Here is a 144,179-nt window from a genome sequence, read left to right as displayed (position 1 = left end):
TATCAGTAATGCAAACCCACTGCATCCCAAGTCAATTTAGTACAAGACTGGGGGCTGCCACTGAAGGTGCTTGTGGTCAGTGGCTCCCATAGATTTGGAAAGCTTGAATTAATGATGAGCTTCTCTCAGCTTCTATGATCACGCCTATTCATGCCTCTATTATTAGATCTCCACCCTCACTCTTCAGCATATACAATACAGTGGAGGGAGCCTGTGTTTAGAAAACTTACAGCCAGAGCCTATCATCAGAGCCAATGCAATCCACCCAAGTCAGAATTTTCTCATCAAATGCCTTCAGAATTATTGCAACCCAAGTCATGGCCAGTCTTTCCCAAATGAATAATATGCTGCTACAGCCAGCTTTGAAAGTTAGTGGACGGTTTTGTCTGCCATTACTCAAATCTGTTCTCTTTTCTCATCGCCCAAGTCCGAGCCTTTCTGCTCATCTGTAATCTATGTTCTGTTACATGTACTGCTCCATGATCCAGGATCCTTCTTTCTTGGCCTAATTTCATTGCTCAGTACCTTCCATGAGCCTTTGGGACACCCTGATCTATAGTTACCAACTTCTTTATTTTTTTTTCTTAATTTATTTTGAATTTTTATGGATACATAGTAGGTGTATACATTTATGGTGTACATGAGATATTTTGATACTGGCATATGATGTGTAAAAATCACATCAGGGTAAATGGGATATCCATTGCCTCAACATTTATTATTTCTTTGAATTACAAACATTCCAATTATACATTTAAACTTATTTTTAAATGTACAATGTACATTACTTGACATCAAATTATACTATAAATCTATAGTAACTAGAACAGCATGGTACTAGCATAAAAACAAACACACAGATCAATGGAATAGAATGGAGAGATCAGAAGGAAATCCACACATCTATAATAAACTCATTTTTGACAAAGGGCCAAGAACACATATTAGGGAACGGACAGTCTCTAAATGGTACTGGGAAAACTGGATCCCCATATATAAAAAAATTAAACCAAACCCTTACCTCTTGACACATACAAAAATCAAATCAAAATGGATTCAATACTTAAATCCAAGACCTCAAACTATGAGACTACTACAAGAAAACATTAGGGAAACTATTCTTTCTCATTTATGAGCTCTTCATTTAACATCCTTTCCTCTTCTGCACACTAACTGGAAGTTGATTCTTCGATGAAAAGCCTTTTTCTCCTGAAGCTTTTTCATTTGGTGTCTGTAAGTTCACCAGCATCCCATGGACTTTGTATCTGGCAATCAGACTTGACGTTCTTCTGATCTCCATTCTGAATCATACACTACTTTTCTTCTCCTGTGAGTAACAATTATGCTCCTTGGCAGTTGATGCCAACTTTTTGCAGCACCGTCATAGTCATCCATGGATTTTCCGATTATCCTTGTTCATTTACTAATATTTTAGTACCTGGCCATAGTCTTTTCTACCTGGATAAATTGGACTTTTATTTTAGGTGACTTTAAACTTTGTTTTGACAACCAATCTCACATGATAGTCTCTCGATCCACGTGCCTCTTGCCCTGTTCCACTTGCCTTCACTTGACTCCACACAGGTCACATTGTTCAGTCCTCGTGGTCACATCCTGGACCTTGACTTCCTCTGGAGCTCTTCCATCACTGGACCAATCTTTTAGAAGCCTGGCTGACATGGGAAAATGGGAAAGGTGAGAAAAAGCTGAGGAATTCTTCTGTTTAAAAAAAGACATGAGAATGTGTTTCAAATACGTATTTAAAATTATGCTGCCATAAACTGCCAAGGAGCATACTTTCAAATACATGTTTTAAAGGGGCCAATCAAGAGTCAGTGGATGAAACATGGGAAAAGATTAGTGATGAAGAAATGTGTTTAGGAAGGGTGAGGGAAAAATATGAAAGACTAGATAGGATGATGAAACTCAGTTCAAGAAAAAACAACTTTTCCTCAGAAAGATGTATAAACAAAATAAGGGCAAATGTTTACATATATGGAAAATTTAGGGAATGCAGGACTACTGGTTTCTAATTTCTCTATAAGGAAAAAGTAAAAAATTTCCTTCTGAGAGTGAAAGAATGGGAGTGAGTGAGAATGGGTCAGAAGAACTAAAGAAAACTGTGAAGGGTTGAAAGAGGATTACCAAAGACTGTTGCCTATTCAAGTGAAGATCCAGATCATAAATGTGCCAGAGTAGAGGATGCAAAATGAAGACTTAATTGATGTTTGTAGCAGAAGGCAGAAAAGCTGATATTGTGATGAGTGTGGTATTGATAGAGAAATGGTTTGATATTTGGTAAGGAAGGAAGTGAAGCCATGCAAGAGAGCTAAGAGATAAAGAGTAACTGGAGGCTGGGCACAGTGGCTAATGCCTGTAATCCCAGCACTTTGGGAGGCTGATCACCCAAGGTTGGAAGATCAAGACCAGCCTGGCCAACATGGTGAAACTCTGGCTCTAATAAAAATACAAAAATTAGCTGGGCGTGGTGGCACGTGCCTGTAGTCCCAGCTCTTTGGGAGGCTGAGGCAGGAGAATTGCTTGAACCCAGGAGGCAGAGGTTGCAGTGAGCCGAGATTGCACCACTGCACTCCAGTGATTGAGCCACTGAACTCCAGCCTGGTGCCTGGGGACAGAGCAAAACTGTCTCAAAAAAAAAAAAAAAATACAAAAATAAGCCAGGTGTGGTCGCTCACACCTGTAAACCCAGCTACTTGGGAGGCTGAGGCACAAGAATCACTTGCACTATAGCTACCTAGGAAGTGGAGGTTGCAGTGACCTAAGATCATGCCACCGCACTCCAGCTTGGGCAACAGAGGGAGATTCTGTCTCAAAATAAAAAAAAGTAGTTAGAGAAATCAAAGGACAAAAAGCCTCAGAAACGTCAAAGAGAAAGTATAATGAAAACAAAAGAGAAAAAAACCTGTAAAAATAGGAAATATGAAAGAGCAAAAACCTGAAATATCACCCATAATTCCTTTCTCACATGAAAAACTGGAGGCTTCTATTAACTTGTATGGAATATCACTACAAAGTAAAACTTATTAGGGATTCACAAAACCAAAAGCAGATAAAAAATGCATTTTAGTGACACAATCCATTTGTAATTTTGAGACTGACAGCTTGTTCAGCCTTGTCACAGCCTAAGTGAAGTGGGATCTCTAATCCAATAGTTTATTTAAAGAGCAAAAAAAGGGAGCTCCTTCAGCAGGAACAATAATTTATCTAGTCATAAATTACCTCAATCCCACACTTCACAGCAAACAAACAGATGACAGTTATTCTATTCAAACAATGTATAAAAGTTGCAGAAATTATCACTCTTTTTAAAAAGAAATAGAGCAGTATCATAAAAGTACAATCAAGTTTCTATTTCATGTAACATTTTGCTTAAAAATCAAAAAGGTGTTTTGACATAGACAAAATGAAGCCAACCCCAGGTATAAATAAAAATCAAGCTAAGAATTAAAGATAAACACATGAGTAAATTAAACAAAACTATTGTAATTTTTTTTAAAAGGAACTGCTATTCTGCATCATAAAAGCATTGGGAAGAAAGTTAAGCATTTTTAAACATTAAGAGAATATGTATTTGTTCTGTGGGACATAGGCACTGAGGGTAAACACAATGAATCTTCCAATTAGGGTTTCTGGATAAACCTTGGAAATCCAGCATTTAGAAATATTATCTATTTCATAAAAGAATTTCTTGCAGCTGTATTTTATCCCAGGCAATTGGTAAACAGCATTTGTTTGCATTGTGTTTTCCAGTAGGTTGGTTGTGGATTCTGGGAAAACAGCTTTTAGCCAAAGGGTATAGTTGATTCTATTACAACCCTACTCTCAACTATTCTTGCTCACTGGGGACCATGACTCCAGTTTAACTTGCGTTCCAAAGAGAAATACACTTGCTGCTTTCAATGAAGTTTCTGGTAGACTGTAATCTGTATAAAATCCAGTCTCAGTGACAAAAAAAAAAAAAAAAAAAAAAAAAGAACCTTTGTCAAAAGTATAAAAGAAAATGAAATACAGCAGAAATCGGTCCCTTTGCATCAACCTGGAGGGCATTTGTTTGGAAGTATATTTAGTGACAAAGATGGAGCGCAGCAGTGATATGTGGTCTGTCCAAACATACTGAGAGATAAAAGGAGATGAGGGGGTCTGCACACTGCATTCCCTGCCCTTGAACTAGTTTGGTAGAAGAGGCATAAGAAAGCTTTCTCATACTAGGGTTCAAGTATGCAACCTCAACATCACTATGAAAAATCACAATTCAGATATAAAGAAGCAATTTATCTCATCTTTCCGAGTAGCTGCTGTCATTCATTATCAGTCTTATCTAGAGATGGATTGAGGAACCTCTTCCTCTGGAAGGACAGGGGAGAAAACAAGCAATCAAAACACTTGTATGTATTTATTTGTTCATTTAACAAATGTTTATTGGTACCTACTAGGAGCCAGGTGCTTGTAATACATCTTGTGCAAAATAGACAAAGCTCCCAGTAGAACTTACATTCTGCCTAGGGGTAGAACATTATAATAAATTGGACAGTATGTTAGAAAGTGATCATAAGGAATCAGGAGGACATTAAATAGGAGGGTTGAGATTAAAAAAGGTTACATGTTAAATCAAGTGTTTAAAATGTTGAAGGAGTGAGTGCTGCAGATATCTGAGGGAAATTATACATGTAAATGAGGGAGGATGAGTTTTGAAATGGAGAGACTTCAGTCTTCTATCTTTCTGGAAGAAAAGTCATGATCATCTAAGAATGAGGCAGGCTTGGAGTAAGCAACTTAATGAGAACACTGAGAGTCTGAAGGAACCACAGTGAGACAGGAGAAAGGAAGGTATCCAGGAAAGTATAAACCAGGTTCTCAGCAGTGCTGGGAAACTAGTTATGTTAGACATTAAATATTTGTATTGGATGCATTTGGAATAGTTGTACAGTTTTTTGAACACAGTGCGTGGCAGAGCAGGAAATGATTTAATTGATTCTAAGTTGGGAATTATCAAGAGAGAGGGACAAGGGAATGAGGGAGTGAAGTTTGTTAACGAAAGAGCACGTGTGGAGGTGGGTCGCAGGAGTCAACTCAGCAGTAAGAAAGTGAAGATGCACATGGGACTTACAGAGAAGAAAAAACATAAAAATGTTTCAAGGGATTTGGAGATGAGGAAAGTGTATACTAAGATTAAGAATATGTGAGAAATAAACAAATAAAACGTAGTGGTTGGGATTTTAGCTTCAAATTCTGAGGTTAAATTATCCCAGCGATGGTGATGTGTAATCTTGAGAATGAGATACTGAAGAAGAAGATGGTTACATTGTAAGAGATTGTTTATACTCATGACTCACCCAGTGCTCTTGAAATTAATAGGTAGAATGCTTCATCTACCACAGCACCAGGAGAAAAAACACAAGCTTGGCAGCTGAGTCTAAAATGCATAGACCATTCTTTCACTTACTAGCCCAGTAACCTTGAGAAAGCTCATTGAGTAAAATAAGGTTTCCTCGATTGCAGGATGGATAAAATTGAATGTAACACAGGACTACTGATGGGGAATAAATGAGTTAAGGCATGCAATCTGTGTCTATCACAGTACCTGATTCAATAAAATGTCATCAACAGTCTATAGCTATTACCAAATTTTGTACATTCAGAGATTCTTTTTTACACTTAAACCTTCTATGATAAAGATGTGTCCTATAAGTTTTTCCCCATAAAGCTAATATTAAATTAATACGGCTTACATTCTTACAATGATAGTGTCTTAGAATTCAAATATGATGCCCATTCCTTTTCCTTTGAACTGTCATTTCTTTCACAGTGAATGTAAAGGAATAATTTTAAGCTAAGAAATAATCACTATAAGTATGAGCCGAGGCTGAAATAACTGGCTGGCAGGAATCTGGAATCAAACAATAGCTTTACTGAAAGGTATGAATTCAAATAATCCAGGAGGAGTGTCATGATGACACTGATACTACTAGTGGGTCTGAGATATGCTTTTATTTCCCCATGCTTAAATTCTACAACTTACCCCAAATTCTCAGGAAGGAGTTCTATTTTGCTACTGAAATGCCAGGGGTTAAGTCTAGGTCCTGCTGCTCACAGCACAGACTGCCTATCACTGAGACAATGAGTATTGCCAGGGAAGAAGGTTTTACCTGGGTGGTGCAATCGGGAGAATGGGAGATCAGTCTCAAATCCATCTCCCCTACTAACTAAAATCGAAAAGGTTCTTGTAGCCAGGGAAGCCAGGAAAATAGGAACCGTGGAGAGATAAGGAAGCAATCATGACGGATGAGGGGTTTGGCATCTCACTGTCTCATGGCAGCTGATGGCAGCTGAGGCGAAGGAGAAACACAGCTCCCGGAAAAGGATGAAGCAAAAGTACAACTACTGGCAGTGATGCTGAGGTTAAACTGGGGAAAAAAGCGAAACTAACTGGAAAGTGAGTCTCAAGTTCAGAAACAAGAAATATGAGGAACAGATCAAAAAGTTGCAGGGAGTAGGAACTGGGTCAGTGAAGGGACTCAAGGCAGTATTATGAGCAAAGAAAGAGAATCAAGGGCCACATTTACATGGAGTTAGTGTCCTACTGAAGACGGAGGCAAGGCCAGGTAATTGTGATACTGATACTTCTCTCCAGGATCTGAGAGTAGTGAGTGGATCCCATAAAAATGTCAACATTATTTTAACCTGATCATAATAGTCTCTGTTCATAATTTTGCAGGTGTTTTTTTTTTTTTTAGCAACAAAAATCATCCGATTATGAAGAATTGGGTAATATTTGTCCTTGAAGTCACCAAAGGTTTGATAGCATGAAATAAAATGACTATGGGGCTAAATGATAAGGTTCTCTTGTGCTTAGGTAACTACAACGATTAAACTATTTTTATACCAAGCTCATAGTGTTAAGATTTTGTCTCTCCCACTTCGTTTTCTTGAACTCTTTTGCACAGCATGTGATCCATGATTTATAGCACACGAACAATTTATCTTACATTGACGTCACATGTACACAGCTTCTATTCACGCAGGTAGCTTATGAAACACAGCCTCTTCATTATAATCCAATAAATTTTACATTTGGGCCAAGATTTTATGTTTTTTAATTCTTGATTTTCCACTTGACTTCTCTCTAGATTTCATATAGAATTTACTGTGTAGCTCTCTTAGTCACCCCCCAAAAATTTTATATATGTGTATCAAATTGCCATCCAAGTAGCAACCTGATTTAAGACTCTGTATGCTAATGATAGTAAGTTTTATAGTATTTATTGATCATGTGTATGCACCAGATACTGTGCTAAGGGTTTTACATATATTATATCTCATTTAATTGTAAGAATATCAGTAACAATGGCTCTTTTCTTAACGGTAGATGTGGAGAAACTAACTTATGATTAACTTGCCAAGAATCCTAAATCTGGTAACAGAACTTTGAGGCCTGATTGTTGATGGCTAGTTCTTATAGCTTAGCCATCATCATGTACTGTTTTCAGTTGTATTTCACAGAAATCCTCTTAAATCCTTTGTGTATGATTTCTGATCAGCAATTCCAATGTTTTCATTTCCTGTGGTTTTCCTAGCTGATTTGCCCCAGTCAGCTAATATTCTTCATTTTGATATACAATGTAACTATTTCAGGCATAATAAAATTATCCTGCTTTCAGACCTCCAAACAGTTTACTCATCTCATTATCCCTGTCTTTTTCTTAGTGCACGTTTCTGGGCCTTCACTTAGAAGACACTAAACAGTCAATCCCTGTTAGGTCACCTGGCAGTCAAGCCTTGTTTGTTATAAACATTAGTAAGAATGACCCTGACACAGGCTCATGTTGGCGCCTCCCTTTTGCAGATAATACTCATATTTAAAAGTACATCTATTTTTGGAAATGGATTTTCTTTACAGAAACTATTTTCTTTTAATTGTATATTACAAAGGTTTTAAGCAGTGATTTTTCTGCTTTAAATGGGAGCATCTATCTGAGTATTATTTTAATTCCAACTTTCTTTGTCTCTCATAAATGAAAACATTTTAGGTCAAAGTAAATGGACAGCAATAGCACAACTGGGATAACAACCTTTGTATCCTTTTCCCTGATATTCAGCCAAGATTAAGTGACACACTTTACAGTATACTCTTAGCAAATACAAAGTGAAATTTATAAGCTGTTCAAATGGTATTGCCTCTAAGTATCATTGAAATGTTTCATGTGTTACTCTGTCCCTAGCTAGTGTTTAAGTTATGGCAATTAGTAGAGGGAAATGCAACATGTTTGGAAACAGAACTGCTGAAAGCATTAATTTATTCTTTTTCTCTAAAATCTATAAAATATTTGTTAAACACCTACTTTGTGCCCTGCCTGTGTGGTAGGTTTTAACACATAATAGTAAATTACAGTGGTGAGATGCTATCCCCTTTTTTTTTTTTCAGGAGGGAAAGCCAGATGAATAGATGATTGTAATACAGTGTTATGGTGCCATGATAGAGGCAGAACCATCCCAAACTAGTCACCACTCGGGAACCTCTTATTCAGAATTCTTTGAATGAGAATGGCATAATGGAGCTTTGGTTTGAACAGATCTAGTAAAAGAGCACAAGATGAAATTTAACATGTAATTCAAATAATAAAATATACTCATTTACAAATATATAATACTTTTACATATTTGTAATATATTTTACAAATGTCTTATATGAATAAAATCAATTTATTTACATGTATCTTTACATTTTCCAGTAGTATGATATGATCTATTTCTAGGTTTATTCTATGCTTGTTAAGACAGTCTTTTCAACTTGTGAATCTGAAGTCAGGACAGGCACTTTTCTTATTTTATAAAACTAAAGAACAGATGAAAGGAAAACATAATACAAGAAAGTTGGGAATTTAACATATCAGGTGATAATACTCACAACATATGGTGTATGACCTTCTGATAGCTCCACTGTACAGTTTTCATCACCCCCTTGGCTTTGTGAGGAGGGAGGCAGAAGAGAATCATTTCTGCTGGGAGAACTGAGAACTGCTGTACTTTCTTCTTGTCTTTTCTTTCTTTCTTTCTTTTTTTTAAAAAAAACACCTTTCCTTACAAGTTCATCAACTTCTAAATATTAAAAAGGCACTGCTCTATACTCCCATGAGTTGTAAAGACAAAAAAAAAACCCCACAAATTCTGATGAATAAATAGCCAAAGTATAGGCTTTCTTTCAGGTCATACTTTTCTGTTCAGCATTATTAGAAAATATATTCACATCACTATGAAAATAGTTTATTTATATTGAAAGCCTTGCTATTGCTTATTAAATATTTTCATATAGTAAATTCTAATTATTAATTATGTTTTTGGAAATTAATTATTGAACCTCTATTAAAGTTAATTAAACTAACTAGGGTGAATACTAATGAAGTTTTGCAAGGAGAGTATATTATAGAACTTTCTTTTTTATAAAAAAGGAAGTAGTGGATAGAGTTATACAACTCCATCAAAAAGTAAAAGGAAGTGAGGGATATTCTAGAAAAGGAGACAGCAATGAAAATGTCCAGATGCAAGAAAAAAAACAATGAAATATATTTAAAAACTAGAAGAAAATGGTGTTTTCTAATGTACGTTACAGGATAGATAAAGTCAAGAGTTTAGGTTTCAGAGATAGTCAGGGACAAGATTTAAACATCTAGTAGGCTATCGAGGCACAAATAGTGACTTCAATTTCGTTAAAAAAAAAAGATAGAAAAGGATGAGGTTATCTACCAAGAGACACTAAAGAAGGTCTCAACAGAGGTTGGAGTAGAAAGGTTATTAAGAGCTTTGGGAGAGTGTAAAGGTTAAGTAAAAGAATTATTGTGTCCCTGAACATCCTGTTGTGTTTAGAGATGAATTTTATAAGACAGAAATCATGGAATTGTTATGGACTGAATTGTGTTTCCCCAAATTCCTGTATTGAAGCTGTAACCCCCAATGTGACTGTGTTTGGAGATGGGGCTTTTGTGGTAGTAATTAAAGTTAAATGAGGACAGAAGCATGGGCCTTCATCTAATAGAACTGGTTTACTTTTAAGAAGAAGAAAGGAAGAGACATCAGATCTCTCTCTCTCTCCCCGCCTCCCCGCCACAGTGGGTGCCTAGAGAAAGGCATTTGAGGACACAGTTAAGTAGGCAGCCATCCACAAGCCAGAAAAAGAGGCCTCACCAGAAACCAACACTGCTGACAGTTTGGGAGTCTGCTGTACATAGTGACGTTGAGACTTTTGGAGAATAGTAAATAACATTCTCCATTCCCTCTTGAATCAGAAATCAACTGAGTGATAAATGTGGATCCTATCAAAGAAGATCAAAATCTCAAATTTGTCACTAAGGAATATGGAAATTACGTATTTGATTAGCATTTTAAAGGGCTCATCAATGTTATACTCCTGAATTACACAGATTCAACACCCATCACTAACACAGGTAGATGACCATGTGGCAAAAAGCAGAGCAGGATGCATGCCTCTTGCAGACAGACCTGGCTCAAAAGAAAAATGGGAACTCTTTCCTGAAGCTACCATAGAAAATTGCCACAAACTTGGTGGCATCAACAACAGAAATTTATTTTCTTTTATTCTCTTCAGTAGGCTGGAAGTTCAAAGGTGTCAAAAGGATTACGCTGTCTCTGAAAGCTGAAGGAAAGAATCCTTTTTACATTTTTCTACTTTTTGGTGGCTCCCAGAAAGGCAATCGTTGACATTACTTGGCCTGTAGCTGCATTGTTCCAAACTCTGCTTCTGTCATTATAACCCTTTCCCCTATTGTCTTCATGTGTTCTTTTTCCCATAAGGACACTGATCATTGGATTTAGGGCCTACCCTACTCTTGTAGGACTTTATCTTATTACAGCTGTGAAGACCCCATTTCCAAACAAGGTCAGATTCCAGTGTTCCAGGTGGTCATGAGTTTTTCAGAGGATATTATCCAATCCACTAGAAGCTGGACTAGTTATGGCCAGATGTTTCTTCTGAACTCCCTATATATATAAATCAGTTATCTTATTATTTCTTAATAAGAAAGGGCGGGCAGAGAGTGTCAGGTGTCTCACTATAGAAGAAGTCCTCCAAATAGAAAAATGAAGTCAGGAAATGAGAAGCTCCCCCAGTTACACTTTCAGCTCCTTCTTTGCTTAATTCTTCACACTTAGCCCTTGGGTCTATATTCCACTGGCTCTGTGCAATCTCTCTCAGAGGAGGCAAGCAGCATTCTATATAGACAACCCCACTCATAGTTCATGAGCCATTCCCCAAACACCCACTAATCCTGCTTTGGGTTTCCTTCTTCCTGGAGGTGTTTAACTTTTGCCTCCACAGGCTCTGAAATGAGTCAGTATTACATAGGAAGAGCCTACTGTTCCCCACGGCAAAAAAGTGCTCCTTATGCTCTTCTTACTTATTCTCAAAGTACATGTGGACACTTTGCAGAAGATACCGCAGTATAATTTATGCTGTTAAATTAAGTGACAGCATAAAAACATTCTGATGTCAATAATATAGAGATATCCCTAATTTAAATATAAACATTCCTTATTATCATATCTCTGAGGAGAAACTAAAATGTCAAAAATGAGATCCTTGCCAATCTAAGTCCACAGAAATCAAAGACCCATATTCTTATTTCTACTCAAATAAAATAAATTCCAAAGATGAAATTGTCTTGCCTTTACATATTAAAGTCAAGAAAAGTCCAAAACCTTGAAGTTGAAGTCAAAAATCATCATTGTTTTGTTGTTTTTTTAATCCTGCTAATTCTCAGCTGGGGAAGAGGACTGTAAATCAGATCCCTGAGCAAAGCTCAATAGCTTCAACCTGCCTCTCACTGACAGGGATGCAGTTTTGTCAACGTCCCTGAAATTGAATTACCCCTGCTAAGTTTATCCTGTGTCTCCATTTGTAAAAAGCCTAAAGTATACATCACGAACAAAAGTATTAGCACTAAGTTGCATATTTACAAAATGAAGACAATAAAGCAACTCCCAGATTGTAGTTACCCCAAGCAAAAAGAAGTTTCCAAAAAACAGAGTTAAACTAGACCCACATTACTCTGGTTTAAGCCTCAATAATATCTGAGCAATGGAGAATAGACAGAATCAAGAAAAACCTCTGTTTCAGGCTTTCCAGCTTGTCAATCATTCTATCCCAGGAGAATATCCTTCAGGATATATAAATTAAAATTCAGTAAGGAGAACTATCTCACCATGGAATTAATTAGGGTACTATTTAAATTCTCTATATTGAAGAAAAAATATCTCCCAGTACATAGCATTAGAACAATTCTGCTATCTTGGGGTGTTCAAAATTTGTAGTGATGGCAAGCCCATTCTTCAGGGCTTATTTTTACCCAGCACATTAAAAATGTCTTAATTTCTAGTTTCTCTGTGGACATTGAGTAGCCAGTGTCCTGGTGACACACTGAGAGTAGAATATATGTGGGAATCCTGCCCCTCAATAACACCTACACACACACACACACTCTCTCTCTCTCTCCCCGCCCCGCCCCTTTCTCCATTAGAAGGCATTTTTCCTCCAGTTCTATTGCAGCTTCTTGCAGCCATTAACTCTTGCAATATGATTACTCGGGGCTTCTAAGGTAGAGTTCTTTAGTCTTGCAACTGGGAAATCATACTCAGCAAATTACTTAAAGGAAGCTGCTGCTGATGTACATGAAACTTGTGTCCCTAGAGACATAGTAGCTACCAACAGCTCAGCTATCTGCACGTCAAGACATTATCTTCACTTGATGATTTTAATGTTTTGGATTTTGAGAAGGATCTTGTTTGGAGGCACATAGCTCCTCCAGTGGTCTATTTTCCTTGTAGTTTTTCTGCACTATTGGGGAAGCTCAGCTGGATTGGTGACAGTGAAACTTAACTTCTTGACCTCATGAAGCACTGGCACATCTGAATGACTTGTTTTTTCTCTTTGTCTTCTTGCCTTAACTTTTTTTTTTTTTTTTTTTTTTTTTGCTAACTTATTCTTCTAAACTTTGTCTTATGTCATTCTTTATAGTGAGAGATTGGGAATAAGTGAGTTCCAATTTTGCTAAAAGCATAGTTGTTCATGCAATGTGTTCTCTGTTACAATGTCCATTATTCCCATCTAACTAATTAACAGAACCCTAATTTTGCTCAACTATTTACTTCTCGACTCTCTCATAGAGAGACTGGCCATTAGCCCTAGTACTAGCCAAAAAGGGATCTATAATTTGCATATATTATGGGGTAGAAATTCAAAGAGGTTTTGAAAGAAAATTTTCAAAGCCTGCTCTACTTGTCTTTTGCATAGCTCTCTTCCACTTTTTTCCTTCCTGGAAGATGGATTCCTGCATATATAGCAGTCATTTTGATCAACATTTTATGTGTACAAGTACACAAAGACCAACATATCAAATGAACATCCCACAAATACAAAAGCCATTAAATTAACATCCAAAGAGGGCTGGAGTCAATCTAACACTGACCATCTTCCTCACTTTCAAAAAATGTGTCGAATCTTCTCTATGCCTTATTACCCTGACTACATGCATTTCCAGGGTGTATTCAACTACAGCAGTAGTTACTTCCTCATATACAATATTTGAAATCACAAATTAACACTTTAATAATTCTATGTTAGTCTTTCCAGTCTTTATCTCTCAAAACATCCCAAATGTTATATAACCACTTGGAACAGGTCCGTGGTCTTCAAGGGGTAATTTCCTGAAAGCTCTAATTTTGGGTTAAGTGAGTAGCTTTCAATTGTTTTAGTACTCACGTTCCCTTCAAGGAGTCATTCCAGGTTACTCTTGGAGATTGTTGTCTCCTTTCCTCTAGAGACATTTCTTTAAAGGCCCAGTCCCAGTTCCTGATTTATAACAACCAGATCAACTCCCCGCTTTCTCATATTCCCTTCAAGAGTAGCTAGAGCTGCAAGCACTTCATTGTACTTCTCTTTTAATCTAGCTTTTCCTTCAAGGTCTCATTTTTCCCTACATGTCTTCCTTGCAAATCTTCCAAAATCTCAAACTTGTCTTCTGCAGACATAGGTCTCTCTCACTTTAATCAACCTATTTGGCTTCATCTTTCTTTCATTCTTCCACTGCTCCTGTGCTGATGGCAAGACAAAAGCCTAATTTTCAAAGCTCACCAATTTCCTTTTGATGTCCTTATTTTTAGAGTCAGGGATTTTCAGGGATAGAAATTTTAAATTGCCTTCTTAGCTTTTGGATGAGCAGTTTCTCTGAATCATCCAAATTATTTAGAGGGTGAATTAGGTTGAATCTTACTTACCTATTACAGTCCCTACCTTTGGTCTCCGCCAACTCACAAAGGGACTATTCTTAGAGCTGATAGCCTCCCCTAGTTTAATCAAATGTGAAAAAAAAAAACCTCATGGAATCCAAATAAAGTTGCTTCTTTATTGCAAAAATGTGGGAATCGTGATTTTCTGCAGCACAGTTGGGGGCTGGCAGACATTGACTGTTATCTTATTAAAAGAAGTGATGATCTGAATAGGGTCTTAGGGTCAAGGTGGACAGAACCCACCTCTGTAACCAAGTGCTAAAGAGTATAAAGGAAGCATCTGCCTTGACTCAAGGGAGAAATTGCTGTCCACTGCCATGTGTCAGTTAAAGCTAGGAGATATGAGATATACATTTTTAATTGATTAATATAGTAGTGGTACTTTTTATGAAGAAAGAGGAGTTCTAGACATAAAACATTAGGAAAGAAGGACATAGTGAACTGAAAGGTAAAGGGAGGCCAGAGGTAAATGGTCATGTTAAAAAGATAATAGGAGGACATATGTGACCAAATACAGGGCTTACCTTTAAGTAGTGACCACGAGTGTCAGGGGTGTGAGGCTAATCAAACACATCATGGGTCCTGATCACAGGTAACCTCATCAGCATCATTACTACATTCAGTTTTATTCTAGAGACTATGCCAATTCCCTGAAATAATTTACCATGGAGACAGAGGTACTTTTTTCTAAATAATATGTTGCCAAAACTACACAGAAGTTACTTTATGAATATTGGCTAGCATATACACACAAGGAAGACTAATTTCAGATGAAAGAAGACTGTGGTCCAGTCGTCAAGTTTTGAAGATAATTTAAAATCTAGGTACTTGATGACAAACAGCAGGAACAGATATCCTAAAGCAATATAATATTTAGAATGCACAGGTAAGATTATGAGGCTGATTGGCCTAGAATGTACAGTCAAACTACACAGAGGTGCCACTTTGTATCAGCAGTAGAAAGACTACCTTTCTTTTGGATAAAATTATGTAAGTGGATTTCCTGTTTAAGTACTGGTAATGCAAAAGTCTCAAAGTCAACATATTAGTTTCACTTTTAGATAGTTCAAGAAGTCTGCTTGCATTGATATATCTTTTAACAGATAAAATATTAATATCAAGCTAGAAGACCAAGGAACTTATAAAGCAAATACTACTGAAAAGCCATTTCCCTTGCTGTAATCATTTCATCATTTAAACTATTCTGCTTCATAATGGAACATAGAGGGAGCATAATGAGGCAAAAGCTATCAAAGTGATTGTTGCTATGAATGCTGAGATTGAATAACTGTTCACCTTTCAGTGAGGTCTCACTGTAACCATAGGCAAAGACTGAGTCAGGACAAACATTTACATTTTGAAACAGCCTGCTAGGAAGCAACATCAAGAACTGCCTATGATTAGCTCTGCTGAGGATAGAGATTTTTAAGATAACACATGCAATAAAGTGTCAGGAAATAGTGCCTCTTTTTAAAAACAAAATCTTATGTATATATTTTAAAATCCTAAAATATGACTTTTAAAAAAAGCAAAATGGTCACGGCTACTATCAGGAGGGGAAGTAGAACCCCACTAGTTTGTTCTCCCCTTGACAGCCTGGAGGAACGGGAGGTGTTTCAGGAAGTTGTGCAGGATTCTAAGGCTCTGATAAAAGAGACTTAATAAGTATTATTTTAAATTGACAATTTGAATGACTCTAGGTACCTCAAATCACCATCACAATAGAAAATCTTTGATAAGATATGTTAAAGAAATACATGCTTATGAAATCTAAGCATTAAAAATGATGTAACTCCCATTCAAGTAACCACACATCACTGGAATCCTGTTTAGCCCATTTCTGATAGATAAAAAAATCCAGTTATTTTGGCAAATAACCATGCTCCTATACATTCTCTAGTTCAAGTTCTTCATTATTATTCATCTGGTATAAGAGGATACAGCTCTGGTTTCTCTCCTAATATATATGTGTGTATATATATTATGCAATATACATATTTTATATATTTGAACTTACATTGAGAAAGGTTAAAGCAGACATCTGACAATCTGGGACATCTGGGGACTAGGCTGACATCCGATGACTCGCCTGCTACTATTTATTACGTACTGATCTCGCTGGGAACTGGTCTGGTACTTACAGGTAGGCCTCGATGTTCTGTTGAACACATACAACTTTACAGAACATCAATATCAGACCAGGCTACTCTGTGACCATAATGGATAAAGACAGAATCAAGACCACTCTCCAATCATGTCTGAACAGAGAGGAAGATATCAGCATTTGCCAAACCACAAAAAAGACCAAACAGCCCACATGCTGGCCAATATTTGTGACTTTTGCTTGTTCTGTAGCTTTAGCCTTGCTCTAATGTTCTGTCTTTGTAGGTTATATTAAGATATCCCCACTTCCTGACAACATTCAATCCAGAGAAAAGTCCAACTTTCTCTCCAAAATCATCTAACCCATGTCCAAATTCTGTTAAATCCTACCATTCTCTTGCGGAAACACCCCACACTTCCCCTGCTGCAATCAGCAATAAGCCAGAACCCGGCCTCTTTAGGTGAGATCAGTGATAACACTCTCAGCTCATAAATTTTCACCAAGTCATTATTACCCATGACATAATATTCTTTCTGGAGATGTATCATGGCTTCAAAGACCTTCCTGATTTCATCGTGAACTTTACAACAAACTTCATTTCCTTTACCATTTCTCATGTAGCATTTGTTAAGACCTAGCAGGTACTAAATTCAGTCCATACAATGATCTTGAAAGATGATGTAAATCTATTTTTATTTTTGAAACTCAAGAAACTAAGGAGCAGAAAAGTTCACTATTTCTAGCAGGTTCATGCAGAGAATAAATTAAAGAAGCAAGATTTATATTCAAGTCTGTTTATAAGTTCTGTGGTTTTTCCTTTATATTATACAAATAGCAGACTACTTGATAATACTCAGACATGCCCCATGCTTTCAATCTCCTGTGATTTTGCTGGTGGTATAGATGTATTTTAATTTACTGTAATTTATTTTCCTTCAGAGTCTATCCAAAATACTGACTTTTCCATTTTATCTTCCCTGCAGCATTCATTTGTTCATTTATTTAATCAACATTCATTGGGGTCTACTAATACTGAATTTCCGTTAGAATAAAAGTTCCATGAAAACAGTGCTTTCCAGTAAAACTAGTATGAAGATATGGGATGGGGTAGGCATGAGAGAAAGACAGTAAAGCATGATCAAAATAATCTCCAAAAATAATTAAGTAATATTCATAATCTATATATATAATACCCTATATATAGGTTATAAGTATTACCATTGTTCATTTTTGTTCACTTAGTACATTTCATCCCTCTCCCTTTCTACCTACCTCTCCCAGAAATGTGCACTTACCACTCACAGATTCTCCTTGGAAATAACAGGTGAGTACTGGTAGCGTACTCTTTCTATATATACATGGCTGGACACCAGCCGTGTTCCCTGAGTGACTTAGCCCCAGTAGACACCATATACACTCTGCTTAGTGGTTTTTTAAAGTAATTTTTAATGAAACATTGTATTGTGTTAATAACAAACATGTCAAGAATCATGTGAAATGAACCAACTGTGTAAGCTACATGAAGAGCATTCCGGTCAGTATTCTCTTATTTTAAGGCTTTTTTTTTTTTTTTTTTAAATCACATAATAATTGTTTGTATTTACCAGGTACGGTGTGGGTATTTCAATACATGTATACAATGTGTAATGATCAAATTAAGGTAATTAGCATATCTATCACATCAAATATTTACCTTTGTGGTGAGAACATTCAAAATCTCTCTTAGCTATTTTGAAATATACAGTATTTATTGTTACTATAGTCACTGTACAATGGAACACTGGAATTTCTCTCTCCTATTCAACTATAACTTTCTACTGCTTGATCAACCTCTCCATCATCCCCCACCCCCTTCCCTTCCCAGAATCTGACAACTACTATTCTATATCTACTTCTATGAGAAAAACTTTTTAGTTTCCATATATAAATGACTAAACGTGATATTTATCTTTCTGTGCCTGGCTTATTTCACTTAACATGGTGTTCTTTGACTCACCTATATTGCACAAATGACAGAATTTTATTCTTTGTTGTGGCTGAAGAGTATTCTGTTCTGTAAATATACCACATTTTCTTTATCAATTCATCTGTTGAAGGGCACCTTAAGTTGTGTTTATGGTTTGGCTATTGTGAATAGTGCTGCAATAATCACGGAAGCACAGATATCTCTTTGACACGTTGATTTCACGTCCTTTGGCTACATACCCAACAGCAGAGTTGCTGGATCTTATGGTACTTCCATTTTTAATTTTTAAAGGAACCTCCATACTCTTTTCTATTATGGAATAGTGATTTACATTCTCACCGTTGGCCTATGAGATTCCTGCCCCTTTCTCTAGATCCTTGACAGCATTTTTTCTTTTTTTCTTTTTTTTTGTATTTTTCATAGGAGCCATTCTAACTAGGCTAAACAAAACAATCTCCTTGTGGTTTTGATTTGCATTTCCCTGGTGATTAGAGATGTTGAACATTTTTTCATATACCTGTTGGCCACACATGTCTTCTATGAGAAATGTCTATTCAGACTCACTGCCTGATGTTTTATCAGATTATTTGTTATTTTGCTATTGAGTTATCTGAGTTCCTTATATAGTCTGGATAGTCACTCATAGTCAGATGCATAGTTTACAGCTATTTTCTCCCATTCTGTGGGTTGTCTTTTCACTATATGCCAATAGCAAACTATCTAAAAAAGAAATCAAGAAAGCAATTGCATTTACAATAGCTACAAAAAAAGATAAAATATCTAGGAATAAATTTAATAAACAAGGGGAAAGTCTCTACAATGAAAACTATAAAACATTGATTAAAGAAATTACAGAGCACAATACAGAGAAGTATTCTATGTTCGTGGATTAGAAAAATTAATATTGTTAAAATGTCCACACTACCTGATATGGTGTGGCTGCATCCCTATCCAAGTAACTATTTTGAATTCCCACGTGTTGTGGGAGGGACCCAGTGTGAGGTGACTGAATTACCGGGACATGGAGGCAGGTCTTTCCCGTGATGTTCTCCTGATAGTGAATGAGTCTCACAAGGTGTGATGGTTTTTAAAAAGGCATTCCCCTGCACAAGCTCTCTTTTGCTGGCCACCATCCACGTAAGATTTGACCTGCTCCTCCTTGTTTTCCACCATGATTGTGAGGATTCCCCAGCCATATGGAACTGTAAGTCCAATTAAACCTATTTCTTTTGTAAATTACCCAGCTTCGGGTATGTCTCTATCAGCAGTGTGAAATGGACTAATACACTATTCAAAGAAATACGTAGATTCAATGAATTTTCCATCAAAATACTAATGAAATTGTTCACAGAAATAGAAAAACAAACCTAAAATTCATATGGAAATACAAAAATCCCAATAACCAAAGAAATCTTGTGCAAAAAGAACAAAGCTGGAGGTATTACACTATCAGACTTAAAAATATACTACAAAGCTATAGTAACCAAAACAATATGGTACTAGCATAGGACAGACACATACACCAATGAAACTGAGTAGACAACCCAGAAATAAATTCATGCATTTACGGCCAAATAATTTTTGAAAAAGGCACAAAAATCACACATCAGGGCAAGATCAGCCTCTTCAATAAATGGTGCTTACTCATTTATCCAGCTCCTTGGCCAGTACTCACCCAACCTCTGCTACAAGATTCCCTTCCACTCTTACAAGATTCTGTGTGTCATCCACTTATTTCCTAATGGATAAATATCCCAAGAGGAAACCCACAGTGGCTCAGCAATGCTAATTAAACCTCCACACTCCTCTCTGCTATGCTACCACTTGGTGACCTAGTTCTAAGGTTGTTGTGACACAGCTTGGGGAAGATTATTGCACAGAGTTCTAACTGGGGGATAAGGGTAAAGTGTACCTCCCCAATTATAAAGCCCAATTCCATAATGCAAGTAAGTACAGGCTGCATTCCCTGATCACTCCTACCTACACATGCATATGAGGCAAGATTATTATTACATTCATGTGACAACACAGGAGACCAGTGACAACATGGGAGGAAAAAGACAACAGAAATTAAGAGAACACATGTTCTCTACTGTGCTTAGTTCAAATAAACTACACTCCATACACCAAGCCATCTTAGGGAGAGATGAAGAGAGGGATACTATCTGAGAGACGTTTTTATCCCAGAGAGACTTCACCATCTGAAGGAATGGCTAAATATTATGGAGACTCAGAAAGATTTATGCTGGAGAAAAACACAGGTTTTTTTCTTTTCCTGTGTTTACAAAGTAAGAATGGTTCTGGCAAAAAGTCACATTAAACATTAGAAAAATAAAACTACATGTTTCTCTGCACATTTTGTTTGTTCTGTGTCTGAACATGGCTGGAGACAAACCCTGCTGACTGGCTGAACTTTTAATTCATGACCAATAACCTCAGGTGGGCCTTACTGCTCCTGGAGATCATACTATATTTCAAAAGTCTGTTTACTCTTGATTCTTCTAAGTTAACATTTAACACTTTTTCCTCTTTCCTGAAACCTCTCTCATTCTGATTTTCAGCTGATGATCTCGCCTCCTTCTATACTATTAAACTAAAGCCATCAGAATAGAACTTTTACAGACTTTCAACACAACATCCACTCATATAAGGCAGGTTCACTCCAGGCATCTTTGTGTTTCTGAAGTCTAAAGTCATGTAAAGTCATCTCTCCACTTGTTCACTCAATCTTATCCTGCTCATCTACTCAAGAACATCATTCCAGCCATTCTCTCCTTTCATTCCTACTTCATCATTTTTTTCTTGTGTACTGGATTATTCTCATCAACATATAAAATATTATTTCTCTAAAAATAACCATCAGAAACTCCAAACACCCAAATGGATAAATGCCTGGACACACTACACCCTCCCAAGGTCTGAATCAGAAAGAAATTTATTCCCTGACAGACCAATAATGAGCTCCAAAATTGAATCAGTAATAATTAACCTACCAAACAAAAAAAGCCCAGAATTTAATAGATTCACAGCTGATTTCTACCAAATATACAAAGAAGAACTGGTACCACTCCTTCCAAAGCTATTTCAAAAAATTGAGGAGGAGGGACTACTCCTCAACTCTTTCTATGAGACCACTGTCATCCTCATACCAAAATCTGGCAGAAACCCCAAAATAAAGAAAACTTCAGGCCAATATCCTTGATGAATATTGATGCCAAAACCCTCACCAATATACTTGCAAATCAAATCCAGCAGCACATCAAAATCTAATCCACCACGATCAAGTAGGCTTCATCTCTAGGATATAAAATTGGTTCAAAATATGCAAATCAGTAATGTGATTCATCACATAAACAGAACTAACGACAAAAACCACATGATTATCTCAATAGATACAGAAAAGCCTTTACAAAATAAAATTCAACAATGCTTCTTCATGTTACAAACTCTCAGTAAACTAGGTATTGAAATAACATACCCAAAAATAGTAAGAGCCTATGACAAACCCACAGGCAACATCATACTGAATGGGCAAAAGCTGGAAACATTCCCCTTGAAAAGTGGAATAAGACAAGAATGTCCCTTCTCATTGCTCCTATTCAACAAACTATTGGAATCCTTGCCAGAGCAATCAGGCAAGAAAAAAAAAAATAAAGGACATCCAAATAGGAAGAGAGAAAATCAAACTATCTCTGTTTGCAGGTGACATGATTCTATAGATAGAATACTCCATAGTCTCAGCCCAAAAGCTCCTTCAGCTGAAAAACAACTTCAGCAGTTTCAGGATACAAAATCAATGTACAAAATTCACTAGCATTCCTATACACTAACAACAGCCAAGTCAAGAGCCAAAACAGGAAGGCAATCCCATTCACAATTGCCAAAGGAAAGAAAAAAAAAAAGAATAGAATACCTAAGAATACAGCCAACAGGGAGGTAAAAAAATCTCTACAATAAGAATTACAAAGCACTGCTCAACAAAATCAGAGAAGACACAAACAAATGGAAAAACATCCCATGCTCATAGATAGGAAGAATCAATATCATTAAAATGGCAATACTGCCCAAAGCAATTTACAGATTTAATGCTTGTGATGGTTAATACTGTCAACTTGATTGGACTGAAGAATACAAAGTATTCTATGAGGGTATGTTTGTGAGGGTGTTGCCAAAGGAAATTAACATTTGAGTCAGTGGACTGGGAAAGGCAGACCTATTCTTAATCTGGGTAGACACAATCTAATCAGCTGCCAGCAGGGCCAGAATAAAAAGCAGGCAGAAGAACCTGAAAGGAGTAGACTGGCCTAGCCTCCCAGCCTACATCTTTCTCCTGTGCTGGATGCTTCCTGCCCTCAAACATCAGACTCAAAGTTCTTCAGCTTTGGACTCGGACTGGCTTCCTTGCTTCTCAGCTTGCAGACAGCCTATTGTGGGACTATGTAATCCTGTGAGTTAATATTCCTTAATAAACTTCTCTTTATATTTACATCTATCCTATTATTTTGCCCCTCTAGAAAACCCTAATACAAGGCTACTTCTGTGAAACTACCAATGACATTCTTCACAGAACTAGAAAACACTATTGTAAAATGTATGTGGAACCTGAAAAGAGTCCAAATAGTCAAGGCAATCCTAAGCAAAAAGACCAAAGCAGGAGGCATCATGTTACTTGACTTCAAAATATAACTACAGGGCTACAATAACCAAAACAACATGGCACTGGCACAAAAAAGGATACAGAGAGCAATGGAACAGACTATGGAGCCCAGAAATAAGGCCATGTACCTACAATCATGTGATCTTTGACAAAACTGACAAAAACAAACAATGGGGAAAAGACTTCCTATTCAATACATGCTGCTGGGAGAACTGGCTAGCCATATGCCGAAGACTGAAGCTGGACCCTTTCCTTACACTATACACAAAAATCAACTAGAGATGGATTAAAGACTTAAATGTGCAACCCAAAACTATTAAAACCCTGGAAGACAACCTAGGCAATACCACCCTGGACACAGGACAAAGATTTTATGACAAAGACACCGAAAGCAATCACAAGAAAAGCAAAAATTGACACGTGAGATCCAATTAAGTTTAAGGGTTCTGTAGAGCAAAAGAAACTATCAACATAGTTAACAGGCAACCTAAAGAATGGGAGAAAATATTTGCAACTATGCACCTGATGAAGGTCTAATAGCCAGCATCTATAAGGAACTTAAACAAATTTATAAGAGAAAAACAACCCCATTAAAAATTGGGCAAAGGACATGAACACTTTTCAAAAGAAGACATACATGTGGACAAAAGGCATTTTAAAAAAGCTCAATATCACTAATCAGTAGAGAAATGTAAATCAAAACCACAATGAGATGCCATCTCACAACAGTCAGAATGGCTATTATTAAAAAGCCAAAAAATAACAGATGCTAGTGACATTGTACAGAAAAAAGAACACTTAAACACCATCAGTGGGGGTACAAATTAGCAAAACCACTATGGGAAGCAGTGTGGTGATTCCTTAAAGAGCTAAAAGCATGGCTGCCATTTGATTCCACAATCCTGTTACTAGGAATATACCCAGAGGAATTCTACCATTAAAAACACATGCATGTAAATGTTCATTTCAGTGCTATCTGCATTAGCAAAGACATGGAATCAGCCTAAATGCCCATCAGTAGCAAACTGGATAAAGAAAATGTGCTACACCATGGAACACTATGCAGCCATTAAAAAGTATGAGATCATGTCCTTTGTGGGAACATGGATGAAGCTGGAGGCTATTATCCTTAGCATACCAACGCAGGAACAGAAAATCAAATACTCCATGTTCTCCTTTATAAGTGGAAGCTAAGTGATGAGAACTCATGAACAAAAAGAAGGAAAAAACAGACATTGGATTCTACTTGGGGATGGAGGACAGAGGAAGGAGAAGAGCAGAAAAAATAACTATGAGGTACTGGGCTTAATATCTGGTTGATTAAATAATCTGTACAAAAAATTCCCATAACACAAGTTTATTGTATATCAAACCTTCACATGTACCCCTCAACCCAAAATAAAATTTTTCTTTAAAAAATTATGCCTTCTATTAAAACAAAAAAAATTAAACACCTTCTTTTGATCCCACTTACCTCTCTTGGTAGTTCTCATTTTGAATCATTTTGTAAAAATTCTCTTCAAAACTGTTGCCATTATTTGCTATCACCAATTCTCTTCCCACTCTTTCTTAAGCCTACTTCAAAGATCCCTGCTACTTCTCTAAAATTTATTTTATAGAGGTCACTGGTGATCTTCATTTTTCTTAATCTAATGTTCAATTCTCAATTCTAATCTTATTAATTATCTGCATATTTTAATACAGAGGCATGTGCTGCATAATAATGTCTCAGTCAACAAACTGCATATATGATCATGGCCCTATAAGATTTTAATATTGTATTTTCACTGTACCATTTCTATGTTAAAATATGTTTAGATGCACAAATGCTTATCACTGTGTGACAATTGCCTACAGTATTCAGTATAGAACCACGCTGTACAGATTTGTAGCCTAGGAGCAAGAGGCTATCCTATCCAGGATCTAATGGCTTATTTGACATCACCAACAGAATGATTAGCAAATAGCACAAATTATTACATAACAAAAATTGGAGCTAGATTTTACCAATTTTCTTCCCATATCTCAGTAAACTCTGTAAACTTATTTCACTGCTTCCATCTTCACCCCTTTGCAATCTGTTCTTTACAGATTAGCCTTTTAAGTATTTCAGGTCATGCCACTCATCTACTGAAAACCCTGTGAAATCATCCCTCACCTTCTTCAATGTAAACCCCACCATTCTTACAGTGGTCTGCGAAATCTCAGGAGACATGGCCATTTTCTTCTTATCTCATCTTCTCCTCTCCTCTCCTCCCCCAGCTTATTATTCTCAATCTACTCTGTTCTCCCTGTGGTCACTCAAGGTCCTCCTATACTAAGGCACAATCCCACCTAAGTTAACTTTGTACTCTCTGCATCCTCTGGAGAATTACTTCCCCAAACATCTACATATCTAGCACTATCCCCTCCTTCCTATATTTGCTCAAGTGTTACCTTCTCAATGCTGCCTACCCTGACTATCCTTCCAAACCACAATTTCTCTGTTCATTTTCCTTACGCTACTTCAGCTTGTTTCTTTTTCCATATTTTCAGCCTTCTAAAATCCAGTATAAATTAGTTATTGTATTTATTACATTTTCTATCTCCTCTTCGTGAAATATAACCTTTGTAAGGCAAAGTTTAAAAAATAAACTGTGTACTTCACCATTTTTTTCAAGAACTTAGAAGAGGGTCTAAGAAATGGATGAATGGTATTTCACATATAAAGTGTCTTGCATGCTACCAGTTCTTAATATTCCTTTCCTTTTCTCCCCCATCTTCTATTCACTCCCTACAAGCTTTTATACTGACTATGTTATTAATTGCCTTGTGCTTATACAGGATCATTTGGCTCCAAAGTTCATAATTTTGTCTCATCTAATGTAGACCACATTTAAGAAAAACAGAACCATCTATGTACAATCCTAGCTTGAAGAATTAGGAAGAATTATCCCAGATTTGAAACATCAGCATTGTTGCTTATTTGTAAGTAGGATGGTTTATGAAAACAGAGAGTCTGTGCAGGGAGTCCAGTCTTTTTATTAACTCAAAATTGTTTATCAAACTCTGCCACGGAAACATGGCAACTTTTACCCCCCCGAGCACATTTGCAGTGAAAGACAGTGTCTTAGAGGTGACAATTAGTTTCATCTTAATCTGAGCCTCACCATCCCCAATCGCATTTCTACCTTCTCCTTCCTACCTAAATGGGTAACTTTTCAATAAAGGATCTTAGCCAATGTGTAATTTAAAAGACAAATAGCTTTGTATACCCCAGCGCTGGTTCTGAGATCCAGGCACGAATGTGCCCGGGGATGTCAAATTAAATTTGTGTCATTAGCATATTGAAATATCATTGTATGTGCTTTTGACAGAATTTGTTAACAACAGCAAAAATGCTTCCACTAATCACACTGGTTTGTAGAACGCCAGTCCCCCGATAACAAATTTTCTTTGGTTCGCGGCAGTGATGATCTTTTATACAGATTCATGAGCTACACAGCATAACTGTTTTATCCAGTTAATTTATAGAAAACTAGAGGAAAAAAATTATGGGGCAAAGAAAAAACATCTTTGTCTTAAGTAGCATCAACCAAAGTGTAGATTATAGATGAAATTTATCAGTTCCACTGTAATTATAACCTCGATTATCTGAGAGATGTTTCCCAGTCACAGCATTGTATCTTAAGCTAAAATTTTGTCGTTCTGAAATTTGTAGTTCAAAAGGAATGTTTGACAAACTGGCCTCTTAACTGACGTGGCATCTGTTTTAGGTCATCGGCAACTATGTCTGCCTGTCATTTTTTTTCTCCTGCATTTTACCTTAATTTCCCACCAAATCCCTCCCGATGTATATTGGGATGAAACCCTGTTTCAAATGAAACAAGCAAATGAAACCCTGTGACATTTTCATTGCAGAGAGAGAGGTTTCATTCAGAGCTTCCCGTGATATGTTTTTTACTCTCAAAACAATACAATTTGTAGGTTTTCTAGATTTTATTTTCTTCTTAATACTCACATGGACTAAAGAGGATTTTTCAGCAGGGATGGAGATGATGTGTTTAACAAAAGACTAGCCTACTGCCCCATTTCTCTGCTCATTCCAAAGCCTTCTGAAAAATCTTCTTTGTTAAACACTAATTCATTATCTCTGCTTACCTCCTAGAGGGTGGGGATTTAATTTAAATCTACAGCTTAAACAGATTTATTCAGAGGGGAAAGAACTACCCACACCACCAACCACATACACAAGCCCAGAGATCTACATTAAGTGGATGTTGCACAGGTGTAATTATTATGAGAAAAAAGTGGAGTACAAGGAAGATAATGGAACTGTTTTTGTTTTTTTGTTGTTGTTGTTCAGGGTGAAGAGAGCAATCTACCTCTTAATTGAATGATACCAGAAATCTCTGCTCCACCCCAAATATTCCAAAACGTTCTAGCCACATCAATTGATGCTCTACATCCATGAAACATGGGCATTTATTTCAGTTTAATATTAGGGTTAAAATGAAAGTATCTCTTGAAGATACAATTCACTGATTTACTTTGATTTGCTTTATTGTCCTGTTTAGTTCTTTCTGGGTTAAAGCAGAGAATAAACAATAGATGGTGGATCAATTGATAAATAGATGAATATTAGTTTTACTAATAAGTCATCTTTGCAGAGTTCAATTTTTATGAAAAGAATATGGAAGTGATGCTAAGTTACACTGCGTAAGGAAGAAGAGAGGAGGATTTTCACACAAAACAAAACACTGAAATGAAACAGGAAGTGAAATAAAATACTGGTGTATCACACTGTCTTTCACAGGTCAAGGTTTAATTATATCAGTATTTATGTACACACAAACTGTTTTACACTTTCACACCTGAATTAAACTCACACGAGAATCAGAAAACTCTGTCATAATAGTTACAGAATTGCCTTAAGTAAAAGACAGGACTCAATCTCTTTTTCCAGAAAAATTGATAAAATTTTAGAGAGAATTCTAGGACCACCTGTTTTACAAACGAATTTTAGGAATATCTGTTTTACAAATGAAGAAATAAGACCCAGAATAGTGAAGGTAGATGGTTCTTAGGTTGTATGGAAAATTTTAAGTAAGATCCAGTTACCTAAATACCAGATTTTACAATTCACTGAGAATAAAAACCTGCTAATGAATTAATAGATTACATTTTTTTGTTGTTTAAAATCGACCTTAAATCTCATTGGCCAAGGGATGTAAAACAGCAGATATGTAGTATAAACAAGTTGAGAGATCTAAGGTAGAACATGAGGGCTATAGTTTATGGTGTACTGGGAATTTCTGTGAAATGAATAAATTTTAGCTGCCCTTGCCACACATACATATAAAATGAGTAACTATGTGAAGTGAGATGATAAAAATGTTATCTTCATTATAAAATGCTTCACTCCAGTAATAATTTTACTATCTGTGTGTATCCCACATCATGTTATATACCTTAAATATACATGATAAAATTTAAAAAGGAAAGCAAAATAAAAATAATGAGTACAACTGGGCATCTAAAATAATTAATGAATACATACTGAATAAATAAATTTAATTTACCAAGAAAGTAAAGAAAGCCAAGGTTGCAAATCAAAGACTTATATTACCATGTCTGTCTGTCTGTGTTTTGGCTTCAAACACTTGAGAATCTATTGACTTAGTTTGATGATACTCTTTTTTTTGAGCAAGGGTATGAGATGTCATCATCCTGACAGTTGTTCTAGGACCTCTCCTTCTCTATATACTTGTCACATATGAGCTTGAAGCCACCTCTAGATCTCTGTTTTAACAGTACTCATTTGTGGTATTTACTTCATTTTCAAACAGAATTTAAAAGAATTATAAAGTAGTCAGAAATTGCTTGCATCAACAATGAAAGTTATTCACAACTTATCCTACTGATAAAAGTTCTCAAAGTGAGAAATGGCCTCAGGAAAAATATTAAGCCCTAGATGCCCTCAATGAAACATGGCCTTAGGTTAAGGATCACATCAACGTGTGACTGTAACTGTGCAGTTAATAGTTAATATAATGAAGGAATATTGTTTGTCCCAAGAGCAAATACCCATCTGAATTTCAGAATGGCAATGAAATTGCCATTCTGGCTGTTAGTGCCTTCTCTTCTATCTCATCCTGAATGTCAATGTCTACTGTATTTTTTTACACTGTTGTATGTTTGCTGTGTGAGAGACAGAACTCAATCAAGTCTACTCTAGGAGCACACCTGAGCAGCTCTATCTGCAAGTGGAACTAGCTTACATGACAAAACACAGAACTTTAAGCCTGAGCCTGATGCCGTAGTGGAATGAGGCATCATCAGGCATCTTGGGAAAGGGTTGCCTATATTTTGTAAGTGGGAGGAACAGGAATCCTCTAATAGCTAGAAGGAAAACTGTGATGGGAAGCTACATGGGTGTCACTTCTCCGTTTTGCCAATTTGATTTTGAGGATTTTCAGGTTCTGCTTGATCATGGAATTTGGTAGTAGGAATGAAACATGAGGAAATACATTTGCCTAAATCATTTCCTACTTTTATATTCAGCATGTTTCTCATGATGAATCCAACCCTTTGATTATACATTCCTATTTCTGGTTGTTTTAAGACTTTTGTACAATTTTTGTGGTTCCAGATGAAATTTTACACTGTCCTATGGAACAATGGCAGATAAAAAAAAGAAAAATAACTGCTGTTAAGTTTTCTGGTGTACAGAAGCTCTAAGATTTTAAATCAATTGGCAAATGTTAAAAAGGTTAAAAAGAAAGTTCTTATTTTTCCTCAGGTTATTCCAATTTCAAAAACTATTGGCAGAATGTACCAGAAGGAGAAGGCTGAACTTTTTTGCCTTTAATCTAATTTAAAATATTTTAAATAAATGTTTATTTCTTTAGATTTTGGCATGAATTTGCTCATCTGTCATAATCTTCTGGTTGTCATTTTCATTTCATTCAACAAAAATGTGCAACATGCTTTCTGTATTTCAGGCACTGTTCCAGGCATTGAAGATGCAGTAGCTAATAAAACAGAGTAAATCACTGTTCTCCTTGAGCTTAATTTCAGATGGAAGAATAGCACATAATTAACAATACAAGTAAAATAGATAGTATGTTAGAAAGATATATAAGTGCTATGGAGAAAAAAATATAGCTGAAAACAAGAAAAGGAAATGAGTGTAGAGTTGTATTTTTTACTAGGGAAGCAAGGAGAATTCTCTTTAGGTGGTATTTGAGTAGCTATCTAAATGAGACAAATCGGAAGGACAAAGAAGTAGGAAATAGGTTAGAGAGATAACGGAAAGCAGGTAGTGAACGTTTCTATAGGCTATTTTAGAGACTTTGGCTTTATCTAAAATAAGATGGGAAATCATTCAAGTACTTTGAGTAAATGAATAACATAATCTGATTGTGTATTCATAGTATGAGTCTTGTCATAAATACGTATGCACTTTTAAGTCTTTCCTCTAAGATCTGAAATAAGACAAGGATGCCTGCCCACTTTCACCACTTCTATTCAACATAGTACTGAAAGTACTAGCCAGAACAATTAGGCAAAAAAATAAAAATAAATAAATGGTGTACAATCTGAGAAGAAAGAAGTCAAATTTTATTTGGTTGCAGATTATATAATCTCATATTTAGAAAAACCTAAAAACTCCTTTTAAAAACAGAGCTGGGGGGTGGGGAGTTGGGGAGAGATAGCATGGGGAGAAATGCCAAATATAGGTGAAGGGGAGGAAGGCAGCAAATCACATTGCCATGTATGCACCTATGCAACAATCTTGCATGTTTTTCACATGTACCCCAAAACCTAAAAAAAATTTAAAAAATAAAAAAAATTAGCCGGAAAAAAAAAAAAAAGGAAATCCCTGAAATACAGAAGAATCATGGAATGTGGAAAAAAAAACAAAAAAAAAAAAACAGAGCTGACAAAGTTATCCAGTACTACAAGATACAAAATTAATACACACCAATCAGTAATATTTCTGTGCAATAGCAAATATTCTGAAAAAAATTCAAGCAAAGAATCATACTTGCTAAACAAACAAAAAAAAAATCCAAGAATAAATTTAACCAAAGAGGCAAAAGATTTTTATAATGAAAAATATAAAACACTGCTGAAAGAAATGAAGACACACACACACAAACACACACACACACACACACACAAAAGATATTCTGTATTTATGGATTGGAAAAAATACTGCTAAAATGTCCATACTACTCAAAGTAATTTACAGCTTCAATGCAATCCCTATCAAAATACCAATGACATTCTTCACAGAAATAAAAAGAACAATCCTAAAATGTTTATGGTATGACAAAAGACCCCATGCAGACAAAGCAATCCTAATGAAAAATAACAAAGCTGGAAGCATCACATTATCCGAGTACAAAATATACTGCAAAGCTATAGAAACAAAACAGCATAATGCTGGCATGAACACAACACACAGAGCAATGGAATGGAAGAGAGAACCTAGAATTAAATCCAAACATTTACAGCCAACTCATTTTTGACAAGGGAAGCAAGAACACACATTGGAAAAAGGACAGTCTGTTCAATAAATGGCAGTAGAAAAACTAGATATACATATGCTGAAGAATAAAACTCAAACCCTATCCTTCACCATACATAAAACTCAAATCAAAATGGATTCAAATCTTTGGCCCATTTTTTGACCAGATTATTAGTTTTTTCTCCTATAGAGTGGTTTGAACTCTATATATTCTGATTACTAATCCCTTGTTAGATGGATTGTTGCCAAGTATTTCCTCCCATTCTGTAGGTCTTCACTTTGTTCATTGTTTCCTTTGCTGTGTAGAAGCTTTTCAACATATGATCCAATTTGACCATTTTTCCTTTGGTTGCCTGTGCTTGTGTGGTATTACTGAAGAAATTTTTCCCAGATAACCATCCTGGATATCTTTTCCTGTATTTTCTTGTAATGGTTTCATAGTTTAAGGTCTCAGATTTAAATATTTAATTCATTTTTGTAAATGGCAACTATTACAGACATGTTTAAAATCATTAAAGTTTAAAGTGATTTGTTAGTAATCAAGAGGTAAGTAGAACTCCTATGTGTTTTTCTTCAACCTCGCTGCTTGGATTCTTCAATTCTGCTTGTTGAAATGCTTTAGCTTGAATTCTAAATTATTTGTTCATTTCTAATATGTTCTACCTAAAAACAACAAAGCTAATTCAGAGCTTTAGACGGTCTTTATAGAGATGATTTGACTCCCAAAAAATTATATTCTGTTCTAACCTCTTTTTTTTTTTTTTTTTTGAGACGGAGTTTCGCTCTTGTTACCCAGGCTGGAGTGCAATGGCGCAATCTCGGCTCACCGCAACCTCTGCCTCCTGGGTTCAGGCAATTCTCCTGCCTCAGCCTCCTGAGTAGCTGGGATTACAGGCACGCGCCACCATGCCCAGCTAATTTTTTTTTGTATTTTTAGTAGACACGGGGTTTCACCATGTTGACCAGGATGGTCTCGATCTGTTGACCTTGTGATCCACCCGCCTCAGCCTCCCAAAGTGCTGGGATTACAGGCATGAGCCACCGCGCCCAGCCTTCTAACCTTTTTAATGAGTTCTAGATTTATGCAGTCAGTTGCTTCTGGATATTGCTATTTGAACACCTAAAATTTACCTTCAATCAAATATTTTTCTTCATTCTTTTTTCAGTAAATGATACAGCCATCAAACCAGTTGCAAATAATTGTTAAATATGGAAATAATTATTAATCCTAGCTTTTCCCTCAACACCATTGCTATGCAACAATAAATCCCCTTGACTCTGCCTTCCAGCTTATCCCAAGCCCTGCCATTTTCCTTCATCATTACTTCTACCAATCTCCATCTATTGCTTTTACCTTCAGTGTTAGCATTGTCACATTTGCTCTGCCCTGGAATCTACAATCTATTCTTTCCAAAGCAATGATTGTGCTCCTTAACAACAATGACAATAAAAAAGTAAATAGATTATATACTCATGTTAAAAACATTCCCTTGTTTGTAATTGTAATTAATATAAAATTATATGTGGAAGCCTTCCTAAATTACTCAATTTCAAGAAGCCATCTTTCAATTCCTCTCTTGTACAATTCCCTTTTTCATTTTCCTCATAGTAATGATCACATTCTAAAAGTACCTGCTTTATTTATCTTCTTACTTGTTGCTGTTTTCTTATTTACACAGGACCTTGTTTGTTCTTTTCTCCACTATATTCTAGTACACAGAACAGTGGCATTTAATATATGCTTAATAAATTTTGATGTATAGATACATGAATAAAATTGCTTTTTTCAGAAGGTAAACTGATCCTGATCTGTCAGAGAATGATTAGGCTTTTAGATAGTAAAAAGAGTTACTGCATGTCCAGTTTTGCCTTTTTATTTCTTAGGTGGTGATAATATAGATCAGAAATGCTAGATCTGTATTTATACAATTTGGTAATAGCAATCATTAGACTTTAAATGACTAAATAGTACTCCAGACAATACTATTTCTATTGTTTTTATATTTCTAACATGCAGGTTTGCATTTATGTGTCTCTATGTGAATGTGGGGATGAGTATATTGATTCAGTTTGACTTTGCAATTGGGCTTTTAATGTCAGAACCACGGTAACTATAAATTTGTCACTAGCCTGGTTACGTGTCATAAGCTACCGTGAACAAAATATACTGTCTTCTTTTTGGAGTAACTACGCAGATTCATGTTATAATGATCATATATGAAATGCTGATCCTCTTAGTCTCCTTTCTTAATTTTATACATTTTTACAAAATGTTGAATGGTTCTGTCACTTCTTTTCTTTGGGAGATTATAGTCACTGCACTGCTTAAGACTTGAAGGACTAACGACTAATGGAATCGTAGAATCTTTCCCCAGTGAAAACAGAAGTGAGCTCTAAAATGTCACTGGTACATAAGAAACACACCATCCTAGGCTGACCAGCAGGGTTCCAGGCTCAACTTTGGCTGTTCAGTACAGAAATAAGTCATTACTGGCATATTTAAGTGATTTAAGAAGGACGATCTGTGATTATAAAATAACCAGTTATCTGCATATTCAGAAAATGTCAGAGCTTTTTGAAAATTAAAGATGAAATTTAAAAAACACCTAAGCTTAATAATTTTTGGCACAAATAATTGATAGCTTTAGGTTGGGAATTCTGGCAAAACCAAGTAACAAAAAAGGATTTTCCAAGAAGGCAGATAAACCCTTGAATGAAAACAAACATAAAAAAAACTCAAAGCCACAGTCTCAAAGAACTTAATTATATATGGATATATATAATATATATGTGATGATACAGATAAGCTGTTGAACTTTCAAGTGACCAACTGTATATTTCAATAGGTAATTATACATGTTACATATTATTTTAAAGTTCATCATTTCTATCACTGTAATATTGACTCTGTTTTCCTTACACTGACAAGGAGAATACTTATGGCAGGAGCTTCCTTGTTAATGGGCCTAAATCAAACCTGAAGGTCCAAAGAAATTATTGGTATTGCCCCGAGCAGAGAGTTAATAAGAGTTTCTTAACAGTAAGTCTGAAACCATTCCCAACAAAATATATGTGAAATGTCAATGAGATTAAATTTGCCAGGAGTTTTCTTTCCTCCTCTTTGACCAACCAGTGAGAATTTTTCTACATGAGATAATGCTGTTCACTCATGCTTTATTGGATGAATAACCATCCTGCGCCAGAATGCAGAGTCCTGGGATGGAATTATCTCAAGCAGCTGCTAGAGTGCTCTCCCTGTAGCCAATACAGTCAATTAAATAATACTTTTTAAATAGTCAATTATTTTTCCACCTTGCCTCTTCACTCTTAAATAACTTGATACCAAAGACAAATGTCTTTTTCTTGTTCAGCAAGAGTATTGCACAATGAAGTTTTTACTGACATCTCTTTGCCCTATAGCTTAGAACACTAAGGGATCCCTGGATCTGTCACTTAAAATATTTTAATGTATCATTATTTAACTTATAGTTTGAAGTTATTTCAATAGTTTTGTTGTATTGTCTTTTGAAGTGATTTATAGGTTTTCTTACTTTTAACATGAGGTTTTAATTCAAAGAGACCAACTCCTCAAATGCTTGTTAACGAAAGTCACAGCAAACGTCTAAGTCCAGCTACCCTAAGCATTGTATTTTTCACAAAAACAAATATATGTCTATAGTTTGTTATAATTATGTGCTGCACTCAATTTATAATTCATGAAGAAAAATTTAGAAAAAGAAAAGACCTGTAACTGGCTGCAAAATGTCTTCAATCCCATGACCTATTGATAAGGAGATCAATGTTTTTTCTTCGAATGTAACTAGGAAGTATAATGAATCCACAATCTCATTTAATACTTATGAATCCAAAGCCCATTACAGGTCTTTTCTTTTTCTAAATTCAAGATTTTACATAATTTTTAATACTCTTTTTTGGAAGAGTTTTCAGTATTCTTTTCCATTATTGAAAAAAATAAATTCAATTAAAATGCTACAAAATTAATATATTTCCTTACAAATCACGCAGAGAGTGGAAAGTGAGAAATGGAATTTAAGAATTTTTAAAAAATTGAAAATTAAAATAATTATCTTCTCCATGTGTATCAGTCTATTCTCAAGATGCTAATAAAGACATACCCAATAATAATTTATAAAGAAAAAGAGGTTTAGGGGACTCATACTTTCACATGGCTGAGGAGGCCTCACAATCATGGCAGAAGGCTAAGGAGGCAAAGGCACATCTTATATGGCAGCAGGCAAGAGAGCATGTGCAGGGAACTGCCCTTTATAAAACCATCAGATCTGAGTTTATGTCCTTTGCAGGGACATGGAGGAAGCTGGAAATCATTAATCTCAGCAAACTAACACAAGAACAGAAAACCAAACATCACATGTTCTCACTCATAAGTGGGAGCTGAACAATGAGAACACATGGACACAGGGAGGGGAACATCACACACTGGGACCTGCCAAAGGGTAGGGGCTGGGGACAGAGAGTGTTAGGAGAAATACCTATGTAGATGATGGGTTCGTGGGTGCAGCAAACTACCACGGCACGTATAAACCTATGAAACAAACCCGCATGTTCTGCACATGTAACCCAGAACTTGAAACATTGAACTAAGCATTTTCCATGGGCCAAGAAAGTGGCCAGTGTCGGAATGAAATAATACAAACATCTGTTCCAGTATCTACCAATCCTTCAAATTTCCTTCCCTGAATCATAATCTCACATGTAAGACATTTACCGGTAATTTGATTTACCCAATATGCTGCTCTGTCTTGTCTGTTTGCACCTCCAAAGCCTCTCATTCTACTAGTTTCACCTCCTATGTTTTCATATGATATAACTAAAAGCTGTGTTACGCGTTCCCAGGCTCAACACACCAGGAAACAGAAGAAGACACTACAATTTGAATTTCCCCTATAAAGTCAGCATCAATAACTCCTGTATGAACTCTACTTGAGCAGCAAGACTAGATCTTCCTAGAAGTTAAGCTCACAGTTCCAGGGGTAAAGGGCCACAAACTCCTGTAGATATTTTTTTGCAGTGGCTCTCCCAGTAAAATGCTTACCCTTTGAGAGCTGCAAAATCTACTGCTGCATTCCCAGCTGTGGCAAGGAACAAGAATTGTATAGGGATGAGGGAATAGCTCAACCTTGATAGGTCTCGGTTTGGATTGGAGCCTGAGGCAGCCCCTCAACCCATCTCGTGAAATCAGATCTATTGGAATCAGCCGGCAAGAAATAGCTACTTTCTTTAATAATTATAGAACAAACAGAGACTCAGGCCCATGATCAGTGATGGCCTGCTTAAGCTCTCTCCACAATCTGAATGGAAGGGGTTCAAAAGCAACTCGTACTTGCCCTGGCTAACCTTGAGGTTACACAACAACTGGAAATTACCATGCCTCCAAATTTTCCTCTTTTCTTACTTGAATTCTGGCCTAGATAGAATCGGTTACCACAGATCTAGGAGTATAAGCTCCTCAACTGGTTACTATAGATCTTTTCCTCATTTGACTTTTCATCTTTTTGCTCTATAACTTGTTTATACACTTATCACACTCCTTCTCCTCTCCTGAATCTTCTGAATCATCTTCCTCCTGGTTAGTCTGAAACAGGTCCAGGGCAAAACACACCAAAACCCAAACAGACCACACCAAATAAGCCCCGCGTTTACTTCATTTTTGTGGTGAGTCCTTTTCCTCCTCCTCGGTCTAAAACAGGTCCAGGGCAACACACACCACAGACCAAACAGACTACACCAAACAAGCCCGTGTTTACTTTTTTCCCCAAGTTACCCCAATATGGCCAAGCTCCCCCAGCTGCCCTCCTGGGAGACTCTTTTCCTTAACGTCCTCGGGCTAATCCCAAGCTCCCTCAGCTATCCCTGGGAGATTCTTCCTCTAACATTCTCGACCTTACCTTGGGTACTCTCTAAGTCACCTAGGAGTCTCCCCCGGGTCTTCTGGGCTCCCGCTAATTCACCAGGGGGACACTTTAAAACGTTCTCAGGATTCCTTCCGAGCTCCCCAGTTTGCCCTGGGGATACTTTCCAAACGTACTGGGAATACCTTCAGCCTTGCGTCTCCTTTCTCTGTTGCTCCGGCAACTCTTCGTCCTGGGCTCGAATCCCCACTGGGTGCCAGCTGCCTAGCTTCAACTTGACTGGGAGACTCCCATCCAAGTGGGCTGAAGATCGGTGAGAGGCAGACACCCAGACAGCCAACTCAGTGGAGCTAATCTGAGGACTAATACCCTGAGAGCCTGCGGGATTTGCAGCTCTCCAGCACTGAAGACCCCGAGCAGAGATTCATCCATATATTTATTTGCTTTTTGACAGGTGATTCTCTTAACTACACAGGTGTTTTACATATACACACAACTCAGGAATATACTAAGTAGGCAGCTGTCACTCGTCTACCACTAAGTACAAACTACAAGGTCTCCTCCACAGAGGGGCCGTGGGGGCAGAGTAAACTTGATGTTTCTCGACATAGGTCAGTTCCACCAATGTTGCTTTTACAGTATTTATTCTTTCACATCCTTAGGAGCATAATCATTAACATGCAAAATGATGATTTAGGATATTTGATCGTCCTTAAAGGAAAAAAGAGGCGAATCTGTGTGAATTGAAAATTTGACTAGAAAAGGACTACATGTGAGATGATTTTAGCCAGGCAAAAATTGCTATGAGAAAGGCATATTTTACATATGCTTTTTCAAAAGTATAAATTCTGGATGAAAGAGCAAAGATTTTAAACACTTTTTAGAATTATGAATTTTCTGTATGTGCTGATGTTAAAGCTAGTTAAGTTTATACCTTCAAAGGAAAAAGCAGTTTAGCTTAGCTATTGGGCAAGAGTAGTGAACACTGGCATATCTCCACCCACTGAGCTCTATCAAACACAAGAAATCTAAAATAGGAATCATGCTAAATAGTTTAGATGGTGTGAGGAGCAAACAGTAGATCAGTTAATGCTTTGTATAGGGACCAGTGCCCTGTGTAAGATCAAAAACACTATTTTTTTTCTGATTTTCACACCACTATTAGCATTTTTATAGTGCAAGTCTTCATTTGCCATTCTTATGCTTAGGATTTGTTTTCCTGGGGCTAAGGTAACATGGAAGGAAATCCAGTGTGACCAAAGGTTTTCACTGATTTACTTTGCGGTGGCAAGTTTTCGGGGCTTTTGAACAGACAGAATAAGTAATATTTCTTCTGTAGAAGCCACTGTGTTGAATTTCTTTTCTCATCGGCCTCTGCAATATATAGGGATGATTATGTGAAGTGGTAGGGCTGATTGTTTTTTTAATTAAACCTTTTATTTTAGAACAGTTTTATATTAATAGAACAATTATGAAGATAAAGCAGAGAACTTCCATACGACCAACATTCAGTTTTCCTTAAGTGTGGGCTGCACATAGTAGCTTCCTTCCAAAGAGTATGTAAAGGGGAGACCAGAGGAACTATGTAGTGAATAAACCTGTATTCAAGGATACATAGGTATCCTTGATACAACATGACGAAAATGGCGTTTTACATGTCTTCCTCTCAAATACCCATAACCCCCATATAATTGTGAGAAAAACAGCAAGGAAGTTCCAACAGAAGAGCACGCTACAAGACGCCTGACCAGTACACTTCATACCTGTCAAGGTCATCAATAAACAAGAAAATTCTGAAAAACTGTCATAGCCAAGAAAAGTCTTAGGAGTAAGAAAAATAAATGCAGTGCAATGTACTAGATGGGATACTAGAACAGAAAAGGGGCATTGGGTAAAAACAATAAAAAGCAGGAGAATAATAGTGTTTCGTAGGTTTCTCCATTGTAAAATCACTCTTTTCTCTCCCATTTCATACTGTCTCCTTGGAAGAAAATCACTTTGTGAGGCAAACACTTTAATGAAAGAGGAGTTTCATTCCACTTCCTTGAATGTAGAGTAGCTACATACATTATTTGAAATTAGTCTCCAAGGGAAACATGTCTGTTCTCTCCCAAATTATTCAGTCATCTATTTGTATCAGTATGGACACATGAATATATATTTTAGTTACATTCTGACACTACTTCATTTTGTTACTCAAACTGTTCCACCTTTGGCCATTGGGAACCCTTTCGGAATTTCATTTGTTTGGTTAGTTGGTGGTTGGCTGTTATTGTTGTTGCTGTTATTTAGTTTTTCACCATTTCCTTACTTTCTGGCATTCAGCAGGCTCTTCTGGAATTTTTCATGCCTGGTTCCTGGAATCAGCCATTTCTCCAAAGAACTCTGTTTTCTTTTAGCAGAGAATGGCATTAGAAACCAAGATCTGGGAGTTGGGTGTACTCATTGCAATGGGGTGTAGTTTTCTATAATAGGGCTGTTTTTAAAAATACAATATAGTACTTCTCCATATTTGTTTTTTAATTATTCAATTTGGGTTTTCTGTAAAAAAAATCTGACATTCTTACAATTTTTTTTTAAACCAACTTAAAAATTCCAATTTAGAAGAAGTTTGCAAATAGCACCCAAACATTGTGAAGTAATGCAAGCACTGCCATTATTTTATGACGAGACTTCCCTTCTACCTAAAATATGTTTTATCAAGCTTGATGGTTAAATATCTAATCAAATCAAGAACAAAGATGTTTTACTATAATTGCTGTTCAAAGTAATATATCATAACTGAAAAGTTATTTCTAAAAATAGTTTAGAAAAGAAAAGATTTTTAAAAGGTTTTAATTTTACCTGATTCTTAGCTGAGGGATACTGCATAACTGTAGGCTGCTCAAAGCAAGATCAGTGGAAAATCCAGCTGGAAAGCACTGAGGTTTGTCAGTCATGTCAGGAGAAGGTAGCAGTCTGGTGAAGTGGTGGACAGGGTGTTGAAACTGCAGAGGGGTGCTGACCAGTTCACCTTTCAAGTGTTACGAAGCAGACTTCAGAGTTGGACATGGTGCTTTATGAGCCAGTGGTCCAAATACGAAGTGTCTGTAATTCAACATGAGAGAGATTTGATTTAGCTTGGAAACAAGGGCAGGAAAACAAAGTAACAGTCAAGATTTGGCCTTATATGCCCAAGGGATTTTTAAAACACCTTGAGAAAATGCCTACCCAAGGATTCAGATTCACTCAAGATTTCTCCCTAGGAGCTTAATTTGCAAACAGAACATCCTTCAAAAGGCTAACATTTTCACTTCATGGTCTTCTGAGTGATTGCTTTATAGTGGGGTGAAGATAGTGATGTGTATACCTGCTTTTTATGGACTTATGCTGTAGCGCTAGGAAGCCTTTCAGAACTCTCAGAAATGTGCTGCTTTCAACTCCGCCTTCCCACAGCCTGTGGTCAAGAGTAAATTGCAGCCCTTATGTCTGACCTTCCATAGGATTATTTACTCCTATGTGAATGAAGAATGTTTTCTTGTTCATCTTTGTGCCTCACATATAGATCACTACACCTGGTCTAACAGGAGCTATTCACCAACTATTGAACTAAATGAAATATGTTGTATGCTTATTCTTAAAATATATTAATATATACATTTTTCTCACTGAATAATTCTGTGTCATGATGTGAAACAGATGAGTAGCAAGGGTCAATTGGAGAGACTACCTTTCCAGGACTATGGTGTGAGTAGATAAAATATTTCTTTCAACTATGATGTTATGAAATACAAAAAAAGTGCTAAACAGATAGTAAAATTTCCCCTGAATGACCCAGTTTTACTGTTAAGTGACTGAATTCATTAGGTAATTGCTAAGGGTACCCACTTTCCTATATTTTGCTTTAGCATAAAGCCTAGGATTTTGTGCAGAAATAGACTAGGGTTATTTTTCTGAGGTAAACCAAAGGCTGCATTCTGAATCCCATTCCAATTTACCCTTGTTGTTTCAACTCTGTCCCTAGATTCTGTGAACAGGGGCCTGAGTGAGATGAAAGATAATTATTCTAATAAGAACAATTTATTCAATAACTTATTTATAAAGATCCTTGAGAAGATAACTGATTGAGTTGGTAGTCTACATGGAAATGTATAATCTATTTATAAAAATCCTTGAGAAACATAACTGACTGGGCTGGGAATCAATGTGGAAACAGGTCCAGGTTTGCCTCAGTTGGAATTCATAGTAAAATGCAATGTTAATTTTTTATAACCCTGAAGGAACAAATTTTGTGCAGTGAGAACTCAATCACAGGCAGACAAAAAAAAAAGACAGGTTTTTACTGATTTTCCATTACATTTGAAATTCTTTGCACAGCTTCAGCTTTACTTTCAATGCCTTATTTTTGAGTAACTGTGACAGTGTGTGAGAAGAAAATAAGAAGACAGATGGAAACCCAAATGAAGTCTTATAAATGCCTTTACTCACCAACCCCCAATCCCAATGCCTTTAATTAAGCTTATATAGGCACTTGAGATGTTAAGCCCAGGGAAAGTTTCTTTTTGTTTGTTTGCCTAAAAGCTTTATCTTAATTTTTGTAATGACATACATCACGCAGTCTAATTGGTTGCAGTGCTTTGCCATTTATAAATAGCTTGCACTATTTGGACTGAAAATCTGTAACCTGAAAAGTAGCACAAATTTATCCATGTGAAGGCACTGGAAGATTAACTTTTCAAATTAAAAAATAAAATATTTATCAATAAGTAATATGAAAAAGGCTATCTTTGAATGGCAGTAAACCAGAATGGTTTCTAAAGACAATGAGTGCATAGTATCTAGTAAGGAAAAATCAAAATAGATCAGCATTAGAAAGCATTTCAAGATCACAAAATCCAGTTTATCCAATACATTGGGTGATATGTGGGGAGGGCCTGTGGGGTGGGATCTGATGTGAATTAAAAACAAAAATGTGTTAATAATCAATTAGAAAATATAATGGAAAAATAATTGTATGTGTATTATCAACCCAAAATACAAAACACCAAGAAATAAACCAAAACTCTGGAGGACATATATGAATAAGCTACAGAATTTATTGAAATTTAAAATATCTGAGCTATATCATATTCTTGGTTGGGAATTCTAAATACTTTAGTAGTGACCACTGGTTACCATTTAAAAATAGTTTTTATATAATTCAAAGTAAAAATCCTAACACAATTCCTCCTAGGAAATTGTAAAGTTTTTTAAACTTTAATGAAAATTACAAATGGGCAAGTTTAGTTAGGATAGTTTTATTTCTTTTGAAAGAGGAATTATAAAGTGTGAATAGATACTGAAATATGTAATGACGCTAGGTAATTAAATAGATAGAGAAAGAATGAAAGAATATATAAGTCAATACAAATAAAGAGGTATTCCACATACAGACGCTTACATTTAACATAATGTGATACATTATAAAATAGTCATTTTAAGTCAGTAGGACAAGGGAGGATCATTCAGTTGAAACACTGGTATAATTAGTTGAATATCAGAGGAGTTTTTTTTTTTAATTTAGAATGTATCTCATCACATGTAATATAACTTTTATTGTGTCACATGACAAGAAAGTTAAAAAAAAAGAAATAATCAGATAAATATAAGGTAGAAAATATATTTCCAAGCATCAATGCCTAATTCAGAAACTATCCTGAAGAGACATTAATGGATAAAATACTATATAAATTTAATGAAGGTCAAAAATGAAATAACAAATAATGACTTGTCTAAATGTTAAAATATTAATGATTGATGTACCAACATTCATTAAAAATGTGAGTATGCTTTTATTGGAATGAAAGCTCTAGGAAGGCATAAATGTTTGTTTTATTCACTGCAGTAGATGCTCAATAACTATCATTGGAATTTACAGATGGAAGAAATATAAATGGCAAATAAATGGATGAAAAGAATTTCTCAGCCTCAGTAATATTTGAATAAATGAAAATTAAGTGAAATGCCCAGTTTAGATTATCCAAGTGACAAATATAAAAGCAAAACCATGGATCTGTAATAATTATAAAATGTAATGACCATTTATCAACAAACTTTGGAAACACACACACACATACACACACACATACATAGGGCCTTAAAAATGAACACACCAATTGATAAATAATTCTCCAACTAGAAATTCATGTAGATAAAACTTTTACCAAAATGTTCTTTTTGGCCCACTGGTTGGCCTTTAATTGACATCTCATCTTAACAACATCCTCTTTCTTCAATTGTGTTCATTTGAATTATTTTATGAACATACAACTTATCTTTTGCAGTGATAATTTGCAATTAAAAAACATGTTTATAAATGAGTTTTAGTTTTTAAAAATTAATAAAATAAGATTTTCATGTTTCAACATGAAAATGTTTTAATGTAGCAAAAAAAAAGTGCCATTTCAATTATCATATCTAATGAGAAAAAGAACTTAAATGAAATAAAATGTCAATGGTGCCAACTCACCTTCTAATGTCCCACATAAATGATGATATGTAGTAGTTTTTAAAGAGAAAAGTAGAGAAAAAAATTGTCATCAAAAGGCAAATAATATAGGCAAGAACACATAAATATTATTTACCAGTAAGTAGAAACACATTCACAATATATATAAATGTACTGCTTGAGTTGTTTTGTTATATATGAGAAGATTCAATGTAAATAGAAGTCTTTTTCTAAAGTTGAATTTGGAGATCATTTTCCAGTAATAATTCTCAGTTCTGAAATAGGAAAAAAAAAAACCTGAGGACTAAGTTGAAGCGATTCATCTGAAAAATAGAAAAACTGATATTAGTATTTCAAATAGTTTAAAAAGTTATCACAGATCAACTATTTTGGCTGTCTTACTCAAAGTCATGAAATATCTTGAAGCATGAGACCATATATTTGATATTGTGCAAAGCCATTGTTTTGTGTACATTATATAAAAATTATTTGGTCATTTTATAACAGAAGTATGACCAGTTATTTAGGTTGTAGCTTTGTAAGTTTGAACATAAGGAAAATTATAAGATCATATTTTAATCAACATTATTGAGGTATAATTCATACATAAATTTACTTACTTTTAGTTTTCAATGTTTGAAAATGCATATACCCATGCATATGCTTCTATACTTTTATTATTTATCTATTCTCTATTTATCTGTGTGTGTGTGTATATATATATATATAGGGTTATTGGCATGCAGTTTAATAAGTTTAAAGGCCTATATAGACTCATGTAATCATCACAAAGTCATGATAAAAATTCCAAAAGTTTCAAAACCTGAAAAAATTATCTACTGCTGTACCTTTGTAGTCAAACCCTCTCTTGTTGATCTAATGTCACGGTTAAGCCAATCTATCAATTTGCAGTTCATCTTATGTCATTTTCAATAGCCATAGACATAGGTTCCAGTCTTAAACGGTAAAATTTACAAATCCTATTTTGCCATTTATGAAACTATTACTTCTAAAAGAGAAAAATGTCAGCTCTTAAAGATTATATTTGCATAACAAAATTGCATGGTGTCCAGCAGACAAGTAATTCTATTATTAAACACAAGAAGAAAATACTTTCAGAAAAGAGTTCTATACTTAAAAACATAAGGTCCACAATTTGTAGAGTTACATTTTAGAAACCATGATCCTAGATAAAAAGATAAATAGTCAGATATTAAACTTTAGTCAGTACTTTATCCAAGGGCTTCAAAGATCTTCACCAAGAGAAATTACTTGTCTTTATAAAAGGTAAGATAAAAATGCCAATGCATTCTGAAAATCACTGGACACATTAGTACTAAATCACACAAATCCATTTGAAACAACCCATTCACATGTATCTGTTAAAAGAATTAAATTTCTCTGAATTAAACTGGCCTTTCAATATTTTATTTTTTGTTTGTTTCTGGGCAGAAGGAAAACATATCAAATGAGTTCCACATCAACATCATCTCTTAAACCTGAAAAAGTATGTGATATAGAGCTGGTTCCTCTTCTCTGACAAGATATGTCTCTGGTTTAGTGTTTTGAAATGGACAAGGAACAACCGTGCAGTGTCTGTTTTGCATTTCAGTTCATTATAGACACTACGAGACTTTAACAGGTCTTTGAATCTGATTGCTTCGTCCACTTGCATGAACTGTCTTATAAGTTCTTGCATTAAAAAATTTTTGTTTGGGCTTATTAAATAATAAAATGGACTCTTATAACAGACATATGTGCCCTGAACTCAACTTCAGCTCACATTAAAAATGACAGGATGTTGGAATTCTTTTTCTTATTGTAATAGCTCATTTATTTTCCCTTTGCCATCATGACCCTGTAGTCTCCAACAAGTAGACTGCTATGTAAAGCCAGATCTAAATATCTCCTGTGCTGGATCCTACCTTAATTTTACTTTGCCAAAGATGCTTCTGTGATTCACAGAGATTTTTAGCAAGTGACAGGGAACGGCTGGCAATGCCTCCTCCTTCTCAGAGTATACTCTTCGCACGCTGTGTCCTTCTGCCGAATCATCCTTAAAGTCATCAGAGTACTTAAAGAGACCTTCAACATTCACCAACCTCTGGTTGAGAGATACAGCAAGGAGACAGAATTCTGGATTTACATATACATCTTATAGCAGAGATGCTGAAAATGTTTTTTTCTAACTTCCAGACAGGGATTTTTTACTTAGCTATTACTATCCTTATATTATCCATGAAGATTTTTCCATGTGTCAACTATCAGTATGATGCACAGTATTTTTTTTTTTTTTTTTTTTTTTTTTTGAGACGGAGTCTCGCTCTTGTTACCCAGGCTGGAGTGCAATGGCGTGATCTCAGCTCACCGCAACCTCCGCCTCCTGGGTTCAGGCAATTCTCCTGCCTCAGCCTCCTGAGTAGCTGGGATTACAGGCACGCGCCACCGTGCCCAGCTAATTTTTTTGTATTAGTAGAGACGGGGTTTCACCATGTTGACCAGGATGGTCTCGATCTCTCGACCTCGTGATCCACCCGCCTCGGCCTCCCAAAGTGCTGGGATTACAGGCTTGAGCCACCGCGCCCGGCCGATGCACAGTATTTTAAGGAGGGTAAACCTTTAAAGTATATGGCAAATGTAAGCCTACTTACTCTTGCCACTCCATCTACCTCAAAATTTTATAGTTCTGAATAAAAAATATGCATTAAAATTAGTAGGATTGTTCTGATCATCACTCATAATGTTACTATGGGTGATTGCTGTTATTTTTTCAAAGCAGTTGTCTCTAGAAGTTAATTTCACTTTTCATTGGAGCTTGGCCCCCTGGAAATGATTAACTTGACAGGGATGGGAAGAGGAAAAATTTTCAGGAAACATCTGGCAAATTGCAAAGAAATGCTAAACATTTTCTTCCCCATCGCATTTATTTTTATTACCTTATCTTTCTTCCCTATAACATTTTAATCAATATACATGGATACACCAACATATGCATACACACACGCATATATGTATAATGTGCCCTGGTTTATACGGAACATATAAATGAGGGTGTTTTTTTTTTTCAATTAGCTCCTATTTCTCTTAACTTCATTTTGGCAACATCAAGCTGTCATTTTTGTAAAATTTTATCATATATATATATATATATATATATATATATATATATATACCTCTAAAGTCTTCATGGTAAGGCAGTGATTGCATCCAATTTGTTACCCAGGGAGTACCCAGCTCGTAGGTTCTTGCCCTCTTTAACCCTGAAGAATGGGGAAAGGGGCCCTGGAGGGGTGAGTTCACCATTCAAATAAAAATCTTGGACCCAAATTCTTTTGCAGAAGAGTGATTTATTACACAGACAGAGAGAGAGAAGACAGCTCCCACGCTGTTGTGGGAGGGGACCCAGAGAAGGAATCCGTTGAAGAAGGAGCAGCTGAAGTTTTAACCCTTGAGTTATTCCCTCCCCATTCATGTTCTCATCCAATGAGAGGAGTTCTTTCAAACTTCCTCTGGATTGATTGTTCTTTGACTCTGATACAAGATTGGCTACTTGTTTTACAGCCCTGAGTCACAGAGTCCCCTCCTCCCAGAGCTTTCAGGGGGAATTTGGGACAAAAGAGCCCTACCTGGCTTTCCCGCGTGCAGGTGCAGGAAGATCAGAGAAAGAACTCTCCCTGGCCCGTGTGGAGGTGGTGCTCAAAGAGTCCCAGCTGCCTGAGGAGGGGAGCCAGGAAATTCCTACACTTGAATCCATTCCCCTCGTGGACCCAGGAAGAGAGGGTTCTCTAACCCCATTCCTCAAATTGTTTCTATTCATATCTAAATATAATGGTTTTGTTTTTCAAATCCTATTCAATTTTGTCCTGATTACGTAATTAATGATATTTTGCAACACAATTTATATTTTATAGAAATTTCCTTGCAATTTTCATGTGTATGTAATCTAATTAGGAGCTCCCTGCAATGATTTTTCCACCACTCTAAAAGGATCTACAAGCTTAGTAGAAGAATGTCATGTTGGGATACTGAAAGAGGTCATAGGGGTTTGTTAACGCCAGCATGGTTTTTGCTCCATTCTTTCACCAGAATTGCTGTTCACATGTCACCAATGATGTTAATAAAAATCATCCAAATGCATGTTTTCAGTCTGTATATTGCGCTACCATTTCCTCTTTCATGAAACTCTGTAGCTTCCTTGATGTGTCTTTTCTAGGTGGCTTTGCCAGTATCTTTTCCTCTGCCAGATCTTTCAATGTTTATATTGCTTTGTCTGTGTATTTGGGGTTTATTTTCTTATCCTAAGACACCTCAGCCAATCCCGAATCATTCAATTATTGTCTCAATGCCAACCTACCTCAAATCTGTTCATCTGTTCTTTCGTACATTCTAGTACTCCTGAGCTCCATACCTGCAGATGAGAGAAAATGTATTCTTAGAGGTTAGAAAGAAACTTGCTGGAGTAAACAGCTGAGCTGAATATTCTTGGATGCCTCTAATTAGTCGAAGGATAATGGTAGTTTGGATTAAGCAGTGAGCATGATGATTATACCAAATTTAGGCAAAAAAAAAAAAAAATCTTGAGCTCAATTCCCATTTCATCAGTCATATTTTGAAAGATATAACTTCTTGAAATCTTGATTTTCTCCTTCAAAAATGAGATGAGTAACACTAAATAGTTGTTTTAAATATGAAGTAATGTATGTAAAGCACTTAGTACAATGCTTGGCCTGTAGTAAGTATTTAATATAAATAGCAACATTTGTAATAAATAATTTCTTCATCATAAAATCTCTAAAATTCAACTACAGTAAGAAAACCCATTTATAGTGAAAGACAGATGCTGTCCTACCTAGGAAGATGAACAAAGGGTTCAAGAGACACAGAGAGCTCCCTCTATTACCCTAGGATCCTTGGAACCCTTTTTAGGAGGGTTTTTAAAAATGCAGAAGGAAGTAGGTGATGGCGACTATTTGCACTGAATAAAGTGTTGTGATTGCGAAAGAAAGAAGAGCTGCATACATTGGGTGGGGTGGGTCTGAGAGAATTTGTCTCTATTTTTTTTTCAGAAAGAGATTAAGAGAAGGAAAGGATTCTGAATAGCTGCAGGGTGTAAGAACAATGACAGGAGAGAAAGGTGGGGTTTTTAAAAATACCTTTGCATTTTAATTAGTTCATTCTGATGTTATTTAAGAGGGGCCATAAAGATTAGACTATCTTTAAATTCTTGGTGGCTATTGAACTAAGATTTTTACCCACAACACCATGGAGTGAACTGAGCCACAGGTCTCATTTGGGCATTATTACTCTATTATTATTATTATTATTATTATATTTCCAAGTGCCTCCCTGACATTTCTACCTGGATATTTCACTGAGTTCTCAAATCTAATATATGCAAAACTGAAATCATGACCTTCACACCCTAACTTCCATTTCTTCCCCAGCCAGTAATATTGCCAAGTCCCCCTCTGCTGAAAGCATAAATCTAAAGGAAACCATTGGTCTTTCTTCCCAAAATCCCACATAAATTCATTTTTCACCGTATCCTGCAGAGCCGATCTCTAAATAGCTTTTGCCCTTTGTCCACTTCTTTGTAAGCCTACTCTGTATTACTACGTATTTTAAATCTTATAAAATTAGTAAAATACATTGTAGAAAGCTAGATCATACAAACAAGTATAAAAATAATGATATTATATGTAAATATATGTATCTGTATCAAAATAAGGTTATACTACAAATGCCATTTGTAATCTATTTTTTTTCAGTTCATCATCTCTAACCTACAAGGTCCTTATGTTTCCTCTTATGTAATTGCAATTCTATATTCCAGTTTTCCTTGGTGTCCTAAATATGTGCTTTAAATTTGGTTTGTGCAAACCAGAATGCAATTCATAATCATAACCTGAATCTAAATATTCTTTCCTTTGGATATCTTTTAACCTAGCATAACTGCACCACCACTGTTTTTGGTTTTGTTTTGGTAGCCGCTTATTAGTTGAGGGATGATGGTAGTTTGGACTAAGCAGTGAGCTGAATAGTCCACTTTGTGACACTGATGTTTTGAAGGACCTAGCCAGTGATAAACTGCAGTATTGTTTCTTCATGATTTCATTTAACTTGTTTCTCCACTTCCTGTATTTCTCATAAACTGCCAATTATATTTTTTATTTAGAATCCAACATAAATGATGTGATATACTTCCTATGTCCTGATACCAAGTGATATATGATCTGGATAATCCAGCACTAATTGTGTTAAATTTCAGCACTGGATTAGGATAACAACCTGATACCTCCATTTTGCATTTATGTCTTTCTTTTAAGAAACAGACAATAATCTAGCATGATGCTGCTCTACCACTACATTAATTTCCTGTTTAAACTAATCACAAACCTACTGGTATTAACACTATATAGTAACCATGACTGTGAGAAACACTTCACTAGGAGTGGAAGGATGTTGATTTTTAAATTTGATTATTTTATCTACATTATAATGGGTATTTTTTTGGCAAAGTAAAGCTTTTCCTCATCAACAGGGGTCATCCTTTATTTTAAAACCAGATCCTACTAGAAAAGTAGCAAAAAAACTTATTTCTTAACCCTTTAGTTACCAATTTGCAAGACTGGTTTAATAGTTTGTTCACAGTATGTTGTGTAAGATTTTCTGGTTTTCTCTTACATAAATATCATTTTTTAATCATAAATTGTAATTGATTTGATGTACTTCAAACCCCTAAAATTGTTTTCTCCCCCTAAGTTCCTTTGTCTTGTTAAATGGGATCCATCCCCTCCCTCCTTCCCTCCCTTCCTTCCTTCCTTTGTATAGTTGGTTGTGTGTGTGTGTGCGTGTGTGGCAAATTGTGTTTTCTGAAAATGGTCACAAGTTTATCCCATGCCCAGATGCTCTTCCTTCAATGTAACATTGGCCTTCCTTCAACAAGAGATGCATTCTGCATTCCCTCCTGCTTAAATTTGGCTGGGCCTATGACTATAACAGAAGACTTGCTAGGCTAAGTTAGAAAAGACAACTTAGCTGTTGCCTGGTCCTCAAGGGATGTGTGCCCTTGAGATGTGGCCCCATAAGCCTATGGGGAAGACAAGCAAACATCCATAAGCCTTTGGGGAAGACAAGCAAACACTGAACAGCTACATGTAGGTTTCTGGGCACAGCCCCAGGTGAAGTTGCAGCTGACAGTCAGACATATGAGTGAAGGAGCCACCAGTTATTTCAGCCTCCAGCCTTTCAGATGACCCACCTGACTCTGAGGGAAGCAGTAGGAAGATGTCCCCACTGAGTTCTATCCCAATTGAAGATTCATAAGCAAAATAAATGTTCTTGTTTTAACTCATCCATTTTTGTGGTTGTTTTGCATAAACAGCTAGAATTTTTTTAACAGAATTTTTGATATTATTCAAGTTTACAGATAACAATGTAATAAGGCACACAACTCTCGTATATTCTTTATCAAGATTCCACAACAATTGTTTACATTTTGTCTACTTTGCTTTACCAGTTCCCCCTGAAATATGCTTTTTTCCGAACCATTTGAGAATGAGTTGGAGACACCACGTCCCTTTACAGCTAAGTAATTTGTTATGTGTTTTCTAATAAAAATATATTCACTAACATGACAGTTTAATTATCCAAACCAGGAAATTAATATTAATGCAATATAATTATCTAATCCACAATCAATATTCAAGCTGCCAATTGTCTCAATAATGTTCTTATAGCTGTGTTTTTCCCAGGCTAGAATCTAATCCAGGATCATTCATTGCATTGAGTTTTCATGTAGCTTAGTCTTTCTGAATCTCAAACTATTTTTCAATGTTTCCTTGGCTTATTTGACTTTGATATATGTGAAGAGTATGGACCAGTTATTTTGTCCAAATAACTGACCTCCAACCTGGGTGTATCTGATATTTCATCATAATTAAATATACCTGTTTGCCATAAATATCACTGAAGTGAGTTTGTGTTCTTGTGAATGCAGCATATTATAAAAGTCACATTGTTGGTTCTCCTCAATGGTGGTGAAACTGACTTTGATCACTGTTCAAGACGGTTACTGCCAGGTTACTCTACTGTAAAGTTAATATTTTTTTTCCATTTGTATTTAGTACATAATTTGGGGACAGGCACTCTGAGGCTATGCAGATATCCTGCTTCTCATCCAACCTTTACCCACTCATTGTGCCATGCCCTACATTTTCTAATCCCATTATTCTTTCTTTATTGGTTGTCATTCTAGTAGAAGGAAGAGATTTCCCTTTGATTTTTAAAATTTATTTATATTACTATAGATTCATGGATTTTAATTCTATTTAATGGGTTATTTATCCATTATTATCAGGACTTATTCTTATGGCCAAATTATCCCAGCTTTAACCAACAGGAACATCTTCAGGCTGGCTCTATTATTCTTTTGCCATCATTCTTTGAATACTTCTTAGTTTACAGTACAAGAATATGTTCCATTCCTTTTCTTAAAGGGGCCCTAGTTCCTAGGAATAAAGAATGGTACTTAGAAATCAATTTCAGATTACTAGAAATGTTCATTGTTTCTTGGGTATTATTGCTTCTAGGCACTCAGAGAACAGAGCTAGGAAACACACACACACACACACACACACACACACACACACACACACACACACACAGAGTCGGGATTTGATCAAGGAAGAAAACCCACTATGCATAATCTAGAATCAAGGTTGTATACTAGAGATTAGATTACACACAATCATGGGAGATGCTCAGAGCATTTATATAAATCTGTTGCTTTAGCATCCACCTCCAGGCAACACTGGTAATGAAAGACAGATGAATATGAAGTGAGGAAGACTGGGTAGGACCAAAGAAAACTATAATAAATCTGGAAAATCTGGAACTGCATCTGTCTGTCACTGCCTCTAATGTGATGAGGCAGAAAAATCTGGTGCTGCAACCATGGAACTGCACATTTACCTGGTGCAGGGTTGAGAAAAGCTAAAGATGCAGTAGGAGGTGCAACTGCTGCCAGCCTGGCTGCTGCCTCCCTCAGTGCATCCTTGCTTCCACCACTAAATCAACAAACACGTGTATGAACTGTAATCGTCTGTGCCCTACATTGAACTTTCAGATCACACATAAGTCTCTCTGTGGCCAATCTTAGCTAAGACATTTAAAGAGGGATACTGGGGGAAATGTAGCTCCAATTTAGCTAAGTGGACCCAGTAAATACTGCATCTGATGGTCTTTATTAAAGAGTAAAGAGAAAAAAAGCACTTTCTGATCAATAGCTGCATTGTGTTGATTTCCTACAACTGCAATTAGACTTAACATGTGATTAAGTTTCAATAATCACTGTCATTTTCCAAGATCCATCTGTCGTTTGCAAGTCAAATAGGTGAGCTGAGTGGGATGAAGTGGGAATCACTATCTCCTGAATCTTTCAAGTCTTTGATGATGATGATAATTTCTGCAATCCCTTTATAAACAAGGCACTGCTCTCTGTAAACAGAACTCTCTCATGGCTTCCAGTTTATCCTTTCTACCACAGTTGCTCAAGCCAGGTAACCACTTTGGAGTTTTTGCCAGTTGCTGAGTGTATTTGTTTTCAAATAATTATTTCTCAACTAGGGAAAAGGGACAGGCAGGTGGTTTTGTGAACCCACTGAGCCCACTGTGAGATGAATCCAAGACAAAACTCCATAAGCTTTATATCCATAAGCTGCTACACTGACTGGTGGACCACAGTGTCTCTGGAGTCTAGAAATTAGTATTACTTCAGACAGTGTCCAGTAATTTTCTCATCTCCCAATGCATACTCATCCTGGTAAATGTCCAAAAGTCTCTTTGGAAGGGCTAAAAGAAAGATGTATAGTATACATCTGCGGCTATGTAACACGGTCCTTCCTCATAGGAATCTGTCCTCATTTTTATTCAAAGGGCTCTGGGCCTGTAACTGGCTCAAGTCTTGGACATGACTGAGGGCAGTGGTTGTCTGTGGTGCTAATTCAAGTCAGACTTCTGTTAACCAGATATATTAGTTCCCTGTTGCTGCTGTAACAAATAACCATAAGCTTAGTGCTTAAAACAGCATATTTATTTATTCTCTTATAGTTCTGGAGGTCAGAATTCTAAAATCTTGGCTCAATGGGTTGCATTACTTCTTCAGGCTTTAGGAGATAATCTGTTACCTTGCCTTTTTCAGCTTTTAGAGGTCACCTGCATTCTTTGTCTTGTAGCTCTTTCCTCATAGCATTTCAACCTCTTTCTTCCATTGTCTCACTTACCAATCTGATCTATTGCTTCCCTCTTGTAAGAACCCTTGTGATCACATCACACCTATTCATATAATGATGATCTTCCCATCCCAAGATCCTAAACTTAATTGCACCTGCAAAGTTCTATTTTCCACATAAGGTAAAATTCACAGGTTCCTGGGATTCGAATGTGGACACCTTTGGGAAGGTATATTAGTCAGTCTCCCATGCCAGACCCACAGCTTTTTGTCTATGCAATTCAAGTAAGACCTTAATAGGAATATCCTTCTATTGCAGTTCTGTTGACACTATGATCAGTTAGTCAACACCAAAGATGTCTTGGATCTTAGATATCAGGGTTCCCAAATCAAGCATACTTTCTGCAGCCTTAGTGAAGATAATACTACCTGGAACTTCCTCCGGGAGACAGAGAGTGCGTGAGCAGGTCTTCCATGTTAAGTTCATTCTAACGTTCTGATGTCCATAAGCCTTTAGATTCTTTCCTCTACAGTATACCAATGAACTAGTGGCATTTTGTCTTCATTTAATGTAGGTCACCTCTTTTCCAGGCTTCTGTCAACACATACAGCATACTGTTAGAGTCACATCAACCATTAGCACTAACACATTACATCCAGAATCTCTGCTTCATAAAGCCGTGTTAATGAATTGGTCATAGTCCAACATTTTATTTCTTCTGACAGCCCTGAAACAATGCACTTAGGTTACATTCCCAAACATGTCACCCAGGTTTCTGTCAGTATACATTGGCAAAATATTGTCAGTCTTTTGATACACATTTTACTTCTTCATGGATCATGCTATTTAACTTACCTTCAGGGGCCTGACAAGGCTCGAATCTGATTGTAGCCCTAGAAGCAATGAAAGGTGGAGGGGGGGATACGTTCTGAAGAGGATCAGCTATCCCCTGAATATTACCTCAGGGGAGACCAGTAAGAATTCCTCAGTCAAGGAGAAACTAACCATCTCAATGTCATTGGGAAAATGTACATGTTCAAAATCTCCAGGTCCATCTGTACTGATTCTTTCATCTTTATTCCATTATCAAGGTTCCACTTTTTCACAATATATTACAAAAGAAACCCAGCTAATATGAGAATTAAGTTAGCATTATAATTTAGCTGTCCAAAGGATTAAACTGTAGGTTTATTTGTTTGTCATGTTTCAGCCCTGTGGCTATAGACAAAAGGGCTTCCATTAGGGACATCATAGAAGCTTTCAGGTTTTTCACATTACTGAGTTGAGAATTTATGGCTATGATCTGCTTATTGTTATTCTACAAGCTCTCCTGTGCACTGAGAAGCAATCAAACAAACCCATTAGACTACTTATTTTAACAAAAATGTTCTAGGGCAGGAACTACTCAATCACCTAAAACTTTGCCTTCTATAGGCACTTTATGACAATTCCCTACAAGTGATAGATGGCTCATTCCTGCAATCACAGCACTGTGGGAAGCCAAGGTGGGAGAATTGCTTGAACTCAGGAGTTTGAGACTAGCCTGGGCAGCACAGTAAGACCTCATTGCCACACAAAATCAAAAATTAGCCAAGTGTGGTGGCACATGCCTATAGTCCCAGCTACCTGTGAAGCTGAGATGGGGGAATCTTTTGAGCCTGGAGGTCAAGGCTGTAGTGAGCCATGATCATGCCACTGCATTCTAGCCTAGGCAATAGAGCAAGAACCTGTCATTAAACTAAATAAATAAACAAATGAATAAATAAATAACTGCATTGCCATTGCTTGTCATGGAACAACAGTGTCCCCTTTCCCACTGACAAGATGGTCAGCAGTAGAGCTCCAATTTCAGATAACCCCAAAACAATCCAAGGAACTTATTCCTAAAGTTTGTTTCTCTGGAACTATTTCTTTTTATTATTATTATTATTTTTTTTTACATCATTTCAATTTTTAATTCACAGTATAATATCTCAGGGCAAGTGTTCTTTAATAAAAATTGAATGAGATTATTTAATATTATCAGAAATACATTCCTTAAATCATTGTGTATAAATATATAAATATCTGAAAACCATTGGTATATGAAATTATGCAAGACCTACCTAGCATACCTATGTTATCATTATCCCAGGAAACACTGACAGTATTTTTACTGTATCTCTTTATCATATTCTTTTAAAGCTTACTTTTTTTTTTAACGTATGTATATGTGTTTCTTGACCTTTTGCCGTCTGGTAGGAATTTGGGACTGCTGGATCATAGGGACAACACACACATCTGCGATATTATTTTAAATGATTAATTTAATCATGTTGTATAAACAGTTCACATGGTCTCACACACAAAATCTTTGATCAAAAGCTTTTGTTTTTCTTAAATCATGGAACTATTTCTAATACCAGATTATCAGCAAGGGTTTGGTCAGATAAGTGGAATTAATTTAAGTAAGGTACAATAAGGAAATCAATATAGTAATTTGATCTTAAACAATCTTGGGAGCAGGTTAAACTGTTTATGTAAGTTTGTACCTTCTGCATCTGGTGTTGGGCATGTATTCATCAGGGCTAGTAAATGGGGAAGGAAGATAGGTATGAAGTGGGGGAGACCAAGAGCATACCTCCTCTTTCTTTTCTCATCCCCGACCTTAGCAATTGGATGCCCTGAATAACAAATGGGTGCTCTTCAACATGGAAATGGAAGCACCTCTGCCCCAGGAAAAGGAGAAAAGGTGGAGGAGATCTGGCAGAGGCTACCTTTGCAGCCATTATACAAACAAGGTGAGGCCGGTGACCATGTGAGTCAGCCACAACATCCCTACCCTAAGTTATCTTCAGGAAATAAAGATGGCTACTGCTCCATTTCTGCTTTTCAAATCTCACTCAGCTTTTCCTCTGGCTGATCTTGTCCTAAACATTTAGTAAAGAAAATTGTGAGAAACTAATTCCAGCTTGGAGAAATTACAGTGGGTAGAGCTACTACACATTATATAAACACATTCATTAGATTGATTTTTTTCTCTATATTTTATTAAAACCCATAAATTGATATGGATAGTTATAGTTTCCATTCAGTAATGTATAGTATATATTCTACATCTTTAACACAGAGTCCAACAAGGTAGAGTGTATGCTAGTCTTCCCCCATTTTTATTTTGTACTTTCCTTTCCCAACAGTGAGAAAACTGTCTCTCTTTACTCTCAATTTGTTACTCATTTGTTCAAGCCTGAAAAACCTATGTCTTTCAAAGTTGCTAATCATACTACTGCGAAAAAAGTAAACCTACTAATTAGGGATTGCTATGTGCTTATGGTTCCTTTATAAAGGTAAAATTTACATAAAGGGGAATGCAAATTTTTAAGAGTGTAATTCCATGAGTTCTGGCAAATGTATACAGATACTTTGTCCTTACAGCTCTCAAGTTATCAAACAAGTTCATCAATCCTGGAAAGTACTCTCATGTTCCTTTCCAGTCAATTCTACACAACCCCTTTTCTGATCATTGTCCCTTTAAATTACTTTTGACTATGTTAGAATGCCATGTAAATGGAATCACCTACTGTACATCTAGGTTGTTTTTCTCAACATAATGTCAAATGTATTGCTGCACATGTCAGTCATTCATTACTTTTTATTACCAAGTAGTATTCCATTATACGAACATAACACAATTCACCTATTCACCTTCAGATGGGTATTTTGGTTGTCTTGTGTTTGGCTATCATAAATAAAACAAATATTAAGAAGTCCTTTTTTGCTGTTATAAATAAAGCATCTATGAAGTCCTTTTTTTGAGAACATATGTTTCACTTCTCATGGGTAGATATCTAGGAGTGGATATAAATGGATATTAGAACCTACAGGTTTGCCTTGTACCTTTCTCATCCTAGAACTGGAATCACTTATTTTTGAAAGAAGCCTAATTTCTTAGGTGGGAAATCATATTTTAAAACAAACTCTGGTCTCTATGGGCCCTCAACTGTATTGGAGCAATGTTGCTTCCAGGCTCTTTTACTGGAAAAAGCTAGATGATAGGGATTTTCAAAATCCATTGGTTTACGTTGGTACTTTCAATTCAATTTTAACATCTTAGTATTTCCCTTCATTTCTCCAACTTCTTATTATATTTCTTTTTCCTTATCCAAAAAATCTTGATTCTTAACATCATTAACACAATTTCTTTTTTTTTTTTTTTGCCACCTCTATTTAACATTTTACTGAAAGTTCTAGGTAGAACAGTTAGGTAAGAAACAGAAATAAAAGGCATCAAAATCAAAAAAGAAGTAAAACTGTAGATGACATGATATAATATATAGAAGGTCCTAAAGGATCCACACAAAAATATTACACCTAATATATAAAGTCATAAAGATTGTCGCATACAAGATCAACACACAAAAATTATTTGTATTTTTGTGTAGTAGCAATGAACAAGTGAAAAATGAATTTAGGAGAATTATTTATAATAGCATCAAAATCTTAGGAATAAATTCAAGAAATGCAAGTCTTTATATACTGAAAGCTGCTAAACATTTCTGAAAGAATGAAGACCTACATAGATGGAGAGATAACCCCGATTGTAAATTGGAAATCTTAAATTCCTCAAAATAAGATACAGATTCATTGCAATCGTTATCATTTTTTTTTTTTTTTTTGAGACAGCACTCACTGCAACCTCTGCTTCCCAGGTTCAAGCAATTTTCCTGCCTCAGCCTCCAGAGTAACTGGGACCACAGGTGTGCACCACCACACCTGGCCAATTTTTTTGTATTTTTAGTAGAGACAGGTTTCACCATGTTGGCCAGGCTGGTCTCAAACTCCTGCCATCATGTCATCTACCCGCTTCAGCCTCCCTAAGTAAGTAATTATATTATCCCTTGATGAAAAGAAACTAGTTCCAAAATATTAACAAATAAAACTTGTTTAGCAATACTTTTTTTAAAAAACCTACTTTTAACAAAAATTACTTAGTAAATTTAGTTATTTCTTATCCCAAACATCATTCTTTTAAATGTGCAAAGACAAAGTTGTTTGCTATTCTAATTTTTTTTCTTAGTTTAAATGAAGTAAATTTATTGTGAAGTCATTTAATATGAGTATTTTTACTATGCATTTGTCTTACCATTTTATTATACATTTTGACTATTTTTTATTCCATTTTAGGTGTTTTTAGAATTTGGAGTAATTTTTTTTAAAAGATCATGTATTTTCATGTAAATTTTGAAACAACACAAAAAATGTTTCAGATAGAAGTCTGACTTCCCTTCGTGAAACTTCCCACATCGTGCCTATCTTTCAAATAGAACTCTCTGTGTGAGTGAGAAATTACACTTAATCTCCCCCTCCAAGCACACGCGTTCCCTACAAACAGCTACTTTCATCAGGTTTTTTAAAAAAAATTCCTTAGTTTCTAATTTTGCAAATTTACTAAATCTATTTTTCCTTTTTCTTCCAACACACAAAAAGTATCTTACATCAAATACACTATTTTTTACCCCTTGTTTTTAACCACTTTAAGATATTGTACCCTGGAAGCCTCATCACTTTATAGGCCTCATCATCCTTTTTGTAACATTGATTGTTAACTTGATACGTAAGCAACATTTAGACAGTAGCTGACTTAATTCTCCCAACAGTCCTCTGTGGGGGCTTTGTAGGGGTGTGCCAAATGGATTCCCCCTGCAGGACTGAAGCATTTGTTGTGCTCCAGCTGTCTGTAGTGTTAGCTTCTCAGTTGAGGCCCACTCTGGGATTCACCCTTGGCTGAAGGGCCTCACCCCATGTTGCAGTCCCTTTGAATTCCTGGACAGTGTGTAAGTTCAAATGCAAATCCCCTTCCCCTTCCCAGTTGGAAAGGATTCTGGTGAGGGGGACCATCCTGCTCCAGTGGTCCCATTCCATTCCCCTGCCCAGTCCTGCTTCTTTCATTACCTAAGAACAACACTCCTCCTGCACATTCTTTTTCTGGGCTTCTCTTTCCCAAGGAGCCTAATATGTGATATCTTATGAGGTACATCCTATTATTACCTCAATTTTACAGGTGAGCTAGCTGATACACACATAAGGCAAGGAATTGCCTCAAACCATCAGCTGGTAAGTGACAAGAGCCTGGATTCATAACCCAGTTTTTCTGTGCTGTTCTTAGCCACTTTGAAACACTATCTGATTCATTTAATCTTAGCAACTATTTCCTCCCTCTGTCCTGAGCATTGCAACTGCCTCTGAATTGATCTCCTTGCCTTTATTCTTACCCCCTCCAGTCTATAAACAAGAGTAAACTTCCAAAGACTCAGAAGAGATCACTCCCACACATAAAAGCTTTTGGTGCATTATTCTTGGACTTGAGCCAGAGTAAAAGATTTTGCACAGCACACAGAGCTCTCCACTTTTTGACCTCTGCATCTTCTTCAAGCCTCATTGCTCTGGCCCTTCCCATGGTTCTTCTTAATTCAGCCAGGGTCATAAATGGACTCTCATCCTTCATCTGAATAACTATGTTTGTGATTATCGGGTTTTTAATTTTCTCTTAATTACTTTTTATTGAAGTACAACCTACACACGGAAAATAGATCAGTTAAAAAAAAATTCACAAAGTGAACATACCTATGTAGCAGCATCCAGATCCCAAAATAGGAAGTGACTAATATATCAGAGGCCTCTTCCCCTCCCAATGCCAGCCATAACCACCATCCTGCCTTGTAACACTACTGCAGTGGGTTTTTAACATGTTTTCAATTTGGTGCCACTGAACTGCATTTCCCAGAATTCCCCATTCTGTAATAAGTTTTCAGTTAGAGACACAGAAGGGGCTCTTGTGGGACATTGTGAATGCAGGAAGTGAAGCGGCCGCCATTTTATCACTCGGGTACATTGGTGCCGCTCTGTGGTTCACTTCCTACTGTGAGTTGCAACGGGTCTCGCAGCTGCACCAGCTTCTCCCACATGCTCCTTCCCAGCCTCTAACTTCCGGTTAGGTGTGTATGTTTAGCCTGTGAAGAAGGACCTTGGATCCTGCAGGATATCTGCACTACCAACAGCAGAGGCAACAAAAATGAACATGGGTTCCAGTCTTCGCGGGCTTTAGTTCATGCTTCCAGCTTGTTCTTGCTCTCTCTCACTTCATGTCCATTTTCTTTCTCAACTGCCCACTCTATAAACCTGAAGCTCCAACATCAGTCTTACAGAGACTGCTTAACCAGCTTCCACCGTTGGGTAAATGTGCATCTCTGTAACAAATTCCCTTTATATGTATATAAAACTTCTGCTCTCTATTTGAAATTTGTATACTCATTTGAAGTTCATACTTCCTCCCAGCTTGTATATCCCATGATGTCAGAGATCATCTTCCATTCTCTCCTGTCTAAAATTATATCCGTAGCACCTACCAGAGCACCTGGCACACAGTGGAAGATGGATACCTTTCTGCTGAATGAGTTAAGACATACATACATACGTTTATAAACAGTGCATGAAATAAGTGACTATATAGGAAAAAAAAAGTCATGTTTCTTTGGAAAGTCTATGAAACCACCAAAGGAAAGAAACACCAGTTTCAAGAATGATTGCTGAAAAAGTTCAGTTTCAGGAAACTGTCAGCTTGTTTGATGTAAATGCAGTGAGGCTACCTACCAACAGTCAAAGATCGAAGACGAAAGAAACTTCTGAGAGCTCGCAACAGAGATGTTATTACTGTGCAAAACACTCACCATCCTAAAGAAACCAACACATGCACACTTCAGCATTGCGTCCTTGACAGGCTTCACAAAAAATGAAGGTAATGGTAAAAGGTTATTTGATGGAAACACAGGCTCTTCTCCTTGGAGAAGCCTCCATAACCACTTCATAAGCTCTAAGACTTATGTGCTACTTTTAACACTCTTCCAGGGATCACTCCCCAAAATACTGCGAGTGATAGGCCCAGGTAAGTGTCACGAAATGCCATTCTATATTCTGTTGTGAGGTAAAAATGATTCCTTCCATGCCCTGCCAACATTGCATAACCTTCCATCTCGTCAGTAGTCATTACTGCCCGTCTCCTGTATTTATAAGTACATGCATGTGTGCGCACGCACACACACACACCCCAATACAGAAGGTGAATAATTTACTTTGCATTGAAATTATTAAAAATCAATATCGATCAGGCTTTTTCTCTCTCTCTGAATTTCAGAATTCAGGAAACAATGTTTTTTAGAGACTATAGTTTAGCAGTATATAGTAAAATACTGTAAAAAATCAGATGATACTTCGAAAAATCCTCAACTATATTCCTACATCATGTTCTCTTTGGATTGACTTCATAAAAATAAAATAGTGTTCTTTTGTCTGCCCAAGAAACCCTCCCAATACCCCTTCTCCTAAACCTAATTTCATCTCCTTTGACTAATTCAAAATATTATTTTATTTATCAGTGTAAACCTTACTTCTCCAAGGATCTCTTTTGACTTCTGTCTAAACTATGACAAGTGGTTAAGCAGACTAAGTTACCCACATGCTAAGAGTACTCTCCATCACATTACTGACCACACCATAAGTTATTGCTTGTTTAATTATCTGATTTCCTACTTGTTTTGAAAAACAGGACCTTGGCTGGGCACAGTGGCTCATGCCTGTAATCCCAGCACTTTGGGAGGCTGAGGCAGGTGGATTATTTCAATTATTTTGGGTACCTAGGGGTGGATTAGGTATACCGTTTTACATTGTGTGATGCTGAATACAATTTAAAATGTTGAACATACTGCCAGATGTTGAACATACTGCCAGATATATTTTAAAGATCTCAGACACATTTTAAATCTTCATTTATATGTATATGTTGATTTAACACAGACAAGTATGACAGGTTTATAAAATAAAACAAGGCATTAAAAACTTGTCTTTTGTATTAGAATGTGATGCCATTAGACATGAATGCTTTATTACTTCTTAGGAACTTATCCACAGTTACATTTATCAATACTTAAAATTAGTAGCTAAATAAGTAACAGGTAACATATAGCACATTTACATGTGCATCTCCTTGAACTGCCATGATGAATTACTAGATTTGCTACAGTCTTTTATCACCATCAACCCTATTATTGAGAACACTGTTACATAAGAAGAAAGGATAGATTTAAAAGACAAATAGTAGAATATTTATATTAGTAAATCCAGAAGAATATGTGCAAGTCAGTTAGTCCTTGTGACAAAGAATGAGATTTTATTGAGAGACCAATCCGAGAGAGAAAATCATACTAAAACTTCAATTCATGCATTTTTAAGCTATAAGAACAGGAAAAGACAAAAGCATAGAATGTACCTGAGCAAGCCACACTGCACATATTTTACTCCCATTTGTCTTCATGATAAGATCCTTTTTTTGTTGTTTTTTTGTTTTTTGCTAATGACCATAAAATAAGAGGAAGAAATAACAAATGAAAAAAATGTTGTGAATTTCACAGTCTACCTATATCCAAGTTAGGAGACATTCGGAGGAGAGTTAGAGAGAAATTTTGCTACAGATAACTGATTATGTTATTGAATAGGATGTAACACATTGGCTTGCTTGGGGAGAAAAATGAAAAGAAAAAAAAGTCCTGATTGATGTACAGCTGGCTCTCTCGAGTCTATGCATGGCTCCAGCACAACACTGAGAAAAATCTTTATGTACTAAAAGCTTAACTTGAACTTGTATACTTGAGAGATGTTCTAGATTTTAAATGTTACTTCTTCTTCTAACTCTGCTGGGAATCACCGTTGAGGAAAGCATCATCTAGTTATACATCCATATGTATCACCTGCTCAGTATCACTACTTGGGGAAGAACCCAGAAGTTGGGTTCTCCTAGTATCTTCTCTGATACCAGGAGAAGGTGGAAACTTCCACTCCTGGTGCTCTATGGTACAGCTCACAACCATCTAGGCTGCCTACCTGTTTTGCCCTATGTGCCCCTCCCTTTACCCTTGAATACTGTAGATGTGTGGGCAGAATACGGGGCCAGTAAGTGTCTGTGGTCTGACTTACTGACTGAATAAATGAATACATGAAATTAAGTAACTGGCTCTGGATCTCCAAGTTAGGAAATAGCATTCAGGTCCTTGGTCTCTAACTCCTACCTGTATTCACTGAAACACAGAACCATTAGTGTGTCGGATTTTGTGCCAGACTGTTTTATTATGATGAGGAAAATCTATGAAGTGCAAATAATCTAAAAACAACATGCAACAGAAAGCTGGCTAATGCTGCTTCTCACGAGAAGAACTAGAGAAGTGGGGTAGTTTCAGGATTGCTTACTTCAACAGCTCAGTCACATCTGTGATGTCTACATTTACACCTTTCTGCTCAAGTGGCTGCTCAACTGTCTTCTCCTTTTCAGACTACAGCTTGGCTGCAGTAGCTCCATGCAACATGATATCCAAAGGCAGGAAAACAGAAGAAGGTTTTGACTGAGGTCTCTTTTAAGAGCAAATACAACTTTCCCAGTCCAGTGGCTGTGGCTCAAGCCTGTAATCCTGGCACTTTGAGAGACCAAGGCAGGAGGATCACTTGAGGCTAAGAGGTTGAGCCAGCCTGGGCAACAGAGTGAGACCCTGTCTGTACAAAAAAAAAAAAAATTTAAATTAGCCAGGTGTGGTGATGCATGCCTCTAGTCCCAGCTATTTGGGAGGCTGAGGCAGGAGGATCACATGAGCCCCAGAGATGGAGGCTGCAGTGAGCTAGGTATTGCAGCTTGGGTAACAATATGGGATCCTGTCTCTAAAAAGGGAACTTTCCCATAGGCCTTCAGCAAAGGGTCTTGAGATCTTTGGCCAGAATTACATCACATGCCTCTCCCTAAATAAAACAGAAACAATCAAAGAAAAAAAAAGTACTGAGATTAGCTTATGTTAATCAGAATTCTGTCCTGGAGTAAGGAAATGTCAGCTTCTCCAGAAGAATATACTCTACCTCCTGATACCAAAACAAATCCAGCAACCTACAATATCTGCCACTTCAACCTTCCAACCTTTATACACTGAAAAGAAGGTCAGACATAGGCACCAGAGAAACTCTGAATTCCTCAGCCTCATTTCCTCATCTCTTCCTACAACAAGAGGAAGCCAAGAAGCAGCATAACTCACTTGCTAGACAGGTCACACTCAGGGCATTTGAACTTAACCTGTGATATTTGGTTTATCAGTTTGCAGTAGTGTTCCACATAGCGACATCAAGTGTTCTTTCTCTAAGTGCAACAACAAAATCACTCTGTGAAAACAGCTGCTTTCTCTTTTCCTTTTTGACTTAGTTTATGACATTTGTCATGCAAAAAATTATTAAGAATACACAAGAACGTAAAAGAAATACTGTTTACAGTGTGGTGTTACTGTATAGATCATTATATATAATTATTTTATAATTGCATACATAATTATACAATTATATATGCAATTTATATTATATTAAATATATTTTAATAATTATATATAATTTAGATTAAATATATATTATTGCATAATTATATGCACAATTTATATTAAATATATAATTCTATGTGATTGAAAATTGTACCTTGCTATATTGATTTTTTATACAAAATCAAATCTTATAACATTTTATATTGTATATATATTTGTTTTCTATACACATTTATATTATATGTATATAAATTGTTAAAATTATGCATATACAATTATTTTATGACAATTAAATATATAATTATTTTAAGTACAATTTAACACATTCACATTGTTATATATACATATCTTCAAATATACAATCCTTTGTGTCAGAAAGATTGCTAAAGAGACAGAACTGCCAGGCACCATGGCTCACACCTGTAATCCCAGCACTTTGGAAGGCCAAGGTGGGCAGATCACGAGGTCAAGAGATCAAGACCATCCTGGCCAACATGGTGAAACTCCGCCTCTACTAAAATACAAAAATTATCTGGAATGTTTATGTGTAATATGTATATATAATAATAGTATGTAACATTTATATATATATAACCATGTGGCTGTGTTAAGCTGTAATTAAAAATAACAAAAATATGTTAATATTGATTCAAAAATATGTTTCGCATTCTCATTTGTGGACCTTTCCGCTTCTTAAAGCGTAGGCAACATTTCCTTGCAGTGTTTTTCTCATCTCAAACGGCTCTGTAATTTAGACAACAGCAAGCAGAGCACATGATTAATGAAGCTGTGAATTGAGAACGAGACAGCTGCTGGATCACAAAGAGATGCTTTGTGGGCATGTTACTACATGTGCAAGGAACTCTACAAATTGATAATTTGTTAAGCTAATTGAATCTCTCTGTGAGTGTTATTGTAACTTTTGGTTAGACCAGGGCATAACCAAGTGTTTATACCAATCTAGGGCAGCTAAAGGCAAAGCCATCATTTGCTATTGATAGGACCTGCATTCACAGCACTCAGCAGAGCCCAACGTAACCAAAATAATCAGGCTGAATGTATGTGTTCTTGTCATGTTCAATGCCTTGCTTGCCCTCCTCTGCTTCCTCCAGGGAGGATCCAGGGCTCTCCTGGTGATGTTCAGTCACCCAGGCTGCTCTCATTCTGCATTTTCCACCCAGCCAGGCTGGTATCAGCCACCCACATTTGTTTGTTCTCAAATCTCTCCTCACCCCTCTCAAAAGTACCTGTCTTGTGTTACCTCTCTTTTACCAAGAGTAGAAATTAAGAAGAAGGAGATGGAGAGTTGATCTCTAGTAGGGAAGAGAACAGTAAATGGTAATGATGTGCTTTTGCCAGCACTAACATGTTTCATTAACAGAAATGAAGCATTCTGTAAATATACCATCCTTTGTGTCAGAAAGATTGCTAGAGACAGAACTGCCAGGCGCCCTGGCTCAGCCTGTAACCTCAGCACTTTGGGAGGCCGAGGCGGGCAGATCACGAAATCAGAAGATCAAGACAATCCTAGCCAACATGGTGAAACTCAGTCTCCTCTAAAATACAAAAAATTGGCCGGACATGGTGGTGCGTGCCTGTAATCTTAGCTACTCAAGAGGCTGAGGCAGGAAAATCACTTGAACCCGGGAGGCAGAGGTTGCAGTGAGCCGAGAGGGTGCCACTGCACTCCAGCCTGGGTGACAGAGCAAGACTCAGTCTCAATCAAACAAAACAAAATAAAAAAAATAAAAGGAGAGACACAGAAGTAATACTCAAGTCATAGGAATGCCTTCTAGGATCACAGGAATCCTGAGTTCTTCAACTAACTCCCACCAGCTTTCACTCCTGCTGCTATATTCAGCCAGCTTGTGTCAAAGTCACATTGCTGAAAAACCAGTTTGTATTCCAGCTCTTGTTGAACTGCTACGGCTTTTAGACATGGCTAGTGCTTGCCACTCAACAGACTTCTTCACTTGGCTCTTGAAGCACTGCTCTCCTGATCTTCCTCCCTCCTCTCTGACCAGTCTCCTTTTCTGCCTTCTCCCACTTCCAAAACCTTAAAATGTTGGCATGTTCCAGGGCTCATTCCTAGAAGTGCTTCTTGCATCAAAGTGTTACCTATCTTTGATAAGCTCTAACTCCTAAATCAATGTGGCTATCCTTGACATCTGTATGAGACCCCATTTCCAAAGCCAATTCAATATCTCCATTGGAAGTCTAGTAATGTTCTCTGAGTTAACATCTCTGAAACTGTGCTCCTGACCTTCAGTCCCAAAGCTGTTCCTGATAAGATCTCCTTCCTCTGTCTTAATTTTTAAAAAATCATTTTTTTCTCTAACCAAAAATCTTGATATCATCTTTGACTCCTCTTTGATTTACACCCAACATCAAATTCAACAACAAAAAAATTATTAGTTCTACAATCACAAAGATCCAAAAATGGACTTTTTATTATCTCCAGTCTTGGTTCAAGACACTATCATCTTTTATCTGGATTACGACAATACCCTCTCACCAGATTTCCTTCTGCCAGTCCTTGCTCACTTAGCCAGTGTACGATCCTTTTCAGAGTTAAATACAATCACTCAGTTCATCTGCTCAAAACTCTCTCATGACCCCACCTTGCTGAGGGTAAAAATTTGAATCCTAGCAATAGCCTATGAAGCCTACGTGATGCGACCCCACCATCTCCCTGATATTGTCCTCTGACACCTTCCTCCAACTCTTCCCATCTAAGAATGCTCTGGCCTCAAGGTCTCCACCGTTGCCCTCCCCTCTACCTGGAAAGTACTTGATCAACACACACCCATATTTCACTTCCTCACCTCCTACAGAATTCTACTCAGATGTCACTACTTTCCTAGGATTTGCTGGCCACTCTATACAATCACTACCTATATATACAGCAATTCCCATTCCCATTTTCAGTTTTATTTTTATCCATACATATTATTGCAATCTAATATGCTATATGTTTTATGGATACATTTGCTTAATATTTCTCTTTCTAGTAAAATTGTATGCTCCAAGAACATGTGGATTTCGTTTTGCTAATATTTGCTAGGCATTTCTGACCCTAGATAAATGCCTGACACACAGAAATTACTAAAAAAGTGTATTGAATGAATAAGTGATCCTACATAGAAATACCAACAGATACTAATTAAAATTTTCACACATAGACAAGCTAAGAAATCTTGATATAAGAAGTAGAGCCAGGCACAGGCTCCACTTGTAATCCCTGTTACTTATGAGGCTGAAGCAAGAGGATCACTTGAGGCCAGGAGCTGGAGAACAGCCTTAGCAACAATCCACTTCTAATTTTTTTTTTTTAAATTAGCTAGGCACAGTGTCTCACACCTGGTAATACCAGCTACTTAAAAGGCTGGAAAGATCACTCCAGCCCAGGCGTTTGACGTTGCAGTGAGCTATGACTGTGCCATTGCACTCCAGCCTGGATGACAGACACTGAGCAAGACCCTGTCTCTAAAAAAATGAAAATGAATACATAAACAAGAAATAGAAGTTAAGTTTGGCAACAGTTTAGAACAGAATAGAGAAACATATAAGCATTGCTGTTTATAGTTATCAATTTTTATTGAGTTGGTTAATTTCATAATAGGAAGTCTTTAAACCAAAAATCTATCAATCCAACATGTGGTGATGTACAGACACTACACATGAACTGATAGAAGTAATGTGATTTTTCTGAGCTTGTTTTTGACAGGCCAGTGCTGATAATGGAATCAGAATTCGAAAAGCTGAAAATCAGCCATCTCATTGTAAGGTGAAGCTGAGATCTGAAACTTAGCAAGTTCATATGGATCACCTTGAGTTCAGTCCCACTTTTACTAGGCTGTGCAGCTTTGGCAACTTGAGAGGCCTCATCGAAGCTCTAAATGCGGCAGCCTTCCTTACCTCTTTATCATTCTTCCTTTAACCAGAACTCTCTCTGCCCCCATCCATTTATCCACCTATCCGTTTCTTCCTTTAATGTATTCAAGCCCCAAAGGAACTGACACATAGGAGCTCTCACATATTGAAGGAAGACATTCATTTGATTGGTTGAAAGCTAAACAATCATATGTTAATGTTGATTCATAGATTTTTTAAAGTTGTACCTTCTTTTATTTTAATATGATGAAGGAAAGGGTAAGGAGGCCCAATTAACTATTTTAAAACAAGATTTTCTATTTAAATGAAAATATAAGAAGGGATAATGGGTTGCAATAATATAATCAAGACAAACTAGAAATAGATTTGTCTAAAAGACTAAAAGCCAAATATGAGCAAAAATAACAATAAAAGGCTACGCATACATTAATTTCTTACTGAGAATGGAAAGTTCGAATGGCTGTTTTTACTGCACAGGTCTTGTAACTTCTATAAACAATCTTGTGATAACTGAAGAAAAAGCAAAAAGAAAACAACTGCAACTAAAGTGTAATGTGTAATAAAGCAGCAGCCGCTGTGCTTCAGCTCAGAAACAGGAGATGCAGTAGTAACGATCTTTTGCTGACGGTTCGGGTGTATAAAACATCAGCTTTTATATAATGACAGGAAGCACTTCAGCATTGTGATCAGGCACAATTCAGGTGCAATTCGCATATAGATTTTCTAAGTCTTTAAAACAAATAAACTGTTTTTAATGAACTAATAGAATATTATTGCTTTTTGGTAATAGCTTTATTGAGATAAATTCGCACACTGTGCATTTCACTCACTTAAAATGTTATAATTTGGCTGAGCACAGTAGCTCATGCCTGTAATCCCAGCACTTTGGGAGGCCAAAGTGGGTGGATCACTTGAGGTAAGGAGTTCAAGACCAGCCTGGCCAACAAGGTGAAACCATATAACTACTAAAAATACAAAAAGTTGGCCAGGTGTGGTGGCAGGCGCCTGTAGTCCCAACTACTCAGGAGGTTGAGGCAGGAGAATTGCTTGAACCCTGGAGGCGGAGGTCGCAGTAAGCTGAGATCACGCCACTGCACTCCAACCTGGGTGACAGAGCAAGACTCTGTCTCTAAATAAATAAATAAATAGTAAAACGTGATGGTTTTCAGTGTATTCATAAGTATGTGAGACCATCACTACAGTCAATGCTGGAACATTTACATAACATCAAAAATAAACCCTGTACTTTTTAGCCATTAACTACTTTGTTCCTTCAGTTCCTCTAGCTCTAAATAGCCACTTACCTCCTTTCTATGTCAATATATTTGTCTATTCTGGACATTTTATATAAATGGAATTGTATAATATGTGGTCTTTTGTGACAGGCTTCTTTCCCCTTGTACAAGGTTTTCATGGTTCATCCATATTGTAGCATGTATCAATACCTCATTCCTTTTCATGTCTTAAAAAAAAATCCCATTTTATGGATATACCATTTTTGTTCAGCCATTCATTCATCCATTGATGGTCACTTGAGTTATTTCCACATTTGGCAATTATAAATAATGCTGTTACAGATATTCATTTGCAAATACTTGTGTGGATATAGGATTTCACTTCTCTTGGGTATGAACCTAGGAATGGAATTGTTATGACATATACATATGGTAACTTTATGTATAACCATTTAAAGATCAGCCAGACTGATTTGCTAAGTGTTTGCACCATTTTACATTCCAACTGGTACTGTACAAGTGTTCGGATTTTTCCATATCCTTGTCAAACACTTGTTATTATCTGGCTTTTTTATTTTAGCCATCCTAGTGTATGCGAAGCAGTATCTCATTGTGATTTTGATTTGCATTTCCCTGATGTCTAATGAGGCCAAGCATTTTTTGTTGTGCTTATTAGGTATTTGTATATAGTCATTGGAGAAATATCTGTTCAGTTCTTTTGCCCAATTTTAATTCAAGTATTTTGTCTTGTTATTATTGAATTCTAAGAGTGATTTTTATATTTTAGAGACAAGTTTCTTACCAGATATATGATTTGCAGATATTTTCTCTCATACTCTGGGTTGTCTTTTCAATCTCTTAATAGTGTCTTTTGTGCATTGAAGTTTGTAATTTTTATTAACTCAAATTTAGCTATTCTACACTTAACTATAAATTTTAAATGTCCGTTTGTTAGTTTGAGGAAGAGTATCATTGCCTTACTAAAATATCTGAGTAAATGAGTATGTGTCGATGGATGCTATTAGATCTTTAAGTAATAAATTAATTTAATAATTACTTCATTAGAAAAGTGTAAAATATTACCAAAAAAGGCAAAGAGAATAGTCTGTTATATCCATCTACTCTCCAACTTAGTATGATATGTGTTTACATTGTCATCTTTTATTCTGAGCCTGATTTTATAACACAGAATATTAAAGAAGGAGTTGATAGTTCTTTAGTTTCTTATATAGTCCAACTTTTTCACTCCTTTCTTCTCTAGATAGAGGCAACTGCTGTCATAAATTTTGTTTTCCTCTAGATTATGTTTTTACATGTGTACTACACACATATGTAATCATTTACAAAATACATCATTAGCTTATGTTTTAATACATTCATGCATATTTTCAATCTTTCTACAACCTGCTTTTTTTGCATTGTTTTCAAAATCTATTCTATTTAATTTGTATAGCTCTAGTTTATTCATATAATCTTCTTTCTGCTTTCTAGTATTTCTGGTAGTCTTTTTTTGCTATTTATTTTTATTATAACTTATTCATGAGCACACAGGCTTTTTCCAAGTTTTGTTCTATGTTGTGTTTCTTTTGTTTCTGTGCTATTAATAACAATGGGGAAGCTGACATTCCTATATACACAAGCGTGCTACATACAGAACTTCTTGCACTATTTATGTAAAACAAAAATTCTAGGTTGTTGTCTAGACCTATTTTTATCTTTACCAAATGGCTTTAAAATGTTTTTCTCTGTTATTTGCTTTAAGCAGTTATATCCTTGCCACATTTCTGTAACATTATGCCGAAGCATTTTAATCATGGTCAACTTGTGAATATGAGATGGTATCAGGTTGTTTTTTAATTTTTTCTCTGAATTTTAGATTCCAGGAAAAACAGAACATATTCAAATCTTGGTTGTATATTTGTGTGTGTAGATATATACACACATCTTTCATTATTTGTGGATTAATAATAAATTATAATGTATAGGTTATTTGTGAAGAATTGATGTATGTCTGATACTGATTCTTAATATTTATAGTCATAGATAGACTAGCTCTCCAAGTAACAATTTTTTTTTTTTTTGAGACGGAGTTTCGCTGTTGTTACCCAGGCTGGAGTGCAATGGCGTGATCTTGGCTCACCGCAACCTCTGCCTCCTGGGTTCAAGCAATTCTCCTGCCTCAGCCTCCCGAGTAGCTGGGACTACAGGCACGTACCACCATGCCCAGCTAATTTTTGTATTTTTAGTAGAGACGGGGTTTCACCATGTTGACCAGGATGGTCTCGATCTCTTGACCTCGTGATCCACCCGCCTCGGCCTCCCAAAGTGCTGGGATTATAGGCGTGAGCCACCGCGCCCGGCCCTCCAAATAACAATTTTTAAAATGTATTTTAGTAATAGTTTACAATTCCCTCCATAATTTAGATTTTTCAAAATAGATATTTTTAGTTTTTATTACTTTTAGAAACAATCTTTTTTTTTTTCTTTTTGAGATGGAGTCTTGCTCTGTTGCCAGGCTACAGTGCAGTGGTGCAATCTCGACTCACTGCAACCTCCACTTCCTGTTTTCAAAAGATTCTCCTGCCTCAGAATCCCGAGCAGCTAAGACTACAGGTGCCCACCACCACGCCCAGCTAATTTTTTGTATTTTAGTAGAGATGGGGTTTCACCATGTTGGCCAGGATGGTCTTGATCTCCTGACCTCATGATCCGCCCGCCTCAGCCTCTAAAAGTGCTGGGATTACAGGCATGAGCCACCATGCTCGGCCTAGAAACAATCTTTATTGCACTTGTTACTTTTGTTATCATTATTTTAAATAATATATTTTACATTATATTCTCTAATGGTTCATTGTAGGTACACTGGAAACCTACTGATATTTGTGTAATGTTCTTTGATATAGTAACCTTACTGAGCTCTTATTTGTTCTAATAATTTATGTGTATACTCTCCAACAGATTACTCATGGATTTTTTAACAATAAATGTTGATGCCTCTTTTCTTTTTCTTCTCTTATGTCATTGCCTGGGACCACCAGTACAATGCTGAATGGTGGTAGAAGTACTAAACACCCTTGTTTTGATTGGACCTGAGTGGGAATTTCTTACTCTATCAGCATAAAATATATTTATTGCAGGTTTTTGGAATTTTCCTCTTATCAAGTTATCGACAATCTCTTCTTGCTCTAGTTTGCTAAGACTTTTTTCAGTAATGATTAAGTATTGACAATCGTCTATAGTTATTTAGGGGATTATATGTTCTTCCTTTTTAAAATCTGTTAACTTTAGATAATAATATTAATCATTATTTTCTTGCTTAATTATTTTCCATTTTTTTTGAAAACTTCACAATTTTAATATTCTAATGGACTCAGTTTATCTGGGTTTTATTAATTTTTCTATCTATTTTAGTGGGAATACCTAATTATTTACAAATGTACAATCCTTTCCAGTTTGCCTTTTTGCTTAAAATATAAATTACTTGATACTTCATAGATCTGTGAAACGGTTTCTTTTCAAGAGGTAGGAGGAGATTTTTGATATCTGATTTTTTTTTAATTTAAATTTTAAATTTTTTTCTTCTTTCTCTTTTAGTATTTATAATATGTTAATTTCTATTTATTCTTAATTAAATACTGGTAATTTTAAACAACTTGTTCATTTTATGAAGTTTTAAAAACTTATTGAAACTAAATTATTAAATATACTTTCCTGTTTTGTTTTAATATTTACTATATCTGTCCCACTGTAATACATTTAAACCTTCTTTTCCTGATGAACATTATGGGAGATGTGTCTATTATATTTGTATTTCAAAGTGCCAATTTTGAATTTGTTGGTTTTCTATATATTTTTGCTAATTAAGTCTGTTCTGAAGTTTGCTATTTCCTTTCTTTTACTATCTTTAAATTTTCAAAATGCAAGTTGAGAAATTTTGAAAACTTATTTTGATCTTTTTGGTCGTAAAATAAATAAATTTATAGCTATACATTTATCTCTAAGTACCAACTCTGTGGCAATACACAGGTTTTTTAATGTGTAATATATTTATTGCTGTATATGAGCAAATGTTGTATAATATCTAAACTGTTAACTGCCTTAGTTTATTTCATAGTATATACATTAAATTAATATTAAACAATAAATTAGTAAAACAAATACTAAATTAATAAGAAATAAATGTATACATTTCGTTTCCTAATTTAATTTTTATATCAGTTCAGATAATGTGATAAACATGTTATTGATTCTTTGGAGTTCTTAGTTTCATGGAGCATTATAAAAAATTACAGTTAGCTTATTTTTCCTTTTGAAAATCAACAAGTTATGACACACATACACACACACATATATATACCCATTGTAACTACTACCACAGTCAAGATAGAAATATGTCCTTCCTCACTGAAAATTTTCTCATCTCTCTTTGCAGGTGATATTTTCCAAGGCCAGAGTAGCAATACTGCTATTTTGCATTTTTTCACTATAGATTACTTTTGTTTATTTAGGACATCATGCAAATGAAATTATTTATTCTGTGCTTTTGAGCATGAATTATTTGGCCCAATTCTTTTGAGATTCATTCATGTTATTTGTATTTGTTATTAATTCATTTCTCATATTACTGAATATTATTCTGTTGTATGAATATATTTAAATGTGTTTATCGATTCTTCTAATGATGGGTATTTAAGTGATTTCCAGATTTTGACTGTTATAAATAAATCTATAAACATTCACTTCTTTTGTGGATGTACTTTTTATTTACATAGAGTGTATAACTAATGAGTGAAATTTCTGGGAAATATGGTTAGTGTTTGGGTGACTCTATTAGAAACTGCCGAACTAGAACTATGTTTGGCACACATAGAACTGTGTTCTAATGTGGTTAAATCATTTTATATTTCTCAAAACTGCTCTAATTCCTCACAAATACTTGGTATTTTCTTAAGCTTTTAATAGGGTGACCTGGAAAGACTTAGCTGAACAAAATTGAGGATACACTTGAAGTAAATGAAGGAGTTTTCATGTGGGTATCAAGGGGAAGAGCTTTACAGGCAAAGAGAACAACCCCTGCAAAGACCTGGGATCTAAGGAGAAATCCAGTGCGGCTGGGGTGGAGAGAACTCACTGAGGGAAAGCAAGGGAACAGAGATGTCAAACTTTGTAGGATGTTGAAAGACATAGGGAGAACTTTGACTTAGGAGTGGAAACAGTAACTATTATAACATGTAAGAAGAAGTGGAAGTATAAATCTGGCTGAGGTGTTGGGAAAAAATTATAGGAATGTTCAGAGTAGGGCAGGGAGACAGTTAGAGGCTATTGCAGCAATCCGACAAGAAAAAATGGTGGTTGGGACTAAAGAGAATGATGGCGAGGCTGAGAAATGGTAGGATTTTGAAAGATACCTGAATGGCCTAGTAGAACTGGATGCTGAATGTGAGAGGAAGAAAAGCAAGAATGATCGAAGATTTTACCCTGAATGACTGATTTGCCATCAGCTGAAACAGGTAGAGCAAGTTTGGGGGTGAAAATCAGGAGATCTGTTTCAGAAAGGTTTAGTTGAATATAAAAAATCAATGTGGCTACGGTGAACAGGTATTGCATTTATGAGTCTAAAGTTCAAGAAAGAGGTTCTAGACAGTGGATTTATTGTGTATAAATACTGTTACAAACCATAAAACTACTTTACTATTTCATTCTATGATCAACATAAGTTTAGTCTTTGTTTGGTTTTTCTTTTTAACATTACACTTTGGAATCCTTCCAGCTTTCATGCCACTTCATAGAAATATGCACACTGTTGGGATATTTATCAGCAATTACATCTGTTGACATTCCAGCTGTTCCTCATGGTAGCTTCCTCTCTCTCAAAATCAGAAAACCAAGAATAAAATGACACCTGACAACCTCACCAGCTCAGCACATCTGGAGGCACTAAATGTCTGACTCAGGAAACGTGCATCAAACTGACGGGTGAGAAAGTACTTAAGAAACCATTATAATTTTCAATTTTTGAAGGTTTTAAAAATAATTAGAAAAATGAATTTAAATGAGTTATATTTTTAGATTACTGAAACATTCCCTCCAACCAGGGGGGTTCTTTGGGACAACTTAACCATTTTGCATCTAGTGCTCTAGAGAACATTTTAGTACTTAGAAAAAACATCACACACTCTAAAATATGTATAATGTATAAAAATAGAACAGTATTTTACTGATTGTGTCTGAAGCAATACTAATAATGAAAGCTAAATTTAGCTAACCATCCAACATAAACAAAGGAAATATTTTCTGTCATATTCTAGAAGACTTAGATTTTAAAATATTTATATGTAAGTTTCTCATTAGTGTTATTATTCCAGGCTTATTGTGTAAAGTTGACGATGCTAACTAAGGTCAAGTCTTGGTGACATCATTTTTTCAGCTTTCTTCACTTGTTTAGAGTTGGAGGGAACTGGCTATAGCAAGATGATTTGAGATTTCTTTGCTGCTCAGTTATACCTGCTGGGCTTTTCTCGTGTTCAAAAACACAAACTGTAGTTAGTAATCGATAGTTGGTTTTGGTATTCAGGCAACAATTCATATGTTCGTTTGTACCCTATGTACTTGAAATAACATTCTCAATTCCTTTCTAATCAATTAAAGGTTGATACAGGCCCTTCCTTGTTACATGATTTGTGATGTATAAAGTAAATCTCTTTTAATAAAAGCAGGTCAATGTGCTTCCTTTGGCAACAACTGTGAAAGGACATCCACCAAAAGCCTGGTACCATATTTTTAACATGCAACTTAGTGTTCTCATTTTTAATATAATTTTAGTATTTGTTTTTATAATGGTTGATGGAAAGCTTAGAAACAGTGATGTGAATTTACAGTTTTCCCTCATTGCTTATGTTCTCTTGCAGAATACACCAAAACATATGCTCATCTTTGTGAAGAAGCTTGCGTTTTTGTTTTTACTCTATGTTGTAATAAACATGAGTTCACAACAAGTTGCAAGGTAATACATGCATCCCTTCATCTAATTTCACCAAAACCATTACATCCTATAGAATTACAGTATAATTCAAAACCAGGAATTTGATGTTGCGATAACGCGCCTGATAGTTCTACTGTTCTATGCCATTTTATCACATGTAGATTTGTGTAACCACCAATGTGCATTTTCTTTTTTTTTTTTTCTTTTTTTTTTTTTTTGGAGACGAAGTTTCGCTCTTGTTACCCAGGCTGGAGTGCAATGGCGCGATCTCGGCTCACCACAACCTCCGCCTCCTGGGTTCAGACAATTCTCCTGCCTCAGCCTCCTGAGTAGCTGGGATTACAGGCACGTGCCACCATGCCCAGCTAATTTTTTGTATTAGTAGAGACGGGGTTTCACCATGTTGACCAGGATGGTCTCGATCTGTTGACCTTGTGATCCACCCGCCTCGGCCTCCCAAAGTGCTGGGATTACAGGCTTGAGCCACCGCGCCCGGCATTTTCATAAGATGTAATAATTTTCTAAGTTAAAAGCGTTAATACTCATACATATAAATGATGTCTATCCCTCAAGATAATTACCTTAAAAGACTATGTTTCTGAAGGTGTCTTCTTTTGCAATAGTACATCTATTTTTTTGCAAAAAACAAAGGAAACCTATCTAGTTCATTAATTCTTCCCTGAAATCTTACTGTATTTGCCTTTTACAGTTGCTATCTCATTCTCAGTTTTCACTATGCTAAATTCTCAATTCTTGTTTTAAACCTAAGACTTTCCCATTGCTTACTTCACTGCTGGCAAACTGCTTTGCCTCCAAATTTTCTGAGAAAATAAGACTCTCAGACATGAGCTCCTTCGACTTCTCAGCAACCTTGGCTACAAAGGTAGTATCCTGCATCCTATCCAAAACACTTCCCTCCACTGTTCACTTCCTCCTACGACATGGTAGATGAGAGAAAGATTAAGAAGGCTTTCCTTCTGGTGAAGAGTCCCTGATCGCCTCCCCTCACCTTGCAAGGCTGAGCTCTGTAAATTTTGCAGTCCCTCCCATTCCCTACTTAAACCTAAGGCATCCTGTTATCGCTTGGCCAAAAATAATTACTCTGCTTGAAGTTAAAAGGACATAACTCTTTTAATTGTAAAAAGGGTTATTCATGAAAATGGACATCTGTATGATATTGTGTATTGAGGATTATTTTTACCAGATCTTGCAGCTCTGGCCATGTGTGGATCAGCACATAGTTCCCTGGCTTTAGAGGTGGAAAGTACATTATGATGTTCTTCTAGGGAGAGATCCAAGCTTAGCCAAGACAAAACTGCACTGGAGTCTCTCCTCATTGAATCACTTGAGTAGAATGTTCACTCATAATATTAGCACAAAAGTGATAAATGTATAATTTATAGCTGCCAATATAGTTTGAAAAAGGCTCTCAGACATAATGCAGAACATCCAGTTTGTTTTATTAATATTTAAATGGATATATTTCTGGGTGAAATACACACTCAGTGAATAGACATTTTAAGCTGTACTTCAGAATGTGTTTCACCTTGTAGCTTGAATATTTTCATTGTGCCATGAGTACGGCATATTTCAATATTTTGAATAACCGAAGACAGAAAACAGAATATTTGATTTGTGTGAACCTGCTGTGTGTATACAATGTTTTCTTGGAGAAAGTGTGCTTATTTTTGTGACCCAATTAGAAATATGCTGAAATAGTCAAGAATCATTTGGACAGTCAGTGAACCCAAGGGTCTATAAGGTGTAGCAAAGGTGATCCAGTACTAATGCTTGCTTCCAGATTGCCCCCATTTCCTAAGCAAGTAGTGTTCAAAATTTTAAGTGACCTCAGGCTAAAACCTGTTAAATCCATTGTCAGTTCATTTGCAAATTCTTCTCTCTCCCTAACCTGAAAATGTTTGAATTTTCTAATCCATGTAGTCAGCAGTTGACTGTGGAATTTTTGCTTACCCTAGGCAAACTGTAAACTGCCTACTCTTTCCAAATCCCATTCTTTGACTCACACACTGGTCATTTTACATTTCATTCCTAGTAATGTTTTGCATTTGGAAGGTGGCCACCTGGTCTGCCTCTGTGTTAAAGTCAGACTTGCAATTAGAACATGCACAGATTTAATATCAATTACCATTTTATCCAAACTCTGCTGTAAGACTGAGATGAAATTCTGGTTCAAATTAGTCAGTGAATGACCTATTTAGAGGCTGTTAAGAGTGCTGATGCAGTGACAAACATCATTTCTTCTCAAGCTCCTCAGAGATATCATAATGAAGTTTCCTGGTTAGTGTAAGAAATCTATTTTGTGGTATTTAGAAAAGATAATGTTGCAGATGCCAATACACACAAATGGAATTCAAATCCTATTGTCTCTGAATAAGCAAAAAATAAAGAGCAGATTGTATTAAAGTAATTCCCTTGTTTACAATCATCTGTTGCACCTGCTGAGTTAATGTTGTCTATTAGCATCCCAAAGTAATTAGTATTTTAATAAAGGCATGATATAACCTCATATAGTTAATACTAACTTGGTTGATAAATGCTGCTTTTGTTTCGTTGATTTCTTTAGTATCTATCATCACCCTCATTAAAGCCGTTGGTCTGTGTCACCTCTAAGCTTACTGTTTCTTGAATATCATGACATAATTTAAGAATTCAGTACTACAAGGCTACAATAATCAAAACAGCATGGTACTGGTACCAAAACAAAGACATAGATCAATGGAACAGAATAGAGGCCTCAGAAGCAACACCACACATCTACAATCATCTGATCTTTGACAAACCTGACAAAAACAAGCAATGGGGAAAGGATTCCCTGTTTAATAAATGGTGTTGGGAAAAATGGCTAACAATGTGCAGAAAGCAGAAACTAGATCCCTTCCTGATACCTTACACTAAAATTAACTCCAGATGGATTAAAGACTTAAGACATAACACCATAAAAACCCTAGAAGAAAACCTAGGCAAAACCATTCAGGACATAGGCATAGGCAAGGACTTCATGACTAAAACACCAAAAACAATGGCAAAAAAAGCCAACATCGACAAATGGGATCTAATTAAACTTAAGAGCTTCTGTACAGCAAAACAAACAATCATTAGAGCTAACCAACAATCAACAGAATGAGAAAAAATTTTTGCAATCTACCCAACTGACAAAGGGCTAATAACCAGAATCTACAAAGAACTAAAACAGATTTACAAGAAAAAAACAAACAAATCCATTCTAAAGTGGGCAAAGAATATGAAGAGACACTTGCAGCTAACAAACATATAAAAAAATGCTCATCATCACTGGTCATTAGAGAAATGCAAATCAAAACCACACTGAGATACCATCTCACGCCAATTAGAAGGACAACCATTAAAAAATCAAGAGACAATAGATGCTGGAGAGGATGTAGAGAAAAAATAGGAATGCTTTTACACTGTTCGTGGGAGTGTAAATTAGTTCAACCATTGTGGAAGACAGTTTGGTGATTCCTCAATAATCTAGAAATAGAAATTCCATTTGACCCAGCAATCCCATTACTAGGTATATACCCAAAGGATTATAAATCGTTCTATTCTAAAGACACACATACACGTATGTTTGTTGTGGCACTGTTTACAATAGCAAAGACCTGGAACCAACCCAAATGCCCATCAATGATAGACTGGACAACGAAAATGTGGCACATATACACCATGGAATACTATGCAGCCATAAAAAATGATGAGTTTGTGTCCTTTGCAGGGACATGGATGAATCTGGAAACCATCATTCTCCACAAACTGACACAAGAACAGAAAACCCAACATTGCATGTTCTCACTCATAGGCGGGTGTTGAACAATGAGAACACACGGACATAGGTGTAAGGCCGGTTGCCTCACCAGGAGCTCGGACGCACACCCCCCTGCCTTCCTTTTTTCCAAAAGCTCAGACATGCTCGGATATGTTCCCTTTTCTCCTTCTCGCACAGCCTGGCCTTCCCTTAAAGAGCCCAGTATGCAAACGAAGTCTTTAATTCTAGCCAATAGCAGCCGAGTCCTATATGCAAACAAAGTCCTGTAATTCTAACCAATAGCAGCCAAGTCCTGTACGCAAACAAAGGCTTGTAACCCTACCCAATAGTAGTCCTGCTTTTCCCACACCCTGCTCTCCCACAACCAATCAAGCTCCGTCACTCCCTATAAAACTCCATGCCTGAGAGGAGTCCGTGCGACTTCTCCGGCCCCTCCTGTCAGACCGCAGAACCTCACCCAGGAGCCTGAATAAACCCTTCGCATTGGATCTTCTTGTGCTGGCCTCAGTTTCTTCGTTTTAAACTCAGCAAGAACAAACCTTACAATAGGGAAGGGAGCATCACGCGCTGGGGCCAGTTGTGGCGGCAGTGGGGGAGGGGGCTAGATATAGGTGATGGGCGGATGGAGGCAGCGAACCACCTTGCCATGTATGTACCTATGCAACAATCCTGCATGATCTGCACCTGTACCCCAGAACCTAAAGTACAATAAAAAAAAAATTTCAGAAAAATGGTCATTGCTTTTGAACACTGATGACATTGAATTTTGCATAGTTTAAGAGAAGGGAATTTTAAATACAATCTGTTTTGAGGATTATGGAACAAATATTCCAGTAATAATAACAACAACTTCTTAAAGAGCAGAAATGTCCTACCCTCATCTAAATATCTGTAGGTGAACAATAGAATGAAACCTTTGGCCAATGCAGTAAAAAATGTCTCCTAAATAGGCTCTCTGCTCTACCATTTCTTCCCTACTATGTAATCTTAGCAGAGTAGCAAATGTGATTCTTTTAACGCATTAGTCAGATCATCTAACTCTGCTACTGGACAGTGACTACATTTTACTGAGAATTAAAACAAAGTCTTCAAACGCCCTACATGAGGCTTTTCTGAGGTGGCCTCCCCACTGTTTCTCTGGTCTCACCTCCCATTTTTCTTCTTTTTATGAACTTCCTACGGTTTTAGGATACTTGCGTTGACTTCTCTGCTTGGGATGTTCTTCCTCTCTGTATTTGCACAGCAACCCCTCCCAAGTCCTTCAACTCTTTACTCACCTCTTAATGGAAAACATCTAATTAGGCTACTTAAAATTAGAACACTCAATCCTACCTTGAGATGCCTGTTTCCCCTTACACTGTTCTCTCTCTCTTTCTCTCTCAAGAATTTTCAAGCTTTTACTCCACTTGAAAGCCAACAAATGAAACTATTGCAATTTCATGGATGCTGCCATAAAATGTAAAACTAGGTGTATTAGTCAGTGTTCTCTTAGAAGGAAAGAACTAATAGGATATATTACAGGATATATTAGTTCTGTCCTTAGCTATATAATAGGATATATTAGTTCTGTCCTTCTAAGAGAACATTGACTAATACACCTAGTTTTATATGTATATAAATGGAGTTTATTAGATATTCATTTACATGATCACAACATCCCACAATATATATAGGACATATTAGTTGTGTCCTTCTAAGGGAACACTGACTAATACACCTACTTTGATATATATATATAAAGGGAGTTGATTAAGTATTCATTTACATGATCACAACATTCCACAATATATATAGGATATGTTAGTTGTGTCCTTCTAAGGGAACACTGACTAATACATCTAGTTTGATATATATATATAAAGGGAGTTGATTAAGTATTCATTTACATGATCACAACATCCCACAATAAGCTATCTGCAAGCTGACCATCAAGGAGAGCCAGTCTGAGTCCCAAAACTGAAAAACTTGGAGTCTGATGTTCGAGGGAAGGAAGCATCCAGCAGGGGAGAAAGGTGTAGGCTGGGAGGCTAGGCCAGTCTCTCCTTTTCATGTTTTTCTGCCTGCTTTATATTAGATGGTAGGTGATTAGATTGTCCCCACCAAATTAAGGGTGGATCTTCCTTCCCCAGCCCACTGAATTAAATGTTAATCTCTTTTACCAACACCCACAAAGACACACCCAGGATTAATACTCTGTATCCCTCAATCCAATGAAGTTGACTCTCAGTATTAATCATCACACTTGGTCAGAGACAAAAGATTTTATTACGTATGATACAGCAAGCTGGATGGACATCACCATGTTTGCATCAGTTTCCTTTGCCTCAAGTAGCATGGGGGCAAGGTGGGTGGGCCAGAGGGATGCCTGCACTCCCACAGTATTGCCATGTTACACGAGACAAACTCTGAGTTTAGGAAACCTGATTCTTTCACAGCGGGCAATAAACATTCCTACTCTCCCTCTAGAGGGAGATACTGTCTATCTTCCAAGGCTGTTCACTGTACAATTATTCTTGTACAATTGGCCAGAAAAAGGGCAGTCAGTCTCTTGCCTGCAAGGTGTGCACATGAAAGACCCATGAAGAATGATCTCTCAACAATAACATTTACTGTTTATCATACATGCCTCTCACAGTACACATTTCCTAAGAGAGAGATTTTATTTCTTCAGTGATATATTAAAAAAGCATGAAAAATGATCTTGGACTTTGTTTAATCAATCCACAATTTCCAGCTCTGATATCTTCTTCCTTGGTGACTTTAGCCAGAGTAATCTTTATCAGTATTAATTTTTTTCAACCATAAAATGGGACTAGTAAGTAACACCTCTCTAACACATTGTGAGGAGAATTTAATGTAAGGTATCATTAAGTGCTGGGAGTCCCGAAGGCTGAAATGTACATGAGATGTGGAATTTCATCTTTACTGTCACGTTAACCTCTGCCAAATGTGATGACTCTCAAATTTATATCGCTAGCCCAAACTTCTTCCCTAATCTTAGTCCCATATACCCTATCTGACTTTGTAGGCATGTGCACCAAAACTGAATTCATGTTGTCTTCCCCACCTGGGTCCTCTTCTAGGATTCCTGAACCCAGTAAATGACTCTTTCATTCACTAATTTGTACAAGACATCATCTATGAGTCCTCTGATTCTTCCTTGATAGCACTCAGCACCTCTTCCCACCCTCATGTCTAGCACTCAGCACCCCTTCTTAATTTCAACTCTTAAATATGCTTGAACTCTATCCATTTTTTTCTATTTCTACTGATGGAAACTTGAATCAACACTAGTGAATCCCAACTGTCTCAGACCAGTGCTTTTTTTTTTTATAGCAAATGTTTTGTAATACATCCTTTCATATATTAAAAAGAAAATGCATAAATGATATAAGCAAACTTACATATGAAATTTCAAAATAAAAGCAAACATTTAGCTGTAATATGAAATATGCACATAAAGAAAATGAATTACATTAAATTAGTTTGTATTTCAGTATGAAAATACCAGGCTTGGCTAGACCAGAAGACGTAACAATATTGTCAGAGGTTTCTACCTATATAAACAGTCTGTGTGAATGTGACAGCTACAAAGGCACACAGATAAATTGTACTAGACTCAGATACCATGAACAGCACTACCTTCAGTGGTATAATTTTCCAAAATGGCAACAGCACATAGTAATTTCCCAAACTGAAGTGTTAGGTTGGTGCAAAAGTAATTGCAGTTTTTGCTCTTAAAAATAATAACAAAAACTGCACCAACCTGATATAATCATCTCTCCACTCACACAGTAGGTGCACATTCCTTGAACATTCAATATGTTCATAAATCACCCAAAAATATTGTGTTTATGTAAAGGTAACTAGGTTCTAGGTAATTTTTTTATATTTTGATTTATGTCTCTGCTTTTGAGTGAAACACTTTAAAGTTTGTGAGACACAAATAATTCTCCCTTTACGTCTGAGTGTCCTGCACATTGCAAAATATGCCTAGGAGGACTGGACCTCACCAAACAATAAGTGGCACTAGCCACTCCTCTGTTAAAAGGACAAATGGAACAAAACATTCTCATAAATTTCTAATATTGTCCCTGAATAGATGCTACTCCATTTAGCACTATGGCTGTAGACTAAACAATTGTATTCATACCTCATTAGCCTCCTAACAATCTTTTGTTTCACTCTGTTTCCATTACTTTATTCTTTACTTTAGTCAAAGCTGTTTACCAAATCCAACTTGATTATGCCACCTGGGTTAGAGTTCTGCAGACAAACAGAACAAGTAGAAAATGAGACAGAGAGAAAGATAGAGAAAGAGAAAGAGGATATGTGATTATGAAGGCTGAGAAGACCCAACATCTGCAGCCAGCAAGCTGGAGACCCAGGAGAGCTGACAGTGCAACTCCATTCCAAAAGCTAGCAGTCTCCAGGCTCCAAAAGACCTCATGTTTCAGCTGAAGTCTGAAGGCAGGAAAAGACCAATGTCTTAGCTCAAAGCAATCAGGAAGAGGAATCTCCTTTCACTTACAACAAGGGCTTGCCTACATTAGAGAGGCCATCTGATTTATTCAATCTACCAATTCAAATAATGGTCTCATCCAAAACACCCTTAAAGACACACCTAGAATAACATTTAACCAAGTATTTAGGCACCTCATGGCCCAGGCAACACAGAAAATTGACTATCACACCATCCATTACACAAATCATTTTATTGTGTTTTCTTTCCCTCAAGATACAAAAAATGTGCATGACTTTGAGGTGCTTATAAGACTCCCATCTGCTTTCAAGCCATATTGCATCATATTTCATATTCCTCTATGTGCTTTAGCCACACTGACCTAATTATTCTGCATATCTATGTGCTCTCATCCTTCACACAAGAGGGCCCGTGCATATTTATTTTCCCAACGTACTCTTCCTACCACACAACTTTTCAAGGTAAGGCCTAATTATAGCTTCCCTCTTTAGAAACTTTAGCTTTTCTGCTTAATAGTGATAATGGCCCTTCAGAAAATTTTATTTTAAACTTTTCTATATGGCAAGGGTGACATACAAATATTTAACAAGTGTGGCATGGGGAACAACCAATCAAAATGCATGCCAGCCACTGAATCAGTGTCCTAGAGAACCCAGTGTGCTCAAAGTCAAGGCATTCATTATTGGATTATGGTGTGTTCTAGATTGGGACGATCTAGAATATTCCTGGGAAGACAACAGGTAGCTGGCAGTTAAGCCTTAAGAGAATCAGTACAGTAGTTGAAAATACCCCAAATTATTTTATTATTACTATTACCGTTACTTGTTATTTGTTACATGCAGTATTTATGCCTAGATGAAGTTTACATATAGATTTTGGCAGCAGTCTCAAGCAACCCCACTCTTTATTACAGAATGGGGTATCCAATCTTTTGGCTTCCCTGGGTCACACTGGAAGAAGAACTGTCTTTGGCCACATGTTAAATACACTAACACTAACAACAGCAGATGAGCTAAAAAGAAAATCACAAACAAATCTCATAATATATTAAGAAAGTTTATGAATTTGTGTTAGGCCACATTCAAAGCCATCCTAGGCTGCATGTGACCCACGGGCCATGGACAAGCTTGCTATAGAACATATAGCCCCATGTCTCCTCCTTCTCTAAATTTCCCACATGTATACTTTTTTTTTTTCTTGTTTTTGAGACGGAGTTTCGCTCTTGTTACCCAGGCTGGAATGCAATGGCGTGATCTCAGCTCACCGCAACCTCCGCCTCCTGGGTTCAAGCAATTCTCCTGCCTCAGCCTCCCAAGTAGTTGGGACTACAGGCACGCGTCACCATGCCCAGCTAATTTTTTTGTATTTTTAGTAGAGACGGGGTTTCACCATGTTGACCAGGATGGTCTCGATCTCTTGACCTCGTGATCCACCCGCCTCGGCCTCCTAAAGTGCTGGGATTATAGGCGTGAGCCACCCTGCCCGGCCTCCCACATGTATAATTTTATGTTTAACTTGTAAGACAATTTGATTGAACTTTTATTACAAGATTGTAAATTCAGTGAGAGCAAGGACTATACCTATTTTTGCTCACCAGTGTATACTTAATAACTGATATGGTTAGGCTTTCTGTCCCCACCCAAATCTCATCTTGAGTTGTAATCTCCATAATCCTCATAATCCCCATGTGTCAAGGAGACCAGGTGGAGGTAATTGAGTCATGGGTAATTTCCCCGTCCCCTGTGCTGTTTTCATGATAGTGAGTGAATTCTCACGAGATCTAATGGTTTTATAAGGGGCTTGTCCCCCTTTGCTTGGCACTTCTCCTTTCTGACACCTTGTGAAGAAGGTGCTTCACTTTCCCTTTGCCTTCCACCATGATTGTAAGTTTTCTGAGGCTTCCCCCAGCCATGCGAAACTGTAAGTCAATTAAACCTCTTTCCTATATAATTACCCAGTCTCGCGCAGTTCTTTATAGCAGTGTGAAAACAAACTAATACAATAACCTCTCCCAAAAATGTGTGGTGCATACTGAAGTAAATATTTACTGAAAGTATGAATGTTAATGCCTTTCATGTAGTTATAGTATACAACACATTTTAATTTCCTCTTTTCCTTCCTTTTTACCTCCAAGAACAAAAAAATATATATTTTGGACACTCATATTCTATAAAAAAGTATTCCAAGAATGGGGTTGCTTAAGAGTACTGTCAAAATCTGTATGTAAACTCCATCTAAGTATAAATACTGGCATGTAACAGATAGCAAGTAATAACAAGTGTGTGTGTGTGTATATATTTAAACTTTACATATATATACACACACTAAATAAGTATAAGTATATGTAAGTATAAATAACACTAAGTATATATATATATATATATATATATATAGACACACACTAGTATACTATACTATTTAGTATGTATACTATTCAGTGTCTATATATATACACACACACTATTTTATATATATATACACACACACACACACACATATATATATATATAATCTAGATAGATACTTACTTTAGTCAATACATATCAATAATGTTCAGGTATCAAACTACCTGAAAGTTTTAGGAGCAAAAATCAAAATTATATAGTAAGTCTTGGAATTTCCCTTTCTAATTTTAATGTGCCTAAAATAGAACATGAAATGGGAGGCTTATTTTCTTGATATAATTGCTTCCATTTTCTTATCCTTAGCTTTGGGTAAACTCAGCCCAGATCTCAAATCTTGTTTTCTCTCTCATGCCAGGAGTTGCATCTTCTGTTACACCCAATGCATTGCCAACCTTGTGCTCACCCCTAGCACATTCATTAAGGAGGAAATGGAACCCTAGGCTTCTGTGACTTTAGGGACTTAGATGAAAAAAGTATTTCTAAAGAAAATAAAAACAAATTGTGATGCCTTGGACCAAAATGAATTAGGAGACCACAAACTAAGACCAATACTGATGATAAAGAGTCATGACTGGTATTTAAGTGTCATTTATACACCTTTAAATTTCAAAATTTCCAAAACAAAGCACTTTTTCTTGTACTTATGATCTAGTCTGTTCAATATTTCTTGTAGTTTATGCCTCTGTGAAATTAGATATAATTTGTTTATGGAAACAGAATGAAAGCCTAAAATCAAAGCACATTTAAAAAATCAGATTCATTAATTTGGGTCACATACTTATTGACCCCCATTCCATCAACTCTACCATTCTTTGTGCTTTTCCTGTAAACGTAAAAACATGTTCAGATGAGATCACAAATAAGGGTAGTGAGAAAATATTTTGATTTATTAGCCAATATGGTTTTTCCACTATTTCTGCACCTCTTATCTTCCCCTACCTCTCCCTTCAATCTGACTCCAACCAACTAGAACACAGGCATTCTGCCAGCATTGCCTTAGGAAAGGTATCATGCTGAAGACTGTAACAAACAAGTTCTGGCTTTTGAATTTCAGAAACAATAACAACAATAACAACAACAACAAAGCTAATATCCAGGAACAAAATAGATTTGAAAAGATACAAGAATACAAAATCAGAATAATATTTTGTAGATAAAATTTTCTAAATAGGAAGAATGAGAGAAAGAGTAGGAAGAAAAAGAGAAATGGAAAAAAATTATTAAAAAAGTTCCTGTACCTTACTCCTCTCCCCAGGCTCACTCTCCCCTAGCATTATAACTCTTGGATTGGTATGGAAATAAAAGCACATAAGCAGTGTGTCTACCAGCCACAGAGAACATTCTAAGAAACTGGCAAGTTCCATATGTTATCTGAAAGATGTCCTGTGCACCCTAGAAGAATAAAAAATTGTTGAAGGACCTTTGATCGCCCTGAGAGTCCACAGTGTGTCTCAGGTCCGAGTCTAGGAAATGAAAGCGGCTAAACATTCCCACTGCCTGGGAATGTTTAGGTGGATGGTTACAGTTGTCAGAGAGCTGGAACTGGAGAACTTCTATAGTCAGAAGCAAGGGATTTTTATATCCCTCAGGTCCCTGTATGAGTTGAAGTCTAGGGAGCAGACGAGATGAAATGCAGCTGAAAAGACACCAGCCTGCAATGACGATAACCAAGAATCAGATGCTCTTAATCCCCAAGCATGGCACCATGAAAGCCCCTGGAATACAGATGCCATGCTGAGAAAGTGGAAGTGGATAAAGTAATTTGTTGACATAGTTTACTTTTCTCACCAAAGAGTAAGTAGGGCACAAAGCAGAAGTTAACCTAATGCAGGGAAAAGTTAAAATATATTATTTCTTACACTACAGAACTTTTGGCGGTTTGATTTCAAGGCCTTAGAAAATGATCTGAAAAGATTGCTGTCTCAATTATGAACTCTATTCTGAATGAGAATATCAAGATATATGAAGATGAGTCATGACTCATCTATGACTTTACTATAATGAGCCATAACAGGTAATAGAAAATATTTTTAAAAAGCTAAAGCAGAGAAAAGTTGACAGGATACATCGTAGTTCCACGTGATCACTATGCTCTGTTTGCTGAGGCTTCTAGACAGTTCCATACAGATGGGACACAGGCACCTATGTGGTCCTGGCATTCTTATAATCACTGTTTTGGGAAGTCTATAGGATTGAAGAGCCAAGATCCAAGAAAACAGAAGGGAACTAAGTAGGCAATGCCTTTTATAAGTCCAAAACATAATACATGCAAGGCACATTAAAAGGACATGAATCCATCTTTGACAAAAACAAAAATTAAATTGTAAGTTAATGAAGAGGCAAAGCCAAGACTAAAACAAATCATGTGAAGATGAGGGCCATTTCCTTGCTTCCATCTCATCCACCTGTTCTGAGTTCTCCTGGGGAGGAGCGTGTGGTGTAGCCTCTATACCTTCTCCCACCAGTTAGATCCCGCCCTTCTGAGTCCATTGCCACCAAGGGCCACTGACTCACAGGTCTAAGCTTGTTGGAACGTCAAATTCCTTGTATTTCCCCCACCCTATCTTCAAATCGCATGCAATTTTACATAGCCCTTGAGTTTCAGAATGATTTATCTAGAAGGGAGTGATGAAGTAATTTTCATGAAGTTAGATCTTTACTCTGAGCTGGGATTTCTCATGGTCCACTGCTCTTTCCTGTAGGGACAGAGAAAGGTGATTCTGGGAATTACCATACAAACAATTCAACTACATAGAAGTCACAGGGTAGGGAATATAGGGGTGAAGCACGGCACATAAAGTATCAAAAATTAGTTATTAAAAATCCCTCTCTGTGCAAAGTGCTAGTTAATACATATAATAGTTTGGAAAACATCGTTGGGATTCCGATGAAGTCGATCACTCTTTCAGAATGGAAGACAGTTTCCTTCCTGAATAAAGCTAATGGAATGACTCTTAAAAATATCTTCTACACCCATAAAAGCAGTTTCCTAATAATTGATCTATTTCAGTGTTTCTCCAAGTGTGTTTTCTAGAACCACTAGTTCAGAGTCACCTGAAGTACTTGTTCGAAGGTAGATGTAATACTCAAGCCCAAATCTACTGAATTAGTAGAGATGGACTGAAGTTGAGAGCTGGAACTGGAAACCAAGGAATCTCTGCTTTTTAAAGTAACCCACTTCTGCCCACTAAAGGTTAAGAATAGCTTTTCTAGCCCTTCAAAAACCTTGGCATCATAAACATGGTTTCCTAGCACAGGCATGGGTCGAGTCAAAGTCAGCTGTAGTTTCTTTTGGTATTAAATGCCTCTGAGTTTCATTAGGGTGAATTGGTCCTCTGGGATTCTGCCCCTTTGGGTGAGCTGAGATTAAAGAATTGATTAGCAGCCAAGGGAACAGACTGTAGCCTCCGGATCCTGCTGAATAAGCCACAACCATGTGTGCAAAGCTGAATGTATGGTCCTATCAAATTTATGGCCAACTCTGTTTATAATCTTGTGGCATATGCCTCTGTAGTGTTTGTTTATAAAGGGCCAAGGCTGGGTGTATTATGCATCTCAAATGATACACTGTAGAGTTTCCCAGGATAAATGAAATATGTCCATTTTGTCCCATCTGGATCTTGTTATTTTTTTTCCATGATTAGCATTTTGGCAGTTTCCACTCTTCCACTCTGCTGTTCTATGTGCCCAAGGGAGATGAAGAGCTGAGCTCTTTCCAAAATCAGGGTAGTGCTGCCTGGAGAAAAACTACAGCTGAAAGGGCACTTTCTTTATGGTAGATTCTCCACACTCGGCAGAGGAAGCACAGGTTTCAAATATGATTAGTGGGCAGTGAAAGCACCGTAAGATCAAGGCTCGCGTGAGTCACAAAGTGTGGAAATGTTCTTACCAGATGAGCGTCAGGATACCGGAGATTTGCTGTCCCCAAGAACCAGCTGAGCTTGTGAAATTTTCCACGTACAGTTTTGCTGAGCTGCAGAAGGCAGCCCTGTTCTCAGCTCTGAATTTAGTCTGCTGGAGATAAAAATGGGGTCACAATGTTCATTTGACACCTTGTTAATTTATGCTACAGCAAAACCAAAGCAAAACAAAATTCACTTGTATGCAGTAATGTGGCTTAAAATAATGCTAAAACAGCCCCAAAGTCTGTTTTTCATTTTGAGTGAGTTACTGGGGTAAGACTTATAAAAAAAAAAAACAGTCTGCAAGGGCAAAGGTCTTTTTATTTCACTTTTGAAATCGTCAGAACTAACCCAGAAATCAGGGCCTTGATGTCCTCATGGATTTGTACTGAAAAGAAAACCATTGGTGGTTATTTTTGCTTTTTATTTAAACAAAAATGACTTGTAATAATTGATATTTTTAGGTGAAAAGTTATACTCAGATTTAAAATAGCTTGCTATTTTATTTCACACAGCATATTTCAGCTCATATTTTTATTCATGTTTATAGACTAAACTCTTATTTGCATTATGGTGATTCATTTTATATATGTAAAATCAGGAAATTAAAAACCAAGTTGTTATAAATAGAGACTGTATAACAAGCAAAGTAAAAGAGAAAATTAAAAAATAGCCTTTAGGAGTTTTGATTAAGAATTAATGTGCCAGATGTCAGGTACTGGAATACACTTATTATTTTCATGTTGTTGCAATTAAATATTATATTTAACATAAACACCTAATAAATTTTTGATATACCTTGAGAGGTGTTGCCACTTCAATTGATGAAATGAAGCATTTTCTTCAAAACAAAACCTAAAATCTTTCAGTCAAAATATTGTTTTGATTATTATATTTATATTGTTTCAATGGTTACTGACTCCTCCATTGGTGCAAATTACTCATTTATTTTTCCATCTCTATCTATGTCTCTTCAGCCTGCTAATATATATTTCATAATATATTGCCAGCTTATGTATAATTTCAAAATATTAGGTTCCCCTTCCCATTTTCTGCCTTGCAGAAATACTTCTAAGTTATATTACTTCTAGATCAGACACAACTTCAGCTCCTGTGACAATTCATCCAAAGCCAAGAAACACATGAAAACACACAGCTGCCTCTCTTCACATCTTTCCTCAATCCCAATCCTTTAGTGTTTTATGTTTGTTATACCGTAAGTTACTGGAGTTTTTCAGCAGTCTCCTGAAAAGCCTGTAGAAGTCCAGAGACTTACTTGCCAGCCTTCAAACAATTCTGATTCAGCAAGCCGGAAGTCAGCCCAGAAATCTGCATAATAAATGACCTCCCAGGTAGTTTTGAGGCAAATGGTCCTGAAATCACAGGTGCTTTAAGACCTGTGAGCTTGTGAACGATAGTGAATCACAAGCTCTCCTATTGCATCCCAACAGCCTTAGAATTGTTTCCCCAAAAGTGAATGCCAGGAAACTTTCTTGGCTCTCTCTCTGAGGAATGGATATTTGCTGTGGTTCATCAAGCCAGCTAGTTTCCTGTCAACAAGGGGCATAGTTTTTGAGTAATGTCATTCCACTTCGTGCTGACCCCATCCCAACCCTTCTCTCCTTTGACTCCTTGATATTGACCATTACTTGAATCACATATGAACTTGCTCTGTCTTTTTCAGACACTGTGTCTACCTATCTGCTTCTCCTTGGGCAGTTAGACTCTGTGGGCATGGTCTCTCTTGGTCTAGTAGGTGACAAAGGCCAGGTTCCAGAGCCCATTTTCTCCAGGCTTGCTATGTATCCATCATCAACATGCTTTACAAACTCTCCTCAAGTCTTTGAGTATAAACTTTTCATAGCTCTTTGAGCTCTTGGGTCAGGCAAAAATTAAAGATATCTTAGATAGGAGACAAAACATATGAATCATAAAAGAAAAATTTTCCAAATTAGACTTTACTAAAATTAAAAGGTTCTGTTCTTTGAAAGATACCATAAACAAAATAAGAAACCCATAAACTAGTAGAAAATACTTATAAAACACCTATGTGCTAAATATATGATAAATAACTTATTTCCAGGATAAAGAATTCTCAATAGTTAATTCATTAGTTAATATTTCAATAATAAAATAAATAACCAGTTTTATTTTTATTTTACGGTCAGTAGTACATGTGAAGGTTTGTTACATAGGTAAACTCAAGTCATAGGGGTTTGTTGTACTGATTATTTCATCATCCAGGTATTAAGCCCAGTACCTAATACTTATCTTCTCTCCTTCTCTCCCTCCTCCCACCCTCTACCCTCAACAGATCTCTGTCTGTTGTTTCCTTCTTTGTATTCATAAGTTCTCATCATGTAGCTTCCACTTATAAGTGAGAATATTCAGTATTTGGTTTTCTGTTCCTGCATTTAGTTTGCTAAGGATAATAGTCTCCAGCTCTATTCATGTTCCTACAAAAGGCATGATCTCATTCTTTTTTATGACTGCATAGTATTCCATGTTGTATATGTACCACATTTCCTTTATCCAGTCTGTCATTGATGGGCATTTAGGTTGATTTACACTCACAACAACCATGTATAAGTGTTCTCTTTTCTCTGCAACTTAGTCAGCATCTGTTATTTTTCAATTTTATCAACAATGGCCATTCTAATTGGTGTGAGATGGTATCTCATTGTGGTTTTGATTTGCATTTCTCTAATGATCAGGTGATAGTGAAATTTTTTTTCTTTTTTTTCATATGCTTGTTGGCCGCATGTATGTCTTCTTTGAAAAGTGTCCGTTTAGAAGTCTGTTTGTTCACTCTTTAATGGAGTTATCTTTCTCTTGTTAATTTCAGTTTCTTATAGATGCTGGATATTAGACCTTGTTGGATACACAGTTTGTAAAAATGTTCTCCTATTCTGTAGGTTGCCTATTTACTCTGTTGATAGGTTTTTTTTTTTTTTTTTTTTGCTGTGCAGAAGCTCTTATTAGATCCCAATTGTCAATTTTGCTTTGGTTGTGATTGTTTTTAGTATCTTTGTCATAAAATCTTTGCCTGTTTCTATGTCCAGAATGGTATCGCTTAGGCTGTCTTCCATGTTTTTATAGTTTTACATTTAAGTCTTTAATTCATCTTGAATTGATTATTGTATATGGTATAAGGAAGGGGTCCAGTTTTAATCTCCTGCAGATGGCTAGCCAGTTCTCCCAACACCATTTATTGAATAGGGGATCTTTTCCCCATTGCTTGATTTTTGTCTGTTTTGTTGACGATCAGATGGTCTTAGGTGTGCAACCTCATTTCTGGGCTCTCTATTTGTTCCATTGGTCTAGGTGCCTATTTTTGTATAAATTTTTAAAAACAGGCAAAGGATTTGAATAGATGCTTACCAAAACTCTATATAGCTATTAAAAGATGCTCAATATTATTAGTCATTAAGATAATGCAAATTAAAACTGCAATGAGATATTAGCATCCTATAAGAACAGTAAAAGACAGACAACAATTTCAAGTATTGCTAAAACTACAGACCAACAGAAACTTCATGAATTCCTGGTAGCAATGAAAAATAGTACAACCATTTTGGAAAACAGTGTGTCAGTTTCACATCAATTTAAATATATACTTACTATACAACTCAGCAATTCAATTTATCTAAAACAAACGAAAACATATATCCCTACAAAAACTTGAATCCATACGTTTATAGGAAGTTTATTCATAATCATTAAAAGCTAGAAATAAATGTCAATCAACTGTGGGAGAGATCAACAAATATTGATACCTCCAAATGAAAGAATACTAGTTAGCAATAAGGCAACCTTATCCTCTTGCAAAAAGACATACGAATTTCAAAGGTATCAGGATTAGCGGAAAAAGCAAAACCCAAAAAGCCGAATGCTGTATAATTCCATTTATATAATATTGTGATAATAACAAAAATATAGGGCCAAGAACAAACCACTAGTGGCCAGGGTCTGGGGGTGGAGAGAGGAAACTGATTGAAAGGCAGAGAACAATGAGGGAATTTTTTGGTATGAAGTACATGATCTATATTTTTATTTGGATGGCCCTGACAATAAATATTTGTGAAAATTTATAAAAATGTGTACTGAAAAAGATGATGCGTTTTATTGAATTTTAAAATTTTATACCTCAAAAAGCTGCCTTCAAGCAAATTAAATTTTGTCAAATATGGCAAGAAAAAGATCTTTTCATGGGACATCTCCTGTGACATTTCAGCAAAATGATGAGCATTCATTTTTCTTCTACATTCTTTGAATATAGAAGTATGATTTTTTCAATTAAATTTGTTCCATCTGAAATTCCATAATCTTTAAAATCAAACTCCTCCTGACTTCATAGTAACTGAACATGAATGAGCTGAAAATATCTTCCCTTTTGGTATCTTTGTCATAAAATCTTTGCTTGTTACTATGTCCAGAATGGTATCGCTTAGGCTGTCTTCCCCTTTATAGTTTTACATTTAAGTCTTTAATTCATCTTGAATTGACTTTTGCATATGGTATAAGGAAGGGGTCCAGTGTCAATAGTTTTTAAGGGTCTGAAATGGGGGAAGGAAATAAATGTCATGATAATCATATTATTTTTAAAATTTTAATTCCATTCAATCTGACATTCTCTGGAGTTTCTGGTTTCTCCCAGAATTGCATGTATTTCCCTTGCAATAAAATATAGACATGCACATGGAACAGAGGAAGAGGGTTGTGGTTAAAAAAAAAAAGTACAAACACCACCAAACAAACAAAAAACAAAAAACACACCACTACCACCACCAACAACCCTATCAGCTTTAAGTCATGGCTGATATTCAACTTACTAAAATGCTTACAGAATCAACCCACTGCTTGCTGACCATGCTCTGGCCACCTGTGGGTGACCAGAAAATCACCTGTAATACAAATAATTCAGCCCGTGCCATCTAGCTCATCATGGAGATTTAGTTTTCACTGGGGATAGAGAGGCCAGCAACTGAGAGCTGAAACACAACACAGAGGAGCTCTTTGAAAATCCACTGCAAGCCTGGATTTTCCAATCTTCAGAACAGATAAAGTTACCTAGATGGAGAACCCCTGCTGCAAGGATAATGGGGCCTGTCTGCATAGGAATGGTTTCCCGTCACTTCCTCCCTGGGAATCATACCATTTCAAGAGAAGAACAAATTTGTACCAAAAAAATCATCAATTCGATTGCTGACACTAGTCAATATTGTAAAATGCAACTGTTTTGTTTATTTAAATAACTTCTAATAAATACACTAACATCCAATTCAATGAGTGCAATAGTCTTACCACCATCTGAGTTTCTAAATACAAAGAAGCACTTTGAGCTTTGCTGAGGCTTTATTGAAAATTAAATGTCCACAATTGTTAATTAAAAATGGATTTAAAGAATGAGTAGGTTATGAATGTATCTGTATGAATGCAACCAGCTGGATTAGTACAGGTGCATTTTTAAGCAGACAAGAAACACAGCATTTCTGGTAATCTAATGGAAAGCAGGATGAAGGATGAAGATGGGAAAGGTTTGATAGTCTTAATTCCTATAACCATCACTCACTAATTCAACAAGCATTTATAGGGTGCTAACTAAGAGCACTGCACTAACTTAAGCCCCAAGGGGAAAGAAATGAGAACAGCTCATACTTTCCAATATCTCCATAAAAAGTTTCGTGACCTCAGTGAAGATTAAGCACTCAATACTTAAATGAGGAAAATGCCTTGCCAGCCACATGAAATTAATAGTTGCAATCTAACAAATCAACAATCTAAGTTAAAATTTTCAATAGTTAAAAGATCATCGCACTAGAGAGGAACTGGGAGCAGCATCTGTTTAATTGCATGGAAAATAATATAGAAAGCATGCCACTGGATTAAAATAAAACCAACCTTCTGAAATGTATGCCAGAGATATTTTTAAAGCAAGTTATAACCCATTAATAATGCCTTTAATTAGAACACACATAAACATGTCAGCGGCATTTGTTTAACAAGATAAACCTTGCAGAGGGTTGCTGGAATGTGCCTAATATATTAAGTTTACAGTGTTATAGTGGGCATCTTTACTATCTATCTGTTTAACTATAATAAATAAAACAACTGAAAACACAAGGAGAGTAGATGTGTATATTCACATCATCCAGTGGAAAACAAAAATCAAGTTTGTATCTGTTGTCCTGTATTAGTTGTTGTCAGTAATTATTGCCAGATAATGTTTAGTTTTTAGCTGTCATGACTAATAAGGAAAGAGGTCCAAAAATTATTTTATATTTTTGCTTCTAAAACAAATGTGTACAAAATAAAAACACAAACAGGCCAGGGAGACATCATTTGTCTGTATTTAAAGAAAGCATAATCAGTGTTCTATTTACATGAAGTACTAGATGGAGTTACACTGTTTAGGAATTTGTCAGCTACAGGAGGAGAAGAATAGGAAAAGTGTAGAGAATAGGAATAGAGTTGAGTTTATTTTTATCAGCTCTCATTCTGACTTTTATAATGTGTTTACTTGAGACTGGATGGGATCAAGGAGAACTCTGACACCAGTGACCTGGCACACATCATATTCCTAATAAATGTCTGTTAGATTGAAATGAAAATGTGTCTGTAGAAAATGATAGATTTACTATACACCAAAAATGTCAACCAGGCCCAACTGTTTTCAGGAAGAGCCAGAGAAAAAACTTGGTATTCATGCACAGCAATAGGCCACATGTAGGAATGCTATGTATGGCAATGAAGAATGAAATCTTAAATTGCAATATATAAGAAAAACAAAACATGAAACAGATTCACAACATAACATTATTTCCATATCTGTGAATGGTATGCATCAGGGAAAACTGAAATGTCTTTACATTTCTTTTATTTAGTAAAGTTGTTCCCTGCACCACCAAACCTCCTTAAATGTTGTTTGGCTGTAGGAAAGAGCCCAGAAGTGTATCACTACAACCAAAAACAAACTGGTTTTAAGTTCAGGGATTGTTCTTCAAATTGCTAAATGAGCATCAACAAAAAAGAGTGAAAATCAGTTAATCCTTTTTTCTTCTCTCTTTCTTTCTCCTTCCTTCCCTCCTTCCTTCCTTCCTTTCCTCCCTCCCCTTTCTTTCTTTTTCTTTCTTTCTCTTTCTCTCTCTCTCTTCTCATTTTTCTTTCTCTCTCTTTTTCTTTTTCTTTTTTTTAACTGCATTTTAGGTTTTGGGGTACACGTGAAGAACATGCAAGATTGTTGTATAGGTGCATACATGGCAGTGTGATTTGCTGCCTTCCTCCCCTTCACCTATATGTGGCATTTCTCCCCATGCTATCTCTCCCCAACTCCCCACCCCCCGCTGTCCCTCCCCTGTTTCCTCCCAACAGACCCCAGTGTGTAGTGATCCGCTCCATGTCCATGCGTTCTCATTGTTCAACACCCGCCTATGAGTGAGAACACGTGGTGTTTGATTTTGTGTTCTTGTGTCAGTTTGCTGAGAATGATGGTTTCCAGGTTCATCCATGTCCCTACAAAGGACGTGAACTCATTGTTTTTGATGGCTGCATAATATTCCATGGTGTATATGTGCCACATTTTTCCTGTCCAGTCTATCATCGATGGGCATTTGGTTTGGTTCCAGGTCTTTGCTATTGTAAACTGTGCTGCAATGAACATTTGTGTGCATGTGTCCTTATAGTAGAACGATTTATAATCCTTTGGATATATACCCAGTAATGGGATTGCTGGGTCAAATGGAATTTCTATTTCTAGGTCCTTGAGGAATCGCCACACTGTCTTCCATAATGGTTGAACTAATTTACACTCCCACCAACAGTGTAAAAGTGTTCCTATTTCTCCACATCCTCTCCAGCATCTATTGTCTCCAGATTTTTTAATGATCGCCGTTCTAACTGGCGTGAGATGGTATCTCAATGTAGTTTTGATTTGCATTTCTCTAATGACCAGTGATGCTGAGCATTTTTTCATATGTTTGTTGGCCTCGTGTATGTCTTCTTTTGTAAAATATCTGTTCATATCCTTCGCCCATTTTTGAATGGGCTTGTTTGTTTTTTTTCTTGTAAATCTGTTTTAGTTCTTTGTAAATTCTGGATATCAGCCCTTCCTCCTTTTCCTTTTTGTAAACTTCTTGACAAAAGGTTGTAGGTGCCAGCCTCAAGAGGCAAGCTAGTGCCTTGGCTTTTAATTTTATATTCAAATCAATGATGATATTTGACTTCAGATAACAACTCAGAATTCAGTAAATGATTGTGCCTTCTCCTTGCATGATGTTAATTTATACCCAACAGTAAGTACTTATGCAAATTAATCCTATGGCAGAGTGCAGCAGTAAATCCTAGGAAGCAAAATAGCCACAAGACCAGGGATGTAAAGGCATTAGCTCCAGAGCCCATAGGTTCATGGTAATTTATGAAGAAAAGAAAAAATTCTAAACCTTAAGATGGTTTAAAATTTGTAGAGAAGGATTACATGCAAGTATCGCAGAAGAAAGGTGAGTTCTACATGAGATTTGGCTGGATACCTATAACCCAAAGGTATATAAAACATCTGGGTAAGGTTTACTTCATTTAGTATACTATGCTGGGAGGAGTTACGTCCAATTCTTAAAGAAATTAAATGATAAAAATATAAGGGGTGTACTTTTATTAAGCTTTTTTCACAAGGAGTTCTTTCTTGGTCTGAAATGATGACATTTATAGATATAAAAGCTAAATAATGTCAGTTGGTTTTTAAACTCTGTTCTCCAAGTGAATTGTGCACCCATTTGTTTAAATGTTTGTATATTCAAGTAAAATGTGTGTGGGAACTCTTTAACAAGCCAAAGCTTAGACGATAAATGAAAGGCAGTTTGTGAGATGATAAAATAGGATTCACTCTCTTTTTACTCAGGAACAGCATCGTTTGGGACTTGAAAGAATATAAGAAAGTAAATTGCCTTCAGTGCCTCATCTCAGAATAAAATTGTTTCTTATTCATAAGGCACTTAAAAATTTTTTACACTAATAAAAAAATATTTTATAATCATAAACCCCATTAGTTCTATGAATATACTGACAAAACAATTACTATTATAAATGTTTCCAAGCATTCAATTAATCTTATTTTCCCTAAAATACAGCAAGCTGAATAACAGTGCCCAATATGAATGAATGAAGTCCATTTCTAATATACACTTAATATTAAGCTTGTGCAGAAAATATCCTTTAAATGTAATAGGATATATACTTTCCTCAATCATGTATCTGTTTTCAATTTTCAGTAAGTATTTCTGATTCTAGTAGAAACTTAAAAGTAAAATAAAGCAAGGAAAAGAGAAAAACGTGTTTTGACTCCTGGTTTCTGCAGGAATTTATATTTTCCACTAAAAAAATTGTTCTGGAGCATTTTACTGGCCATTTATACTTTTCAAGAAGAATACAGAAATTCTAGTAAAATAATGGTTACCAGGAGCTGGGAAGGGGAGAGGATTGGAGGGGGCAGGTAAAGGTTGGTGAACAAACACAAAGTTACAGTTATATAGGGGGACTAAATTCTGATTTCTAGTTCTATTGCACAGTAGGGTGACTGTGACTATGATTAGCAATATTGTATTGTATACTTCAAAATAGGTTTAAAAAAAAGCAGATTTTGAATGTTCTTACCATAAAGAAATAATAAATTTGTGAGGCAAAATATATGATAAAGATTCTAATTTGAATAGTACACAATGTATGCATGTATTCACATCACATTGTACCTCATAAATACGTACAATTATGTGCAAATTTAAAACAGATTTTAAAATATTTTTATTAAATATAAAAAAATATAAATTATGGAATTTGTAAAAAAAAAAAAGAAGAGAATGAGATAATCAGGTAAGCCTATTAACACATTTTTCTTTCTAAATATCATTGACTTGATATTGTCACTTTGTGCAAAGGAAGTAATGTAGTATAAAGAACATAGATTTTGGAAAAAGACATGATCTCATATCTCAGTCATGCCACTTTATGTGATCAGAGACAAGTTATGGGAAAAATAACAGCAGTTTTCTCATTTGTATAATGCGGACAATAATACTATGATTGCAATGCAGGTCTTTTATGATGAGAAACTTGAATGATCTATTTTAAACAAGAAACATACATTAAGTGCTCAACAAAAAGACCCTACTAATTATGTTACAGTTTATAGTATGGTACTATGGTTCTCAAATAGCATCAAACTATATTTCCAACCAAATTAGAAGATTCAGAATACAATAAATGTAATGGAATAAGTAAGGATACACGCTACACATAAACTGTGCATAAAGTAATGGTTTTGATGAATGATCACAGCTTATTGACAATGCTTATTAGATAGCATTTTTACACTTAGAAAAGAATGTATCTATGTACAGACACTTTTTTGTATTTCCTATGGACAGTTATCCAAGAGTACATTTTCTTATTTTTGGTTTTTAAAAAATATGTTTTGTAGAAATGGAGTCTTGCTACGTTGCCAGGGCTGGTCTCAATCTCCTGGCCTTTTGCCTCAGCCTCCCAAAATGCTGGAATCATAGGCATGAATTACCACACCCAGCAAGAGTAATTTATAAGGTAGCACCAGACTGACTGAAAATATTAAGTCTACTAAGATAATTAAAATTAAAATTTATCATTAAATCACCTAAACAACAAGAGGCAACTTAAACATTATATGTGCAGGTTAAAAGAGAACAAAGATACTTCCAGTCTGAACAAGATGACAAGAATTCATTTCCTTGCTCCTTCCCATTAAACATGACTATAAACCCTGTAAATCACACAAAAGTCAGCCAAGAGAGAACCATGAAAGGTGCTAAGAAGAAGGGAGCTGCACTTTCAACCTGTAACTTAGCAGAAGATGACAATTCAGGTAGGTTCATTCTCCCTCCAGATTGAATGAGCATCCCTCTGATATCATCAGAAGAGTCCAGCACCACGAACAAGAGCTATACGTTAAAAGCCCCACTAAGTATTAGCAGCTAGGGAAGCACTCTCCTCCACTGGGCCTGAGACCTTTCTCACCAAGAGATACCAAGGAGTTACAGCCACCCTGGCAAAAAGACCCAGCAACTGAAAGCAGCTTGGTACAGGAAAGTCTCTTTGTCCCTATGGACCCAAGATGCTCTTTCTCCACCTACAGATACTAGCTCAGGTGTGTAGAACCAACTGGGGGATGCTGCCAAACCAAATGGCCTGGTCATAAAAACATTTTTGTCCCCATGAGCTAAGAGATGCTCTTCCCTACCCAGAAACACTGAACAACCAGATCAGGAGAAGATTCTGTATCATTTCTCCGCCATTAAGAAACACTCAGTAGTCTGGCCTGAGAAATCTTGCCCTAAGCATACCAGAGAGCTCCAGCAAAGAACAGTGAGGGACTCAGTGGCACTAGATAAACTGAGCAGACAAAAATAACAGTATAAATCCTCTTAAAATTAAACTGTCATTGGAACCACAGCCTGCAAAAATAGGTGAAGACCATTATAAACTCAGAATAACTGCTGGCTAAAATGCAATATTTAAATAGGATCCAAAGTCCCCTAACATAATAGGCAAAAGGCCAAATGTACAATAGAAAATCACGTGTCATACCAAGAACCAAAAAAGGACAATTTAATAAACAAAAGACAAACAGTCGATGCAAACATCTGATTTTTCTTAAGGTGTTAGAATTATCTGAAAAGAATTTTAAAGCAGCAATCATAAACACATTTCAATTAATTATAAATTCTCTTGATACAAATAAAAAACTACAAACTTAACAAAGAAATAGAAGTTATAAAAAATAACTGAAATGAAATTACAAAACTGAGAAACACAATAATAGAAATGAAAAACTCACTGAATGGACTCAACAGTAGAGTGGAAGTGAAGAGAGAATAGCTTCAGTAAACCTGAAGACAGAACACTAGAATTTATGCAATCTGAACAACAGAGAAAATGTAGACTGAACAAAAAAGTGAACAAAACCCCAGGGGTCTGCATGATAATAAAATGTCAACACTCATATTATCAGTCACAAAAATGGAGAAAAAGAGTGGAGGCCTGAAAGAGTATTTGAACAAATAATTGCTGAAAACTTCCCAAATTTGGTGAAAGACACAAACCTACACATCCAAGGAGCTAAGGGAATCCCAAATGGGATAAACCTAAAGAAATCCATACCAAGAAATCTCATAATTAATCTTTAGGAAAAATAGGTAAAATAAATATTGAAAGCACCAAGACAAGATACAACACCTACAGGGGAACATCAATTCAAATAACAACAGCTGTTTTAAAAATCTGAAACAATAAAAACCAGAAGGAAATGGTACAACACTTTTCTAAGTAGACTCTAGTGCTGAAGGAACAAATTCTATAGTGCTGGAAAAAACTGCAAATTGTTAATTTTACATCAGCTTAAACTATTCTTTATAAATTAGGTGGAAAAAATACACCCTCAGATCAAAAACAAAAAACAAAAAAAATTGTTACTTGCAACTCTAGCCATATAGACTGGCTAAAGGAAGTTCTTGAAACCAAAAGGAAATTATAAAAGAAGGAATTTTTGAACATTAGGAAGATGTAATAATGGAAAATAAATGAAGATGGAATAAAAGAAAAGATCAATGAGACAGAAAATTAACAAGGATTTTCAGGACTTGAACTCAACTTTGCACCAAGCAGATAATAAGACATCTACAGAACTCTCCACCCCAAGTCAACAGAATATACATGCTTCTCAGCACCACATAGCACTTATTCTAAAATCAACCTCATAATACCCCAAGTCAACAGAATATACATGCTTCTCAGCACCACATAGCACTTATTCTAAAATCAACCTCATAATTAGAAGTAAAACATTCCTCAGGAAATGCAAAAAAAATTGAAAATTAAACAGTCTCTCAGACTACAATGCAATCAAATTAGAACTCAGGATAAAGAAACTCACCCAAAACCACACAACTACATGGAAACTGAACAACCTGCTCCTGAAAGTATGGCCACATAAAATAGACTATCCTTGCACTCGTGTATTTTATAAATAACACTTGATGACTGAAACAAAAATTATAATACCATGTGATACCCAAGCTTATTATATAGAAAAGTGAGGAACGTAAAGAAACCTAAATTATGTGAGGCTTTCACTGTTCACTAGAAATGGTTAGATGGTGATACAAGTAGGACATAATAAGCTTTATGTAAACATGCCTGCCTTACAAGAGGCCTGAAGGAAGGAGGAAATATGGAGAGAAAAAACCGGGACAAACCACTGCAAAAGAAACCAAAATGTAAAGACCACTGACAATATGAAGAAACCACATCAATGAATGGGCAAAATAACCAGCTAGCATCGTAATCACAAGATCAAATTCATACATAACACTATTAAACTTAAATGTAAACAGGCTAAATGCCTTAGTTAAAAGGCACAGACTGGCAAATTGGATAAAGAGTCAAGACTAACTGGTGTGCTGTAATCAAGAGACCCATCTCATGTGCAAAGACACACATAGGCTCAAAATAAATGGATAGAGGAAGATTTACCAAGCAAATGAAAGAAAAAAAAAAAACGTAGGGGTCACAATCCTAGTCTTTGAAAAAACTGACTTTAAACCAACAAACATCAAAAAAGACAAAAAAAGCATTACATAATGGTAAAGGGATCAATGCAACAAAAGCTGTCTTAAATATAAATGCACTCAATACAGGAGCAGCCAGATTGATAAAGCAAGTTCTTAGAGACCTACAAAGAGACTTACTCTCACACAGTGATAGTGGGAAGCTTTAACACCTCACTGTCAATATTAGACAGAACAATAAGATAGAAAATTAACAAGGATATTCAGAACTTGAACTCAACTTTGGATCAAGAAGACCTAATAAGACATCTGCAAAACTCTCCACTCCAAATCAACAGAATATACATTCTTCTGAGCACCACATGGCACCTATTCTAAAATCAACTATATAATTGGAAGTAAAACATTCCTCAGCAAATGCAAAAAAAAAAAACAAAAATTATAACAGTCTCTCAAACCACAGTGCAATCCAATTAGAACTCAGGATTAAGAAACTCACTCAAAACCACACAACTACATGGACACTGAACAACCTGCTCTTGAATGACTACTGGGTAAATAACAAAATTACAGCAGATATAAATAAGTTCTTTGAAACTAATGAGAACAAAGACACAATGTACCAGAATCTCTGGGACACAGCTAAAGCAGTGTTTGCAGGGAAATTTATAGCACTAAATGCCCATAGGAGAAAACAGTAAAGATCTAAAATCAATACCCTAACATCATAATTAAAAGAACTAGAGAAGCAAGAGCAAACAAATTCAAAAGTTAGCAGAAGACAAGAAATAACTAAGATGAGAGCAAAACTGAAGGAGATAGAGACTAGAGACATGAAAACCCCTTCAAAAAATCAATGAATCCAGGAGCTGGCTTTTTGAAAAGATTAGCAAAATAGACCACTAGCCAGACTAATAAAGAAAGAAGAATCAAATAGACACAATAAAAAAAGATAAAGGGAGATCACTACTGATCCCACAGAAACACAAACTACCATCAAGAATACTATAAACACCTCTACACAAATAAACTAGAAAATCTAGAAGAAATTAATAAATTTCTGGACATATACACCCTCCCAAAACTAAACCAGAAAGAAGTTGAATTCCTGAATAGACCAGTAACAAGTTCTGAAATTGAGGCAATAATTAATAGCCTACCAACCAAAAAAAGCCCAGGACCAGATGGATTCACAGCCGAATTGTACCAGAGGTACAAAGAGAACCTGGTACCATTCCTTCTGAAACTATTCCAAACAATAGAAAAAGGACTCCTCCCCAACTCGTTTTATGAGGCCAGCATCATCTGGTACAGATACAACCAGAAAAGAAAATTTCAGGCCAATATCCATGATGAACATCAATGCGAAAATCCTTAGTAAAATACTAGCAAACTGAATCCAGCAGAACATTAAAAAGCTTATCCACCATAATCAAGGCGGCTTTATCCCTAAGATGGAAGACTGGTTCAACATATGAAAATCAATAAATGTAATGTATCACATAAACAGAACCAATGACAAAAACCACATGATTATCTGAACAGATGCAGAAAAGGCCTTCAATAAAGTTCAACACTCTTTGATTCTAAAAACACCAAATAAACTAAATATTGATGGAACATACATCAAAATAATAAGAGCTATTTATGACAAACCCACAGCCAGTATCATACTGAATGGGCAAAAACTGGAATCATTCCCTTTGAAAACCAGCACAAGACAAGGACGCCCTCTCTCACCACTCCTATTCAACATAGTATTGGAAGTTCTGGCCAGGGCAATCAGGCAAGAGAAAGAAATAAAGGATATTCATACAGGAAGAGAGGAAGTCAAATTATACCTGTTTGCAGATGACATAATTATATATTTAGAAAACCCCATTGTCTCAGCCCAATAACTCCTTAAGCTGATAAGCAACTTCAGCAGTCTCAGGATACAAAACCAGTATGAAAAATTACAAGCATGGCTATACACCAATAGTAGCCAAATCATGAGCAAACTCCCATTCACAATTGCTACAAATAAAATTAAATAGCTAAAATTTAATTTTAATTTAAAATTAAATTAAAAAATTAAACTTACAAGGGATGTGAAGGACCTCTATAAGAGGAACTACAAATCACTGCTCAAGGAAATCAGAGAGTACAGAAAAAAAATGGAAAAACATTCCATGCTCATGGATAGGAAGAATAAATATAGTGAAAATGACCCTACTACTCAAAGTAGTTTATAGATTCAGTGTTATTCCCGTCAAGCTATCATTGACTTTCTTCACAGAATTAGAAAAAAACTACTTTAAATTTCATACAGAACCAAAAAAGAGCCCATATAGCCAAGACAATCCTAAGCCAAAAGAACAAAGCTGGAGGCATCATGCTACCTGACTTTAAACTATACTACAAGGTTACAGTAACAAAAGCAGCATGGTACTGGTTCCAAAACAGATATATAGACCAATGGAACAGAACAGAGGTCTCAGAAATAACACCACACATCTACAAACTATCTGATGTTCAATAAAGCTGACAAAAGCAAGCAATGGGGAAAGGATTCCCTATTTATTAAATGGTGTTGGGAAAACTGGCTAGCCATATGCAGAAAACTCAAACTGGACTCCTTCCTTATACCTTATATAAAAATTAACTCAAGATGGGTTAAAGATTTAAACATAAGACCTAACACCATAAAAACTCTAGAAGAAAACCTAGGCAATACCATTCAGGACATAGGCATGGGAACAGACTTCATAACTAAAACACCAAAAGCAATGGCAACAAAAGCCAACATTGACAAATGAGATCTAATTAAACTTAAGAGCTTCTGCACAGCAAAAGAAACTATCATGAGAGTGAGCAGGCAACCTACAGAATGGGAGAAAATTTTTGCAATCTATCCATCTGACAAAGGACTAATATTCAGAATCTACAAGGAACTTAAACAAACTTACATGAACAAAACCCATAACCTCATCAAAAAGTAGTCAAAGGATATAAACAGACACTTCTCAAAAGAAGGCATTTATGCAGCCAACAAACAGGAGAAAAAGCTCATCATCACTGGTCATTAGAGAAATGCAAATCAAAACCACAATGAGATACCATCTTATGCCACTTAGAATGGCAATCATTAAAAAATCTGGAGACAACAGATGCTGGAGAGGATGTGGAGAAATAGGAACACTTTAACACTATTGGTGAGATTGTAAATTAGTTCAACCATTGTGGAAGACAGTGTGGCCATTCCTCAAGGATCTAGCACTAGAAATATCATTTGACCCAGCAATCCCATTACTGGGTATATACCCAAAGGATTAGAAATCATTCAACTGTAAAGACACATGCACACATATGTTTATTGCAGCACTATTCACAATAGCAAAGACTTGGAACCAACCAAAATGTCCATCAATGATAGACTAAAGAAATGTGGCACATATACACTATGGAATACTATGCAGCCATAAAAAAGAATGAGTTCATGCCCTTTGCCAGGACATGGATGAAGCTGGAAACCATCATTCTCTGCACACTAACAGAGAAACGGAAAACCAAACACTTCAAGTTCTCACTCATAAGTGGCAACTGAACAATGAGAACACATGGGCACAGGGAGGGGAACATCACACACTGGGGCCTGTCGGGGGATGGCAGAAATGAGAGGGATAGCATTAGGAGAAATACCTAATGTAGATGATGGGTTGATGAGTGAAGCAAACCATGAAGGCACATGCATACCTATGTAACAAACCTGCACATTCTGCACATGTATCCCAGAACTTAAAGTATAATAAAAAAAAAAGTTATATGTATATACTCTAATATCCATTCCTCTGGGTACTACAGGGAGATATATATTCAATATACTCTAATACCCATTCCTATGGGTACTACAGAGAGATATATACTCAAACACACTATACACGAATCTGGATAGAACCTTTAAAGATATTCAAGTAACCTACAGGAAGGCAAGACCAGTTTAACAGTGAGAAGAGAAACAGGTGAAACAAATAGAAAACAAATAAGAAATGGCAGATTTATGTGCTTACATAGCAATAATTAACTCAAATACAAATGGTGTAAGTACACCAATCAAAAAGCAGAGATTTGCAGTGTGGATTTCTAAAAGCTACGCAACTAAATACTATTTACAAGAATTCACCTTCTTAATATAGATGGGTTGGCAGTAAAGGAATGAAAAAGATACACAATAAACACATTTTTAAAAAAGCAAAGGAGTACCTCTGTTAATATATACTCATGTAGACTCAAGAGCAATGTGTGTGTGTGTGTGTGTGTGTACAAAAATGGCATTAAATAATGATCAAAGAGTTAAACTTCTATATAAAAATCTTAAATATGTATGCATCAAACAACAGAACCTCAGTAAAAATAGACAAAGCCACAATTAAATTTGAGAACTTCAACACCCTCTTCCTACAGAACTAGACATTATCATTAAGCAAACAGAAGGCCTAGCTGGGTGCAGCTGGGTACAGAAGCAGGCACTCGTAGCCCCAGCTATTCAGGAAGCTGAGGCAGGAGGATCGTTTGAGCCCAGGAGTTCAAGGCAAGCTTGGGCAATATATTAATATTAAGGACCTCTCTCAAGAAATCTTTATATATGGAAGATCAAAATAACACAATCAGCATAATCTAATGGACATATGTAGAACATTCCACCCAACAACAGCAGAATACACATATTTTTTCAAGTGCTCAAAGAATAGGTACCAAGATAGGCTATACTCTCAGCCATAAAATAAACTTCAACAAATGTAAAACAAATGAAAGCTTATAGAGTGTTTTCGTTCACCATAATGGAATCAAATTAGAAATCAGTAACAGAAAGAAAACAAGAAATCTCTGAAAATGTAGTACTGTTAAAAGATAATATATACCTGCAGGATGCAGGATGTGCACATGTACCTCAGAGCCCAAAAACAATAAAATAAAATAAAAATAAAAGATAATATATAATATACTCCTAAGTTCAAAAATGTAGAAAGAATGGAGTAATTCCTCAACAATTACAAACTTCTAAGAGGAAGTAGGCAGTATAAATCATCTCATATTATCAAAGAAATTGAATTTGTAATTTAAAAGCCACCTCCCAACACCCCCTTTTCCAACACCCCCATTTCCCCCCAAAATCTTCAGACCTAGATAGTTTCATGGAGAAATCTAACAACATTTAAAGAATAATTAATACGAATTTTACAAATTTTTTCCAGAAAATAGAAGGGGATATTTCTCAACTCATGTTATGAGTCTATTATTGCCCTAAATACTAAAACCAGAAAATGATAGCTCAATAAAACAAAATAAAGACCAAAATTAAACAAAAATTCCACAAACATCTATCATTAATTTAAATGCAAAATATTTGCATACCAAACCCATCAGTGTATGCACAGTTACATATCATAATAAAATGAGGCTAATTGGTCATTCGAGTTTCCTCCTCTTTGAAGGGTCTGTTTAAAGATTATATTCACTTTAATTTTTTTTTTTTTTTTGAGATGGAGTCTTACTTTGTCACCCAGGCTGAAGTACAGTGGTGCCATCTCAGCTCACTGAAGCCTCTGCCTCCCGGGTTCAAACAATTTTCCTGCCTCTGCCTCCTGAGTAGCTGCGATTACAGGTGTATGCCACAATACCCAGCTAATTTTTTAAATATTTTTAGTAGAGACAGGGTTTCACTATGTTGGCCAGGCTGGTCTTGAACTCGTGGCCTCACGTTATCCACCGCTTTGGACTCCCAAAATGCTAGGATTACGGGTGTGAGCCACTGCACCAGCCAAATTTTCTTGATTATCACTTTTGTATTAATTTTTAAGATTGCTTTATATATTCTGAGTACTAATATATTTATTTTTTGTGCTAGAAATAATTTCTCTGCCTTTTTTCTTCATGGTAACTGTGAATGAAAAAGGTCTGTAATTTTGTCTTATTTAATATTTGTAATATCTCTTATGGTTTGTTCTTTTTGAGTCATAAAGAAATCTCTTTGTGCCCTAAGGTCATAAAAGTATTCTCCAAATTTTTGTTTAAGCCTTTTAAAGTTTTGCTTTTAACATTTAGTAAGTATTTAATCCATCTGCAATTGGTTTCTATATATTAAATGCAGTGAAACTATAGTTAAATATTTCAATAAAATTCTGAATTGTCCTATAATGGTTCATTCAGGGCTCCGCATTCTCTTACTGATCTGCAGTGCAGCTCCATCACATATCAAAGGTTCATGCATGTATGACTCTAGTTCTGGAGACTCTTTTCAGTTTTAGAGGTTTGTCTATTACTGTGCCACTAGAGCTGCCTTAAATATTCTAATTCATGAGAAATCTCAATATCTATAAGGCAAGCCTCCTATGCATGTTTTAGTTTAAGTTCTGGGATGCATGTGAATAATACACAGGTTTGTTACATAGGAATACGTATGCCAGGTGGTTGTTGCAGCTATTGACCTGTCCTCTAAGCCCCCTACCCTCACCCCCATCCCCAAACAAGCCCTGGTATGTGTTGTTCCCCTCCCTGTTTTCATGTGTTCCCATTGTTCAACTCCCACTTATAAGTGAGAATGTGCATTGTTTCGTTTTCTGTTCCTGTGTTAGTTTGCTGAGGATGATGGCTTCAAGCTTCATCCATGTTCCTGCAAAGGACATGATCTCATTTTTTTTATGATTGCATATGCTGGTGCCATTTCTTCTGGAAATATTCCTAACAGTTGAAAAGGATGGACTTCTCCCTAACTCATTTTATGAAGCCAGCATCAAACAGCCTGATACCAAAACCAAGCATAGACACACACACACACACACACACACACACACACACACACACACACACACACACGGAAAAGTTCAGGCCAGTATCCCTCATGAACTTCAATGCAAAAATCCTTAATAAAATACTGGCAAACCAAATCCAGTGGCACATTAAAAAACTTACCCACAATGATCAAGTTGGCTTCATCCCTGGGATGCAGGTTGGTTCAACATATGCAAATCAATAAATGTAATCTATTACATAAATAGAACCAAGGACAAAAACTACATGCTTATCTCAATAGATGCAGAAAAGGCCTTTGATAAAATTCAACATACTTTCATGTTAAAAACTTCAATAAACTAGGTATTGATGAAACATCTCAAAATAATGAGCTATTTTTGACAAACTCATAGCCAATATCATATTGAATGGGCAAAAGCTGAAAATACCTAGAAATGCAGCTAACAAGGGATGCGAAGAACCTCTTCAAGGATATTGCATATTGCACATGTCCAGGAATTTATCCATTTCTTCTAGATTTTCTAGTTTATTTGCATACAGGTATTTATAGCATTCTCTGATGGTAGTTTGTATTTCTGAATGGTCAGTGGTGATATTCCCTTTATCATTTTTTATTGTGTCTATTTGATTCTTCTCTCTTTTCATCTTTATTAGTCTAGCTAGTGGTCTATTGGTGGTGTTAATTCTTTCAAAAAACCAGCTCCTGAATTCAGTTTTTTTTTGGAGGTAGTTTTGTCTCTATCTCCTTTAATTCTGCGCTGATCTTAGTTATTTCTTGTGTTCTGCTAGCTTTTGGATTAGTTTGTTCTTGCTTCTCTAGCTCTTTTGTGATGTTAGGGTGTCGACTTGAGATCTTTCTAGCTTTCTGATGTGGGCAATTATTGCTATAAATTTCACTCTTAACACTGCTTTAGCTGTGTCCCAGAGATTCTGGTACATTGTCTCTTTGTTCTCATTGGTTTCAAAGGACTTATTTATTTCTGCCTTAATTTCATTATTTTCCCAGGAGTCATTCAGGAGCAGATCGTTCAACTACCATGTAATTTTGTGGTTTTGAGTGAGTTTCTTAATTCTAAGTTCTAATTTGACTGCACTGTGGTCTGAGAGACTGTTATGATTTCAGTTCTTTCACATCTACTGAGGAGTGTTTCACTTCCAATTATGAGATTGATTTTAGAATAATTGCCATGTGGCATGAAGAATGCATATTCTGTTAATTTGGGGTGGAAAGTTCTGTAGATGACTATTAGGTCCACTTGATCCAGAGCTGAGTTCAAGTCCTGAATATCCTTGTAATTTTCTGTCTTGTTGATCTAATACTGACAACAGGGTGTTAAAGTCTCCCACTATTATTGTGTGGGAGTCTAAGTCTCTTTGTAGGTCTCTAAGAACTTGCTTTATGAATCTGGGTGCTCTTGCATAGGGTGCATATATATTTAAGACAGTTAGTTCTTGTTGAATTGATCCCTTTACCGTTATGTAGTGCCCTTCTTTGTCTTTTTTGATATTTGTTGGTTTAAAGTCTGTTTTGCCAGAGACTAGGACTGCAGTCCCTGCTTCATTTTTGCTTTCCATTTACTTGGTAAATCTTCCTCCATCTCTTTATTTTGAGCCTATGTGTGTCATTGGATGTGAGATGCATCTCCTGAATACAGCACACTGATGGGTCTCGATTCTTTATCCAATCTGGCAGTCTGTGTCTTTTAATTGAGGCATTTAGCCTATTTACATTTAAGGTTAGTATTGTGATGTGTTAATTTGATCCTGTCATCACGATGCTATCTGGTTATTTTGCACACTAGTTGATGCCATTTCTTTACAGTGTCATTGGTCTTTATATTTTGGTGTGATTTTCCAGTGGTTGGTACTGGTTTTTCTTTTCCATATTTAGTGATTCCTTCAGGAGCTTTGCAAGGCAGGCCTGGTGGTGACAAAATCCCTCAACATTTGTTTGTCTGCAAAGAATTTTATTTCTCCTTCACTTATGAAGTTTGATTTGGCTACATATAAAGTTCTGAGTTGCAAATTCTTTTATTGAAAAACATTGAATATTGGCCCCCTCTCTCTTCTGGCTTGTAGAGTTTCTGCTGAAAGGTCCACTGTTAATCTGATGGGCTTCCCTTTGTAGGTAACCTGGAATTTCTCTCTGTCTGCCCTTAACATTCTTTTACTTCATTTCAACCTTGGAGAATTTGATGATTATGTGTCTTGGGGTTGATCTTCTCGTGGAGTATCTTAGTGGTGTTCTCTATATTTCCTGAATTTGCATGTTGGCCTGTCTTGCTAGGTTGGGGAAGTTCTCCTGGATAATATCTTGAAGTGTGTTTTCCAGCTTGTTTCCATTCTCCCATCTCCTTCAGGTACTCCAATCAATCACAGGTTTGGTCTTTTTACATAGTCCCATATTTCTTAGAGGCTTTGTTCATTCCTTTTTATTCCTTTTTCTCTAATCTTATTTGCATGCCTTATTTCAGCAAGGTAGTCTTCAAACTCTGATATCCTTTCTTCCACTTGGTCAATTCAGCATTCTTGTGTATGCTTCTTGTGCAGTGTTTTTCAGCTCCATCAGGTCATTTAAGTTCCTCTTTATACTGGTTATTCTAGTTAGCAGCTCCTCTAACCTTTTATTAAGGTTCTCAGCTTTTTTGCATTTGGGTTAGAACATGCCTGCATGCCTTATTTCATTAAGGTGGTCTTCAAACTCTGATATCCTTTCTTCCACTTGATCAATTCAGCTATTGATACTTGTGAAGTTCTTGTGCAGTGTTTTTCAGCTTCATCAGGTCATTTATGTTCCTCTTTAAACTCGTTATTCTAGTTAGCAGCTTCTCTAACCTTTCATCAAGGTTCTCAGCTTCTTTGCATTTGGGTTAGAACATGTTCCTTTAGCTCAGAGGAGTTTTTATTACCCATGTTCTGAAACCCACTTCTGTCAATTTGTCTGTCTTATCCTCTGTCTAATTCTGTACACTTGCTGGAGAGAAGCTGCAATCATTTGGAGAAGAGGCACTCTGGCCTTTTGGGTTTTCAGTGGTTTTTTTACTGATTTTTTCTCAGCTTCATGAGTTTGTCTAGTTTTGATCTCTGAGGCTGCTGACCCTTGAATGGGGTTTTTGTGGGGACTTTTTTGTTGCTGCTTTCTGTTTGTTTTTCTTTCAATGGTCAGGTCTGTCTTCTGTGGGGCTGCTGTGGTTTGCTGGGGGTTCACTTCAGGGTTGCTGCAGTTTGCTGCGGGTTCATTTCAAGCCCTATTCATCTGGTTCACTCCCGGGCCTGGAGATGTCACTCAAGGAGGCTGGAGAACAGCAAAGATGGGTGCCTGTTCCTTCTGGGATCTCTGACCTCGAGGGTCACCAACCTGATGGCAGTAGGATCACACTTGTATACATTGTCTGACAACCCCTGTTGTAGGGTCTCAAGCAGTTGGGTGGCATGGGAAATGGGGCCATTTTACAAAGCACTTTGACTATCCTTGTGGAGGAGGTGTGCTTCACTGAGGGGAAACCCAATCTCCTTGGCTGCCCAGATTTCTTGTAACTACCAGGAGGAAAGGTTAAGTCTGCTGGTCCACAGAGACTGCAGCCACCACTTCCCCTGAGGGCTCAGGTCTAGGGAAATCAGGGTTCTGTCCCTGAGCCTCTGGCTGGAGTTGTAGTTCCTGCAGGGAGGTCCCACACAGTGAGAAAGGATGAGTTGGGGTCAGGCCTGAAGAGGGGATCTGGTCACAGTCTGACACAGCCCATGTATTGGGCTATGGTAGATACCTCTTGGGACCAAGCCATCCAGCCTCCCTGGCTCCAGCAGGGGAAATTTGTGGCCTGGCGCTATAGAGATGGTTGCTGCCCTTCCCCTAACCAGAGAGCTTAGTGTGTTAGGCAGTTATGAGTCCCAGTGCTGACTGCTGCCCCTCCCTCAAGGAGCTCTAAGGCTTAGACAGCAAGCAGCTGCAGCTGTGGTGCTGGTTGCCTGTCCCCCTGGGAACTCCACAGGTTTAAACAGATTCTAGCTAAGAGGTTGTTGCTTAACCATGGGGCTCTGGGATTGGGACCCTAGGCCCTGGTTTGCAAGGGGGATCTTCCAATCTGTGGGTTTCACAGTTCTGCAGAAAAAGCATGGTTTTCCCAACAGGGTAGCACACTCACTTACCACCTCCCTTGGCTAGGGGGTGGGGGCTCCCTTGCCCCACATGGATCTGAGGTGGGTCACCATACCACACTGCTCTTCCTTACTCTTTTTGGATCACGTCAGCTGCCTAGTCAGTTCTGAAGAGAGAACCTGGAAACCTTGGTTGCTGGTGCAGAATTCACACGCTATTATGATTCTTTTCCATGGAACCTCCGATCATGCTGCTTCTAGCTGGCCATCTTGGCCCTGCCCCCTGTGCTTTTATTTTCTTAGTGTTTCGTGCCTATGCTTGACTTGTTAGCAATTTCAAATAAATTTTATAGCTAGATTCTCAAACTCTATAAAAAACTTGTCATTTTGATTTGGGTTTTAAACAAATCTTAAAATAAATTTAATGATAATTGTGTTAACTATATTGAATATTCCCATGTATGAACATGATCTATCTCTCTTTTTATTTAAGTCTCCTTGGTGTAAAGAAAAACATTGTTTATAGTCTCCCTAAAGGACTTGCACATCTTCTTAAGACTTCTTTCTAGTAGCTTTAAATTTTTGTTGCTTTTGTAAATTTTATTCTTGTTTTCTAACTCTGTTGCTTACTTACTGAAATGCAGTTGCTTTTATATATTAATCTTAAACATAGCAATGGTTGTCATTTAATAATTTTCATAATTAGTTTGGAAGGTCTTTTGTATTTACTTCATAAATAATCAAATAACCCATGAACAAAGTCTTTCTTTTTTCCAATCTCAGTAGTTTATTTTTCCTGCATGCTCCATTCTAAGATCTCCTTCCCAGTATCAACTAAAGTGGTGACAGAGACCTTCCCTGTCTTTTTCCAGTATCAATGTTTTCAATGTTTTACCATTATGTAAGATATCTGCTGTATGCATTTGACAGATATCATTTATCAGGTTAAGTAAATTTTCTTCCAATCCCAATTTACAAGATTTTTACATGAATAGAGAAGAATTTTATTTAGCATTTTGTCTGCATTGAATAAGATGACTACATGTTTTCTTTTATCTTTTAAAATAATGATATTTTGAAACACTCATTCAACTTTAGATCATGGGATTAAATTCACCTTGCTCATCATCTTGTATCATGTTTATGTAATTATTTATTCAGACAGATACCTTTGTTTAAGATTTTTGAACCTTTGTTTATAAGTGAGAGTAGCTTAGGAATTTCTTTTCACCTATAGTCCTTGTCAGGTTTTATAGTACATGATTATATAAACTTGATGAAATTAGTTAGGAAAAGTTCCCCTTGTTCATTCTTCTGGAAGGTTGTATAATATTAGGATTATTTTTTTCTGGTACTGATGACTGGATTAGGAAAATGTATTGTTAATTTCTACTACTGATTGATTTTCTTGTGATTACATAATCTTGAGCAAATATGTAATGAGTGGAAGATTTCAATGTGATCTTAATGATGTCATCAGGCATGATATGGCTGTAGCAGTTAAGAATCACCTCCCAAATTTCACCTATTATATCTAACTCATCTTCAAATCCCATGTATTCTACTCCAAATCATATCTACTTCTTGCCATTACAGCTGATGTCTACATTCCAAGCACTAATCATCTCTCCCACAAATCATACAATAGGTGCCCAATGGACTTTTTGTTTCCAGTGCCCTAAGTAATTTGATTGCCTACATAGAAGATCAAAGGATTTTAATGTCATAAATTGGTACTTCTGGTTAATTATTCTAGAAAAAATAGTGTTTCTAATGTATTATTCTTCTTGAAAGTAATAAAAAAAGAATAACCAAAAAAGAGAGAAAAATGAAAGGCATATTGAAAATAGATATTTAAAAGACATGACAGAAAACCCTATCAGTAGTAAAAAAGATACAATGAGTAAAATTAATTAAGTAAAAAAGATAACTATGAAAGTTATCTAGCACACATATTATCCTTCTGTAAACATAAAAATGAGAAAAAATGGGGTTGAATTATATTGTCCATCATTACAGAAGCAGTAAACTTTTGAAAAATAAGCAATACCTGAATCTGAACATTAGAATATTATATTGTATGCTAGGAAAATATTGATACAGAGCAATTAATACTAAGTCATGTCCGTAAAGTAACTGGACTTCAAGGCAAAAAAATATTTCCTTGGTGATTCAGGCATTAAAAAAAAAAAAAAACAAGGTATCAACAAGGAGAATCAGTAAGGTTGGCCTCAGCCTTCTCCACAGTAATATTAAATGATAAAAAAGAGTGAAATAATAGATACAAAGTCCTTGGAGAAAGAATGTGAGAACTAAGATGTTTTCACACACAGCCAACTGGCTGTTGCTATATCAAGGTGAAGAGAGAAATAATTTCAAATATATGAAATCTCAGAGTAGATTGTTAGTCATAAGCCTTGGAAGTTTAGAGAAAACCCATTGGGGTTGCAATTTAACCAACCAACAGATGCATGAAGAAGCTGTGATAAAATAACTAGTGGCAAGCATCAAGTTCATTTAAGTATACAATTAAGGACAATTAACTAAGGAAAGTGGTTCATAAAAGAATCCAAATGTGATAAAACACTGTAAACCTTGATGCATTAATATCATATATAAGAATGTCTCATAAAAATGAGGAAGTGGAGAGGTGAAAAAAGGTTAAAGACTGTCATCGTTTTTTTACATATAAATATTTTATAATTTTAATTATTTTTGCCATTAACCCATGAATTATTTAGACAGTGTTTTTGTTGGCTATCTTTTGTTTGTTGATTTTTAATTCTATTACCACATGAATAACATCTTACTGCAATATGAACACAAAATATATTTTATATCATAATATTACAATAGGAATGTTGTTATTGCCAAATTATTGCAATATGAACAATGCTACAAAAAATCAGAAGGCAACAGAAGGTTAACTGTTGGAATTCACTTGGGATGGCTGGCAAAATATTAGGGAAAGATATAGATTATAGTTTCAAACCTTTTGGAAGGCTGAAAGGTTTTATTGGGAAGGCCGAAGATGGCCAGTCCATTACATTAGGGAAAAGATAGGGATGATAAAAGGTATTCCCAGTTTAAATCTGTTTACCCCACATACCTTTGTCTCTACTCTAACTGTTTACTCATGTAAACTTTGTGCTGGATGGTCCTCTCAGGGGGAGATCAAAGGGGAATTGCCCACTAATAGTGTTTACTCGGGGCCCTGGAACCTAAAGCTTTTATCATTCATAAAACCACTCTTTAAACCACGTTAATTATCCACAAGTGTGTTAATTTAGAATCTCTGTTATGTGAGGATGGGACAGGGGTCTTGGTCAACTGGCTGCATTTTGCCCTCTGAAAGCAGCCAACGACCATCCCTAGCCCACTTGAAACACTGAAATAGGTGTGAGAGTGCATTTATTCATCTGTCATTGAGTTAGGGTCTGTAGGACAGACCTCCTCAGGTGGTGATCAATGTCTCAGGTGGTGACCTCGACGTGATCGAGGTCACAGGTGGTACCCCATGTGAGGAAAGCTGTGTGACGAACCTGGTGTGAGGAAACCAAGGCCACGATTAACCACTTTCATCGTTTTTTAAATTATAGGTATTTGTTTATCATTATATCTTAAATCCAAGAACTATTTATAATTTATTGTTATTGTTGCCATCATTGTGCTTGTTGTTCTGGCTATCTTCTGATTGCCGATTATCAGTTTTACTCTTTTTTGAGTATCTCTCTGACACCTTTCAATTTGGAAATCAACTTTGGAGCCTAATATGTAGTCACTTTTCTAAGTATCCCATGTGTGCATAAAAAGAATGCTATATATTTCTTTGCTGGATAAAAAGTATCCCAGCATATAAGAACACTAAAAAAAAATTATTTAAAGATGTTAACAGAAAACTAACTTTCAGAGGCTTCTTTCCCTTACTGATGGACATTTAAAATGTTTTAAGTTTTGGCCACTGTAAGTAATGCCACCCTATACATCCTAGTACTTAGTCCTTTATAGGCTACATTTCCATTGTATTGAGAGATTATTCAATTAAAGGGACATTTGTATTTTTATTTTAATACATGCTGTCAAATAGCTTCTTAGGAACACTCTAATGCCTAACATTTCTCCAATCTATGGACAAGCATAGTCTTTTGTTTACAACTCTGATATATACATGTTCATCTTCTAATTGTTTCTAGTTTGATGCATATAAAATAATCTCCTTTTGTCACTTTAATTTGTATATTTACATTTCTCAGATTACTAGAAACTTTTGGCATCTTTTCATGTTTATTTCCTCTGAAGTTCTAGTTTTGTGTGAATTATTCAGTGATGTTTTTGACTAACTTCTGTTAAACTGTTCATTTTTCTATTTATAAGAACTCATTCTTTATAAATATTAGCAGGTAGTTAATATATGGCATCAGATTTGAAATCATGTTATAAATCAATCAGTTTATTAATTTTATTAACTATTTTACATATACAGTTTTGATTTATATGCAATAAACTACATTTATTTGTAATATCTTCCTGCTTTTCAGAACTTATTATGATAGCCACCCAACCACTTATTTATAAGGAAGTTAGTCTCCTAACTTCTTAATAAAATGTTCATAGTTTTTTGTTCATTTGTTCACTTGTTTTTCACTGAAGGCTTTATTTATTCTATCTGGAATACATATTTTTATATGATATTAGATGATGTTCCATTTTTATTACCTCCCAGATGGCTGGCAGGTTGTACCTGCCATTTGTTCAAAAACCCGTTTTTATTGCATTATATTCATTATTGCCTTCTCCTGTGCTGAAGATCTGCAAACTGAGATATTCATGCTGTTTCTTTTTGACTAATCTATTTGCCTATTCCTACACCAATACAGTATGCATTTTTTGATATTAAGGTATGCCTGATATTCAATAAGGCTAGTATCCCTTACTCATTTTCTTTTTAATAAGCCAACACCAACTCCCCCTGTAAGTTAGAGATTGTAATTGAAATAGTGAAAAGATCTGCATTTAAAGAAGATTCACTGAGGGGGCTGGATTACTTGAGGACAGGAGTCTGAGACCAGCCTGGCCAACAGGGTGAAACTCCACCTCTACTATAAATACAAAAAATAGCCAGGTGTGATTTTGTGTGCCTGTAATCCCAGCTACTAGGGAGGCTGAGGCAGGAGAAAATAAAAAAGAAAGAAATATATGTATATATGCATTTATACATCTATTTTAATTTTCTTACAACATTAAATTTTCCTATCCAAGAAAATAGTATATGTTCAAATACTGATTGAATATCCCTTATCTGAGATGCCTGAAGAATTTAGGATTTCAAATTTTAGAATATTCACATATATATATAGAGATAGATAGGGGACCCAAGTGTAAGCCCAAAATTTATTTATGTTTAATATACACCTTATACGTTTAGCCTGAAGGTAATTTTATGTATTTTTAATCACTTGGTGTATGAAACAAAGTTTGTGTACACTGAGCAATCAGAAAGCAAAGGTGTCACTATCTTAGCCACCCACGCAGGCAATCTGTGGTTATTTGGCATCATCATCATTCCTGACTCTGAATTTATATGGTACCAGTAGGAATCATTTTCTTGAACTTATTCACAGAGAAGCATTTCACAGGAAAAATGACATACCATTAATACAGTGAAAAAATAGTATGTTCAGGGTAACTAAGCAGCATAGTTTCATCACCGAAATACCTAAATCAGCTATTAACCAACAGCTAGGACAAACAACAGAAGGCTTTCCAGTCTCCACCTATAATGCTGGGTGTTTTTCTTTTCTTTTTTTTCCTGATGCTGTTTTTATTGAAAAGTTATTGTACACTATATTGGGAGGTGGGGTTGGCAGTGAGAAGAAACATCAGATGCAATTAAGGGACCTGGAAGTGGGTGCACTACAGAGGATTAGGCTTTGTTCAGCATTTCCTCCAGAGTCATCTGCCTCATTATTAACTTGCTTTTGTTTTAGAAGTCTCTCTGACTGTACAAACTGACATGATTTCTTGTTCTGTTACAGATGCACAGTGCTGTAGTCCTTTGATAAGCATCACACATTTTCACCACGTCCTCTATAGGCCTATAGACACTCTTTCTGCAGGGTTAAAAACGTCTTCATCATCGCTATCAGTATGATCACCTCGATTCAGAACGATTTTGTCTATTTCATCATAGATCAATGAATCAACAACTGAGGCCTCATTATCAATGCTAAAAACATATTTGATAGCCATTTCTTTCAACTTACTGGTGGACTACACATGTCTTTTTTGCACATATAAGGGGATCAGATGTCAGGTTTTTTTCTGACTCGTCATATAGTGTCTTTCAAAGCCACCAGCTTCCAGCACTTTGGGAGGCCAAGGCAGGCAGATCATTTGAGGCCAAGAGTTCAAGACCAGCCTGGCCAATATGACAAAACCTTGTCTTTACTAAAAATACAAAAAATTAGCCAGGTGTGGTTGCACACGCCTGTAGTCCCAGCTACTTGGGAGACTGAGGCATGAGAATCACGTAAGCCTGGGAGACAGAGGTTGCAGTGAGCCAAGATAGCACCACTGCACTCCACCTTGGACGACAGAGGTAGATTTTGTCTCGAAAAACAAAATAAAAGAAAAACATAAAATCTTGTTCATTATCATCACTAAACTTAGCTGCAGGTCATGCATCACCACCGTGTCTTTGGTTTCTGTGTTCCAGAGTTGGCAAAAGCAAAACTCCATTTGAAAATCTTCCATACCTACACCTCTGTTCATTGCTGCTAGCATACTGTTCAAGATAATGTTTTTTTTTATCTATTTTAATTGATCTAAGGATATGTGGTCACAGGCTGAATTAATGAAATCACATTTGGGAAAAAGTTCATGGTATACACATTATTTTTTATGACAATTTCAGCTGCACAATGAGAAGAACAGTTGTCAAGGAATCACAAAATCTTGCAATTATCATCCAGTTTAGCTTCCCCGCAGTGAGCACAAGCCACTGAAACAAACTGTGAAACCAATCAGAAAAGATGGCCTTGGTGATTTAGGCCTTTTTGTTAGCATACTAATAGACTACTCAGAAATCAAATCCTTGGAAACAGTGAGGACACAAGCTTTTGCCTATGACAGCAAGTTTACACTTACGTGTAACTGTTGTGTTAGCTCATCCCCGCACAGTTATTCTGGCTTTGGCATTCTTAATTCCTGCGTGAGCTGTCTCATCAGCTGTCGTCGGTGTCTTTCTAGGGTAATAATGACAAAACAGTAATGTTTATTCAACATAGATTTGTTCTGACATCAGATTTTCAGCAGTGATGACCGTGACAAACTCATCAATGAATGTTATCTGCTGCTTCATGAACAGTAGATGCTTTATTGCTACAAATTCTTAAAAATTTAACATTATGCCTTTATAAAAAACTTCAGCCTATTGAATATCCATAGTTCCTTTCACTTTTTAGTTCATTGTAGTAGATCTTTGCTTGTTTCATGATCAGCATACCATCAAATAGCATGTCCTCACTGCCACACTGATGGATTCATTCTTTGAATACACAACAGAGATCTTTAGTTTTAGTTTTATGCAGCATTTTTTTGTTTTTCATTAACTTCTACCCATCATTTGCAGTGTAGAACTTGAACAGTTTATCCTTTTGTTTCTTCAGGCCGTACGTGGTAGTCATTCCAACACTGTACTCTTCTGTAAGACATTTCACATTCCAGTTTCTCCAACAGCTTAACTTTCTGTACTACAGATAAACATAAATGCTTCTTCTTTTTCTTACTAGGGTTACCCACAGGGGTATCTGCAGGCCTTTTTAAAAACATTTTCAATGACATCTTTACACCACAAGCAGAGAATAAGCCAAAACAAAAACCTCAGTGCATAATGCACATAGGTCTTGGCTCCATGCAGGGCATCATGGGGAACCTGCTATTGGTGCATCTTGTCTGCACAGGTGCCATTTTATTACCCTCTACAGGAGTGCTTGCATGGGGGAATCTGGGTGGGCACAGAGTAGACAGAGTGCTGCTGAAGTAAAAAGGGAACGTTTTTCATTGTTTCTCTTGGCAATGCTGCATGTTGACAGCGACCCATCACATGAGGTCAGTTGTGGAATTTTTGACTTGTAGTGTCATAACGCCACTCTAAAGGTTTTGAGTTTTTGAGCATTCTGGATTTCAAATTTTCAGATTAGAGATGTTCAACACATATGAAGTCATTTAAAGATGTTTATTATTTTCTTCATCTAGCTAACACAGCATTCTTGTTAAATTTCTTTCCTCAGCATTCTTTTGTTTTTGATGCTGTTGTATATCCAATAACTTGTGCCCTTCCCATCTCTACTCCGTGCTTCCAGATTAGAAAAAACAGCCATAAAGTGTTCAGATAATCATATTAACTATTTAAAAATTTAAACAAGAATCCCTTGGGATTTCTCCACCTCCAATTATGTTCTTAGCAAACACAGCTTTATTACCAAAGGTTTATGTTGTTTATTTTATTTTTTAATCTTAGTACTTCAGTTTAAATCTTGAAAAAATATGTTAAAAATAGTGTTTGTGGGCAACCCTACCCAGTCCCTTATCTTTAATGTAAAGTGTTTTTTATTTTTACAATTTATAGTAAGATTTGCTATTATTTTTGGTAAGTAGCCTTTGTGATGCTTTAGTATTTTCCTTTTGTCCTCAATTTATTTATAATTCTAACTAGAACCAATTGTAGAATTTTACCAAATAATTTTTAGCATTTATTGATAACAATCAAACGTTTCTCCCTTGACCAGGTTATAATAATCTGTGGTAAAATATCCTGATATAAATGATCCTTTAATTCTTTTTTTTTTTGAGACGGAGTTTCGCTCTTGTTACCCAGGCTGGAGTGCAATGGCGCGATCTCGGCTCACTGCAACCTCTGCCTCCTGGGTTCAAGCAATTCTCCTGCTTCAGCCTCCCGAGTAGCTGGGATTACAGGCACGCGCCACCACGCCCAGCTAATTTTTGTATTTTTAGTAGAGACGGGGTTTCATCTGTTGACCAAGATGGTCTCGATCTCTTGACCTCGTGATCCACCCGCCTCGGCCTCCCAAAGTGCTGGGATTACAGGCGTGAGCCGCCATGCCCGGTCGATCCTTTAATTCTTAAAATAAACCCTGGTTAGTCAGTGCATTTGTCCCTTGATACAATGCTGAATATTACTGCTATTATTTAGAATTTTGCCTCACTATTAAGATTTGTCCATAGTTTTCTTTTATATAGTATCTTTATCAAGTGTTGATATCAAAATAATGCTGCTTTCATGAAAGCAATCAGAAAATTCAATTATTTTCTACAGGCTTGCATAATTTAAAAAAAATTGAACTTATTTATCTGTTTTTTTTTTTTAATTATAGAATGTTTGGCTGCAAGCCGCTGTTCTGACATATCTTTTTTATTGTACATGCTTCACCTTTCCAAACTCTTTCCTGGTAGTTAGCTTTAATTAGTTTTCCTATTCTGCCATATCTAGTGAATTGTATTATTCAAGCAGCAGGCTCTTTTTAGTCTGTCTAGCTTTTCTTTCTCTGTGGTATTTCTCCTCTCTCATAGTTTATCTCTTATTATATAATCAGACTTCCAAGGGGTTTATATATTTTACCATTTTTTTCCCAGAGAATTGACCTATTTATCCTTTGAAAGTTTTGACATTTCATTTCAATTTAAATGTATCTGTATTAATTTCCACTTCTTGCATTTTTATAGTCTATTTTCTTAAAATAGATATTGAATTTTTTCCTTTAATATCAAAAGCTGTTGAGGCTATATATTTTGCCCAAGAAAAGAGGAAAATTATGCATAGATATGATTTTGCTGTGTTACATACAGATAATCTTATGAAGTGTTCCTTTTGCTATTTTCTAGACAGTATGTCATTTCACTTTTGGTTTTCTTATTTACCATTTTCTTATTTACCATTAAGAAACCAAATAAAGGTTTCTTAATTACTATTCATATTTTCCTTAAACACCAGTTAATGATTTCATTCATTCTTATTTCATCTTATATTTCATTATACATTGTTGGTTTTCTATTTCTTTTCTTATCCTTTAGTTGCCATATATTGTTTTTCCATTGTTAATTTGAGGATTCTCTTAAAATTCTCCAGTCAACATAGTTACTGTGATTACTAGATTCTTACATATAATCCATTTATTGAAACTTAAGATAGTTGCTATTTTTCTACCAAGCTGCACTTACAATCACGCAAAGAAGCAAAGGCAAGTATATCCTTTCTATTTCAAACATTCTTTTAAAACCTTTCAGGGAATTTAAATGCCACTATTTATATTTCAAGGGAGAGATTTAAAATGTAATAATTTGTATGGTGTAGAAACCAGCCCAATCAGCTGAAACATTAAACTTTCAGAAAAGATGTTATTTATAAACTGCAAATCTGGTTGGACAGATACTTACTGGCTAAATGTAGCCCTGCATATTGCTATATATACACACATTTCTATATCTACCTATATCTAGCTAGAAAACTATATCCCAACCAAAAGAGAGCCCACATAGCCAAGTCAATTCTAAGCAAAAAGAACAAAGCGGGAGGCATCACACTACCGGACATCAAACTCTACTACAAGGCTACAGTAATCAAAACAGCATGGTACTGGTACCAAAACAGAGATATAGACCAATGGAACAGAACAGAGGCGTCGGAGGCGACACAACCTATCTACAACCACCTAATCTTTGACAAACCTGATAAAAACAAGCAATGGGGAAAGGATTCCCTGTTCAATAAGTGGTGTTGGGAAAACTGGCTAGCCATTTGCAGAAAGCAGAAACTCGACACTTCCTGACACCTTACACTAAAATTGACTCCAGATAGATTAAAGACTTAAACATAAGACCTAACACCATAAAAACACTAGAAGGAAACCTAGGCAAAACCATTCAGGACATAGGTGTAGGCAAGGACTTTATGACCAAAACACCAAAAGCATTGGCAACAAAAGCCAAAATAGACAAATGGGACCTAATCAAACTCCACAGCTTCTGCACGGCAAAAGAAACAGTCAATAGAGTGAATCGGCAAACAACAGAATGGGAAAAAATTTTTGCAGCCTACCTGTCTGACAAAGGGCTGATACCCAGAATTTACAACGAGCTAAAACAGATTTACAAGAAAAAAACAAACAAGCCCATTCAAAAATGGGTGAAGGATATGATCAGATACTTTACAAAAGAAGACATACATGAAGCCAACAAACATATGAAAAAATGCTCAGCATCACTGGTCATTAGAGAAATGCAAATCAAAACTACATTGAGATACCATCTCACGCCAGTTAAAATGGCGATCATTAAAAAATCTGGAGACAACAGATGCTGGAGAGGATGTGGAGAAATAGGAACACTTTTACACTGTTGGTGGGAGTGTAAATTAGTTCAACCATTGTGGAAAACAGTGTGGCGATTCCTCAAGGACCTAGAAATAGAAATTCCATTTGACCCAACAATCCCATTACTGGGCATATATCCAAAGGATTATAAATCGTTCTACTATAAGGACACATGCACACGAATGTTCATTGCAGCACAGTTTACAATAGCAAAGACCTGGAACCAACCCAAATGCCCATCGATGATAGACTGGACAGGAAAAATGTGGCACATATACACCATGGAATATTATGCAGCCATTAAAAATGAGGAGTTCGCGTCCTTTGTAGGGACATGAATGAACCTGGAAACCATCATTCTCAGCAAACTGACACAAGAACACAAAATGAAACACCACATGTTCTCACTCATAGGTGGGTGTTGAACAAGGAGAACACATGGACACAGGGAGGGGAGCACTACACACGGGTGTCTGTTGCGGGGGAGTGGGGGGGACAGCGGGGGGGTGGGAAGTTGGGGAGGGATAGCATGGGGAGAAATGCCAGATATAGGTGAAGGGGAGGAAGGCAGCAAATCACACTGCCACGTATGCACCTATGCAACAACCTTGCATGTTTTTCACATGTACCCCAAAACCTAAAATGCGATTAAAAAAAAAAAAAGAAACAGAAAACTATATCCCTATCTTTATAACCTGCATATCAATTTTTATTACATTTTGCTCTACTTATTTAAAAATTTCAGGTTTCTTTTCTAGTTTATATATTTGTGGAATTTGTCGGTTAGCTGTTATTGTTGTAAGAAACAAGATATGAGAATTCCTGCATAAGCTCTCCTCTCTCTCTTTCATTTTCACCAATGAATAAGGTCTTGCCTGGTAGCGGATTCTTGTACAACAGCCCTTTTCACTTCCACTACTCTTCATATTGCTACTTCATTCTTTTGTACCTTGAGCACTGAAGATGAAAAGCCTGATAATGACCTCATTTTTTCCCTTGGATGATACTTTATTACTTTTGATTGGAAAAGTATACTTTTTTGTTTATGATCAGTTTTGAGTGCTGGAAATTTTACCAATATTCTCCTAGGTTTATCCTTTTCTAATCAATTTAGCCTGGAACAAAATCAGAGCTTTTTTATTTCAAGAAAATTTTATTTTGATAAAATTTAACTCATGCTTCTCTCCAAAAATTGCTTTTCCCCCCATCTACAACTGTTACTATTTATATTCTATTTTCACTATAATATTTATCTTGTGATATTTTCACTCCATGCTTTAAGATGATTTTCCAGGCTTCTCATAAATAATAACCAATCTCCCTTTTGAGTCATTTAATAAATTACTGTGATTGGTTGTATGGTTGTCAGCTACTATTCACTCTACCTTTATTAGAAGAGAATAATAGACTCCTGCCCCATGGAATTCAGGTTTTGCATGTGACATATTTGCCTGTAAGATTATGAATGCATGTGACCAACGGTACATCCAAGTCTAGACTTTGAGGAGAACAGGCTCTCAGCAGCACTGTTGCTTGCCCCTTCTGCCATGAGAATGGGAGGCTGCCTGTACCACTCCTTCGAAATGGAATGCAAGGTGAGAAGATAGGTGGAGTGGGGCTGCAGCTCCAATGCAGGTGCCCTTATGCATTATGAGCCGGAAATAAATCTTTGTGGCTTGTATGTCACAGAGATTTGGGGCTTTTGAAAACACATCTTTTGTCACTAAAGACTTGCCATCTAAATGCATTTGGCTGCAAGCGTTTACAAGTAATAATTTAAGTAAATGTTTTACCACTATATGCCTTGGCCCCTTTACCACTGGAAACAGAGCCAGCAATGCCTTTCAATCTAAACAAAGCAGAGAATCCATTCCAGAAAACTCAGAACCAATTTAGAGAAACCATCATCAAGGTTCAGTTCCCCTGGAACCATTTCAAGTATCAAAATGCTGTGTATCATATTTCTATAAAAGAAGGAGGACCGGCTGGGCGTGGTGGCTCACACCTGTAATCCCAGCACTTTGGGAAGCCTAGGTGGGCAGATCATGAGGTCAGGATTCAAGACCAGCCAGGTCAATATGGCAAAACCCAGTCTCTACTAAAAATATAAAACAATAGCCAGGAGTGGTGGCACACGCCTGTAGTCCCAGCTACTTGGGAGGCTGAGGCAGAAGAATCGCTTGAACCAAGGAGGCTGCAGCTGCAGTGAGCTGAGATCGCACCACTGCACTTCAGCCTGGGTAACAGCACAATAATCTGTCTCAAAAAAAGAAAAAAAAATAGAAAGACCACCACTAGTAATGATAACTATCTGCTATGGTTGAATGTTTGTGTCCCCTCCAAAATTCATGTTGAAAGTTAATCCCCAATGCAACATACTAAGAGGTAAGGCCTTTATAAGGTGATTAGACCATGATGGCTCTGCTTTCATAGATGGGACTAGTGCTTATAAAAGGGCTAGAGGGTACTAGCTAGGCCCTTGTGCCCTTCATCTTCCACTAGGTGAGGACACAGTATGATTCCTCCCCTTTGGAGGATGCAGCAAGAAGTTGCAATCTTGGAAGCAGAGAACAGCCCTTACCAGACACTGAATGTGTAGAGCCTTGATCTTGGACTTCCCAGCTTCCAGAACTGTCAGAAATACATTTCTGTTACCTATAAATTGCCCTGCCTGTGGTATTTTTGTAACAGCAGCACGAACAGACTAAGACACTACCATAGGATTTATTGTGGAACTTTGACATTATGAAACAGTGAGAACTGGAAAAAGAGTCTGTCTGAAGTATAAGAAAAGAAGCCCCACCTTAAGCAGGGCTACCAGTTTTGAAGGAAAGATGGATATGAAATTGGGGGAAGGAGGACTGAGCAAGGGCAGATTCAGAAACTGAAGACAAGCTGAAATCCACAGAATGGTCTGGATTTCATATTGGTTTTTAACAACCTCAGTGACTCTATCTTTCATAACAGTTGAACTGGAAGGAGAAGGTGATATCTTTTGTAAGAGAAATAAACTCACTCATGCATCAGGAACCTGGGAAGTTAAAGGAGGGGATCTAACAGTATCTGGAAGCACTGTGGGTCTGGCTGTTGCCCCATTCCAACATGGTGAGTCAAGAGATGAGTGACCGGAGTGCCCCAGAGAGAATATGGCTGTGCTTCACTCTGCCATTCAAATCTCATGCAAAATGTCTCTTGCCTTGTGACCTATACTAACCTGAAACTATGCAGAGAAGGGAATTCTGGAAATGTAGAATTCAAGCTAAAATGAGTCAACAGTAGAACATGTGAAAACTTCTCAATTAAAATTTGATGAGTGAATAAATGCACAAATGAACAACTAAATCACCTTTAAGATACAAATGCAGTGAATTTCGTATCTCTTAATTATCAAGGTTAGTATTTCCCTAGGAGAATTTAACACTTCTTTGTAGGAAAATGTATTTATCACTGTTTTGTTTGTTCATTGTTAGCAGCAGTTCTCTTACCTTACCCCTCCTACAGAACATCTTAGGTCTTCCAATAAAACCTGTGTCTGCATCAGTCTCAACTTGTTTATTGGTGCCAAGGAAACTATACTACCCCTGGATTAACCAAGCATCACAATTTCTTGATGTTTCGATTATTCTAAATGTCTCTCACAACATGCAAGAGTAATCAAGTAGCATTTATTGAAAGGGTGCAGGAAATGATAAAAGATAATAAAAGCTGCATCTTGTTTAATGGAGCATGGAATGTTAACTTCTTTAGATAATGAAAATGGGGAGGCAAGGAGAGATAAGAGAAAAAGATTAGCTGCTTTCCATCACCCCAAACCTCAATCCTAATACACGTAGAATAAGCCAAAATCTATCAGTGTGAAAACACGTGTTAAAAAATTAAGAGATGACCGACAGTTTTTCATTATTAAATAATTTTCCAGCATTAGCTAATTTGAATATAGAAAGTTAATTCATTAAGCTTAATTCAGAAGTGTTTCACATTGAATTGTTCTGCACCAAAACATAGCAGCACCCTGATGTCAGAGATTCTTTTATACCAATGGCTCTCAAACTAACTTGGGGAAGAATCACCAGGACTTGTTAAAGCACAGACTGCTGAGCCCCATGCTCAGAGTCTCGAATTCAGTAGATCTGGGGTAGGGCCAATAATTTCCATTTCAAACAAGATCCTAGATGATGCTGATGTTTCTGTTCTGAGGACTGCACTTTCAGGAAAACTGTTAGAATAGATCCACATATAGAGGGTGGAGAGTCTGTATCTTATTTGTCAGGATCATTTAAAGTATGTCTGGCAGGTACCTGCAATTAACTCCACAATTAAAGTGCTTATTATCACAAAGGGCTCAACACTAAGCTGTGTGTCAAATCACTGCTCAGCACAACCTGAAGTTAAAGCATCTACTGTATGTCTTGTTATCCAGCCAATACAGAGTCGAGCCAAGCATTTAAAACCTGTTTAAATAGACACAGTTACTATATCTAATCAACACAGCAGTGGGGCTTGCCAAAAACCTATAAAACTAATGGATTTGCAAGAAAATTACATCACCTTCAAATCAATGCTGGTAACACAGGTGGCATTTATAAAAAGTAAAGAAATTGACATTAACACAGCCTGTCTCTGCTGCCTGCCAATGAGTACTCCAGCTTTGCTAAAGAAAGATCTCTCTTCCAAGAAGAGAATTATATTTAAATGCCTGAATTTAAACCTTTCTAAAATAGCATAGTAGAAGGAACCAGTTACTGTTGTAAATTTGATGCCAATCAATAGGTTGAGGGTATGTGGGTATAAGTATTATCCGGATATCCCTGTCCTGCAATGGGGAAATATTCTTTACAGTTCATGATTTCTTTTCCTATTAAAAATAAATAAATTAAGAAATTCACTATTTAATTTAAACAACACTCACTCCTCACCAAAGAAGCCCACAGAAATTGCAGTGCACAACATAATGAAAAAGAAGCTGAAGACATTTTAACCTGTGGCTGCTGCATGCATAACCTCTGCTCTGGGGACCTGCATTACTTAGCAGATGGAATTAAAATCCTGATAAGTGATATAAAAGGTCTGTAAGGGAGGAAATTGGTGTGTGGTCACATTGTCTGCCTTAATCCCCTTCACTTTGCACTACCCAGCTTGTTGTTAAAACCAATCTGTGAGGAATCATTTTCACCTTGAAAACTGCAGATGTGCACGTGAAGCCTAGAAGAAAGCTTTCCGGAAAATGCTTCCCTGAGTAAGCCTGGAGAAAGAGGAAGTATGTGTTGAAAGCACACATACACACATGTACACACATGCGAGAGTCTGTGCTTACACCTCACCATCATAAAGCAGCTATGTGAAAGTAGCATATTTCCAAGGAAGAGGTATCATATGCCACGAATTTAATCAGCTACAAATCTACTCAAGCACAGAAATGGCTCATCTGCCACTGACTGAACAACACAAATGTTCCGCTGACATGACTAAATGTTCCTGTAGAATATTTAGATCATTTAAGTACCTAAACAGTCCACTGTAAACATTTTGTTATCTCATCTAGGATAAAAATCATAATTTAAAAAGAGAAACTCAGGAATCTGAGCTATATTCTGGGAGGACCAAATATGTAACAGTCTTTTTGGTTGTAACTTCTGGTATCTTACATAGCTTCTTTTGTGGTTGAGAATTACAAATATGAAGGCGTTAGGTGAGCAATACCCACATTAAGGACACCTAAGACTAATGAAATATGAAAGCTCTCCATGAGTTGTTTTTGAAAGGAAGGTCTGAACAAAGGACATCAATAAATATAATTAGCTTTTTCTGGAAAACACTGTATGAGACTGCTCTGGGTACCATAACAAAACACCATAGACTAAGTGGCTGACACAACAGTAATTTGTTTCCTCATATTTCTGGAGGCTACAAGTCACAGATCAATGCCTGGTAGGGTCAGTTTCTTTCTGGGGGGCTCTTCCTAGCTTGCAGACGGCCGCCTTATCACTAAATCCTCACATAGCCTTTCCTTGGTGTGAGTACATGCTTGTGGGACAAGAGAGACAGTAAGCTCTCTCATGTCTCTTCTAATAAGGACACTAATCCCACGACAGCAGGGCCTCACCCCATGACCTCATTTAACATTAATTACTTTCTTACTTCAAACACAGCCATACTAGTGGACAGGTCTTCAACATATAAATCTGGCAGGGGACACATACATTCATTCTGTAGCATGTACAATTCCCATAACAATTAATTTACTCAGCAGTCAATGTACATTTCTTCTAATGCAATTACTCAAAAAAAGACAAATGATGGATTTGAAACGTCATATTTTCAGCATTGATATGGTTTGGATTTGTGTCCCTGCCCAAATCTCATGTTGAATTGAAGGAGGGACCCGGTGGGACGTGATTCGATCATGGGGGTGGGTTTTCACCATGCTTCTCTCATGACAGGGAGTTCTCATGAGATCTGATGATTTAAAAGTGCGTGGCACTTCCCCCTTCGTTTTCTCTCCTGTCACCATGATTACAAGGTTCTCCTTGCCCCTTAATCTTCTGCCATGATTGTAAGTTTCCTAAGGCTTCCCAGCCATGCTTTCTGTACAGCCTGCAGAAAGCCTGAGTCAATTAAACCCTTTTTCTCCATAAATGATCCAATCTCAGGTAATTCTTTATAGCAGTGTGAGAAGAGACTAATACAAGCATTATCTTTGTATACTGTGCTTTCAAAGTTGCCATTTGAAACTGAATAAAGAACTCTGGTTTCCAAAGAAAACTTGCTTCCTTCTTGAGACTTCACTACTTAGTTCTCACAGTCGGTTCAGGGAGGGACGGTGGCATTATCTGTCATAGAGGAGGAAATGGTCACAATCCTGTCACACTTCCTCAGAAACTGAAAAAAATAAAACAAAACTTTTCACAGGCTTATTTGTGAGTATCATCTAAGCTAGAGAAATTTTCATCTAAATTGCATACTAATATTTGTTGATATAGAAACAAAAAATGGCATTTGTTGATTTTTTTCCCATTCGAAATATTTTCAAATCATGTTAACTACAAAGAAGGCAGACAATATCAATATACTAGCAATCAAATGATTTGTACAGTTTTCATATTTAAAATACAAAGGAAACCCCCTGCAGAACAACCATTTATCTTCTCTGATTCTAAGTTCAGCTTCGGGTCACATTTCTTGTGTCTGAGCATTTGATTTTCTTATTTACTTCAATGATTCATTTTCTTCTCCAAGCTCACAATTGATAAATTTTCCTATGCATAAAATAAGAATTCTATGTCCAATATCATTTAACTTTTCCATTATGAGCTTGATCTCACTTGACCTCACTCTGGTTTGAAACCAACACGACAGTACGATCATGAGGTTTCTACCCCACAGCCACTACTGGAACCCAAGCAGGTTGTGGATGGCGAGGTCTTGGGGGCACAATCCTCATATATAAATGATGTGAATGGTGCCCTTTGGAGCAGTATTTAGTCATTATTGTAGCGCTGTAAGAACATGTGAGAAGAACATGTAAAATATATAAGAAAGAAGTCTCAGTAACGCACTGCATTGGAAGAATATCAAGAACCAGCATTTGCTAAATGAATGCATTCTCTCATTTTCATTTATTGATACAAAAGAGTCTTTACATTTAATATTACCCTGGATATTTAAAAGGCCACCACACAACCTTCACAATTCTTAACAATCTTATGAATAACATTTCCATGGGTATATATGTAGGTATTCTCTATCCCAATAAGAATGACTAAAGCAGTTTGAAGTACAGATGGGAAATTTTAAACATGGGACATAAAGCACATATAACATCAAGTGTATGACTGAGCTAACATTTTTCTGCTTGTGATTGTGTCAACACAAAGCAGATCGAAGACTAAAAGCCAGAGTGATAATAGTTTTCACCAGCTATATTCACACAATTCAAGTAAAGGCACAGATGGGAAACATGCCAATTGCAAAATGTTAACAGGCAGTATTAAGAGGAAAAAGAACAATTAAGTTGAGCAATGAGCTATTTATGATTTTAGTTGCCTTGAATCTTAAATTTTCTTTACCACTGTGTGGCTATGGTTATTTTTGAATGAGTTTTGACCTGAATACCCTAACAGTTTTTCAATTTAAGGGGAAAAAATGACACTTTTCTTGTAAAATGAATAAATAAGGTGCTGCTATCAATGTGATAAATGTCTTTCTGTTATTCTTCCATTCTTTCCAATGCCCCTTTCTCTACCGTTTTTGCAAAATAGCTGTGAACCCATCAACTTAGACAAATGTGAAAGTCAACGGGCCTTAGTGACATGACAAAACAAACTATAAGTCCCAACTTTAATATATTTTAAGCTTCTTGGGAAGAAACCAACTTTGATTTATTTGTAACCCTACTATCTAGCATACTGTCTTTCAAATACTAAAAATAAAGTGCTTTTTGAGTGTATGGATAAATATATAATATTTATATAATTTTTCAATATTCAGATAAGCAGAACATTATCAAATAGACTTACCAAAATTTTTTTTCTCGATTTAATTTTTATTTTGTAACTTAGAAAGAACTCAGATGTTATTGCTGGCCCTAAGTCAATGGTATGAATAATGGCAGATATGACAATCAGAATTGGATTTACTTAGCACTTTGTTATCTGGACTCTTGATGAGTACTGAAAAGTTTAAGTTATCTTTTGATGATATTTGGAGAATATTAGACACTTTGAAATTCTCTCTTTTTCTGTAAAAAGCTTCAAATACCTTTCTTGTTCTTTAACATGGCCCAGGCTCTGAGGAACATTTCTAGCAGTAATTAACAAAAATGAAGCATACTGGCCAGGCACAATGGATCACACCTGTAATCCCACCACTTTGAAAGTCCAAGGCGGGCAGATCACAAGGTCAGGAGTTCGAGAGCAGCCTGACCAACATGGGAAACCCCCTCTTTACTAAAAATACAAAAATTAGCTGGGCGTAGTGGCATGTGCCTGTAATTCCAGCTAATCAGGAGGCTGAGACAGGAGAATCATGTGAAGCCGGGAGGCAGAGGATGCAGTGAGAAAAAAAAGACGAAGCATATATTTTTCATGAATCATTATAAATATATTGCTCACAAAACCTTTTTGGCTCTCAGATAAACTCTTCTCTCATCAAAAGAGTTATTAATCTCACATTCACCATAAGAACTTACCAAACACAGATCATTATACTTTTGTCAATTTAAGCTGTATTTATAGAAAGGCAGGAACTGTAAAACGGAAGCTAACTTACAGGGAGGCTCTTCTAAATTGAAACAACCCTTGTTTTTCCAATATTTACCGTGGTCTAGCTCACGAAGATAACTCAACAGTCACTATACGTGTTTGGCAGGTCCTTTGGCTTCTAAGACAAAGGACAAGTTAAGAAGAACTGAAGAGATTCCTTTAACTTGGACTTTATAGTAACCACCAAAAATTAGTATAAGGGAAAGAAAACTATGGAATCACCAATTTAAAATTAATTCATTCATCCTATAAATACATATATAGAGTTGCCCACATGCCAAGGAAGGTGCAACTAAATACTATACCATTAGCCATTGCGCTCATATATGAAATGAATAATAAGTAATATGCAGGTATAACTGCAACCTATTAAATGAAATTGCCTCCTCATCATAGTATTTATAATCTTACCCAGCAGCAACGGGACAGGGATCCTGACTGGAGTTTTCATTCACATCTTCCTTCATCATTATAATTTATGGCTCTTGCTTCTTTGTCTGTGAAAGACTAACTGTGTTATGGGGTGAAATCCTTCAAGATAATGTCGGGGTGGTCTCAGTCTCTCTGTATCTGCAGTTCTTCAAACTCCATCTGGTACATCTCTCTTAAATGTAATTCTTCCCTTATATCATTTTGATATTTCTTCTGATTTATAATTGCCATTGCCTCAATCTAAGTAATGCTTCTAACTATTAAAGGGAGCAAAATATTTTCAGTGTCTTGACATGTTTGCAAATACACTCTACTTCCAAGTCTGTGATGGACAGAGATTTATAAACCTCCACAAATTAAGATGAAATAACTTTTGAGATGGAAGCTGAAGGTCATTTTCCCCATGTTTTTCCTTTGATCCAACAGAAAAATCTCCTCATTCTTCACTCTTCCCAATGCCCATAGTAACCCTCCTCCACAGCAGCCGAAATTGAAAGACAGGTCAGACATTTTTGACATTCAGTGCTTCTGTACCTCTGTATAAGGCAAACTCCCTTTTTGGGTGAACTTTGATTTATACATAAGGCACAGATTACTCTCTCTGAAGCTACCACCTAAACCCTAAGAATTTATGTGCTCTACTTTTTGTCTTCTGTAAATCTATACATATTACTGCTAAATCACTTATCATATCCACCTTATTTTTGTGCATCTACCCCAAAACATTGTAACCTACTCAAAAACATAGAAGACACATTTATACTTGCATTCCTTTTTCCTAGCTCAGCGACAGATACATTGTAGGTGTCAATAATAAACGCTCTAAAAAGAATAAATTACTTAAAAACATTATTCTACAAAAGGCCTGTTTTTTATTGGGTTTTGCTTGTTAATTAATTCATGCTTTTACATACGGAATATATTAGAAACGAAAAGGAAAAGCACAAAGTATTTTTATTTAAACAGTCAGGATGGGATGAGAGTTAAGGGGAAAACTGCCATTTGACTTTGAATATTATTCTAGAGTACAGGACACAGTTAAAGTCCAGACAGGGAAATGTCTATGTTTTTCACTTGGCAGTCAAAATGTGAAAGTCTAGGTAACTGAGTGCCCCACTTCACTCAGCTTCTTTTGAGAAATTTGGTCAGACCACACTGTCATAGGTTCACACTGACCACTGCATGCCAATCAGTGAGCTAATGCCAGTGACTACCTGGTTGGCCAAAAGTTGTCATTCAACACAGATTATGTTACCAACTAATGGATAAAGATACCCATGACAGATTGATTAAATCAAATGCAGTCCTTTTAAGAGTATGTAATACCTCCCACCACACTCCTCCTTCTCACTTTTTTTACAGACACCTGACCTGGCTTTAGCAGACTGCTAAATATGGTGATTTAGCAGTCTGAAACAAAGAGCTACTATAACATTGCTTGCAGCTTAGGATAAATATTTTCTGCAAATGTGAAATGTTGCTTTGTGTAGCAGAAGGGTATTTTAGAATAGTGTCAACTGAATTAAGTTGGCTGATATTCACTTTGTTTTCAACAGGTAGGCAGAAACAAATGAACAGATTTATTCCTTCTGTCACCATTACCTTGACACAACTCATAATAATCTAGAAAACACTTAGCACTAGGAGAAGTGAGTATATTAGAATAGGACCATCAAACCTTATTTGTGAAGATTTTAGAATCATTGGAAGTTTGGGGATCATGTGATTCTAAAGGTATAAGAACATGTGGAGAACTCATCATGTCATGGGCACTGACTGGGATATATTTTCACTCACAATTCTGTCAAAAATACCCCCAAAATGCAAGATAAATCTCTACTACCTTTGGATACCTTTTGTGGAGCTCTTTGGATAGAAGCTCCAAATACATTTTAAATAACTTTTTAGTGCCTCTGGATTTGGAAGGGAATTTTCCATCATCATTAGATCCAGACAGTTTTTGTCCCTTCTGAACTCATTCACGGCCATGTCTCTTAATCAACTCTTTACACTTTATATTGAAACAATTCTCCATTCTGTGTACATATTAGAGATTGCTAGAGACAAGAACAGGCTAGTCATGAGAAGAAGCATAATATTCAAGTTTGATGATGTATTGCTATTGATGCTTAAAATGATAAAAATAAAATAAAATTCTAAGCAATGTTCACAAAAAGAATGGATGGAAGAGAAAACCAAGATGCTGTACAACCCCAAGGCAGTGTAAATACTGATATTTGGCAGAATGTCATAGCAGCTAAGACAGGGCTCTCAGACCATATCATCTGGCTCTCCAGTTCCATTCTGCTTCTCTCTGTGCATCAATTTTCTCATATGTGAAATAATAATAACTACCTATAGTTGTTAGACACATTAAGTAACTGTAAAGTAATAAATATATGTCTGAGAAAAATAGCAAGTCTTCAATTAATATGTTATTAGCATAAAGAGCTAAGTAAGAATTGAAAAAGAAATGTGATGGTCAATTTGATAGTTTGTAAATGAGTATAACTGAACCAAAACATTAAAAATACATAAAAGCATAGAGTAGTGATTATACATTCCCCTGGGAATGTATAATCACTATTATAATATGTACTTACTTCATTATACCCATGGGAATGTATAATCACTATTATAATATGTACTTACTTTAGATACTTGGCCATCTATTCACTTAGGAATTATGTACTGAATCCTTACTAAGGGTCTGGCATTGTGAGGTATTAAAATACATGATCCCTACCTTCCACCAAATAGCTTATGGAAAACAGAAAAGATAAACACCAAGAAAAATACTATGTGTACATGCTATGGCAGAGCTGAGCACATGAGGCTGTGGGAGCTTAGAACATGGGTACATAATCCAATCTGAATGGGTAAAAGGAAGTCAAGCTACATTTTAAAAGGTGAACAGGAAATAACCAAGTGAAGAAAATGAGGGAGGCATTTAGGTTCCAATTGCTATAGTTAGGGGCCTCTAAAGGCATGAGAGGAGAAGGGACTTTCCAGACAATATGTTTTAAACTACAGAGTAGAGAGGAATAAATGAGAAAGAGTTTTTTATCCCATGTTAAGTAGTTTGGCTTTTAAGTTTAAAAATGGGGAGAATTTGAAGAATGTTTTCATCTCACTGCATATTGGGGGAAAGGAATGGAGGAAAGCATGAATGAAGGCAGGGAAACCATGAGCTTTGTTACATCATTCATCCATAATCTGGAGGGAGGTGATGGCCTGAACTAAAAATGAAGTTGGTACAGTGAAGAGGCTTTTTCAGATGAAAAAATAGAGAGAGAATTGCCACCAACTGAATTGAAAAGCTAAGGGTGAGGGAGAAGTAAAGAATACATTCCTGGGTTACCTGATGTAGCTGACTGGGCAGATGGAAATGTCATTCATCACAACGGACACAGAGGGATTACGCAGATTTAGAGAAGGTGCTATCTTCATATTTTCATCTATTTAGACAAAGATTAATATGTAAATTCCTGCAAAGGAAGTTCAGTTAATAGCAAAACATATTTATCTGTTTCACAGAAGAGAGATGTGGATTACAAATGCAGATTTGGGAATTATAAAAATGATAGTTGCAGCCATACAAGACATATTTTCACTTAAGAAAGTAGATGAAATCGTACAAAACAAAGACTGGTGATGGAATCATGAGGAACACAAACACTTAACAGATAGAGATGGGAACCTGCTGATAAGAACTGTCAAGAACAGTTCCAGGAATATCAGAACAAAATGGTGTCCCTGATACCAAAGGAGATACAAGGAGGAAGAAGAGTTCTCCAAGAACAATGTAAGCAGAGAAGTGAGTGGGTTGAAGAATTAAACATGTTATTTGATATAAGCATCTGGAAAGTTATTGATAATTTTGGTAAAGAAGTGTCACGGTGGGATGTGTAGAATTATATGTTCCTAATAAAGGTGCCAAAGTGTGGAGGCAGAGACAATGAAGTGGGAGTAAAGGTGGCGTTTAATAGAAGTTTGGCAGAGTAAATAGTTCAAGGGAGATGTGTAGTCAAGTGAGTTTTTTAGTTTCTATTTCTGTTTATCTTTTGGTTCACAGATTTAGAAGATTTGAACATATTTGCCTGCTGAAATGAAAAGGCTATGTCAGAAAAGTGGGCAACTTTTGGAGCAGACAAGGAGTGAAGTAGGGAATTTGAAAGGAGTGTTAACTGTCTGAGGTAGTTGATGAAATTAAAGAAGAAAGGAACTGATGAGGGAGGGATCACTGGTTGGCATTCCCAATCCAGGTAAGATGGCTTTGTAATAGAGACGCCAATTTTAGGTTAGGTTAGAACTCAGATCTCATTTATTTACTTGGGGGTCTCATAGAGAAAGTGCAATAAAGCAACATTACTTGCAAGCCATGAGACCCCTGAGATGTTTAAGGCAAGTTGTTTAGCTGAAACAGCTTTGAGGAACAGAAGCCACATCATGTAGCAGAGTAAATACCCTGGGACAAGAGGCTAAGAATTTAGGCATTGCTCTGGTGGAGGAAATCAGATCTCCTTTACAGTGTAAATTCCCATGAGTGATCCCAGAAGTGCTATGGCTGAGCATACTCAGGATACAATTTTCTAAGCCAGAAGGTGCACAAGCCTCTTCACCAGGTCTCATCTCCAATGAGTTGTTTAGAGGCATGACATTTATTCTTCAGTGACGTTCAACCTAGTAGAAACTTTAAATTTGAGTGATCAAAAAAACTATCCCAACCATTTGTAGTCTTGTCTTACTGTGTGTCTGTTTCTCACTTAGAGAAGTCTGGATGTTCAGCTATACCAGATGCATGCTTTGCTTTCTATTATTGTTATATTTCAGATTCAAATTTTTGTCAAGTTTTTCTAAACACATTTATGAAATGTATTGCATCTACCATTGATTCTGGCAAAGGAGGCACCCTTTCTGAGAACACTAAAGGCGTAGGGAAGACCTAGGTTAGAGTCCCAGTTCTACCACATATTGGCATTATCACCTAGACAGCCACTTTACCCCTCCAGCCTCAGATTTCTTCCTTGTGTAACAAAGAAGATGCAACTAGACCGCATTATATCAGCCAGCTCTAAGATCCTTTATAAGATAGAAATTTTACTTTGTCATGGTCAATTTAAAGTAAAACACTGAAAGTCAAACAGCTAAGAACACATGCAACCAAGGTAGGAGGCAGGCCATCCCTATGTATTCTAGGAGCCTAAGACTAACACCAAGAGTTTTACACGGCAGCAGTGTAATCGTTCCTACCAGCATGTTCCACTAAAGCTTGACTTTCTGCCAGGGAATTCACCTGCTGACACAGTAAAACTCCTAACTGGAAGCATTAACATTGCAATGTCAGATGGTGGAGGTGGGGAAACATGTTCATAAATTCCACAGACGTGCACTGCTTTATTTGGGGTCCTGGTTGCAAACTCATTATTTATGCTGTGTACAGTAGGCCATCAACATATCCCACTGGGAAATTAGTTTGCAATTTAGATTCGTTTCAAAGTACAAGTGATTCTCAAGTCATTTTCCGAGGTTAAATGAGAACTCTTATTGCTTTCTGTGGGCTCAGAGGGAGTTTGTACTCCGTGTGCTCCCTCCTCCCCCGGCTTCTGCTAGACTGTCTTGATTTTTCTTTCTTAAATGCACTTTGTGCTAAATCTCTTTTTTTCCATTTTGAAAGCTGGTAAATGGAATGGTATTTGTTGCATTTTCTTGCTTGCTGGGACTGCTTAAGTACCTCACTTTTGATTACTGCTGTTATTCTTAGAAGAGTCCTGAGAGGTTTCCATGTTCCTTACAAACAGGATTGCCTGGCTAACTAACACAGGACTGATTTCCAAAGATGGGGTGACATCCACTTTAGGGTTGCAGTGACTCACAGGCATCATTCCACTCTCATTCCAACCTTCCCACTCCAGGGGCCATGCCATTGGATAAGGATTCAGGTGGACTAGCTGAGAGCAGGAGTAAGCCAGGCAACTCCAGGCAATGTAAATTAGAGGTTCAACATTTACTACACAATTCCAAGCTTAAGGACAAAACAAATTAAGATAAAACAGGGTTTCATTAAGCTTGTCAGATTTCCCAAACCCCTTTGGTTGCTTGATTCTCTCCTTTAGAACATCCTTAAGGTTTTTTTTAGGCTTTATTTTACTGGTAAAATGTGGACATGTCCCCTCATCTTATTCCAACCTGGGAAAATTGCCTCAAACCATGTGGCGGATAATTTGTAACCTGATATTATTCTTGCAAAATAGACGCTATTATTTTATATGCATTATTTTACCCCATATCATTTCTCAGTAGTAGAAAATAATTCTTTTCCTCTTATCTCATTAAGTGGTTAAAATGCCAAGGTCTGATATAATTAGATATAATAAGCCAAAGATCAGATAGGAA

The sequence above is a fragment of the Aotus nancymaae genome, unplaced genomic scaffold (assembly GCF_030222135.1).
Source record: "Aotus nancymaae isolate 86718 unplaced genomic scaffold, 86718_ANA_hifiasm-v0.15.2.pri h1tg000051l, whole genome shotgun sequence".
NCBI lineage: Eukaryota > Metazoa > Chordata > Mammalia > Primates > Aotidae > Aotus > Aotus nancymaae.
The sequence above is the reverse complement of the archived record's forward strand: the minus strand, read 5'-3'. Positions refer to the sequence as shown.